A 129,712-nucleotide genomic window follows, 5' to 3' on the forward strand; every position below is an offset into this window, starting at 1 on the left:
AGCTTAAGGGCCCCAGCCCTGCGTAGCGAAGCTCGGGCCCAGAGACCCGCTTTCCGAGCTCGCTTACTACACGAGCACCTGCAGAGAGCCGGGCGCTCCGCGTCGGGGGAGGGGCTCCTGGGTCTGGGGTGCCCGCCGAGGAGCGGAAAACCCAGGCGCCCGGAGAAGGCGCAGACGCTTAACACAGGAACCCGGACGCCGCGGGCCAGAGAGAGGGGGGCCAGCGCGCCCCGGGCCAGGTGGGAAGGCGGAAGGGAAGCCGGACGGAGCGGAAGAGGGGCATGAAGGGGCGGAAGGGGAAGTCGTCGCCAGTGTGGTCTTCAGGGCCGTGTGGCTGCGGGGGCTGCACTTTAAGGACCAGGTCTTGGCGAACCCGAGCAGTCACTGTGTAATGGACTTTAGCGTTTCTTCACCGGAATTCCAGACGGCGACCCGCGGGGCTTCGGCGGCGCTGTCCGTGTGAGGCCGTGCCGCAGGTCCGCTGCCCTGTGCTGGGCGCGGGGACGCTGTGCAGAGCGACGCAGAGCCCTTTGCCAGGTGAGGGAACGTGACGGAAAAAGGTCAGTGGAACTTTCCTGTGAAGGTGAAGAAATAGCTGATGTTGACGTTTTCAAAAGGATAGAGACGCGTGATTTCAGTGCTGAATTTATTTATTTAAATTTCATTTAAATGCTGACTACTTCCCAATTTCTGTACTCAGTTGTTGTTCAGTGGCCAAGTCGTGTCGGACTCTCTGGGACCCTGTGAACTGCAGCACACCAGGCTTCCCGGTCCTTCAGTATCTTCCTGCTGCTGCTGCCAAGTCGCTTCAATCGTCTCCGACTCTGTGCGACCCCATAGACAGCAGCCCACCAGGCTCCCCCCGTCCCTGGGATTCTCCAGGCAAGAACACCGGAATGGGTTGCCATTTCCTTCTCCAATGCATGAAAGTGAAAAGTGAAAGTCGCTCAGTCGTGTCCGACTCTTAGCGACCCCATGGGCTGCAGCCTACCAGGCTCCTCCATCCATGGGATTTTCCAGGCAAGAGTACTGGAGTGGGCTGCCATTGCCTTCTCCTGAGTTTGTACAATCTCACGTCCATTGAGTTTGCGATGCCATCCAACCATCTCATCCTCTGTCGCCGAATTCTTTTGCCCTCAATCTTTCTCAGTAGTGTTAAAAAGACGAAAGAAGATAATTTAGGTGATACTTTTAAGTTCACACTGCCGGCTCAGACGGTAAAGCGTCTGTCTACCATGTGGGAGATCCAGGTTCGATCCCTGGAATTGGGAAGATCCCTTGGCGAAGGAAATGGCAATCCACTCCAGTACTCTTGCCTGGAAAACCCCATGGACAGAGGAGCCTGGTAGGCTACAGTCCATGGGGTCAAGAAGAGTCGGGCACGACTGAGTGACTTCACGTTCTGCCATGAAGTGGGCAGCCTTCTTTTGGAGAAGTGCAAAATAAAGTGGAAGGCGTGAAGCTTTCAAGATAAAAATAAAACAGCCGTTCTTTTACCAGCAAAATGGGCTTATTTCTGTGTAGCCAAGGAATTGGAATTGGGACAAGCGAACTATAGCAAAAGCCGTAGATAAGTTCAACAAACAAAGGAGAGTCCCATTATGTTAAAGAGAAGGAGGAAGTTGACAGGAGTTGTTCCGAAGAAAGTCCCTGGGTTGAGGTGAGAGTTCAGGTAGTGATGGTTTCTCATAGGCTAAGTAGCTAGGTACATAGGAAATGTTCCCTTCTAGTGGGTCTGTAAGTGATGCTCTCTTGTTGAAGTATGTAATTAACAAGGAGTAATTGATGCCTGCTTTGGTAGTGTGTCCTTCCAACTTTTTAAAATGATGTTTGTTTTATTCAGTTTGACGTTTTCTACTTTTCTCTGAAAGCATCACTGATCAAGAGGCAGGTTTTCTAGTTTCAGTGGCCTTTATCCTTTGGTGCCAGGAAGGACTTCTTGCTGGGTGTTGTGCCCCACCTTGGAGGGAAGGTGCCCCGATTGGAAACCTATTGAGAAAACCTAACAAGGATTAGGAGGGAGAAATTGTGGTCTGATCCTCTTAAGATCTTAAATCATTTGAGATTGTTCTGATCATTTTGAAAGGTGGAGCAAGCATCAGCTTGTTGGACAAACTGGTTTTACAAAGATTTGACAGGCAACAAAATACAGAACTTAAAATAGTTATACAAAGCAGAATTAGAAGTTTAGAACCAAATTGTGTGAAGGTTCTAAACTAGGACCTTAAGCCTGAGAGTAGCCAATAGAAGAAATCATGTTGGGAAAGGGGGAGGTGACCCTTTTGCAAGTGGTCTTTCTCTCTGATTCTTCTATGCAATTGAGTTTCTGCTTCTCTAATCATGTTTTCTTTGACATTTACTCAGACCCAAGGGAAAAAAGGCTCTTCCTACTGAGGCAAACCTGGAGTCAGATATGCTTCCTGGAAGTTCCCACTCAAGGTGACCATGCATGCATGCTAATTCGTTTGAGTTGTCTCTGACTCGTTGCAACCCTAGGGACTGTAGCCTGGCAATTTCTTCTTATATGATTCTCCTGACAAGAATAGTGGAGTGGGTTGCCATGCTCTCCTCCAGGGGATCTTCCCGACCCAGGGATCTAACCCACATTTCTTACGTCTCCTTCATTGGCAGGTTTTTTATTACTAACACCACCTAGGAAGGCCATTAAAATAGTATTGTTATTTCAAAATAACTGTTCAGAACCAAATGTATTACCCAGTAATACAGGCTGTAAGGTTGCAAATTCAGAAACCATGAATCTAGGTAAGAATCCAGAATAGTTAATAGTCCAGACAAAGAAAAACTTAAGTGAATTCCGAACCTTCTAACTCTTAAAAAAAAGAAAAACAAACAAACAAAAAAAACCTGGCAAGTGAAAAGATTAATTTGCCATGGAGATTCTGAAAGGCCATAATCAAAAGAAGAGGTTGTCCCCTTTCAGTATAAGTTGAGAAATACCAGTAAGGGTGTTGTCTTTCCGTGAAAGAGAGAAAGAGAAAAGCAACAGTGACAAAATGGGTTTGCAAGCCTAGTCAGGTCATCTTTGGAACGCTGTCTGCCTCAGTTATTAGCTGCTGCTTTTCCTACTCAGTTTGATTTGGGCGTTTCCATTGTTTGTACAGGACCATGTGTCAGGTGCAGCCTTCTTTAGCTGTGAGATGTGTACTCAAGTTTCAAGTCCTTGAAGTTTGGTTACCTTCCAGGTCGTGAGGAGGACCTGGTATAGACCGTTCTAAGGAAATTCAAGAGCAGTCTTTTTTTCTTACTGATTTCAAACCAGAAAAGTGGAAGAAAATTGAAAATATGAGTTTGAAGAGGAGTAGCCAGACATTTAAGGATAGTAAAAATATTTGACCGAAGAGTTACTTTGGCCACCTGCTGCCGAGAGCTGGCTCATTGGGAAAGACCCTGATTCTAGGAAAGACTGAGGACAGGATGAGAATGGGGTGACAGAAGTTCAGATGGTTGGGTTCAATCACTGACTCAATGGACATGAGTTTAAGCAAACTCTGGGAGGTAGTGAAGGACAGAGAAGCCTGGCGTGCTGCAGTACATGGGGTCATCAAGAGTCCGACATGGCTGAACAACAACAGCAGAAGAATTTGGAATCCAGTCCAGCGTATAGGTATGTAACAAAACCTTGAAGGTCACCGGTGGGAATATAACTTAATACCATGTAAGTGAAAACATGATTTCTTTCTCCCATGTTTATCCTTTTATTAAAGACAATCATAGTAGAACTAACTTGTTGGTATTAAACTTGGGTTGATTATTTACATAAATGCCATGAGAATAGTGACTGACCATATAAGCTCTTTTTCAAGTTTGTTTTGCTTGAACCTTGTAAACAAGGTACCTGGCCCATTTCTTTATTTATTTTTCTTTTCTTCCTTAAAGCTGTCTGGTCACATCTGAGTCTATGTACACCTTTCCTAAGTATGATAATACAACCAAGGCCATGGTAATATAGCCAGTATTTCCAGTGGTGTCTTGTTATGAGGAGAACAGATTCCCAGTGAATTTATGCAAATACACATATTGTCATGAAAAAAAAAAATACTTAGGTTTTTAAATTCTGGAGGAATCAGGAAGGGAGGAAAAAAAATAAATGTTTGAACCCTTGTTGTAAAGATACATTTTCTAAAAGGAGAGGAAAAAAAGGGTCCTTTAAATCCAGTTCTGTGCAATATCTTAAATTTATCTAATACTGCTGGGGTCCAGCCCCAGTGGATCCAGGGAATTCGAAGCGGGGACGGCGTTGGTGAGGAAAGACTTATTTATTTATTAAAAGAAGATTAGATCAGGAAGAAATCATGTAGTAGGAAAATTAAGTGGAGAAAAGAGGCTGATTAGCTTGGTTTATGTGGAAAACCAATAAAATTCTGGACAAGGAACTTGCACCATCTACGTTAGGCCGGCCGCTGGCGCCCGTTTGAATATCGGAGAGTGCCCCGCCTTGGGCTCTCTCTCTTACGGATCTTAGAAACCGGGACAAGTAAGTAGACACAGTGAGCCTCCACGTTCCAAAAGATCAGCCTTAAAAGGAGAGGGAGGGAGCAAGAGAAAGAATCGACAAGGGGGAGGCCAGGCTTGTGCAAAAACCCCCTCCAACTTTATTATTTAAAAGGTGTTTATATACCCTAAATTTTACATAATGGAAGATATAGAGTCACGCAGGGGCAGCAGTCCTGACCCTTTCTGTACATCTTTTTCATATACAAAAGGTCTCAGGTGATTTACATTATCTTCTGGCCTGGAGGCTTGCTAACACTTTTTGGCTCTCTTTCTTAATGAATGTTAATTTTGTTTCCTCTGAAGTGTTTTTCTTTAATCTGCATCTCCTTAAAGCACTAAAGTTACATCTCTATAGAACAAAGGTGCAGTGGGTTATAACAAAGAAGGTACTTAACTCAAAGATCTAATGTTGCTAATACCAGGTCTACTACTTGTTTTTCTATATACCAACTATATCTAAAAATAAAGGATATGAAAATTTGGCAGCAAGTAGTGGCTCAACAAATGAAACTTTTAATCAGTCCTATTCTAATGATTTTGACTGCTCGGAAGCCCCTACATTCCTAGTATGTTTTAAGCTTCCTGTGCCTCCTGCGGTCAGGAGGCCTCAAACAATCACATGCGCAGCTGTACGAGTCCTGCAGGCAGGCTAGAAAGCCATCAGAGGGGTTTTTGGATTGAAACACTCTTTGAAATGCAGAAGACTAAAGCCCTGAATTAACTTTTTCCAGAGAATGTCAGAAGAGTGGAAAAGCAGGCAGATTCTTATTTTGTGGGGTACAGGCTCAGAAAATGCCAGGGGGAAAACCTGAGATCTGACTTGACCTTGCCCATCAGATCTCTGCCGCATGACCTTGTCACGGGTGGAATTCCTCACGCTGGCTTCCGGCATAATACTTTCATCCTAGAGTATTTGTCAGGATCTTTTCCATGAATTTCTTTGAAGATAAATACATTTGCAAAAGCCTTGGTGTATAAACAATAATTATCTATAAATGACAAAAGACTTAAAAATAGTAATAATTAAAGATGAAGGTTCAATTTAATGTAATCGACAAGTCTATTTGGTCATTTCTGTGCCACATCTTTAAAACCATGGCTGTATATTGTCAGCCTGCTTATTTAACTTATATGCAGAGTACAGCATGAGAAATGCTGGGCTGGATGAAGCACAAGCTAGAATCAAAATTGCCAGGAGAAATATAAATAACCTCAGTTATGCAGATGACACCACCCTTATGGCAGAAAGAGAAGAACTAAAGAGGCTCTTGATGAAAGTGAAAGAGGAGAGTGAAAAGTTTGGCTTAAAATTCAGCATTCAGAAAACGAAGATCATGGCTTCTGGTCCCATCACTTCATGGCAAATAGATGGGCAAACAGTGGAAACAGTGACAGACTTTATTTTGGGGGGCTCCAAAATCACTGCAGATGGAGACTGCAGCCTTGAAATTAAAACCATTTGCTCCTTTAAAGAAAAGGTATGACAAACTAGACAGCATATTTAAAAGCAGAGACATTACTTTGCCAACAAAGGTCCATCTAGTCAAAGCTATGGTTTTTCCAGTAGTCATGTATGAATGTAAGAGTTGCATTATAAAGAAAGCTGAGTGCTGAAGAACTGATTCTTTTGAACTGTGGTGTTGGAGAAGACTCTTGAGAGTCCCTTGGACTGCAAGGAGATCCAACCAGTCCATCCTAAAGGAGATCAGTCCTGAATATTCACTGTTAGGACTGATGCTGAAGCTGAAACTCCAATACTTTGGCCACTTGATATGAAGAACTGACTCATTGGAAAAGACCCTAAAGCTGGGAAAGGTTGAAGGTGGGAGAAGGGGACGACAGAGGATGAAATGGTTGGATGGCATCACTGACCTGATGGACATGAGTTTGAGAAAGCTCCTGGAGTTGGTGATGGACAGGGAGGCCTGGTGTGCTGCAGTCCATGGGGGTCTCAAAGAGTTGGACATGACTGAGCAACTGAACTGAACTGATAACATTATACTAGAACACATGAGAATTGTCAGAATTTTCATACAATATTTGGAACATTTATTTTAATAACATTCATTTTAATAACATTCATATATACAAGATAACCTAAGAAAGTTTATTATAATTTCTTTGACAAAGCTTCCCATAAAATTTGACATATCAAATAAACCTAATTACCATCTCCTTTTATAAGAACAGAGAACGTGTCCTTTAAGAAGTTCTAGGGGCCCCTCTAGACATTCCCAAAGTTATTTTCAGGTCAAAAAAACTTAATTTAGAGTTTGAATTTGGGGGGAAACTTTTCAAAAATATCAAAAGGTTTTGAACAATTCAACAAATAAGATTACAGAAGATTACAAAACGCTAAGTATCTGTTTAATCAAAATGACAAAAAGATTTCAGAAGATAAATAGAGAAGGTTACATAGCTGCAAAACAAAAAAGCCAAACCAAACCCTTAGCTCTTCTTTATAAAAAAGACAACTTTTAACTTAAAGCACCTGAGATAATTTTGATTAATGCTTTGCCAAAAGTTTTCACTTTTGTCTCAGGTTCAAAGGGTTTGTTAACCTAATAAGCCACTCATTCTATACAAACTAAATAATACCAATATTTATTAGAGAATTTTCTAGCTTACTTTCAATATATAGTAACATTAAAAGAAAAGAGAAATAGAAATAGCAGAGGATACGTCATCAAATTGGGTTTTAACCAACATCCAGACTCAAACAGTGCTGGGAAGTCCCATGACACAGCACATCTGGAGTCCTAATTGGGAAAAGGTCCCAGGCAGCGCATCCACTTCGTGGAAGAGACTTCAAAGACTGCAGTTCAGGGTTCCTGCTTATAATCCTAGGATGCAAACTGATATTGTCATCAACCTATGAGCAAATTGCAGCTCTGAGTTCCTGTTTATTCTTTAAACTTGGAATGTTGTTAAGCCCGGGGCTTGATTGGCCACCCTGTCTTGAGGGGCTCAACAGTCTCAAGATTCGTCCCCAGTCTTATCTATGGTGCTGCAGTTCTTACAGTCATAGCTGTCACTCACAGCCAGGGCAGTGTCGAGGCAGGTTAGAAGCAACGTCATAGGTCTGCTCTGCTTTGTCTCTGAAGCCTAAACAGAACTAATTTCTCTAACAATAAAATGGTCTCTTGAGGAAAATGAGAGATACCAAGGGAACATTCCATGCAAAGATGGGCACGATAAAGGACAGAAATGGTATGGACCTAACAGAAGCAGAAAATATTAAGAAGAGGTAGCAAAAATACATGGAAGACCTATACGAAAAAGATCTTAACGACCCAGATAACCATGATGGTGTGATCACCCACCTAGAGCCAGCCATCCTGGAGTGTGAAGTCAAGTGGACCTAATGAAGCATCACTACAAACAAAGCTAGTGCAGGTGATGGAATTCCAGCTGAGCTATTTCAAATCCTAAAAGATGATGCTGTTAAAGTGCTGCATTCAGTATACCAGCAAATTTGGAAAACTCAGCAGTGGCCACAGGACTGGAAAACGTCAGTTTTCATTCCAATCCCAAAGAAAGGCCATGCCAAAGAATGTTCAAACTACTGCACAACTGCTCATTTCACATACTAGCAAAGTAATGCTCAAAATTCTCCAAGCCAGGCTTCAACAATACGTGATCTGTGAACTTCCAGATGCTCAAGCTGGATTTAGAAAAGGCAGAGGAACCAGAGATCAAACTGCCAACATCCGTTGTGTAGAAAAAGCAAGAGAATTCCAGAAGAACATCTTCTGTTTCATTGACTATGCTAAAGCGTTTGACTGTGTGGATCACAACAAACCATGGAAAATTCTTAAAAGATGGGAATTCCAGACCACCTGACCTGCCTCCTGAGCAACTTGTGTGCAGGTCATGAAGCAACAGCACCGGACATGGCACAACAGACTGGTTTCAAATTGGGAAAGGAGTATGTCAAAGTTGTATATTGTCCCTTGTTATTTAACTTATGTGCAAAGTACATCATGTGAAATGCCAGAGAAGATGAAGCACAAGCTAAAAGCAAGATTGCCAGGAGAAATACCAGTCACCTCAGATATGCAGATAACACCACCCTCATGGGAGAAAGCAGAGGAATAGAAGAGCCTCTTGATGAAGGTGAAAGAGGAGAGTAAAAAGGCTCGCTTAAAACTCAACATTCAAAAAACTAATATAGCATCCAGTCCCATCACTTCATGGCGAATACATGGTAAACAATGGAAAAGGTGAGAGACTTTATTTTGGGGGGCTCCAAAATCACTGCAGATGGTGACTGCAGCCATGAACTTAAAAGATGCTTGCTCCTTGGAAGAAAAACTATGACCAGTCTAGACAGCCTATTAAAAGCAGAGACAAAGGATGAAACAGAAGTGTTTAGAAAAGACACGTGTAGGTGGGAAATTAGTGTGTATGATAAAAGCAATTCTAGTCAATCATGTAATTTATCTTAGCAAAACTCTGACATTTTAAGTTACCTCAAAAGATTTCAGTATGCTATTTTTAAGTACATATATCATAAAATATAATTGTCACACCTAAAAACTCTTATCCCATTTTCATCTACCTGAATTTTTGTTCCCAACATTTATGTTTAAGTTACTCACAAAAACTTAATGAGTCATTAGACAAAGTCAGCCATCATCTCAAGCAAATTTTTTTTCTGACAGATTTGCAGCAGAGATAATATGAATTTATCTGACTAGTAAACGCATGTGGAATTAAAGTATTCAGTGCTGATGACTCTAAAAACGTGCCTGTTTCAGTTAGACTAACAAATTTAAACTATCACATGAACCACAAAAGCATTCGTGTGAGTTGCTCTTATATATTTCTGATAATTTATATAAGTAATATTTTTAGACCAATTAAATGGAGCTGTTTTTATAAATTAATTTTGGCAGTACCATCTGGCAGTATAAAAATAAGACATACCTGTGACATAGCATATAGCCATACACAGAGATCTTTTAGCCTGGTACAAAACTCAAAGGAGAATATTTAGATACAAGTTGTTCTTCTGACAGATGAACTAAGTTAAGCCTACCTGTTTATTTGCATGCTATAAGGACCCTCTTAGAGCTCTTTTCAGACTCATTTGTCTTTTTAGAAATTTCTACATGCCAGCGAAAGAAAGCATTCCATCGTCTTTGAGATCAGGTGCCCCAAATATCAAACCTGAGTCTGAGCAAAACTACAGTTGTTTTGAAGATTTATATCCCCTTGAGGCCAAATGTTTTAAAAGGTAGGTGCTGTCTTTCTATGAAGAAATTGAGAAATTTCGGGGGGTGGGGCGGGGTGGGAAAGAAACAGATTATTTACATAGTATAACACAGTAGAGAATAGAAGACTTTATCGAAAAATTTGATCTCAGTAGGAATGGATGTCAGTAGCATGTAAAAGGTGGGAACAATCAAGTGTCAAGGGATAACAGTGTTATTTATTGCTCCGAGGTTCTGGGCAAACCTATCCCTCTGGCCTTGGATTTTTTCACGGTAAAAATAGATGTATTACAGGGAATGCGTTTATTGCTTTGAAAGATATTTATCTACTATCAAGTTCTGGAATTATTATTTCCTTTTTGCGGGAGAAAGAAATCCCAGCATGATTCTTTTCTAAAAAGTCTTGGCCTAATGAATGAATAGGGCTGAGGAAGTTAAGGAGAGAAGAGTGGGTATCTCTCAAATGGCCTGAAAAGGAATAGGCACAGAGGTAGGAACCTAGGGTAGAGACTCCCACAGTCTGAACCATATTAGTACCTGTCGTGGAGAAGGGAAGGAGGAAGTTGGGACTGGAGGCAGGGCCTGAGACAAAAGAAAGTGAAGGAGGGGAAAGAGACCACAGAAGACATGTTGTTTTTTTTAATTTGTTTGAAATGTTCATGAGGAAGAACAGCATTAAAAAAAAAATTATTGATTTGGCTGTGCCAGTCTTAGTTGCAGCACCCAGGGTCTTTGACCTTCATTGTGGTATGCAACTCTTCGTTGCAGATGTGGGATCTAGTGGCCTGACCAGGGATTGAACCTGGGCTCTCTGTGTTGGTAATGTAGAGTCTTATCCACTGGATCACCAGGGAAGTCCAAGGACTGTAATTTTTACATGTAACAGCATCTAGCTATGATAGACCTAGACAGCATTCTAAACAGCAGAGACATCATTTTGCCGACAAAGGTCTGTATATTCAAAGCTGTGGTTTTTCCATTAGTCATCTACGGATGTGAGAGTTGGACTGTAAAGAAGGCTGAGCACCAAAGAATTGATGCTTTTGAACTGTGGTGCTGGAGAAGACTCTTGAGAGTCCTTTGGACTGCAAAGGAGTTCCAACCAGTCAATCCTAAAGGAAATCAATCCTGAATATTCATTGGAAGGACTGATGCTGAAGCTGAAGTTCCAATACTTCGGCCACCTGATGCAAGGAGCCAACTCATTGGAAAAGATCTTGATGCTGGGAAAGATTGAGGGCAGGAGGAGAAGGGGATGACAGAGGATGAGATGGTTGGATGGCATCACTGACTCGATGGACGTGAGTTTGAACAAACTCCAGGAAATGGTGAAGGACAAGGAAGCCTGGCTTGCTGCAGTCCATGGGGTCACAAAGAGTTGGACACGACTGAGTGACTGAACAGCAACAAGAGTCCCTGAAAGGGGAAAATTCCTAAACAAATTGCAGGTCATAGCCCAGTACAGTTCCAGTGGGAACAGCTTAATTTCAAAGGAGTTGGGCCAAATGCTAAATGCGTGAGTGCTCACAGGAAGGATAAAGCCTTTAACACAGAAAGTTATCTACTGGAGGCTGTGTCAGTTTCGATTTGCTGAGGAGGCAGCCCTGGCAGCAGTAGCTCTATTTTGTGCCTAGAAATTGATTCCAACCATCAGTTATGTTCTCTGGGAACTCTATAATTGTCCTTCTCACTGCCCATATTAAGTTATCTTAAGTAAAATTTGCATCATTAATTTCACGCAGCCAGTTTTTCAACAACAAAAATGAAAAACTCATTTTTCGTAAATGTTCTTTCATTCTAGTATTCTTTTTGAGCCTCAACAATTCTTTTAATACTGCACACACACATGTAATTGTGAAATCAGCTGGGGGAGGGAGGAGCACAGTAATAAAACAGCTGATCTTTTCTTGATAGTTTATTGGTCTGACCTGAAAAATGAGTAGATCTTAGTTAGCTGGTGAGTTGGCAGTGATCAGCATTCCAAGAAGAGAGACCAGCTTGCATAGAAGAGTGGAACTGAAACAGGGTGAGTGGTGGGATTAATGAACAGGGTAGGTAGAGTTGACTTATGGACAGATTCTTTAGCCTTGTCTCCTGGTGTGGATTCTCAAGCCTTGTGTGCCAGATTGTTATTGGCAAATATTATTTGTCAAGTACTGTACCAGGCATTGAAAATGTCCTCTTGCAGCTAAATCTAGTGGGAAGATTTTTTTTAAGGACTAGTTACAGCAAAGTGTGAGTGAGGGTTAATGAAGGATCTAAACATTGTGAGAGCAGACAGAGTATTTTGTGTAGTGGAGAGTATTAGAGGGGTTGATTGGGAGTTGCTCTGAGGAAGAAAAGAGTGTAATAGGGAATCACATACTCAGAGGGTTGGAATGAATAGAGCGACTGAAGGATATGAACAACTGAAAGAAGTTCATTTTGGCTGGGAGGAAAAAAGGTGTGTGTGGCATACTCGGTACAGACACAGTAGTGTATGACTTGAGTAGTGAAACTCGAAAGGTATGTTAATTAAGAAAGAAAGAAAGTGAACTTGGTCAGTCTTGTCTGACTATGTGTGACCTCATGGACTGTAGCCTACCAGGCTCCTCCATCCATGGGATTTTCCAGGCAAGAGTACTGGAGTGGGGGGCCATTTCCTTCTCCAGAGGACCTTCCCAACCCAGGGGTCGAACCCAGGTCTCCCACATTGTAGGCAGACGCTTTACTGTCTGAGCCACCAGGGGAGTGAAGTGTTAATTAATGACAGCCTCAAACCAAATTCAAATGCCAAAAACGGGTCATATGCTGACAGTCTGAAACGGAATAGTTCTGATCTTTTGTTGTTTACTCCCTGCCTTATGCTTATTGTTTTCTTGCTCAGTATGTGTTTGTGTTTACTTTCTGGATATTTCCAGCACCTGATGAAACGGGTTACAGCTTCTAAGAGAACAGAGAGCTTAGTCTCTGTGTAGGGAAGGGAGCTTACTTGTTTGCCTTTGAAAAAGTTAGAAAACATGGAGAGAGTGAAACCTTTAATCTTGGATCTCTTCTTTTTCCCCTTTCTGATGGCATGGTTGTGAGCTTGTTCAGCTGGGCTGAATCTGGTTGTGGTAGGACAGCAAAGCAACCAGCAGGATGGGTTAGCAATCCTGATAAGCTATGGGGTCAGGGGTCCATGGGGTCACAAAGAGTCAGACATGACTGAGCAACTGAACTGAACTGATCCATGTGATTTGTAATAAGTTGCTCAGTCGTGTCCAACTCTCTGCAACCCCAAGGACTGTAGCCTGTCAGGCTCCTCTGTCCGTGGGGATTCTCCAGGCAAGATACTGGAGTGGGTTGCCATGCCATTCTCCAGAAAGTATTCATAATAGGCTCTTATCCAGTGTCAAGGATTGGACCCCTAATCTTGGAATCAGCAAACTTGAGAGGCTTAGCAGTGTACTTGAGTTTCTCAGGTACTACTCTCTGGCATAGACAAGGGGATCTGAGGAGAGGAAAGAAGGGAGAGTTAGTGGAAGAAGGAGGACAGGAGTTTGGGGGGCCAAAAAAAAATGGAATCAATAGAGAAAAGGATCCATGAGGTTTTTATTATGAGGTTTCCATGGAAAAATGAGTATATCAAAGATGTCCAATGAGGCAAAAATATTAGTGACATAATGTTTAAATTTGGTAATGATTTAAGTGTAAAAAGGTACATCTGATGATGTCTATACTCATTGCCCTTGTTTTAGATATTGGAGTGGGGTGCCATGCTAAGTCACTTCAGTCATGTCTGACTCTTTGCAACCCTATGGACTGTAGCCCAGCAGGCTCCTCTGTCTGTGGGATTCTCCAGACAAGAATACTGGAGTGGGTTGCCATTTTCTTCTCCAAGGGATCTTCCTGACCTCGCGTCTCTTACATCTCCTGCATTGGCAGGCAGATTCCTTTACTACTAGTGCCACCTGGGAAGCTTCATTGGAAGTGGTAGAGTGGGGGGGATGTATGTGAAGACGGAACAAACAGACTCCTTACAATGAGAAAAGATATGTTGTTTATTGATTCTATTATCCCTTCATAATAATTAAAAATGCTAATGATTTTACAAGTCTTACTCCTTATTTTCTAGTTTAACTCTTTTTTTTTTTTTTTCCCTAAACAGAATACTATGGAAAACATAGGCAACTTTTTTCTTTTTTTTTTAAATAGCCGTCTAAGTTCTCATCAAGTTTCTTTGGCACAGTTCTCTTACATTAAAGTCACGGTCAACGTGGAAAAGACCTCACCCCCGAATGAATTTTACATTTAATTGTTTCTTCTATATATGACTTATGCCTTGGGGCAAAACGTGCAGCGAGCATATTCTAGGAAAAAGCCAGCTTGGTCATGTTGTGTTTGGCTCTTTCTGTGTAGGCCTCTCAGTTTTGTGGACTGATCTGGCCAGGGACCTTGAGAGCTTATTTTTCCTAGACTAGAAGCAGGCCTAAGGAACCCTGAGCCCTACAGCTTTAATCTTCTTCAAATGCCTTCCCAAGATAAAGGCAGCCCCTGGTTCCATGTCCCACACAAGCTGAGAGGCAGAGAGGGGAATGTGAGAGAGAAGGCAGTGGAGACGAAAAGGAGGAAAGAAGGGAAATCAGAACAAAGAAGATTCAAAGTGGCAGCAGTACCAGTGGAAATAGTTTCACTTTGTTGCCTTCTGTGGAAAGCTCTAGTGCTGTGACCGAATTACTCATCTTGGCTCAAAACCAATAGTTTCGTTCTTTGGAAGAAGGACTGGGGAAAGTAGATCAAGTCATGGGTTCTCTGCTTGTTTGCCGCTAACAGTTACTAGGTCTTAGGCTCAGTACTCCCTGGGTAAAATGCCTCTGATTCTGAGAAAGTCAGAGAACCGAACTGCCTCGCTCTAACCCTTGTGAGAGAAATCATTATATAGTTAAAATATGAAGTACACTACTAACCAAATCCTTGTAAAATGTGAATCACTAACCACAGACATTATAAGTAGGTAATGTCTTATCTATAACTTAACCTCATTTCTTAAAAAGTGTCAGTACTTTTATTAATGATGTGGTAAAGATTGTGTTGTATGCAAACCTGATTTGTATACCTGAAAAAGAAAAAAAGACCCACAGCTCTTACCCTTCTTGTGAAGAGGGGTAGGGACTCCATGAGAGTGGAGTGGTGGTTCTGCATCAAACTGACCAGGGGCCAGTGAAAGGGAGACCTTCTTCTCTGGCTGACTCTAATACCCTTAAGCACTTGGAGCTACATATTCTGGACTTGGAATTCCTAAAATCCCTACAATGAAATAAAATTTTTCTGTCTGGAAGATAGAGATCTTTTATTTAGTTTAGGAAATGATGGTTAGATATACAGTAATCACTGGGCTTCCTAGGTGGCTCTGGGGGTAAAGAATCCCGTGCCAGTGCAGAAGATGCCAGAGATGCTGATTTGGTCCTTGGGTGGGCAAGATTCCCTGGAGGAGGAAGTGGCAACCCACTCCAGTATTCTTGCCTGGAAAATTCCATGAATAGAGGAGCCTGGAGGGCCAACAGTCCGTGGGTCACAAAGAGTTGGACATGACTGAACATCAACAATAACAACTATAGTAACCCCTATACAGTAATAACCACATTAGGTATCATTTAGTACCACAAATGTTAAATGTAAAAACTCTGCGCTAAAACCATGAATAAGATGTGGTCCCTGCCGACAGGAGTTTTTAAATTTACTGGAGGCAGGAGCGTCATTATGGGTCATTATAATTTACTGGAGGCAGGAGCGTCATTATGAGTCATTATAATTTACTGGAGGCAGGAGTGTCTCTAATTCTTTCTTACCTGGTTTCTGGTCATACATCAAGTTTTCAGAAATATTATTACCTTTAATGAGGACACTTCTTAGTTTTCAGAACTGCCAGAGACTCCAGATACCTGTGTGGCCACCTATAGCAATATGTGTGTTCTTTATTAAATATCTTCTATACAAAAAACAGAATGCTTAGAAAAATTAGTTTTGAAATTAGTGTTTTAGAAGATTGGGAGAGATTATTGGCAAAGGCAGAGACACCTCTCCATTCCAAATTTGAAATGGTATCATTTAATAAAAAAAAAGTTTAATGAGAAATGTAGCATACTTGCACATAGTTTAAAAAGCATAAGAAGAGTTTAAAGAACAGCAACAACAAAAATAAATAACCCGTGTATCCATTGTCTAGGTTGACAAATACAACACACTCATTCTGAAACCTGATTTTTTCAAAAGTATGTTAGGTTAGCTTTCTTCATGTCTACGTTTATTTAGCCACTGTACTAAAACCTGATTTCAAGTTTAAGACAACAGTCTTTTATAGAAGTAATTTTGGAATAATAATATCGTGGTTTCATAGCATAAATATTTTTATTTCATCAGATATATATTTTATGTAAAATATATTATCTATTAAAAAATTTGTGATTCTGGGCAGCTGTTTAGTTACTTGAAGTGATGCCTCAAGTTTTAAAGCTTTTCAATAAATTAATATTATGTTATAAAAATATATGTATTTATTTAGAGAAAAAGAGTAAGAACCTTGAGATCGTTCCTGTTGCTTCAGAATTTGACAGTAAGTAGGTGACTCCCTAGAGGAAAGCTTCACATATAGGTAAGCTTTCATTACTTGTGAAATGGAAATATGGGCCTTGTTTCTTGTTTTCCTAGATTTGTTTTGGAAGGGAAGTGAGGCTGTATCATTTTCATTCTAATTGATTAGTGCTAATTTGACTGTGTGGATCACAATAAACTGTGGAAAATTCTGAAAGAGATGGGAATACCAGACCACCCGACCTGCCTCTTGAAAAACCTATATGCAGGGCAGGAAGCAACAGTTAGAACTGGACATGGAGGAACAGACTGGCTCCAAATAGGAAAAGGAGTACGCCAAGGCTGTATATTGTCACCCTCCTTATTTAACTTACATGCAGCGTACATCATGAGAAATGCTGGGCTTTAAGAAGCACAAGCTGGAATCAAGATTGCCGAGAGAAATATTGATAACCTCAGATATGCAGATGATACCACCCTTATGGCAGAAAGTGAAGATGAACTAAAAAGCCTCTTGATGAAAGTGAAAGAGGAGAGTGAAAAAGTTGGCTGAAAGCTCAACATTCAGAAAACAAAGATCATGGCATCCAGTCCCATCACTTCATGGGCAATAGATGGGGAAACAGTGGAAACAGTGTGAGACTTTATTCTTTTGGGCTTCCAAATCACTGCAGATGGTGATTGCAGCCATGAAATTAAAAGACGCTTACTCCTTGGAAGGAAAGTTACGACCAACCTCGATAGCATATTCAAAAGCAGAGACATTGCTTTGCCAACAAAGGTCCGTCTAGTCAAGGCTATGGTTTTTCCAGTAGTTGTGTATGGATGTGAGAGTTGGACTGTGAAGAAAGCTGAGCACCGAAGAATTGATGGTTTTGAACTGTGGTGTTGGAGAAGACTCTTGAGAGTCCCTTGGACTGCAAGGAGATCAAACCAGTCCATTCTAAAGGAGATCAGTTCTGGGTGTTCATTGGAAGGACTGATGCTGAAGCTGAAACTCCAATACTTTGGCCACCTCATGTGAAGAACTGACTCACTGCAAAAGACCCTGATGCTGGGAAAGGTTGAAGGCGGGAGGAGAAGCGGATGACAGAGGATGAGATGGCTGGATGGCATCACTGACTCAATGGACATGAGTTTGGGTAAACTCCAGGAGTTGGTGATGGTCAAGGAATACTGAATATAGTTAGGTGAAGAACTGATACTCTGAAAGTATATAAGGTGAGAGTTTCTTAAGGTAGCCCACTCTGCCAATATTTTGGCCACAAGACACTGTAGAGAAAAGCTAATCTGAGTTTACTTTTTCCTTTCATTACTCCCCAGCAAATTAGGATGTTGCTTAATTTTTGTTCTACTTCTGCTTAAAATGTTAAAACTTGGAAAGATTGAAGGGAAATAAAATACCATAATCCTATGCACTGATTTAGTATCTTCAGGTCCTTTTCTGCCTATAGAAAATTCTTAGACTTCATAATAAAAGTTTACTGGTGAAGAGAGGAAAAAAATCAGGTCTGTGCTGCTGCTGCTACTAAGTCGCTTCAGTCATGTCCAACTCTGTGCGACCCCATAGACGGCAGCCCATGAGGCTCCCCCATCCCTGGGATTCTCCAGGCAAGAACACTGGAGTGAGTTGCCATTTCCACAAGGCATGAAAGTGAAAAGTGAAAGTGAAGTCACTCAGTCGTGTCCAACTCTTAGCGACCCCATGGACTGCGGCCCACCAGGCTCCTTCGTCCATGGGATTTTCCAGGCAAGAGTGCTGGAGTGGGGTGCCATTGTCTTCTGCACAGGTCTCTAATAAAGCTTAATAAAAGGAGGAATTTTGTTCTGTTTTCAATTAGAGAATTGAGTTATTTTTGCTTAGTACATACTTCGTTTCTTTGATAAAACTGAAAATTTGTTGAGGGTAAAATTTTTTTTTCCCTGAAATAGCTAGTTAATGAAGGGGAGATGACTAATAAGAACTCAGTTAATTTACATTGAACTGTTACCAATTATATCTTACCAAATATATCTTATCATATGCACATGTGTTTATATACTAGGATCCCAGTCCTATGAATTTCTTGACTATAAAAACTTACATGTAGTATGTAATTTACTTAATAACTCTTACGCACAGAAACTCTTCAACCCATTTTTTATTCTTAGAATGAAACTATTGCCTATCTTAAATAATCCAATAAAGAATCTTGTCCTGTTTTAAAAGATTTATCTTAATTGCTAATCTAGTCATTATGTATGTATCTCAAATTTCATCTTCAAAAAAGCGAAAAGGCTTCCAAACTCATTTTGAAATGATGTACAGTAATTTGATCTATTTCTTTACTTTTCCCATAAACATTGATCACTGAACTTGAATCTGGGGATAGTGAAAGGGGAGATGAAAAAGAAAGAACAGTGTTTGGGGTCGAGATGGATTTTTTATGCACGTGGCTGGAGTTGTGAGCTTATGTATGTTGCAGAAAACGGTCTGCAGCAAGGGAGATGCCTTCCAGGGTGCAAGAGTAGGCTCTTGTCTAACACTTAGAAATGAATTATTCCAGAAGATAAACGTGTTGACAAAGCAAGACACTTTATTGGGAAGTGGCTCCCAGGTGAAGAGCAGCAAGGTAAGGGAACCCAGAGCTGCTCTGCCATGTGGCTTGCAGTGTTGGGTTTTATGGTAATAGAGTTAGTTTCTGGGTTGTCTCTGGCTAATCATTCTGACTCAGGTTCCTTCCTGGTGGCCTGCACATTGCTCAGCCAAGATGGATTCCAGCAAGAAGGATTCTGGGAGGTTGGCAAGACATATGAATTGGTGTCTCACTCCTTTTGACTTTTCCCGAGTTCTTCTGGTTGGTGGTAGCTTCCATGTTCCCTACCAAGGTCTCCTGTTATAAGATAATTCATGCAAGTAGTTACTGTCTACCTTGGCCAGGGTAGGTGGTTTTGGGCAGTGGTTCCCCTAATATATATGTATATAGTATATAGGCATGAGAATATAAGTTTTGTTTGCTAATTTAATTTGTTTCTAGCTCCATTGCTTGTCATTTCTCAACAACTCCTGAAATTTTTAGTGTAGATTTCCTCTGCTAGCTAAGAGACTCTTGAGAAAACTTGATATTTACATTTAGCCAATAATTTAGAAAGCCTCTAAAATCCTTTATTTTTTCATAGCTATTTCATATTTTAGTAAAAATATTATATTTTTGAACTTCACCTTCCATTTCCCATAGACCTAAGTTTATCAACCTTTATCACTTTATTTCTTCTTCATGTTCGTTTTTTAGGTTCATGCTCAAGTCCTGAGAAGTCACCCTATTTAAAATCTTCTCAGTTTCTTTGAAAATGTATTTGTAGATTTGTGCTTTTAGGAGCATACAGTAGAAAGATAGCTCTGATTTTAAGGACTAGTGTGAAACTAATGGTGGCCATTGTATTCATCCAGAGACAAAGGTTTGAACTTTGTTGTAGGGGAAACAAAGGATTGGGAAAATAAAAAAGGTAGGTTGCACATGAGATATGAAGGAGGGGAAGGAGGTTGGGTTTTCTGCTCTGGCTTTTTGTGTTGTTGATACTACAGATAGTTAAGGGAAGGAATAAAGTAGTTACAGGTTTTAGTAGGGTGAGTTCAGGTTTAAACTGATTTTGAGAAGCCTGTGGTACATCTAGAGGTGAGGAATACGGAAGTAGATTTTTGTTTGATTTAGGAGTACACAGGCATAGCATTTCCAATGGAGATGGAAATGCAGGATTTATTGTCATAAGAATTTTAAAAAGCTATAGGCAAATGAATAAAAGAATTTCTACAAGTTAGTAGTAAAAGGTTCAGTTCAGTTCATTGCAGTGCAGCCGCTCAGTCTTGTCCGACTCTCTGCAACTTGGAAGAGGCACTTTACAAAAGATGATGAGCTGCAGCACCCCAGGCCTCCCTGTCCATCACCAACTCATGTCCATCGAGTCGGTGATGCCATCCAACCATCTCATCCTCTGTCATCCCTTCTCCTCCTGCCCTCAATCTTTCCCAGCATCAGAGTCTTTTCAAATGAGTCAGCTCTTCGCATCAGGTGGCCAAAGTATTAGAGTTTCAGCTTCAACATCAGTCCTTCTAATGAACACCCAGGACTGATCTCCTTTAGGAGGGACTGGTTTGATCTCCTTGCAGTCAAGGGACTCTTAAGAGTCTTCTCCAACACCACAGTTTAAAAGCATCAATTCTTCAGCGCTCAGCTTTCTTCACAGTCCAACTCTCACATCCATACATGACCACTGGAAAAACCATAGCCTTTACTAGATGGACCTTTGTTGGCAAAGTAATGTCTCTGCTTTTGAATATACTATCTAGGTTGGTCATAACTTTCCTTCCAAGGAGTAAGTGTCTTTTAATTTCATGGCTGAAATCACCATCTGCAGTGATTTTGGAGCCCAAAAAAATAGTCTGACACTGTTTCCACTGTTTCCCCATCTATTTGCCATGAAGTGATGGGACCGGATGCCATGATCTTCGTTTTCTGAATGTTGAGCTTTAAGCCAACTTTTTCACTCTCCTCTTTTACTTTCATCAAGAAGCTCTTTAGTTCTTCACTTTCTGCCATAAGGGTGGTGTCATCTGCGTATCTGAGGTTATTGATATTTCTCCCGGCAATCTTGATTCCAGCTTGTGCTGGAATAAAAGGTAAATAAATAGAAAAAATGGGTAAAAAAACTTGGAAGAGGCACTTTACAAAATATGATATACAAATAACAAATTAGCATATGAAAATGGAGCTTCACTTCATTAGACATCATAGAAATGCAAAGTGATACCATAATGACTGTACCACTATCTAGAATACTTAAAATGGAAAGAAAGGAAATAAAAAGACATTAGCAAATGATTAATAAGATCGTGGAGCAACTGGAATGTTCACTCTCTGTGGATATGAAAACTATTAGCCAGTATCTCTTAAAGTGGAACAAATGAACAGATATGATCATTATGACCAGTCCTTGGAAAATGGCAATAGGTGTGTGATGTGTGTGAGTATAAGAGGGAGAGATTGATATGTAGAGTTTGCTAATACTTTTCACCATGAGTAATTTCTGTTGGACATAAAGCCCACAGACCCAGACTGAAAGAATGAACTTGGAGACACTAGGTGCAGCTAGAAGAGAGGATTTAATGACGGTTTTGCAAGATCTGGTGTCTGGTGGGCAGGCATACCCAGTGTCATTAAAACAAACAGTTTAATCCCCTAGCATGCAAGCCCTTCTCCAAGTTCCTTCTTGGCTGAGTACTGTGGGATGAACAGTCTTCCTGGATGTTGCCTAGGTTTGTTCCCTCTCTCTTTATGGGCTTGCCCCTCCCTGACATCTTGTTTCTTCCTTTCCTGTGCACCCATTCCTGTTTTCTGTTTTGAATTCACCAGTAGAATGAGCCTCCATGAAAATCCTAGACATTCCACCCTCCCTTTGTTTTCCCGGGCTTTCCAGTTTTATAACCCTTATGGTTACTGCATCAGTAAGCTGTTAGGCCACTTTGGCTGGTAGTAATTTTTCCACCCAAAGCCAGCACCCTTGAAAATGGACCATTTTAAGTATTTTATTTCTTACAATTTCAAGCTACCAGTGGTTTAAAAAAAACAACTTGCAAAATTCTTCACTGTTTAACAATCAGTTTTTAGCCAGCTGCTGCCTGATCCACTACTACTGTTTTTAGATATAGCCAGCAGAAGTGCATATGTGTTGACCCAAAGACAGATACTAAAATGTTCACAGCAGCTCTACTTGTAATGCCAAAACCCAGAAACAACCCTAATGTCTATTTACATTGGAATTGATGAGTAGTGGTATATTCATATAATGAAATGCAACAATGAAAAGAATGGACTGTTTAGAATCTCATTACACATAATAATAGGAATAGGTGTCACAAACATAGTTGAAACCAGACAAAAAAAGATATACCATGTTTTTCAATTTATATAAAGTTCAATAGCAGGCCAACTAATCTTGAAGAAGTCAAGATAGTTGTTATCCTTATTTGGAGTCATGACCAAAAAGTGGCACAATGAATGGTGGACCTTGTAAGGTTCATGTTCTGTTTCTTGATCTGAGTGCTATTTACTTGAATGTGTTTGCCTTGTGAAAATTCATTGAACTGTAACTTATGATTTGTATCATTTCTGAGTGTATTATTTATGTCAGCAAAAATACTTACAAAAAAGCATTTGAACAAATAGGTGATTACTTGGAGATGAGATATATAAAATGAGAAGAGTTGACAGAACTTTGGGGGATGCAGAAACCTTACATATGTGTTCCTATTTCTTTCCCTGTTTTCCTCAGGACTTCTTCCAGCTGTTTCTGTGAGAGCATTACGTAAGATAAGGATAATACCAAGAATACTGCTCTGTTGCACTTCTGCCCCGAGGTTGTTTCCAAAGGGACTTTTGGACTGAATTTTTTCTTAGATTTAGAGTTAGGAGAACTGCCATCATGAAGAAGACTCCCTGAAGGCAGGAGATGGTGCAAACTACAGAACAGCAACAGTTTTCTAAACCCTCCTAGTGTGTTGGATCTCAGTAAATATCCTGTAACTATGTCATCATCTCCCAGTGATGTACTGAGATAATGTACTTTGTGAATTGTTTGGTTTGAGAAGCTGGGAGAAGGGAAGCAATCTGGTACTTAGGGTACTTTGAGAAGGAGGGAAGTCCTTTCAGTAAACAGAAAGGTCTCTCGCTAAAGACCATTAATGTATTATATTAGAAAAGTGTCTGTTTAGCTAGACTACTGCATACTTCTCTCTTTTTTCCAGAAATGGCAAGAAGTCTTTTGAAGACATCGCCTAACCCTGTAAAGACAAAATTGCTGCATCAGATAGGATTGTCACTTTATAATACTTCTCATGGCTTCCATGAAGAAGAAGTGAAAAAAACACTTGAACAGTTTCCTGGTGGATCCATTGACCTTCAGAAGGAAAACAATGGCATTGGCATTCTTACTCTGAACAATCCAAGCAAAATGAACGCCTTCTCAGGTATAGAGGTCTTTCTTATGTTAAAGAATGATACCAAATCTAACCTGCTATCTTGTGATTTTTATTCTTAAACTCTGTAGACAGAATTCTTGAAAGTCATGGTACTCTTTGTAGAACATGTAAAAACGAAAAGTTGTCACATGAACCAGGAATATTTTAAAAATTTATTTATTTTTAATTGGAGGATAACTATGTTGTAATATTGTGTTGGTTTCTGCCATACATCAGTCGGCCATAGGTATACATATGGCCCCTTCCTCCTGAACCCCCCTCCCACCTCCCACCTGATCCCCTCTATGTTGCCACAGAGCACTGGTTTGAGCTCCCTGCATCATACAGAAAATTCCCACTGGCTGTCTGTTTTACATGTGGTAGTGTATCTGTTTCCATGCTCCTCTCTAAATTTCCCCCAGCTTCTCCTTCCCTCACCGTGTCCACAAGTCTGTTCTCTATGTCTGTGTCTCCTTTGTTGCCCTGCACATAGGTTCATCAGTACCATCGTTCTAGATTCCGTGTATGTGTGTTAATATATAATACTTGTTCTTCTCCTTCTGACTTAACTTCACTCTATTAGGCTCTGGCATCCACCTCATTGGAACTGAACTGACTCAGATGTGTTCCTTTTTATGGCTGAGTAATATTTCATCGTATGTATGCACCACATCTTCTTTATCCATTCGCCTGTTGATGGACATCGAGGTTGCTTCCACGTCCTAGCTGTTGTAAATAGTGCTGCAGTGGACATTGGGGTACTTGTGTCTCTTTCAGTTTTGGTTTTCTCAGGGTGTATGCCCAGTAGTACGATTGCTGGGTGATATGGTAGTTTTATTCCTGGTTTTTTAAGAGATCTCCATACTGTGCCCCATAGTGGCTGTACCAGTTTACATTCCCACCAACAGTGCTAGAGGCTTTCCTTTTTTCCACACCCTCTCTTAACATTTATTTTTTGGTAGTTTTTTGATGATGGCCATTCTGACTTGTGTGAGGTGATACCTCATAGTTTTGATTTGCATTTCTCTGATAATGAGTGACATTGAGCATCTTTTCATATGTTTATTAGCTATCTGTATATCTTCTTTGGAGAAATGTCTGTTTAGGTCTTCTGCTCACTGTTTCATTCAGTTGTTTGTTGTTCTGGTATTGAGCTGCATGAAATGCATATCTATTTTGGAGATTAATCCTATGTTAGTTGTTTCATTAGCTGTTATTTTCTCCCATTCTGAGGGTTGTCTTTATACCTTGTTTATAGTTTCCTTTGCTGTGCAAAAACTTTTAAGTTTTATAAGGTCCCCCTTGTTTGTTTTTTTATTGTTTGTTTCCCTTAATCTAGAAGATGGGTCATAGAGGATCCTGCTATGATTTATGCCAAAGAGTATTCTGCCTATGTTTTCCTCTTAAGAGTTTTATAGTTTCTCGTCTTATATTTAGTTCTTTAATCCATTTTGAGTTTATCTTTGTGTATGGGTGTTAGGAAGTGTTCTAATTTCATTCTTTCATATGTGACTGTCCAGTTTTCCCACCACCACTTATTGAAGAGACTGTCTTCTCCATTGTATATTCTTGCCTCCTTTGTCAAAGATAAGGTGCCCATAGGTAATGTGGGTTTATCTCTGAGCTTTCTATCTTGCTCCATTGGTCTGTATTTCTGTTTTTGTGGCAGTACCATACTGTCTTGATGACTATAGCTTTGTAGTATAGTCTGAAATCAAGAAGGTTGATTCCTCCAACTCCATTCTTCTTTCTCAAGACTGTTTTGGCTACTCAGGGTCTTTTGTGTTTCCATACAAATTGTGAGATTTTTTTTTTTGTTCTAGTTCTGTGAAAAATGCCATTGGTACTTTGACAGGGATGCATTGAATCTGTAGATTGCTTTGGGTAGTATAGTCATTTTCACAATATTGACTCTTCCAATCCAAAAACATGGTACATCTCTCCATCTGTTTATGTTGTCTTTGATTTTTTTCATCAGTGTCTTATAGTTTTCTGTATACAGCTGTTTTGTCTCCCTTAGGTAGATTTATTCCTAGGTATTTTATTCTTTTTGTTGCAGTGGTAAATGGGATTGATTCCTTAATTTCTCTTTCTGATTTTTCATTGTTAGTATATAGGAATGTAAATAATTTCTGTGTATTGATTGATTTTGTATCCTGTGACTTTACTAAATTCACTGATTGACTCTAGTAATTTTCTGATAATATCTTTGGGATTTTCTATGTATAGTATCATGTCATCTGTAAGCAGTAAGAATTTTTACTATTTCTTTTCCAATCTGGATCCCTTTTATTTCTTTTCCTTCTCTGATTGCTATGGCAAGTACTTCTAGAACTCTGTTGAATAATAGTGGTGAGAGTGGTCACCATTGTCTTGTTTGAACTAAGAACATTTTTTGCTAATTGTGTATATTTTAATTTTTTTTAAATATATGAATACAGATGTTGATAAAATTAATCAAATTGAGCTTGGTTATTTTTTCCATGGAAATTTTAAGTGCTTAATAACTTCATTTGTGTTCAGCTGTCACTAGGAGACAAAAGGAAGGATATTTCAAAGATTAAAAACTAAAGAGAAAAGCCTAAAATGAAAAAACAAATTTAGTTTAATTTTTTTGTGAACTAAAATAGACTGTCATTTTAACCATGTAATTCTAATAATCAGTGAAAGTGCTGCACTTGCCTATTTGCTGCCCCTTTTCTAACTCTGAGATACAGGTAAATACTTTGTATTGCTAGGCAACACTCTTGGCATATAAGAATTTTACATTTAAGAGACCTCAAAGTCCAGGACCTGGATAATTTGTAATTTTTTGCCAAAGCTCAAATTTGTGTTATTCTACCATGATGTAATACAGAAGCCAATGAATAGCCTTGCTGACTGCCCAGCACTCATGTTTCAAGGTGGTTTTGGCAGTCTCTGTTTATCAGTTATATGCTTCATGGAAGGAGGGGGTTGTGAATTATATTTTGTAGTAGCATTTGAAATATTGGGTTCAAAAATATCCCAATAAAGTTTTATGTGTCTTTATATAATCATAACTATAGACATAATTCAATAGACTGTAAACTTTGTAAATTATCAATGATGGGTCTTTAAACGTAAGATGACTTTTCTTTACACTCAGCAGAATTCAGAGATATCTCTTGCTATTAATGTTAACGAATAGAAATATAATGTAGGACACAAGCGTCAGCTATATATATATCATTTAAAATTTTCTGGTAGCCCTATTTTTAAAAGGAAAAAGAAGGGTTAAATTAATTTTAATAATATTGTGTTTAGTCAGTGTATTCAGAATATTGCAACTTGTGATTGATATAAAAAGTATCAATGAGATAGTTTCCTCTTTTTTTCATACCAAGTCTTTGAAATCTGCTATGTATTTTACACCACTGTTAGCGAATTGGGTCTGGCTGCTTGCTACTCAAAAATCAGCATTCAAGACAAGTGTTATTAGGAAAGAAAGTTGCTTTTAGTCAGAATGCTGGCAGTTTGGGGAGATGGTGGACTCAGTGTCCCACAAAAACCACCTCTGAAGATTCTGTTGAGCCATGAAAGTTTTAAAGGAAGAAGGGGACGTAATCTCAGTCTCTGAGATACGGTGTCTGAGTCATTGCCATCCCACACTGTGTGCTGGCTTGTCGACTTCTTGTGACTTTTCTTTAGATGCTCTCGTTCACTCAGCTTGTTTGCACAGATTTGTTCTTCAGATTTCTGAAGAAGAAGCTAGGGAAGAGATCTAGTCCTCTGTTACTTATTCTTCATCTCTACTTCTCTGATCTATGGAAAGAACCAACAGGTTAGGCAATGTATTGTGTCATCCAGAGATCTGATAGTTGTGCCTAAGGCCAGAGATGAGTAGAGGATGGGGTTGCCTGGCCTAAGGTTAGTGACAAGGCAGAAGGGGCTTCCTGTCGAGAGCTCTTTCCTGCCATAAACTGTTTACACTACTGCACATCTCAGTTTAGACTAGCCATATTTCAGGTGCTCAGGGACTTCATGTGGGTGGTGGCTACTGCATTGGACAGTGCAGCTCCATACCTTCAATTGGTTCAGAGAATAAAAGGCAACTTTTACATGAGCCTAGAAAAAAATTAAATTAGAAAGGTAAGACTGTTGTAGAGATTTTAGAGTAGCTAGCTACTAATTTTTACTAACTACTGAATAGCTGTACTTTATGATTTATATCAGTAAAGCTTTTTATTCAAATGGAAACAAGTATTAATTTGATGCCTAGTGTTTAAAACTAATACAAGCAGAGCTACTTTGATTAGAGTGATGGGGTTGGGTTGGGTTGAGAGATGATGAATGGGCCCTACACTCACAACTCTCAGGTCCTTGCCTGAAGATCACCCAAGCAGATACTCTTCATGGTCCATTTCATCTCTTATGTTTATTTCACAGAATCAATAAGATTAGTTTAACTACTGGTATATGTTTCTCATACTCAGGGCCAGCGTTTTTTCCCTACCTAACCACATATTTATGTGGTTTCTTAATTAAGGGGGGGAGAGAGAGAGATCACTAACAAATTGTAAGTTTTTAAAGCAGAGAGACTGTCATGCTTATCTTTTTCATATATACTCAGTACCGTCATTATAGGCATTTGATAGACATTCAGTGTTTGTAAAATTTGTGATCTAAAAGTCTTGTTTGACACCTTACAGTTTCTAAATTATTTCTATTTGTCCAATATTTTATGTGTCTGTGATACCCCCTCCCCTCTCTGGCAGGTGTTATGATGCTACAACTTCTGGAAAAAGTGATTGAATTGGAAAATTGGACAGAGGGGAAAGGTCTCATTGTCCGTGGGGCAAAAAATACTTTTTCCTCAGGATCTGATCTGAATGCTGTGAAAGCACTAGGAACTCCAGAGGCAAGTATTATATCAGTTATGCAGTAGATTCTACATGTTTGTCAGCCATCTATGGCTAAGATATTTATATTCTACTTATTGGTTATTATGATGACAGCTATTTTCTAATAGTTTTCCAAAGATCAGAGTTTTTATTTTGCATCTTAAAGATTAGCTTGTAATACTGTCAAGAAATGGGAAAAAAATGAAGGACAGGAAGGTTAGCAATAAAACGTCCACTATTAAAACCAGCAAGGATGTGAATTTTTTAAGTGGAAGCCCTTTAGCATCTCATGATATGGAGTTTTGCACGAGTACATATATAAGATACTTAGCAAGGCTTTGGCACTTGGTAGGCTCCAACAAATGCTGGGAGTTGAAACATTTGCTTTTGAATTATGGTGACAGAAAAGCAGTCTGAATCATCTGTCAGTATTTGTCCTCCATGGAAGCTGTTTTTCTTGAATTCAACCCTCCACTAACATTCCCTAGGCAGGAAAAAGTAAAAAAAAGCAGATGAGAGAGAGAGGAAAAAGGGAGAAAAATGTATCTGTTACCATTTAATGATAAATGTGAACTGTATGTAGGTAATAATGTTTTAATGTTATTGGACAGCTCTTGCACCACTCTATGTAGTATAAGGATTTCAGTTTGCATAATATCTATGAGGAAAGATCTCTCTTTTTGTAATTTTGATAGATTTGTATTTGAAAGTTGGTTTCAGCATTTTCTGGCAGGCAGGAGGGTGCCAGCCTAAGAACCGAGTAGGCTACAGTTTTATAATCTAAGGAAAAGTGAAGACAGGGAGAAGACCACCGTCTTCCTTATAGTTCCTCTTCCATGTTGGGTGGGGGATTTTTCTTGTCCCTATGTGGTCAAACTGGCACTGTCATGGTGCAATGGAAATGAGCAAAAAGGTGCTAACATATGCTAAAGTATGGTAAATCATCTCAGGTTTCAGTGTAATATCACCTTTTCCTTATATTTTTGTTTTTACTGTGTATAGAGAACCGTATCATAGAAATCATTAACTTACTGAGCTTACTGGGCAGGAGGTGGGTCTCATTCCACCGTTATTTTGTTATTTTGGGGCACATGTTACGTGTCTGTTGCATGGTTTTGCTGCTAAGGAAGCCTGTTTGGTTTCGTGGTGAAGCAAAACTGCTGTGTTAAATGATCATTAACTTACTGGCTCTCCCACGCTTTGGTTTTATTTACAATCCCCTCCTGGGATTAAATATTTAACCACTTGCTTTGTCCCTTTACTCTATCCCTATCAAGAATACTAAGCTGGCAATCTGAATATATGGATTCTTACCCAGGCTTTACAGGTAATTTTACTATGGGGCCTGCAGGTCATTTGATTATAATTTTTCACCTCTAGAATGATTCTGCAGAGAAGGCAATGGCACCCCACTCCAGCACTCTTGCCTGGAAAATCCCATGGACGGAGGAGCCTGGTGGGCTGCAGTCCATGGGGTCGCTAAGAGTCGGACACAACTGAGCAACTTCACTTTGCCTTTTCACTTTCATGCATTGGAGAAGGAAATGGCAACCCACTCCAGTGTTATTGCCTGGAGAATCCCAGGGACGGGGGAGCCTGGTGGGCCGCCGTCTATGGGGTCGCAGAGTCGGACATGACTGAAGCGACTTAGCAGCAGCAGCAGCAGAATGATTCTGTTGCTAGACATCTTATTCTGTTCACAAAAGACACTATAAAGATAGAATGAGATAGTAATGGTAGATAATTGTGGGTCTGGTATAAGTCAGTGTTGGGCTGTACTCTCAGGCCTGGAAAGCCTGCACTTGCCCAGCCGCAAGACCAAAGAAAGAGCCTGGAGTCAGTGACAGCTGTCAGTGGGCCAGTGGAAAGGGGGAACTCACATGTCTGAAGCAAAGTCCTGAAGCAGCACCCCACCAGCTGTGGCAGACAGGGCAGGACAGTCTTTGCTTCATGGAAAAGGGGAGCCCCTGATAAGGGGAATTAGCTTCATGTTGGCTCATTGGTTACCAGGGAAACTAGCAGAATGCCCCTCACCACACCTTTGAGGACAGTGACTTGCAGGGATGCAGGAAGGCCAGCCATGTGAGCAGGGTGTAAGTGAAGCAGGCAGTGGTTGAGGAAGGGACGTACAGAGAGCCAGAGAAGAGCCACCTTGAGTGGCCTGACCTTTTCAGTCAGATAGGAAGTCATCCCTAAAAATGCGAAGTTATTTTTATTTCTTCTAGTTAGAAGGTTGTTTCTGTCTCTTTAGATCATGTGGCCAGCATTTTTTTTTTCTGCTATATATGTAAAAACTACAAGTGGAAACATGCTAAATGTTTCACATATATATAGTGGGCCTGATGTAAATCAGGTAGGAAAATATCAGACTTCAGATAAGATATCACTTAATAAAGTTTATTCTTTCCAGTGAGGACCTTCTCCAGATAACATGTTGAATGTTTGCAGTAGAGTGAGTGTGGATTTTGATCTACAGCTGGGAACTCGGGTGCTGTGACCCCAGTGCTTAAATAGGACTGCAGGTGTCCATCCCTTGTAGTCACGCACATCTGCCAATATTGATAAAAAACAAACAAACAAACAAAAAAAACCCACCTGGAATTGTGATTCTGCTTTACAGTGTGTTATTTTTCAGGCCCAGATTGGCTTTAAAATACCTTATTTCAAAATATTGTCTTGTGTAGGTGAATCCTTTATTATACTTCTATGAAATATCTTCAGTCATGGTTATAGGAAATATATAGCGTAGAAATAAATAATTTGAATAAATTCTCTTTATGAACAATATTGGGTTCATATTGGCTCACCATCAGGGTTGACTGTAATCACTGATGATTGCTCCATCCTTTGTTTACCGATAAGATAGGCAGTATTTTATTTTTCAGACTAATATGTTGAAACCCTCCTGTACTCAGAATCAACAGTCATCAGCATGGTAATAGAGAATCCACCTGCCGATGCAAGAGATGCAGGAGACGTGGGTCCGATCCTTGAGTTAGAAAGATCCCCTGGAAGAGGAAGGGGCAACCACTGCAGTGTTCTTGCCTGAAAAATTCCATAGACAGAGGAGCCTGGCAGACTACAGTTCATGGGGTCGTAAAAGAGTCAGACATGACTTAGCACACACGTGTAATGTACATGCATGCATGGTGTATTTGTCACATGATGACTTTCAAATTAATAAGAACTAGAAACAGTTTAAATAAAAGTCCTGATAACTGTTTCCATTTCTCATATAGAGCTTATTCCTATATGCCTGAAAAGTAACTATAAATGTGTAAAACTGAAATTTTAAATGGCCTTGGGATTTTTGAGGCTCATACATGTTTATGAGTTGCAGTTGCACATGTGAACATTCCTGTCCCTCACAGCTAAGAGATTCTGAGATGCTTAACATGACTTAAAGTTATAGACAGCCTTTTTCTGAACAAAGCTCTTTTTATCTCGCATACTTACTCTTTGTTCTCAGAGACGTGTCGCTGCATCTGCTTGTTTGGTGAATTCACTCTTCTGAGGATGGAAAAGTACAATAGATGATGATTTTAGTAATTGAATTGCTTTTCTTTCAGATTATTAATAAGGCACTCAAAAGTGATTATTAAATGCCTTTTTTTGAAAAAGATAATTGTGTTGATGTTTTTGCCACTGTGTTTTTTCAAAGCTTTGAAAAATATTTTGCTAATGAAAATTACCAAATACTAAAAAAAGTAGACTTATTAACTGAAAGAAGATGGGCAACCTAGAAGTTGCGAGTTAACATTTTATTCTGCGGACATTCTTAGGACTTCAAACCTAAGGGGAGACAGTATCTCATAACCCTGAGAAATCGCTCTGAGGCTGTGAAGGGGAGCCAAGATATATGGGTGTGTTTGCAACAAAGTGCAAGTAGTCAGGAGATTCTTGTTAATTAAAGAAAGCCAGACATCTGAAGTTAAGGAATTCAGCGCTTTTCTGTGTATGGGTGGGTTCGAGAGTCTGGGCCCACTGAAATCATTTCCTTTGGTATGCACCTCAGCTGTAGGGGCCATCTTGTTTTCTCATCCTGAGCTCCCTCAAGCTGCACTGTTGGGAGTGGCGACTGCTTGATGGGGGTACGTTCCCTGTTTCCATGCTAAGCTCCCTCAGGGCTCACCATCAGGGTTGACTGTAATCGCTGATGATTGCTCCATCCTTTGATTACCGATAAGATAGGCAGTATTCTATTTTTCAGACTAATATGTTGAAACCCTCCTGTACTCAGAATCAACAGTCATCAGCATTGTATTTGCTTATCTATCGGTAGTTTTTTTTCCTTTTTTTCTTTAGGACCTGGTCTCAAGAGGTTGGTTTCATTTTGATACCCTTTTGTTAATGAGCAGGGAAAAAAAGCTCTCATTGTTCCAGTGAAAGAAAGTGAAAGTCACTCACTACTGTCCGACTCTTTGCCACTCCTATGGACTATACAGTCCATGGAATTCTCCAGGTCAGAATACTGGAGTGGGTAGCTGTCCCCTTCTCCAGGGGATCTTCCCAACCCAGGGATCGAACCCAGGTCTCTTGCATTGCGGGCGGATTCTTTACCATCTGGGCCACCAGGGAAGTCCCTAATTGTTCCTATTCGACAGTTAATCCTTCATTAAGATGGTCCAAGCAGAGAGATGAATTAGCCCTGAAAAGTTATGGAACAGAAAAAAAGAATAAAAGAGGAAAAAAGTCTAGTGCAGTATTAACCCATTTCTAAGATGTGACTTGATGCTGCAGATGTGCTGTAGACTCTGAGAAGTCTTTTTTCAGAGGGCAGAAATAATAAAAGTCCAGTTGAAGCTTTCAGATAGGGGGAAATAAAAACCTTCTTACTCTGCAGTGAATGGGTTTGATGCCTCGAGAAACGTTGGGCCTTTTAGAAACCTGTATATTTCTCTATGTACCTTGAAGATAGTAAGTATCCTCCTTTGTCCAGTGACTTCCCTTGTTAAGTTTCTGCCAGTCTGTTGCCCCCCATTTCTCTGTTGCCTAAATTTTCGCAGCAACCTCAAAGTTCTTGTCTAACTTCTTTGCTTTTGTTGTGATTATTGTACAGTTCCATTGTGGCCTTATTGACTTGTAGAGAAGCTGTTATAAATTTCTCAAAACCCTTCTGTGTATTTTGAGGAAATTAGTAAATTCATACAACAGGCACTTAGGGAAAAAAAAGGAAGGCTCATTTATGGTTCTCTTACTGGAAGGGGGACCACTTCCAGAGCCCAAGAGTGGGCTCCTGTCTAGCACTCGGAAATGAATCGTCCAAGGAGACACACATACTGACAAAGCAAAATGCTTTATTGGGAAGGGATGCCAGGCAGAGAACAGCAGGGTAAAGGAACCCAGGAGAGCTGCTCTGCCACATGGCTCTTGGTCTCAGGTTTTCTTGTAACTGGGAGTTAGCTTTCCAGGTTATCTCCAGCCATTCATCTTACTTATATCCATATTTGGTCTGATTCCTGGCAGCACATACATCTCTCAGTCTCGATGGTGTCCAGCAAAAGGATTTCTGGGAGGTTGGCAGAACATATTATGGGCTGGCATCTCCTCCCTCCTTTTGGCTCTTCCCAAATTCTTCCCAGCGGTATCATACTGTTTTTTACTACTCATTGATTGCCTTTGTTTTGTGAAACGACGTAGTTCTCCATCTCAAATTCATCTGAGTCAGTTAACTTCAACAAGCACATACTATATGCAGAACGTTGATTACAGTGCTGGCTTCTGAGGATAAAGAATGCGTTTTGTCAGCCTCAAATTATCTAGCAAATGCCATCTCCTCTTCTCCTCTGTAAAGCCTCCTCAACTACTCCAACCCAGTGAATTGTTTCTTATTTGCCACTATTCTCAGCTTGTTTAAGCATTTCTCAGAATACTTAACGTACTGTACCTTGATGCATGACGCATTTCTGTTTTCTCACAAGATTTTTGAAGACTGGGAACGAGGGCCACATTCTACTGATCATGTTCCCTATCTTTATCTTGTATAGATGATGTGACTAATAATAAATCTAAATACAATGTATACAATCTATAAATTCTCTAGTTAAGTTAGAAAAGGGAAATACTACAGAAACACAAAGGGAAAAAGCTGTTACTCTGGGATTTAGAAAATCTTGTTGAAAAAAATGTTTGATTCAGGCATTCCTTGAAATAGGTAGAGAAAAGGACCAGCTGTTCCAAATAGTGGGAATGATGTGAGCCAAGACATAGAACAACAATAAATGTAAGGTGTTAAAGGAATGGCAAAGAGCTTGTTGCAGAAGAAGTCAGGATGCTTGACTGAAGGGTACAGTAGTTAATAAAGTTGGTAAAATAGTTTGGGATCAATCCTTCCCAAGGAATTCTGACCTTATTTTATTGGTGATATGAAATTATCATCCTATAAGGAGGTTTTTCAGGCAGGATGCAAAATAACATTACAGAGGAAAAAGAAATCAAATACAGAGAGGCCAGTTAGGAAACAAGGCTGTTGTAATAATCTAAGCATGAGTAACACAAGTTCAAACGTGTGAAAATAGAAGACGAAGGGATTTAAATTGGAAATATTTCAAAAGAAGGATTGAGGAGACATGCTTGGTAACTCAGCAAACACAGGAAAACTGAAATGGAGGAGTTAAAGATAATGCCAAGAATTCTGAACCTGTTGGACTAGAAAAACCATTCCTGTTAATTCAGAACTCTGATCTATTACAAAGCATCTAGGTACATTTTCATCTTTCTAACCATTCTTTAAATCAAATGGAACAAGTCTTTAAAATTTTTCATTCCTTCCTTATTGTGTAAGAAAACTGAAGTTCATTGTTATGACTTGCTCAAGTTTATTTTTTTATTATGTGGTGATACTCGGGTTAAAAGTCAGCTTTTTCATAACCGGTTGTTTTGCCATGCCAAATTTGAAACGTTGGCAGAATGTGAAATCTCTTAGCAGGCTTTGGTACTCTAAAGGAAACACTAGTTGAAGCGATGGAATGGATGAGACTTCCAAGGAAGAAAGTGTAGATAAGGGAGAGAAAGAGGGTCATGGAGTGGATTTTCGGTAACATGTATTTAGCTGAATAAAAAAGAGACAAAGAAGAAAACTAGAATATGGTAATCAAAGAGTTAGGAAGAGGATTGGGAGTTGAAGTGTCGCTAGAAACTGAGACTATCCAAATGAAAAAACTGGTCAAAGGAAGATGCTATATGTTATGGAGATACAGACGAAGATGAGAATAAGGAAAAGCCATTTAATTTAACAAATAGGAGATTGTTAGAAACCTTTGAGGAAAGTCTTTTGAGAGAAGGCTGAAGACCACATTATACTTGGTTTAAGAAAGCATATGAGGGTAAAAAGAAGAGGCAATGAGTTTATACTACCATTAAGAAATTTGTTTTTAATATGTTTATATTCTTAGGGGATCAGAATTTGGGATAATAGGTGGGCATGTCTTATGCCTTGTCCTTCCAAATTACCCTGAATAGAACTTTACACTTTTCTGAGACCTGACTCTTACACACCTACGGCTACGGCTAAGTCGCTTAAGTCGTGTCCGACTCTATGTGACCCCGTAGATGGCAGGCAGCCCACCAGGCTCCCCCATCCCTGGGATTCTCTAGGCAAGAATACTGGAGTGGGTTGCCATTTCCTTCTCCAAGGCATGAAAGTGAAAAGGCAAAGTGAAGTTGCTCGGTCATGTCCGACTCTTAGCGACCCCATGGACTGCAGCCCACCAGGCTCCACCGTCCATGGGATTTTCCAGGCGAGAGTACTGGAGTGGGGTGCCATTGCCTTCTCCATTACACACCTAAGTCCATGGTAATACCTCATACAAAGCTGAATTCAAAAAACCCTTGAAGATCAACATAATAAATACAATATCATTTGCATTTCAGACAGCTTCAAAGAGTTTTTAAATGAAAACCTCATTTTAAAAATTTCATTATTTTTGGCTCTATTACTTTCTAAATCCTAAAAGTTTTTTTTTTTAATTTCTTACGTAAAACATTTACATTGTGTCTTTGTGTTTATTCTTATTTAAAGGATGGAATGGCCGTATGCATGTTCATGCAAAACACCTTAACACGATTTATGAGGTAATGTATCTTTGTTTTTAAAACATGATTTCTATGCTTTCTTCTCTGTAACCACCCTCCGTGTTTTTTCAGTCTTCTAACTTTATTGAGGCTTTCAGTGGCTAAGTCAAAGATCTCTCTTGGTAAATGTCACATGGTACTTAAAAATACATGGGTTATTTTCAAATATCTTTTGATACTGATTTTTAGCATCATTCCACAGTGGTAAGAGAACAGACTTTGATTTTGATACCTTTAGACCATGAAATTTTTGCACCTTGTTTTATGTCCCTTAATATGTTCCAGGGCCTCCTAGTTTATAGTCTATGAGAACTTGAATAGAATTTGTATCCTCCTATTGTGTGAAAATTGTATGAATCTTAATTATGTTGAATTGGTTCATGGTGCCTTTCAGGTCTACTGTATCCTTCTACTTTTTTGTATGTTCAGTCCATTAATTTTTGAGAGTTTGCTAGTGAAACTCCAACTAAAAATCTTTATCTATTAAAAAAATAATTGTAATATATAGTAGAACTGTATGTAACTTTGTTCTGTATTTTCCAAGTCTCCTATAAGAAAGTTATATTTTCATAATTTAAAAAATAAAAAGGCAATAATTTTAAAAAACACAATTTCTAAAAAACCCCAAATAACTCTTTATTAGTCTATGCTTTGCGCTAGTTAAAAAACAGTCACTGATAGTCTATTCATATTTAGAATATATGAATTCAATATTCATATATTCTGGTTCATATTTATTCTAATGATGAACTATTTATTTTTGCCATCAAGGACAGTCATATAATTAGGTGTTAGTGAGGTACATACAAATATTTTAAAAATAAGAACCTTGAGAGGTAAAAAGAGTTTAAGACTTAGCTCTTTTCCTTAAAGAGTTTGTATTTAGTTATAACCCGGATATATTTAAGATAGACATGTGAAAGTTAAATACTGATACTAGAGCAGAAAAGATGCATAAAGATAATCTAATATTCAAAATTAGTAGAATGTATAGTGAAGTGATCTACATCCACAAGGAGAGAGAAAAAGAGAGGAGAGAGACAAAAGAGAGAGAAAGCTTTTATGTATTTCTGAGAAAGATGGATTCACTTTGCACCTAGAAGAGGAAGAAAAGGGAAAAAATTTGGCTCCTGTTATTATGCATTTGGGGTTACAAACTATGATATGATTGGGGTGATTAGCTTTCTAGTTCCATATTCTGAATGTAAAAAAAGTTAAAATTCAGGGAAACTAAGGAAATTCATACTTGTTTAGGACACTTATTTATTGGACATGAATGTATTTTTGTTACTGTTTATATATGAGAGTCTAGAAAGAGTGATCTTCATTGTATTAGTTCCTATTCACCTACTTCTTACCACATTTGACCTTTTCTTAAGTAAATCTTAAAAGTTTTTTTCTTTAGGTAATCCTTTTTTTTTTGGAAGCAGTGTGTGTTAAGAAACGTGTAATTTCTTAAGACCTGTATCTTTTCATTTTGGTTAGACCTGCAAAAAATTATATATTTTTGAAACATTTTAAATTCACCTTTCAATACACAGTTCTGCAAAATGGGTCTTTGCAAACATGAAAGGTGAAGAGTATTTTTACTTCAGAACCATTCTTTTATGTAGGATCAGTCTCTGGATCATTTCAATGAGGAATGAAAGATTTTTGGTAGGAACCTTCCATACCACATTTCTTCCTTTTTGATACAGCCTTAATTTTCCCGTCTATAATTTGATATCAACAAAAATCGACTAAGACTGTAGCACACTGAAGAATTCCCAGTTGTCAGGTGCTTAGAAGTTCCAGGAGCTCTCTACAAGCTTGTTAGTCACTCAGTCATGTCCAACTCTTTGGACCCTGTGAACTGTAGCCCGCCAGGCTCCTCTGTCCATGGAATTCTCCAGGCAAGAATACTGGGGTGGGTTGCCATTCCTTCTCCAGAGGATTGTCCTGACGCAGGGATCAAACCTGGGTCTGCAGCATTGCAGGCACATTCTTTACCATGTGAGCCACCGGGGAAGCCTGTATACAGGCTTACCTCGGAGATACTGCAGGTTGGGTACCACAGCACCACAACAAAGTGGTATCAAAATAAAGCAAGTCACAGAATTTTTTGGTTTCCCAGTGCATATGAAAGTTATATTTATACTGTACTGTGTCTGTTAAGTATGTGATCGCATTATGTCTTTAAAATGTACATATTAGTTTAGAAACACTTTATTGCTAAAAATTGCCAATCATCGTCTGAGCCTTCAGTGAATCTTAATCTCTTTGTTGGTGCAGGGTCAGTATTGATGGCTGCTAACTGATCAAGGTGATAGTTGCTGAAGGTTGGGATAGCTGTGGAAATTTCTTGAAATAGCCAACAGTGAAGTTTTCAGCTTCAGTTGACTCTTCCTTTCATGAACGATTTCTCTGTAACATCCAGTGCTGTTTGACAGCATTTTTACCCAGAGAGGAACTTCTTTCAAAATTGGAGTCAGTCCTCTCAAACCCTGTGGCAGCTTTATCAAATATGTTTTTTAATATTTAAAATCTTTTGTTATCATTCCAATCATTTTCACAACATCTTCACCAGGAATAGATTCCATCTCAAGAAACCACTCTCTTTGCTCATCCATGAGAAGCAACTCCTCATCTGTTAAAGTTTATCATGAGATTGCAGCAAAATCAGTCACATTTTCAAGGTCTACTTCTTGTTCTCTTGTTTCCACCACATCTGCAGTTTCTTCCTCTAATGGTGTCTTGAACTCCTCAAAGTCATCCAAGAGGTTTGGAATCAGCTTCTTCCAAACTCCAGTTAATGGTGATGTTTTGAGTTCTTCCCATTAATCACAGATGTTTTTAATAGTGTCACCTGGCTCCTCTGCCCATGGAATTTTGCAGGCAAGAGTACTGGCGTCGGTTGCCATGTCTTCCTCCAGGGGATCTCCCCAACCCAGGGCTCGAACTCCAGTCTCCTGGGTCTCCTGCATCACAGGCAGATTCTTCATCTGCTGGCCCACTGGGGAAGCTCCAAGAGCATCTCGAATGGTGAATCCTCTTCAGAAGGTTTTCAATTTACTTTGCCCAGATCCATCAGAAGAATCACTCTCTGTGGAAGCTAAAGACTAATGAATTGTATTTCTTAAATAATGAGACTTGAAAGTTAAAATTACTACTTGATCCACAGGCTGCAGAATGGATGTTGTATTAGCAGGCATGAAAAACAGCTTTTATTTCACTGTACACCTTCATCAGAGCTCTTGGATGATCAGGTGCATTTCATTGTCAATGGGCAGTACTAGTTTGCAAGAAATCTGTTTTTTTCTGAGCAGTAAATCAGCAGTGGACTTAAAATATTCAGTAAACCACGTTGTAAACCGATGTGCTCACCCAGCCTTTGTTGTTCTATTTACAAAACACTGAGTAGATTGAGAAATGCTGGGCTGGAAGAAGCACAAGCTGGAATCAAGATTGCCAGGAGAAATATCAATAACCTCAGATATGCAGACGACACCACCCTTATGGCAGAAAGTGAAGAGGAACTCAAAAGCCTCTTGATGAAAGTGAAAGAGGAGAGTGAAAAAGTTGGCTTAAAGCTCAACATTCAGAAAATGAAGATCATGGCATCTGGCCCCATCACTTTATGGGAAATAAATGGGGAAACAGTGGAAACAGTGTCAGACTTTATTTTTGGGGGATCTAAAATCACTGCAGATGGTGACTGCAGCCATGAAATTAAAAGACGCTTACTCCTTGGAAGGAAAGTTATGACCAACCTAGATAGCATATTCAAAAGCAGAGACATTACTTTGCCAACAAAGATCTGTCTAGTCAAGGCTATGGTTTTTCTAGTGGTCGTGTATGGATGTGAGAGTTGGATTGTGAAGAAAGCTGAGCACCGAAGAATTGATGGTTTTGAACTGTGGTGTTGGAGAAGACTCTTGATATTCCCTTGGACTGCAAGGAGATCCAACCAGTCCATCCTAAAGGAGATTAGTCCTGGGTGTTCTTTGGAAGGAATGATGCTGAAGCTGAAACTCCAGTCCTTTGGCCACCTCATACGAAGAGTTCACTGATTGGAAAAGACTCTGATGCTGGAAGGGATTGTGGGAAGGAGGAGAAGGGGACGACAGAGGATGAGATGGCTGGATGGTATCACTGACTTCGATGGACGTGAGTTTGAGTGAACTCTGGGAGTTGGTGATGGACAGGGAGGCCTGGCGTGCTGCAATTCATGGGGTCGCAAAGAGTTGAACATGACTGAGTGACTGAACTGAACTGAACTGAGCAGATTGAGCATAATTCTTAATAGCCCTAGGATTTTCAGAGTGGTGAATAAGCATTTAGTTTCAACTAGTAACAGGCTGCTCCTGAAACGAGAGTTAGCCTGCCCTTTGAAGCTTTGAAGCCAGGCATTGATGTCTCTCTAGCCGTGAATGTCCTAGATGGCATCTTCTTCTAATATAAGGTTGTTTTGTCTGCATCGTCACCTTCATGAATTATCTTAGATCTGCAGGATAACTTGCTGCAGCTGACATCTGATCTGCATCAGCACTTGCTGCTTCACCTAGCACATTTAGGTTATGGAGATGACTTCTTTCCTGAGTCCTCATAAACCAACCTCTGCTAGCTTCACACTTTTCTTCTATGTCTCTTCCACATCTCTCTCAGTCTTCATAGAACTGAAGAGAGTTAGGACTGCTCTGGATTAGGCTTTGACTTAAGGAAATGTGGGTAATTTGATCTAATATCTGGACCAATAAGACTTTCTTCCTATTAGCAATAAAGTTGTTTTGCCTTCTTATCTTTCATGTGTTCACTGGAGGAGCACTTTTAATTTCCTTCAAGAACTTTTACTTTGCATTCACAACTTGGCTAACTGTTAGCCAAAGCCTAATCCAGCACAGTAAGTGAAAGTGAAAGTTGCTCAGTCGTGTCTGACTCTTTGGAACCCCATGGACTATATACAGTCCATGAATTTCTCCAGGCCAGAATACTGGAGAGGGTAGCCTTTTCCTTCTCCAGGAGATCTTCCCAACCAAGAGACTGAACCCAGGTTTCCCACATTGCTGGCAGATTCTTTACCAGCTGAGCCACCAGGGAAGCCCAGTAAAGTGAAGCACAGAAAAATGAGGTGTGCTTGCGTTATACAGAAACAGCTGTTCATTTGGAAGAAAGTCAATATGCCTGAAGTTTAAAATAAATAATGATTTGGGGAGGTATGTTGATCAGTTTGGGGCTTCCCTGGTGGTTCAGAACGGTAAAGATGGCAATGCAGGAGACCCAGGTTTGATCCCTGGGTCAGGAAGGTCCCCTGAAGAAGGGAATGGCTACCCACTCCAGCATTCTTGCCTGGAGAATTCCATGGACAGAGGAAGCTGGCAAGCTACAGTCCATGGCGTGGCACAGAATCGGACACGACTTAGCTACTAACACCTTCACTTTGATGTTTGCGTAGCATTTAGTGTGAATTATTATAATTTCATTATTATGCTATTTTGCTTCTCATGGTTTACAGGCTAATGATTCTACTGTACTTTGAGGTGTGCTTGTTTTTCTAAACATAGATGAATAATTTTGTTTCTACTATATCTCATTTTTAAAATATTTGTAGCTTAATATCAGAATTTAAAATATTAACATCCATTTTTCCTTTTTCCTTCAATATACAGACTTCCTTTAATAAGTGTTGCATTGGTTCAAGGTCGGGCGTTGGGTGGAGGAGCAGAAGTTACAACAGCGTGTGATTTCAGGTAGGGTAAAAATTGTATTACTCCTTGCCCAATATAATTAACATGTGAAATTTATTTCTTTGCCTGAATTATAGGTATTTAATATATTTTTAAATAGATGATGATGAGCAAATATTTTTTTCTGCCAGTCATATCATTAAAGTAGATAATCAGTCTAATATAACTCCATAATTACTCCATTGCTGTGCATTTCAAAAAGTTAAAATGCTTTTGAAAAAAATCCATATTAACAAAGTCCCCGGGGAATGAAGCGAAGGAAATACATGAAACTTTAAGAGTCACAAGAATTATACAAGAAAAGAACCAAAAAAAAAAAAAAAAAACCCCAAAGAAGTAAAGAGAATGGGGAAAGGGTCTGCTTGGATCTTCCTCTTACTAATGACAAGAGGTTTTCTGAGACCCTGTCTCTATCGTGATTTGTAGAAACTTTGTGGGGGTTTTGAGCTGATTAGAGAATTCATTTAGAGAAAATTATTTGGTATCAATTAACCCTTTAATCCTAGATTTCTTTTTAGTATTGGATAGCTGTACTTTTGGAGAAGGGAATGGCAGTCCACTCCAGTGTTCTTGCCTGGAGAATTCCATGGATGGAGAAGCCTGGTGGGCTACAGTTTGTGGGGTCGCAAAGAGTCGGACACGACTGAGTGACCAACACATGCAGCTATACTTTATAGGAATGATACAGTTTTTGTAAGGCTTTCTATATTTTGGTTTCGTGTGTATAAACCATAAATGTTTTCTAAACATTTGTGTGTACAAACATATATGTCAGTTTAATGACTTGCTACAAAATAGGAAGCTATGTAACCATCTTATAGGTCAAGAATTGAAACATTATCAGCATTCCTGAACTCCCTAAGTCATAACCCCTTCAGTTCCATCTGTAAGAAAGTATTACCCGGAATTTTATAATTACTTTCTCATTTTCCTTTATAGTTTTATAAGTTATAACCATTCTATAACCAGTATATTCTATTTATTTTCCTTTTGAACTAAATATAAATAGCATACTAATAGAAATACTATGAGGAAAGAGTCAGTTAGCTAATTCATGCAAAAGAGGTAACTTTTAAAAATTTGTGACTCAGGTTTCAGTTTATAAGTTGAAACATGTCACTTTGTATTCAAATAAATTGAGATTTTAAAATAGTTTGGGTATATAAAACAAATAAATTTAGATTTTAAAATAGTTTGGGTATATAAAACAAATTACAAAGATCCTAGTCTCTTTGAAAATTGTGTTAAAGTTGCTTCAGTTGTGTCTGACTCTCTGTGACCTTGTGGACTGTAGCCTGCCAGGCTCCTCTCCATGGGATTCTCCAGGCAAGAATACTGAAGTGGATTGCTATGCTCTACTCCAGGGGATCTTCCTGACCCAGGGATTGAACCTGCGGCTCCTACATTACATGCAGATTCTTTACCTTTGAGCCACCGCCACCTGGGGAAGCCCCTTTCAAAACTAGTACTTGCTAATTGAGGAGCATTCTTATATACAACAAAAACTGGCCATTTCACATGACAGTGCCCTCTGCTGTCATCAATGCAGATTGTATTCAGTTCAGTTCAGTCGCTCAGCCCCATGGCCTGCATGCAGCACACCAGGCCTCCCTGTCCATCACCAACTCCTGGAGTTCACTCAAACTCATGTCCACTGAGTCGGTGATGCCATCCAGCCATCTCATCCTCTGTCGTCCCCTTCTCCTCCTGCCTTCATTCTTTCCCAGCATCAGGGTCTTTTCCAAGGAGTCAGTTCTTCGCATCAGGTGGCCAAGGTATTGGAGTTTCAGCTTCAGCATCAGTCCTTCTCATGAATATTCAGGACTGATTTCCTTTAGGATTGACTGGTTTGATCTCCTTTCAGTCCAAGGGACTCACAAGTGTCTTCTCCAACACCACAGGTCAAAAGCATTAATTCTTCAATGCTCAGCTTTCTTTATGGTCCAACTCTCACATTCATATATTACTACTGGAAAAACCATAGCTTTGACTATATGGCCCTAATTGCAGATTCTATCAGGAGGCTACAGTTTCATTCTGTGAGGAGGAATCAGTTATATTGGCTTTATGGACAATATGAGACTAAATAGAAAATGAGTGTGAAAGGACTAAATGCTTTTCTCACTTTACCCTGAAATAAAGGTGCTTGTGAAATATATCATTTAAGCATATAATTATATGATATATAAATATAAAGTATATATTTAGATATAATGTAATATATCTAAAGAATCCTAAGCTATATGTAAGTATACATTATTATACTTAAAAATCCTCTACATAAAAGTGAAAATTAAAACTATATAGATGTACTCTGGACAAAATGTACCCTCTAACACAGAGTCGTGTGCTCATCTTTAAGCACTTATTAGACTTTTGCTTCATCTTTTATACTCATTCCTGATCTGTGTTTGGGTGGAGTTAGGGTTTAGGACAAAAGGCAAAATCACAGAAAAAATAATTAAAGATTACTTAGTCCTTAGTTAGTTAGTTAAGTTGCTCGGTCGTGTCTGACTCTTTGTGACCCCATAGACTGTAGCCTACCAGGCTCCTCCATCCATGGGATTCTCCAGGCAAGAATACTGGAGTGGGTTGCCATTTCCTTCTCCAGGGGATCTTCCCGACCCAGGGATTGAACCCAGGTCTCCTGCATTGCAGGCAGACACTTTACCCTCTGAGCCACCAGGGAAGCCCTGAAAGTGAAAGAGGAGAGTGAAAAAGTTGGCCTGATGCTTAATATTCAGAAAACTAAGATCATGGCATCCAGTCCCATCACTTTATGGGAAATAGATGGGGAAACAGTGGAAACAGTGTCAGACTTTATTTTTGGGCTCCAAAATCACTGCAGATGGTGACTGCGGCCATGAAATTAAAAGACACTTACTCCTTAGAAGAAAAGTTATGAGCAACCTAGATAGCATATTCAAAAGCAGAGACATTACTTTGCCAACTAAGGTCCGTCTAGTCAAGGCTGTGGTTTTTCCAGTAGTCATGTATGGATGTGAGAGTTGGACTGTGAAGGCTGAGTGCTGAAGAATTGATGCTTTTGAACTGTGGTGTTGGAGAAGACTCTTTGAGAGTCCCTTGGATTACAAGGAGATCCAAGCAGTCCATTCTAAAGGAGATCAGCCCTGGGATTTCTTTGGAAGGAATGATGCTGAAGCTGAAACTCCAGTACTTTGGCCACCTCATGCGAAGAGTTGACTGATTGGAAAAGACTCTGATGCTGGGAGGGATTAGGGGCAGGAGGAGAAGGGGACGACAGAGGATGAGATGGCTGGATGCCATCACCGACTGCATGGACGTGAGTTTGAGTGAACTCTGGGAGTTGGTGATGGACAGGGAGGCCTGGCGTGCTGTGATTCAAGGGGTCACAGAGTCAGACACGACTGAGTGACTGAACTGAACTGAACTGACTGATGCTGGCTTGGCACTGCCATTCAAGAAAGTTGTGTCTTGGTTTTTCGTTTAGTATTTTTAATAATACAGTTTTATTACATTTTATAAAATTCTTGGTTCACAATTTACAAGACGTTTTAAAAACGTAGAAACTGGTCCTTCACAATAGAAGTGAAAACTCTCCTAGACTATTCAGCTCTTTTAAATGTACACACTCAATACAAGAGTTCTTAAAGATAAAGGCTCATAGAGAGGCTTGTATAACTGAAGTGCATTACTAACCACTACTTACAAGAGAGTGATAAACCAGTATAAATTACTCTAGCTGATCTTCCACCTAACTTCACCATTACTCTGTTGGTTATTTTCTATAACAAACTGGAAACTATTTCAGGAGATGAGAAATACTTTTTTTTGAGAAATATTTTTAATATGAATATTCCTAATAAGTGAGCTTATACAGCATTCCAGCATTACCCTACTCCCTGCCCTGAAACCCTTTAAGCACTAGCTGATAATACATGTCATGAATTAATACGTCAGAAACACTCAGGTCTACATAACATATATAGACTCTTATACTGAATTGCCTTCAGTTGAGTCATCATTTTCATGTAAAACTTGCTTAGAGAAAATGGCTTGTAAAAAACATTTTCTAAAGCTGGTAACTTAAAAATTGTCATTCCACAGTGTTCAAAACCTAGTCGCTCAAACATTATGTTTCTCTTTAGTGACAAAATTGATGAGGAAATAAAAAGCTAGAACTGTGATAAAATAATCTGATTCTAACTTTTAAATTTGTCTTGATTAAATGAAGCACAAATTAAGAAATATGTATTTGAATATTACTTTTCTATTGCAGCAATAACAAATCACCACAAATTTAGTGGCTTATAACAGTACCTGTTTATCTCACAGATATATAGGTTGGAAGTCTGGCTGGGCTCAACTGGGTTCTCTAAACCTGGTCACGAAAGGCACAAGTCAGTAGGTTGACTGGACTGAGCTCTGGGGACTCAGGGGAGCGTGCACTTCCAGGCTCATCCTGGTTACAGCTGGTAGAGTCCAGTCCCATGCACTTGTAAGGCTGAGGGCTCTGTTTCTCTGTCAGCATGCCAGCCAGGGGCCAGTCTTCGCTCTTAGAGGATGCCTGTATTCCTTCTCTTGTTTTCCATGTGACCTCCTTCAGCAGTGGTGGGTTAAGTTCCTTTCATACTTTAAATCTTTCTTACTTTTCCCTCTGCTTCATCTCTCTGACTCCAACTGGGGAAAGTTTTCTGCTTTTAAGAGCTCACCGGTTAGAATGAGCCCACTCAGATAATCTGGGATCATGCCTCTATTTTGAGAGAGAGAGATACACACACACACACACACACACGAGATACACACACACACACACACACACACACACACACATAATCTTAATTAGATCGGCACAGTCCCTTTTATCATGTAAAGTAACATATGCACAGCTTCCTGGGATTAGGGCCTGGACGTTTTTGTGGGACTGTTCTACCTCCATCACAAGGGCTTGTCATAGAGAATACAGTTGCCAGGTTTTTTTTTTTTTTTTGCTAGCTTTTATATTCCTATTTGATCACCAATTAAAATTGGTAACTTTGTTACTCTAAGTTACTGTTGTGAATGCATCTTTTTAAACTTGTTTAGATACACCAAATTGATAAAGGTTCATTGATCCAAAAATTACTTAATGTGTTATTATATTATAGTTTCTTAGGTTGGTTTCAAGCTCAAGATTCTAGAGTGTGCATTAGGAGGTACTTAGAACACTCATTCCTTGATTCCCCTTGTCTTATGCCCTATCATTCAACAAAAGGAAGGGGGTGGGAGAGGGAAGGGGAAAGGAAGGGAAATCTCTCAGAAATATCCTAGAAAATAGGAAATTGCAAACTCAGACTGCTTGAGGTTTCAGCGTCAACTTTTGGTAGTCAGAAACATGTCATCAGTTTAATTGTCTGTTACTCAGTTTTTGCTACTTAATTTGGTATAAGAGAGAAATTGGAATTGTGCTTTTGGTTTGAAATTACAGTCAGCCCTCTGAATCTGTGGGTTCCAAATTCAAGATTTCAACCAAGGATTGAAAATATTCTGGAAAAAAATTCGAGAAAATTTCAAAAAGCAAAACTTATATTTGCCATGTGCTTGCAACTACTGATGTTCCTTTTACACTGAATTAGGTATAAGTAATCTAGAGATATTTAAACTATATGGGAGGATGTGTACAGGTTATATAAAAATACTATACCATTTTATATAAGGAAATTAAGCATCTGAGGATTTTGATATCTGTGAGGGATCCTGGAACCAGTCATGGAATGGACAAAGACTCCCTGTACCGTATTATAATGGAACTTCACCAATTTTTAACATTTCGCTGTTCCTTTTTTCACCTCTTTTGTGTATGTGTATAGTATGTTTTATATATATATATACACACACATATATGTAATTTTTTATGAGAAATTTGAGAGTAAGTTACAAACATCTTACCCTTTTACTCCTTTATACACCCAAACACACACATAAATATATATTCTTTTTTTTAAGAACTAGTTGTTCAGTTGTGTCTCAGTCTTTGCGACCCCATGGACTGCAGCATGCCAGGCTTCCCTGTCCATCACCAACTCCCGGAGTTCACTCAGACTCATGTCCATTGAGTTAGTGATGCCATTCAATCGTCTCATCCTCTGTCATCCCCTTCTCCTCCTGCCTTCAATCTTTCGCAGCATCAGGGTCTTTCCCAATGAGTTGGCTCTTCACATCAGGTGGCCAAAGGATTGGAGCTTCAGCTCCAGCATCAGTCCTTCCAATGAATAGTCAGGACTGATTTCCTTTAGGACTGACTGGTTGTCTCCTTGCAGTCCAAAGGACTCTCAAGAGTCTTCTCCAACACCACAGTTTAAAAGCATCAATTCTTCAGCACTCAGCCTTTTTTATGGTCCAACTCTCACATCCATACATGACTACTGGAAAAACCAAAGCTTTGACCAGATGGACCTTTGTCAGCAAAAAGTCCGTATAGTAACTTACTATACTCTAATGAAGAACTAGAGTGTTCTTTATATAACCACAGCACACAGTTGTCAAATGCAAGAAATTTAACATTGATGCCCTACTTTTATCTAATACACTGTCCGTATTCTAATTGTGTCAGTTTGGCAATGACGTCCTTATAGCACTCCTGGACATTTTTCCTCTACTGCAGGATCATGTACTGCACTTAGTCGTCAGAACTCTTCGTGTTCAGAACTGAGATAATGTTTTTTAAGCCACTAAGTTTGTGTGATAACATCAAGAGAAAGTAATGCAGATAATGATACTTTAAAAATGTTTATTGTGCTTTCTAATTGTAAAAGGATATTGTGTGCATTCTGGTGAATATGAATCACCTGAGGATTTTGTTGAAATGCAGTTCTGATTTCATCTCAGGGGTGAAGCCTGAGCTGATGCTGATATTGCTAGTTCACAGATCACACATTGAATAGCAACATTCTAGATTACTTTGTGTGTTGGTCATTCAGTCATGTCCAACTCTTTGTGATCCCATGGACTGCAGCCCACCAGGCTCCTCTGTCCATGGAATTCTCCAGGTAAGAATGCTGGAGTGGGTAGCCATTCCCTTCTCCAGGAGATCTTTCCGACCCAGGAATTGAACCTGAGTCTCCCACACTGCAGGCATATTCTTTACCATATAAGCCATGAGGGAAGATTATTTTGAAAATAACTTATTTTGAACATATTGTAAATATTATAATAATAAAATATATGTTACTATATATTAAAATTTTTAAGAATATAGAGTTAGCTATAGCATAAAAATTAAAGTTGCAGCCAAAATAATTAGCATTAGCACTGCAGTGTGCTTTCTTCATATCTTTTTAAAATAGACATATAATTTTCTTTTTTAAAAAATTAGGATCATATGACCTATAGTCTATATTTAAGGACAGTGTTCCCATATCACTTGTATACTTGAAAAATATGAATTTAAAATTTTTTAAAATATTCCGTCAGTTTGGATGTACTAAAATATCCCTTTGGCTGTTTCTAATTTTCCTCTATCATGATTAATGCTGTGATAACTGCCTTATATGTAAGGCTTTGTCATTTTGGAGTATTTTCTTTGATTTATTCTATAAATCCTAACACTTACTAACTACTTCAGGTACTTAGTCAAAGAATGTGAACATGTTTAAGAGTTTTGATATATAGTGCCAAGTTACCCTCCAGGAAAGATTCTGCTAGTTTGTGACCGCATATGTAGTCGTGACCGAGTGGTTAAGGCGATGGACTAGAAATCCATTGGGGTCTCCCCGCGCAGGTTCGAATCTTGCCGACTAAGCATTGGACTTCCCTGGTGGCTCAGATGGTAAAGCGTCTGCCTACAATGCGGGAGACCTGGGTTCGATCCCTTGGTTGGGAAGATTCCTTGGAGAAGGAAATGGCAACCCACTCCAGTACTCTTGCCTGGAAAATCCCATGGACGGAGGAGCTTGGTGCAGGCTACTGTCCATGGGGTCGTAAAGAGTCAGGCACGACTGAGCGACTTCAAAAAAAAAAAAAAAAAATCAAATGCTACGACCAGCAGTATGAGTGTCTATTTGAGAACATCCTTTTTTACAGTAAGTATTACTCTTTTAACTTTGATAATCAAAAATTAAATTTTATTTTGTGTTTTTTAAGGTTTTGGTGAGGCATACATTTTCATATGTTCATTGATGTGTATCTGTGTGAATTGTCTGCATTTTCTTTTTGTTTTTCTTTGGAGTGTTTTAAGATTTTGCTGTTTATACACTGGATGAAAAACACATTTTTATTCCATCATCTCCCTAGAGGAATAAAATTCTCAATTATGCAATTTAGAGCCTGCTATTTAATTTGTTTTCAATCTTGAACATTGATTTCATGAATATAAATAACTCTCAGCCAAAGGTATTAGCATTTCCAGCTGCTACCTATTAGTTCAAAGTATATTACAAAGAAAGGGAGCTGTAAACAGGCTTGTCCCAAGGGAGCTACTATACATAGCCCTTTTCTTAAAGTACTAACCTAATAAGTCAAACAGGAAATACAACATAATATTCATACTTGCACAAATGTGCACACAAACATGCATAAACACCCGAACCAACACATCCCAGAGTCATTAAAAAGCAAATCCCATTTTTGTTGTGGCAGTGCCTGTACTCTGAATGAGATGTCCACCTCAGGAAGCAGTCACATTTCCTGTGCATGCTGCTTTTTCTGTAGTTATCACTGTGTTATGTTGAAAGTCTTACTTCAGAGCCTGTGATATCAAGAACATCCCCTTCTCTGAGCATGCTAGGATTACAACTGAATGTTAAAATCAGACTTTATATTCCCCAAACATTCTCCTGTTTGTGTCTCTCTCACTGTACCACCACCATCACACACAAATGCACACACACATGCACAAATAGAAAAAACTTCATTCAACCACATACTTTCTTAATCAAGCAGTCTCTTTACATAAAGTACATGGAGCCTGATGAGACCAATCAGCTAAGAGAAGGAAATCAGAAAGGTGAGATAAGGGGAGGATCTTTGAGATCTTTCCATCTTCTATAATTTGTCTTGTGATGTGATGGCAGGTAGACAACAGGAGGAAGAAAATGCCAGGAAGGTACCCGCACAAACAAATAAGTGACTGTGTTCAAGGCATGATTGTAAAAAGTATTGTTTGTGATCAAAGATGTTGCTGCTTATGTACCATATTTCCCCATGTCACTACAGTTTGCTTTGTTGTATTTGGTTTGTTCTTAATGTCATGTAAACGACCAATTTCTGACCGTAAAAGTTTATTTAAATCAATGATTCCAGACTTTAAATTTATGACATCATGTGATTTAATTTTATAACAGGACTGCTGTCTTTAAAATTTTAAATATTTATGCTTTTATTATATTGCACAATATTCCTTAAGTTAGTCTTAGGTATATGTCTGTTTTTTAAAAAAAAAATCAACTTGGAATCTTCCACTTCAGCCGTATCTATACGGAACACAGTATTATTTCTACCTTTATTTGGAAATTGAGAATTGTATATATTTTGCAGTCTCCATGAACAGATATTGAGGAAAGGTAGTGTATCATCATTTGCTGGGCTTCCAGTGCAAGTATAGCTCTTTTACATTTCAGTGCTTTAGGGATTGAATGACTGTAGTCCAGGAAAAAACTTTATAATGCCATTCTAGCAGAAACACTGCTATTATTTGTAGTGACTTACCTATTAAGGCAACCACTTGATAATAATGAAAGATAGTACACAGAGAGTGTAATATGTGTATGGTGAAGCTATAAAATACATAGTTTTTATATACCAAATAAAAGTATAAATAATACTCTGTTCTATAGATGTGGCAGAGGCAGAAAATTTCACACTTTTTTTTTTTATGTGGACCATTTTTAAAGTCTTTATTGAATTGGTTACAATATTGCTTTTTTTAATATTTTGATTTCTTGGCCAGGAGGCATGTTAGAATCTTAGCTCCCTAATCAGGGATCAAAGCCACATACCCTGCACTGAAAGGTAAAGTCTTAACCACTGAACTGCCAGGGAAGTCCCACACTGATTTTTTTTTTTAAATATATATAAGCAAGTTCCTCTGGGATTAACAGAATTGTGGCATATATATGTCCTAAGTAACTTTCATATATTAACTCATTTATTATAGTACTCATAGAAATTCTAAGGCATAAACACTATCTTTATATCTATTTGCTGGACAAGCATACAGAGGCCCAGGGATGTTAAATAATCTACCCTTCCTCATCCTCCTTTATACCATTGAGTCTTTGGTCTCTTTTGTGTTTTACAAGGTGTGAAATGCAGCCGGTCTAGTGGTCAGGCCTGGTAGTCTGGCTTAAGCTATACTCTTCCCCAGTGCAATTATCTATGTGTTTCTCGTTTCTTTGCCATGGAGTTCATGAAAAATACCTTTCTTTAATAATAAACATTTTTAACACTTAAAAAAAATAACTTTTACTAAAAAGTTTCCTATTTTAGTACAATTTGGTAATTGTTTTTTTGAATGCCTTTGTTCAAAGTCCTGAAACTTATAGCTAAACTCATCAGAAATTAGTAGCAAAGTGAACAGTCCTTTCAGGTATCAACATTGACTTTGCAACACCTGTCAAAAGATACTCTTCCAAGTTATGGTTAGTTTTTCCTGATATAGCCATACCACAACACCAGGTATATCCAATTTAGGTTAATTTCCTCATCACCCCTCTCAGTGGGTGTCACAGGAAATTTTCAACCTTGCCAATGATAATGATACTAACAGTCAGAGGATACTTACAATTCTTTTACTTGTCAAAATAAGAGAGTTAATGTGGTTTAATGAGTCTGCTATAGGGCTTCAGAATCTTAAGGTTTGGGTCTTCCAGTTTTCTACATAGATTAATAGATTATCACTTGCAATAAACTACATGATAGGTGGTGCCAGATCACTGCATCTAAACTAGCAGGAATTAGTAGATAATCTTATAAGGGCTCTTAGGAAGAAGTTTCTAATTTTGGATATATCCTGTTGATACGACATTTTCTTCATATATTCTGATTATCACCATTGAAAATTTTATATTTAACCTTGAACTTTTAGATTAAGAGTCTTGTGAAAGGTTCTCATCTAAATGCCCCATATTTCTCTCGTTGTTAAACTACCTTGTGTTCTTTTGTCACTAATAAAATTTCTGGTCTTATTTACTAATGTAATATGCGCTTCAGTTCACAAGTACACCCTAGGCATGACATAGAAGAATAGCTGTCAGAGTTTGATGGCAACAGGTACTTACACAAGGACAGCCTCCGGATGTTAGTGTCCTTTACAAGTGATACCTCACCTTATAAAACATGGCAAAAGGAAAACAACCACGCATGGTATAAAGATGATAATAAATGTTATTCTTTAGAAGCAATTCCAAATATATATATGCTTTATACATAATAACTTTTGTTGTCATAAGTTCACCTGCATTAGCCCAACATCTAGGACTTTAACCGGCTTTTATGTTCAGATGATTTTAAATGAATTTTTTCCTGACATAGTCCTTCTTTGTATTGTAGACATAGCTCTGAGCCATCAATGTCAGTTCCAGGGTATAATTAGGAACTGTGACAATTTTATCTGTGAAAAGCTTTATAGGATTTTCAATATAAATAATATTATTTCCAACTCTATTAGACATTACTGTAATTTCTACTTTCTTTTGACCTTGATTTCTGTTTAAGGAAGCTGTTCTTCCCTCACAATTTGGGGCTAGTTCAGATTCTCAAGACACTTGGTTCCTTCTTCCCTTCCATTTGAAAATTATTTATTGAAAACTACTACTTTCATGGCTGTTTGCTTCTAAAAGCAGTGGTCCATATTTGAGGCAGATTTTCCCTTATAGGAATTCACAGCTGTGAGGAGAACGTCCTCTTTCCCAGTGGGTTAGTAAATAGGCTTTTGTGAGAATGCTCTATTGGAATATTTCTCTTGATTAAAGGGTCAAAGACTGAGAGTCTGTTGTTCTTGGTGCTAAAAGCACCAACCACCTGCAGCTGGGCATTGAACACTTGGGAAATGCGGAACTTACTTAGTCTTCATTTTTGTAATGAGTAGCTTGAAAGTAGTAATTTTTCTTAAAAAATTAAAATTCAGACATGACCTTTAAACCAAATTATATTTTAATAGTGAATGCATTGGGGCATGCAGTCAAAATACTGATAGGCTGCATTCCCCAAACACTGTGGCTTTATGCAGCCTGTTAATAACAGCATACACATATTTAACTGGTAAATGATTGCCGTGCCTACTAGTATGTTTATTCCCTTTTATTGTTCCACTTGATTAATCACCCTGTACATAAAAGTCTCAGTATTTGGGGAAAATGAATCCCTGCTGTAGGAAATCATCCCTCTCAAGTCCAACCGAAGCTGCTGTCAACTTTCTTCCTGGCATCCCCGCTTCCACTCTCCTCTAGCTACCTATTGTATGTAGTGGGAGGCTGAGAGGTTAACTTACTTGGATTTAAAATTCTGTCCCTGCTATAGCTGCATGGCCTTGGGTGCGCTATTTATTTAATCTGTTGCCTCTGTTTCCATCTGCAAAATGAGGATATTACTGTACCTCCAGGGTCGTTCTGAGGATTAGTTAACATAAAGTTCCTTAAATAGTTGGTGTGCTGTTAAATGCTAAATAGGCAACTCTTACAAAATAAATCAGATATTACTCCTTTGGACAGCCTCCTCCTAGAGCCTCACGCTTAAAAAATAAAATCTGACCTCCTATCCAAGTGCCTATAAGCTCACTCTGATCTCATTCCCCATTTCTATTGGCCCTTTTCCTGCTACATAAGCCTGGTCCCCAGATACTAAGCAGTTCTGCTTCAAGGCCTTTGCACTTGTAATTCCCTCTTCCTGGAATTCCCTTCCAGAATTTTGCATTGCTCACTCACTTGGGTAGTTGCTCAAAAATTCAGCGGCCTTTTCCATATAAAATGGCACACACCCAACACATGTATCCTCATTCTCCAGTCCCTTGCCCCGTTTTCTTTGTAGCATTTATCACCACTGACATTATATTGTTGTTCAGTGTCTTTTTCTGCTAACAGGAATGGAAACTGAGCAGAGATTTTATTTTGGTCATTCCTGTAGTCCTGCATCTAGACCACCTGGCATTGGTAGAGCTTAGTAAATACTTGTGGAAAGAGTGGAGTTAAAGAACAAATCCCGTTAGAAAAGAGTATTTTTACCCTGAGAACTACTGACTTTAACTTATTATACATTTTTTTTTATAGTATGCACCTAACATTTCCTACTCCCATATATTCACTTTAATCCAGGTTTTCTCATTAGGCTGCCACTCAGTTTAGACTGGGTTTTCAGAATAAACGTAAAGATTAGATTCGTATATGCAAAGTAAAAGATAACACAAGATTGAGGACCTTGTTTTCAGACAGAAGTGTTAAATGCCGTGTAGTAAATTGAACTCTATACTTAGCCACGTTTTTTGAACATTATTTTTAATGACACAGCTACCTATAAAGATCTACGGAGATTTCAGGTCAGATTATGAATAGGTAGTACTTTGTGACTAAAGCATACATACTTTCAATTAGCTTTCTTTTCTCTTTTGCAGATTAATGACTACAGAGAGTGAGATCAGATTTGTCCACAAGGAGATGGGCATAATACCAAGCTGGGGTGGTACCACCAGGCTGGTTGAGATCATCGGCAGTAGACAAGCTCTCAGAGTATTAAGTGGGGCCCTTAAGCTGGATTCAGAAAAAGCATTACATATAGGAATGGTGGAGGACCTCTTGCAGTCTTCAGACGAAACCGAATGTCTCAAAGAGGCACAAGAGTGGCTACAGCAGTTTATCAAAGGGCCACCAGAAGTAATCAGAGCTTTGAAAAAATCTGTTTCTTGCTGCAAAGAGCTTTGTTTAGAGGAGGCATTACAGACTGAGAGAGATCTTCTAGGAACAGTTTGGGGTGGACCAGCAAATTTAGAGGCTGTTGCTAGGAAGGGAAAGTTTAATAAATAATTTTTAAAAATAGCATGTTAAAACCCCAGTGATCAATATGGATAAAAGTTGAATGATATCAAATATGAATGTCAAAACTACTTAGAAGGTAATATTAGTATTTGCAGTATAACAACTGTTTGACTACTTGAACTCAGTTGGCCTCGCTTTCAGTTTATTCAGGTAGTTGCTAAGTGATTCTGAACCTCTAAAATACACAACACTTTTGGCTTAAACATAGTCATTAATTCCCAGATTCCCATGATAGTTATTAGGCTATAACCAGACTAGTTTTTGAAAGGAAAAACTACACAAAACCTATTCCTGGTGTTCTTTCTCATAAAGTCTTTGTCTTGTCTTAACATGGAAATAATTTACAAAAATAATGTAATGAAGCTTAGAGAACAAAAGTGGAAGGGGTCAGGAGACAGGAAGATTATGCAAAGTTATGATTAGTCCTTTTCTTCTGCTCCATGCAGCTGCATTAAAGAGGTCATGGACTGGCCCTTCTTTTAAGGATGCTCCTCACCCCACCCTTTTACAAATTTGGACCTTATTTGATGTTTCAAATAATTTCTATTTTTGGTTATCTATGAAACAATGATGGCCACCATATAAAAAGTCTGTTGACTCTACAAAATTGGCCAGTTGATTTGTATGCACCAGAATTTCCAAGCTAGCAGTTACCATAGTTTATGTAGTAATCAAATTTTCTGTAATCAGAGACTCATGAAGCATCATGTTACACATGAAATCAGATTTCTATTTTTTTTTCCTAAGTAGCCATCTTTTCTTCTTTTATAACTAGCTATATTTAAAAGTAAATTTAATAATAAAGGATGACAAACTTCTATGATCTTAGTAATACAGACTTAAAAATGTAAGTCAAAGAATTAAGTCCTAATCTTATGAGATAAAAAGTGATTTTATAAGGGACTGTTTATATTTGCCATTGTAACATTCAACTCATATTTGATAAATTGTATTAAAGACAATTTGCATATGCTTCATCAACATGATCCTGCTGTTTTGATTTAGGATAATACAGAAGATAAACTCATGTTTCTTTTCTGCAGAATCAAATTCTGGATTACCAAGTTAACCCAACATTTCCAACCTTGCTGTAGATTCTACATTTTGTGTTGAGTCAGTTTGTGTCTACTAAGGCTGTTTAGAAATAAACTTACCATTTAATTCATGTAAGTGCTAGCCATTAATGAAGACTGGCAAGGAAGACCCAGTATATACATAGCCTCTTCTATCAAGTTATTTAAGACAGGCTTTAGGTTTATTTCCACACGTATTTATTCCATGAAAATTCCCTGTAGACTGTTTTAAATCTTCTCAATGAAGAAATCAAAACTTTTCTGAGCAAGTGACCATGTAAGCTGAATACACACCAATTTAAACCACCACCATTTTAGTGATCTTTGGCCACAAAATGTTTCCATTTCCTTCCAGATTCAAACAAGAGACAGATTAATTTTGATAAATTCTAGTATTTATTAAATTATAAAGTCTGTAATCAAAAAAAAATGTGGATCAAGAGAAACTTCTAACTACAAGGACTGGACAGCAAAGCCTATGAGAACGCCATGAAGTGTGTTACAGACAAGATTCTGAAACATAAGTTATAAGCTGTTTTCTTTACATTTCCATTTCAGTAACTTTACTATTTAGTAGTTGTTATTCTTCTATTTTAAAACCCCAAATTCACATTTGTTCTCACGTTATTTAAGCTTTCTGTTCGTACTGATACCAGATATCTCATAGGTGCCAAATTTTAGTAATGGTTTTATGTCAATCCATGCAGAAAAACATGAACCAATGCAGTAGTCAGATGAGGACCATTAATGCACAGATAATACACACACGCTGGCCGAAAGAACTGAAGGTATTTTAAAAAACTATAAACAGACCTCAAGAAAACTGCATTATTACTAAACAGCTCTCAACTATTAACACCCAAGTTCTTTATATTAAATAAATTTCTCAACAGAGATGTGTTAGACATTTTAATTACAGGGCTATCCTTCCCATACCCCTTCCCACCCCAACTCCCAAAATGCACTACTAGGGATGAGTATAATGTTATGTGGGCAGAAATTTACAGATAACCATTTTCATCTTGAGCATGGATCTGAAAACTTTTATTTAAACTTCCGTTACTGTGCACTGTCCATCAGGCCTTCGAGATCTGACACTCACTGTTCCACCCGCTGCCACTGATCGATCAGTTCCTGATCGATCAGATACTGTCTGATTTGGATTAGGAACCAGAAGTCTCTGTTGGGTCAAGGAGTGTTGTGCAACAAACGCAGATACATCCTCACTGTCACTACTGGCATCGGATTCGGTTTCTTCAATCGAAGTGTCTGGTGCTGGCACCCTGCCTGAAGATGGTGATTCATGCTCTTCTTCTCCTTCCCCTCTATGACTCCTTTCCGCTATGCTGTCTCCACCAAGTTGTAAATGTGCAAAAGAGTCTTCCAGAGAAGCGCTTGCATCAGGGGATGGCGTGGCAGGGCTTGTTAGCTGACCATCTACTGACGTCAGGGGCCTCACAGACGACGACTGAACAGAAGCTCCACTCTGAGCCGGTACACTGTCCGCTCCGTCAGCAGAGCTCTCTCTCGCTAGGTTTACGGTATTAGCATCACAGTCCAGCCTAAGTCCGGCTACTCCTTTCTTTGGTATATCTATTATATCCCGCTTGATCTTCCTGCGACGTCCATGTTCGTTTCTCCTATACTGTACCATATTTTCAAGATCGGCAACATACAGAAACCCGGCAATCAACATTTCAGTGCTCTTTTTACCTTTGGAAAAAGCATCTTCCAGCTCTCTGCTAGTGCGCTCGTCATACTGCCACCACCCATTTCTTCCTTCATAATACCAAGCATATTCACCGTTTCCTCTACTTGCTGCCTTGAGTTCTTCTGGTGACAACAACGTTGGCTTATCAAGGAAATCTTCGGGAATTTCTTGTCGACAGAGGGCACATCGCTTTCCAAGCCATGAAGCTCCCTTCACACATAGATAGCAGAAAACATGCTTACAAGGCAGACTGACTGGGTGAACACATGTCTGCAGACAAATGGCACATTCAGGGACAGTTAGAGAAGGTGCAGTATTAGAACAGGACTCATTTGCTTTCCTGTTCGTAGGAAGCATGTTTATAGAGTGATCAATTTCTCCACAGCCAGCCATCCTGAGAAAATGAGAGAAAAAACATAATATTAAAATCTTGTTTTAACTCTTCTAAAATCTTAATTCAACATTCAGAAAACACTTATTAAGCACCAATTATATGCAAGTCATGTCCTAGACACTGGGGACACAGAACTGAAAGTAGAAAAACTTACATAGAAAAATATTTTTGATTTGAATTTATTCTTATTTGTGTGTGTGTGGGGGGGGATGAGGCACAAAAAAAACCAAAGTATAGATTTGAAATAAATATACCATTTCTATTCACAGAATAGAACTAAATGCTAAGATTTTAAAATGTACAATCCATCTAGACTTTTAAAATCAGTCTGGAAAGTAGAGAAAAAGAAAATGGTCAAAAATAATTCAGATTACAATCACAGAAGGTAACCAATTTTGTAGCCTTTTAGGGTACCACTAAGTGCAACTGTGCAATGCCTCCATGCATTAATGTACTTCTGGTACTTGACAAGTAGACCATATGAAACGACTAGAGCTGAAATCCTAGAAACTCCCTTTCTCTGCTGTATGATCTTAAAAACATTGGTTGCACCAGTCAGCTCATTCCTCCTCTGTGAGACGCCTTTCTTTTAACGGCCTTTTTGCTGTTGCTGGCTTTCTCTAACCACACGTGCGTTCCTCTTGCTGTCCTCTTTCAAGACGATCCCATCTACATTCAGGGCTTCAGTTGTTACCGACTCCTAAAATGATAATCACCAGCCCAGGCCTTTCATTTTAGCCCTAGAACAATCTTTTAATTGCCTACTTTAGCTCTCTTCTTGGCTGTCTCAAAGGGACAAAAACTGAATTTATGATCTGTTTCCTCCTTACTTACTCCCTAAATGCCCCTCTGGAGACACCTCTATTCATTTGCTTTTCAAGCCAGAAATCCATCACTGAAGCTGTCCTCCTAACCCCTCCCCATTCAAAACTTCAGCAAGTCCTACACTTTATCTCCTCAATATCCTCTAAATCCAACTACAGTCCATCTCTGCCCTTCCCAAGTCATCAAGTAAACACTATTTATTAAATTACTGCATATGTCTTTAATGGGTCCAGCCTTATGTCTTGTTAAAAAGTTGGTTTCAAATTAGAGACCAGGATCTATATGCCCTGCTCCCATGCCAGCTTCATCTCACATGTTTTGACTCAATTCCCTTTTCTAAGATATCTAATACACACTACATAATAAATACTTGCTAAACTGAAATTAGCTCTTCTCTTTTCTGTTTATTGGCAAAAGCTATATATATATTGTTCTCAGAAAACAACTCTGAAAACAGTTGTAAGGCACTGACTGACTAGGTTTCATTCATCAGGTCCTATTGCTACATTTAAATCATAGAGTAACTTGAAACATTCTACTAAAAAAAACCTAAAATTAGCTAGAGAAAGGGTGAACAATATATTCTTTTGTTCCTTTCAATTAAAAAAAATTCACTGTCAATGAAATTCTGAAAAAATCTTTTTTTTTAATTTCCACATTTAAGGCCCAATTAAAAATAAGTAAGTCCTTCATGAGCAAGTAATAATTTAACTGAGTTAACAAAATGTTTAAATGAGCTACTGCTCATCACTACTTTGGAGAAACAATAGCAACATCTCATATATACCTACATGATCTAGGTGCCTTCTGGACAAAAGAAAGGCCAATAAATTTAAAAATTTTAAAAAGAAAAATAGAAGTCTACTAAAATGTAAATAAAGTATCTAACAGTGCAACTTATATGAATGCCATACTTTTAAAAGATACACAGTCTCAAACCCTGTTGTATTTTAAGTAAAATTAACCCCAAATATCAATTTTCCATTAGATGCAGTTACCTTATCTATGAAAAAGAAAGTTTTCAACCTAAAAGCATTACTCTCCATCCTGACCAATGCAAGAATCTTACTCTTGCATGCATAAATAAATGTAAACATATAATTAACAAATTAAAAAAAAATGATAGCCATCCCAGGGGAAGACATGAATGGTCAAACTAACATACTAGAAAAGGCAAAACAATTCTTTTGGGGCAGGTATTCTGGTTCCCTCATTAGAATGAGATAAAACTGGATAAACATCATCAGAAAACAGGTAGAAGATAGTTAAAGCTTCATTATTTCACCTAAAGAACTTTCAACTATCAGTTCAGCTCAGTTCAGTTGCTCAGTCGTGTCCTACTCTGCAACCCCATGAATCGCAGCACACCAGGCCTCCCTGTCCATCACCAACTCCCAGAGTTCACTCAGACTCACGTCCATCGAGTCAGTGATGCCATCCAGCCATCTCATCCTCTGTCGCCCCCTTCTCCTCTTGCCCTCAATCTTTCCCAGCATCAGGGTCTTTTCAAATGAGTCAGCTCTCCACATCAGGTGGCCAAAGTATTGGAGTTTCAGCTTCAACATCAGTCCCTCCAATGAACACCCAGGACTGATCTTTAGGATGGACTGGGTTGATCTCCTTCCAGTCCAAGGGACTCTCAAGCGTCTTCTCCAACACCACAGTTCAAAGGCATCAATTCTTCAGCACTCAGCTTTCTTTATAGTCCAACTCTCTCATGGCCCTGACTAGACGGAACTTTGTTGGCAAAGTAATGCCTCTGCTTTTTAGTATGCTCTCTAGGTTGGTCTGGAGAAGGCAATGGCAACCCACTCCAGTACTCTAGCCTGGAAAATCCCATGGGCGGAGGAGCCTGGTAGGCTGCAGTTCATGGGGTCACCAAGAGTCGGACACGACTGAATGACTTCACTTTCACTTTTCACTTTCATGCACTGGAGAAGGAAATGGCAACCCACTCCAGTGTTCTCGCCTGGAGAATCCCAGCGACAGGGGAGCCTGGTGGGCTGCCGTCTATGGGGTCGCACAAAGTCGGACACGACTGAGGCAACTTAGCAGCAGCAGCAGCTAGGCTGGTCATAACTGTGCTTCCAAGGAGCAAGCATCTTTTAATTTCATGGCTGCAATCACCATCCATAGTGATTTTGGAGCCCAGAAAACTAAAGTCAGCCACTGTTTCCACTATTTGCCCATCTATTTGCCATGAAGTGATGGGACCAGACGCCATGATCTTCGTTTTCTGAATGTTGAGCTTTAAGCCAACTTTTTCACTCTCTTCTGTCACTTTCATCCAGAAGCTCTTTAGTTCCTCTTCACTTTCTGCCATAAGGGTGGTGTCATCTGCATATGTGAGGTTATTGATATTTCTCCCTGCAATTTTGATTTCAGCCTGTGCTTCCTCCAGCCCAGCGTTTCTCATGATGTACTCTGCATAGAAGTTAAATAGGCAGGGTGACAATATACAGCCTTGGCGTACTCCTTTTCCTATTTGGAACCAGTCTGTTGTTCCATGTCCAGTTCTAACTGTTGCTTCCTGTCCTGCATATAGGTTTCTCAAGAGGCAGGTCAGGTGGTCTGGTATGCCCATCTCTTTCTGAATTTCCAGTTTATTGTGATCCACATAGTCAAAGGCTTTGGCATAGTCAATAAAGCAGAAATAGATATTTTTCTGGAACTCTCTTGCTTTTTCCATGATCCAGCGGATGTTGTCAATTTGATCTCTGGTTCCTCTGCCTTTTCTAAAACCAGCTTGAATATCTGGAAGTTCACGGTTTACATACTGCTAAAGCCTGGGCTGGAGAATTTTGAGCATTACTTTACTAGCATGTGGGATGAGTACAACTGTGCGGTAGTTTAAGCATTCTTTGGCATTGCCTTTCTTTGGGATTGGAATAAAAACTGACCTTTTCCAGTCCTGTGGCCACTGCTGAGTTTTCCAAATGTGCTGGCATATTGAGTGCAGCACTTTCACAGCATCATCTTTTAGGATTTGAAATAGCTCAACTGGAATTCCATCGCCTCCACTGGCTTTGTTCGTAGTGATGCTTCCTAAGGCCCACCTGACTTCACATTCCAGGATGTCCGGCTCTAGGTGAGTGTGAGTGATCATACCTTCGTGATTATCTGGGTCGTGAAGATCTTTTTTGTACAGTTCTTCTGTGTATTCTTGCCACCTCTTCTTAATATCTTCTGCTTCTCTTAGGTCCATACCATTTCTGTCCTTTACTGAGCCCATCTTTGCATGAAATGTTTCCTTGGTATCTCTAATTTTCTTGCAGAGATCTCTAGTCTTTCCTGTTCTATTGTTTTCCTCTATGTCTTTGCACTGATCACTGACAAAGGCTATCTTATCTCTCCTTGCTATTCTTTGGAACTCTGCATTCAAACTGTTATATCTTTCCTTTTCTCCTTTTTTTTGGGGGGGGGGTTCTCTTCTTTTCACAGCTATTTGTAAGGCCAACTATCAAGAACTCTTCAAAAAAGTTGAAGATATTAAGGGAACATTAAGGGCAGAAACACTAAGGACCTCAGAGAACAGATCAAAAAGAGGTGGCAAGGATACACAGAAATAGACAAAAAAGTCTTAATGAACGGACAACCTGGAGTGTGAAGTCAAATGGGTCATACGTTGGAAGCATTACTACAAACAAAGCTAGTGGAGATGATGGAATTCTAGCTGAGCTATTTCAAATCCTAAAGCTGCTGTTGTTAAAAGTGCTTCAATCAGTGTCAGCAAATTTGGAATACTCAGCAGTGGCCACAGGACTGGAAAAGGTCAGTTTTCATTACAATCTCAAAGAAGGGAAATGCCAAAGACTGTTCAAACTGCCATACAATTCTGTTCATTTCATATGCGAGGAAAATTTTGCTCAAAATCCTTCAAGCTAGACTTCAATAGTAAGTGAACCGAGAACTTCCAAATGTACAAGCTGGGTTTCAAAGAGGCAGAGAAACCACAGATCAAAGTGCCAATATGTGCTAGATCATGGAGAAAGCAAGGGAATTCCAGAAAAAAATCTACTTCTGCTTCATAGACTATGCTAAAGCCTTTGGCTGTGTGGATCACAACGAATTGTGGAAATTCGTAAAGAGATGGGAATTCCACACCATCTTACCTGCCTCCTGGGAAACCTGTATGCAGGTTAGAACTGGACATGGAACAACAGATTGGTTCAATGGTTCAAAATTGGGAAAGGATTACATCAAGGCTGTATATTGTCACTTTATTTATTTAACTCTATGCAGGGTACGTCATGTGAAATGCCGGGCTGGACGAATCACAAGATGGAATCAAGACTGCCAAGAGAAAGAACAATAACCTCAGATATGGAGATGATACCGATCTAAAGGCAGAAAGTGAAGAGCCTCTCGATGAGGGTGAAAGAAGACAGTAAAAAAGCTGGCTTGAAAGTCTACATTCAAAAAAGCAGATCACGGCATCCAGTCCCATCACTTCGTGGCAAATAAAAGGGGAAACAATGGAAACAGTGACAGATTTTATTTTCTTGGGACTCCAAAAATCACTGTGGACGGTGACTGCAGCCATGAAATTAAAAAACGCTTGCTTGGAAGGAAAGCTATAACAAACCCAGGCAGTGTATTAACCAATAGAGACATCATTTTGTCAACAAAGTCTGTATAGTTAAAGCTATGGTTTTTCCAGCAGTCACGTACGGATATGAGCGTTGGAGCATGAAGGCGGCTGAGCACTTAAGAATGGAAGCTTTCAAACTGTGGTGCTGGGGAAGACTTGAGAGTCCCTTGGACAGCAAGGAGATCAAACCTGTCAATCTTAAAGGAAATCAACACTGAATACTCTTTGAAAGGAATGTTGCTGGGAAAGATGAAGGCAAAAGGAGAAGGGAGCAGAGGATGAGATGGTTAGATAGCATCACCAACTCAATGGACACAAATTTGAACAAACTCTGGGAGCAAGTAGAGGACAGCAAAGCCTGGCATGCTGCAGTCCATGGGGTCACAAAGAGTCAGATATAACTTAGGGACTGAACAACAACTTTCAACTATCAATTTGCCATAGCAAATACCAAATGCTGATTCTGTATAGCTCACCAAGTATACTCCTAGTGTATCCCAAGTGAGACATGGGGAGGAAAAACTTTAAGTACTTTTTACATAATTCTGTATTAAGTACATGCAGTAAGCAAGATACAATTAAGATATGAAACAAGATAAAGACAAAGCAACACAAACCACTAGCCTGCCCACCTATAAGACCCACCCCGTGCATGTGTGCTGTTGCTTCAGTCGTGTCCAACTCTGTGACCACATGGACTGCAGCTTGCAAGCCTCCTCTGTCCATGGGGTTCTCCAGGCAACCATACTGGAGTGGGTTGCCACGCCCGCCTCCAGGGGATCTTCCTGACCCAGGGATCCAACCTGCATCTCTTACTTCACGTGCCTTGGCGGGCAGGTTCTTTACCACTAGAGCCACCTGGGAAGCCTTCGATGATCTTCAAATAGGCTGGAAGCTAAATTTGTGCAGAGGATTATATGAATATATAAGTAAGAAATGCTTGTTTTGGTTTCCCTTTTGTAGGGCAAGGATTTGATAAAGAGAATGCTAATTAAAGAGAAATATTCCCTAAGTAATGAATGTCTTAGGAAACTTTAGAGATCATTTTAAAAAAGGGAATTTATTTCCTGGTAAATCTGGAATGAAGTTAGTCCAACTCTACTGAAGAACATAAATGTATCACTCACTTCCCACGACTTATTTTTTAACCAACTGAACCCTTAATGTGCTATTATTACTTTTATGCATAAATTCCATTCTTTAAATGATGTAAAATATTTCTGGAAGACAAAAAATGTCTATTAATGCTAGTTAAGACTTCTGTGCAACAAGATCAAATACAGAGAGATATAGGCAGATTCAGTGGAAATCTGTAAGTATTCAGATTTTGTCTAATCTTAAAGACATCTCATCAAAAGAAAGGTAAAATTACTATAAATGAGAAAGATCTTTAGCTTCCATAGTATTGAGGAACTTTCTGCCACCAATAAAAACTACAAATACTGAAAAACCGATTTTTTTAAAGTATGGGCTCAGAACCCAATTAAAAACATGAAAGAGAAGAATAAAGTACTACAAGATCTTTTGTGGAGACCTATCAAAAAGAATGTCATCTTCCTTCCCAAAACCATTTTTTTAAATTCCTCAAATCTTTACTTCTGTTGGAATATAGAGTTTGAACTTTAATACAAGTTAAAAATTTAACATTAAAATTTTAACAATGACCATTCCCAAGTCCTTAAGACAAAATTCTTAACTTTTCCTATCGTACAGTGTCTTGTAATTGGTGGTGGTGATGGTTTAGTTGCTAAGTTGTGTCTGACTCTTGCAAGCCCATGGACTGTAGCCTGCCAGGCTCCTCTGTCCATGGGATTCTCCAGGCAAGAATACTGGAGTGGGTTGCCATTTCCTTCTCCAGGGGATATTCCTGACCCAGGAATTGAACCCGGTCTCCTGCATTGCAGGCAGATTCTTTACCAACTGAGCTACAAGAGAAGTCGTTTAATTTCTGTTGGATGTCTACTGATGCATATTTTATTATAGTAAACTATTTAACAGCTAACAATTACTGATTGCATAATATGTGGCAGATATTGTGTGAAATACTTTAATCCTCCTATCACCCTATGAACTGGGTCTGTTATTTTCCTTTTTGCAGATGAGGAAACTGAGGTACCAAAAGCTCAGATGATAGGCCCCAAGTCATAGTTCATTAAGTGATTGAGCCAGCCTCAAATCTAGCTTCCATAACCCAGATGATCTGACTTCAGAGTCTTTACTCTTAACTGCTACATATTGTTTCTAAAACAACCATGTCTATCCAAATAGAAGAACCACCATCAGTAATTTTAGGAAAGATAAGGCTTCAGGAAGTTACAAGAAATTTCAGACTGATAGAATAATGACATCTTATCACCTGCTCCAAGAGCTGTCACATATTTCTCCTTATTCCTTTTCAATTTTGAACAGAGAACGTGTTTGAGCATCTACCATGCCCATGACACTAGGAAGGGAAATGCATAATAAAGTCTGCCATCAAAATTAAAGAACACTGCATTACCTAATGATTTTTTGATAAGTGTAACAGACACCAGGGAGTACAAAGAAGAAACGGTAACTAGCAAGGAGGGGATAGATACATTTGAATAGATGAAAAGTACTGTGCAAAGAAGTACAACAGAGACCTTCTATATTATGGAATCTTAATAAAATTTAAACATTTTAAATGCAAATGGTTTGTAAACACTTCTGGTCACAGCCTTATTAAAAATGTAGTGAAATCTTATATAATTTAAGGAGTTCAAGGATCTCTATGAAGTTGGTCTTTATACTAACTCCTAAGGAGTCAACAGGAATTCACTGAAAGGTTATGTTAGGAAGTGACAAGTCGGTTTACTAGTTTATCAAGACCAGTTGGACAGAAGTTTGGAGGAAGACTTGGCAGCATGAGGCCAAAAGGAAACTAGAATTTATAATAACCGAGGTAAAAGATAATGGGAAGGAAGGGACAGATGTAAGGTTCTAACAGTAGAACATAAGAAATACTAAGGAAATAGAAATGAAAGTACTTAGTTACTGATGGATGATCAAGATTCAGAATCTGAGCTGAGTTCTGACATTGTAACTTTGAGATATTTATAAAGTCTTCAAATGAAGACAGGCAGATGACAGTTGAGTTAACTGGACGGGTATGCTCAAGAAATCTAAGCAGAAAGAAGTGTCTTGAGCCACCAACACATACATGATTACTGAGACATGAAAATGGATGAATGCCCAAATTAAATCTGCACAGACAGCACACAAAAGGGCTAATCACAGAACCTTGGATTACTCCAACATTTGTGAGCGAGGCAGTGAACAAGAAGAATGGCAGAGAAAAATGGGGAATAAAGTGAGACTACCCCCTCAAAAGCCACAAGGGGAGACATTTGCCAAAAAAAAAAAAAAAAAAGGATCAAGCAAGGAGCAAAGTTACAAAAGTTACTCAACTTATGAAAATTTCCACAATTGTAGTGAAATATATGGTGCAAAATATGTGAACACCACACACTGATTAGCTACTTTGAGTTCCCAGAACCCGTTGTGCCTGGTATCAATTACTTTCTACTTAGCCAAGACACCTTTCTTTCCTTATTGTCCCAAAGACTGTTATAAAACTTACCCAACCTCTTAGTTAAGAGATATCCTGAACCCTCACATTAAGAAATTAGGTATGAGTGACTCCTCAAAATTTATCTTTATCTTCATTCTATCTTAATACTCTTGGCTCAGGATGGAGTACTGGTAGCTTTCCAAGCTAAACCATCCCATTTCCTCCAAGATTTCAATTAATATTCTATTCCTAAATTTCAAAATCAACTAACATGCTAAGTCTAATGATCTCTTTCAGTCTTATCTATTTGATTCCATTGCACTAAATGATATTAACCACAGACTATCTAAAAATTTATATTATTCATTTCCATGACGGTACTCTCTCCCAGTTATCGTTTCCCCCTCTCCCCACCACCTTCTTCAGTTTCCCTGAAATATCAGTATTCCTCAGAGAGGCTCTAAGTGACCAAATTTTCAATATTACATTTTATGCCTAGACAATCTACAGGATATTCCAAATTTATATGTATGAATGTAAATCTCATATCCTCAAAATGTAATACCTGGAACTGCTCCAGATTCCTAAGAGCTATATTTCCAATTCTGTATTCAAAAGGTCTACCTCAATACTCTCCAGTCACCTGAAATCAAACATGACTAAAACCAAAATTATCTACTGCCTTAAACCCACATCCTCTTCTTTTGGTCTCTATCTTGGATAAAACTTAGGAGTTATCCTCAGTGCTCCCCTACTCCTTGGCCACTTTGCTTTTCTGCAACAAAACCTTTATAGAATGGGTCCCCTTTGTTACTAAAGCCTGTGACCTTAATTTTGGCCTCCTGGGCACACTCTTATACAAAATACTGACCTCTCAAGTGGCCTTCCTGACCTCAGTCTTTTCTTCCTTTCATCTTTCCTCAGTTTAATTATGTCTAATTAGTCCTTCCTCCACTCTGTCTTCAGTAGTTTTCTACTGCCTACATAATGTCATCAAAATTGCTAAGCATTAACTTTCAATACACTGACATAGACTTCAGCGTAAAACAAGACTTAGTTAAAAATTCACCATTTATTCTTACTATGTTGACCTAGAACAGTGTTTACCAAACTTCTCCAAAGATAAGAATTAGCTGATGTGCTATCTCTTGGAAATTTAGACTCATCTGCATTAAGAGTCTAAAAATCTATTTTCAGTAAGTGCCCTAGCAGATAATTCTGAGAAATTTGGTAAACAATGACCCAGGGAAAATGAGTTTTATCTAATTCTGTTTCTTCATCAGTAAATAAGGCTACTACAATCTTGTGATTGAGTTCAATAATCCAAGTAAAATATCCAGTAAGCACCAGGCAACAAGTAGGTACAAATAAACACACACAACCCCTTTACTAACTGTGACATCTCTATTTCCCATTGACCTTCACACATAGGATTGCTCCCTCACTCCCCTAAGATGCCTGGATATTTAGGCAGCTATGCCCTTCCCCATTCCCTTGGCTTGAAAAATAATTCCTAATTTTCTGATTGTTAAAATTCTATTCATTTTTTAAGACCGAACAAAAGTTCCCCTGTTCACTCTGAACTCTTCAGATGGAATAAATTCTCTCATTTCTGAAAGTGTTTTCCTGGAGCCTCAATATAGTATTTCTTCCACTGTATTAATTATACAGTATGTCTTACTAGACTTACAGTCTAATTCCTTGATGGCAGGGATAGTCTGATGGTCAAACTATCTGACCTACAGGATTAAAAAATATACAGAACTATATAGACAGACAGGTAACACGTAAACAGGGTTAAATTAAAACTATATTTGCCCCAATTTTAAAGAAAAATGCTTACTGGTTTCATTTGTCTTTTATTAAAATTCTCAACACTAAAAATGATATGGTAATACTTTTAATGGGAGTATATAATCAAAGCATCATACTGGAAAAGTAGATAACAATAGTTACATGTCAAACGGGAGAACATGTGAAATAGTATCTATAAGGGTTACTCTTTGGTCAAGTATTTTAACTACTGTAATCACCAAAACTGTTAACTTGGAAGATGGAAATACGATGGTCATTGTGTAAAAAAGTTTCATCAATAACAGACTAAAGTTCAATATGGCCAAGAGAGAGGTAGTGTTAACATTTTGAAGTATATTTCACAAAAAGAAACTAATAGGAAAATAGAACTAGTAAAACTGGGGACTCCAATAAGAATTAAAATGCAATAATGTACTTAAAAAAAAAATAAATTAACTTTGTTTATTTAAATAAATTACTATGTAAAGAATAACTAGAACCTAGAAGACCTGGAGATCTTTCCAGTTTTTTAGCCTTCTATGTGCAAATTTCTCTGTCTTCAGTTTCACTTTTATAGGGATTACTCCCTATGAAGAGTTTTTTTTTTGGATGCCTATATTAATAGTAATTAAATGTGAATAAACTTGTCAATTCAATTAAAGATCTAAAAATCAATATAAAACATTCATTTTGTTTGATTAAAACTGATACTTGATTTATTACATTTTATACCAGTCATTTAACTTGTTGCAGCTTTGTAAAAACCATGATGCCATACTTACATTTCTATTACAGACCCCACAGATGCCTGCCACAAAAATAAAATCTCATCTTCATGAGTAATCAGCCAGTTTGCAGAATTTTCTCCTCCATTGCTGGATCATCCTGTGCTGCAAAAGAAAAATTTCAACATCAACTTCTCAACAAAATTAGTCAATTATGTATGATTCTTTCATTTTAAAAATTCAGTGGCAAATTTTATCTCAAAAGTGGAAAAATTTCAAGACAAGGATGCCAGCTTTCCCCACTGCTATTCAACACTTTACTGGAAGTTTTAGCCAGAGCAATCAGATCAGAAAAAGATAAGAAAGGCATACAAATTGGTAAAGAAAAAGTAAAACCAGATCTATTTGCAGAGATAGTAAAATTTTCTCTGTTCTCTATACAGAAAATTCCAGAGAATCCCGAAGAAAGCTGCTAAAGCTAAAACAAATTTAGCATAGGTGCACTTTATAAGTTCAATGCACAAAAAGTCAGTTCTGTTTCTATGTCACCAATTCAAACCGGAAATCAAAAAAGCATTCCCACTTATAACAGCATCTGAAGGAATGAAATACCTTAACCAAGGAAGTGAAAGACTTACACACTGAAAAACTACAAAGCACTGCTTAAAGAGATTAAGAGCAAAAAAAGGGAAACACAACTGGTGTTCACAGACTGGAAGACTATGAAGATGACAGAACTATCCAAGGTGATCTACATATTCAACAGAATTCTTATCAAAATCCCAATAGTTTTTTCCTTTTTTCAGCAATGAAGAAACTCATCCTCCAATTCATATGGAATTGAAAGGGGCCCCAAACAGCCAACACAATTTTGAAAAGGAACAAAGATGGTGAATTCACACTTATAGATTTCAAAACTTACTACAAAGCTACAGTAATGTAAGCATGGTTTTGGCATAAGAATAGACAAATACACCAACAAAAGAGAGAGTGCAGAAATAAACCCATCTCTATGGCCAACTGGTATTTTACAAGAAAAAAGCATTTTTTAAAAAAGTGAAACGAGTTCTATATGGATGCGATATGTCTTTCACAGCCTCTGCCTTCCTACAGGAGGTAATGTACGGGAAGGCAAGGTCATCACATTAACTAGGACCTCCTGGTACCTATATGAATGTCCCAGTTTACAAACCAATAAGATGGTTCCTGGACAGCAGGCATCTTGAGGCACCAAGCAAAACATCATCTCAGTCATTAGTCCTCTCTCTTCACAGTTAGTGTTACCTCCATCCACTTCAGGCCCACTACAGGAGGCTCATTTACTGCAAAGAACGTACATGATGAGGACAGAGATAGGCTTTCCAGGAACAAGACAGAAGAGACAACTACTCTTTCAGTTCCATGCACCTCTTATAGTGAGGGAATCTATCTCCCTAAAAAACCTGGAATTTTAGTGTATAAGATTTTTTAGATATATGCCCTTTTAAGATAAGTCAGCATATCTCACCAAATGTTTAACAGAACAGACCAAACAATCTGTAATCTACCTCAAAACTGAAGACCTTCCAGAAGTAACTGACTAAAAGTGTTTATAAACAACTTGACTTTTTATTTTACTCTGACTTTAGAACCTAGTCTTTCCACGACAAGGACTCCACTGTCCTGACTTCCCTCCACAACCCTTTCACTTTACTAAGTGCCTACAATTTCAGTGGCACCAAAGACGACTCCATCATTCACTTCCCTTCTACAGTCTACTCAAAATATTAGAAACCGCCCACTTTCGCACACAGGACAATAGGAAACATTCTACTATTCTAACATCATTACTCTTAAGCACAAACAAACAAAACCCCACTTATTCTTCGAAGTCTCTAACCATTGGCTGTAATCCCCTAAAGCTATTCTCTTAACTCTTAAAATACTATCTATCTACTCACTACTCGTCATCCAATTCATTATAATTCCTGACACCTGACTATGAATTTATTAAATATCCTTGAGAATAAACCATTCAACACCTAACTCAGAGGTTCTCAAACTTCCCCAGAGACACACATCCTCAGACTCTAACTCAAGATACTGTAGGCCAGTAGACATGGGTTTCAGCCCAGGAATCTCACCTCAAGTGATGCTGATACAAGTAGTGCATCAAATACAATTTGACAAACACTGTCCTTATTTTTCAATTCCTAAATTCAACAAACTTCACCCTCTGCCCCAACAAAATATAATGGCCACGTTTGGAACTAGATGCCACCTAAAACTGCTGCCTCTCTAAAATCTTAAACTCGCTCTCAGACCACAAGCTCTGGTTCTTCCAGCTCACTTACTCATTCATTCTCACACCCGCTCTTTAATTCCAAGTGCCTCTCCAGTCTCTTGCCCACCTCCTCTCCTTTCTCCAATACCTGATTCCATTTCCTTTTCTGCCCAATCTGGAGTCCAACGATTTTAACTTCTTGAGAGAATGCTTGGCTCTCTCACATCTCTGTCTCTCATCTACACATACTCTACACACCCCCATCTCTGCATGTATCTTACAACGTGACATCTTGGCTTCTGTGCTTTAACCAATGAATGCCAATGGAGAAATACAAAATTATTTTCTCACTCCCCTTTCAACACATTACATCAAATTGCCAACTTTTAACCCTAACACCCTGGGACTCTATCCTCCATTCTCTTGCCATTGCTAGTATCCTAGTTCAGACTTTTACCATCACTGGACTACTGCTCGATCTGATTATTTTGCTTCAGTATCACCCCTTAAATTAAGTCTCCGAATGGGATACACTTAAAAAGAAAAATGAACCCTCCATGCGTAAAGCCCTATATGGGCTCTCCAGCCTATATAATAAAGTAAAGCTCCTCAGACAATATTCAACAGCCTTAAAGACTTGAAACCTAAATAACTCTCTCCCACAACCACTCTCATAGATTAATACTCTAGTTATACCAAATTACTCAGTTCTCCAAATTTCCCTTTGTAATTCTGTATTTCCTCCTACCTGTATAGTCTTTCTTTTAAGGTTTATGAATGCTACTACCTTTCTCTGATTGCCTCTGGAAAAGCTGTTCCTTCCCCTATATTTTGTAATTCTTCTGTTACTGAATTTACCATATGCATTGCAATTATCTGTTTGCTCCTGACTCTTCCAGTAAACCGTGAGACCCCTGAGATAAGGATTATTTATATCTCTAAGTGGCTAGTCAACTGCCAATCAGCTGTTGCTGTCTTGAGCCGGTATTCCTTGGATGAATGAAAAACTAAATTCATTTAAGTCACCTAACACAACATTTACATTCTAATTGTGAACAGGCACCCAGCCACAAAAGCTATAAAGTTATACAACTTTCAATCCTTTCTTTAAACAACTTAAAATCCAACAGAGGGAGTTAACACATTTACAAATATAAAACTGATGCCATCTTTATATCTTTTGACAAGTATATAATTTACCTAGCTATTCTTCACTGCAGTGAATTCTCCAGAATGCAGACAGAAATCCAGGAATAAAACAGATTTTAGTAAATCTTGTCAGCTACAGGGACCTTTTCAATCACTATCTCCCGTGGCTAAAATTTCAAAGCTAGCTGTAAATGGGTAATAGCTGAGGGGAGGAAAATGAACTAAAACCTACATAGTAATCTAGACTTCCAGATATGACAACTGTGGTCCTCAACCAGCAGTATCAGTATTACCTGAAAGTTCTTTACAAACAAATATCCAAAGCCCCACTCTCTGCCAAGAGAATCACATCTCCAGGTATTTCATATGCATATTGAAGGTCACTAAGTAGACACATTATATCACTGAATCCTCAAAATGACTCTGTGAGAAATTCTATAAATGAGGAAACCCAAGCCCACAAGGATTTAGCACCAATTCACAAAGCTATCAATACTGGGAGATGAGATTCAAACTCAAGTATATCCTTAAAAAAATATTTTCCTCAATGTACTCTATCTCAAAGAATATCATTATCTAATAGAAATACCATGCAAGCCACATAGGTAATTTCACATTTTCTATTAATGACAATAATAAGAAACAAGCAAATTTAGAGAGTATATTTCATTTAACCCAATATATTCAAACCATTACCATTTTCACATGTACTTAGATAAATTATTAATGTGGTATTTTATACTTGTGTTTGTGTACGTGTGTGTACACTCCTTGAAATCTGATGCATGTTTTACTTTACAGAACAACTCAGTTCAGACCAGCCACACAGCTTGCTCAATAGCTCCATGTGGCTGGCAAGTGGCTAGCATGCTCGCGATGCAGGTTTAGAATGTCTTGCATACCAACAGTCTTAAAAAAAAAAAGAACCTGCAATTTAGTCCAAGAATTGTTGAATAAAGAAAATGAACTCCATGTTACTTTACTCACACCTTTGCCTGCATAGATTAAAAAAAATTGTATATTCTACTGTGATCAAAACTGACTGGTTTAGGTATCCCAATTCCACCAATTAGATCCATCAACTCTAGCCTCTGAGAACTGTAATGCCAATTGGGCACAACATATGGTATGACTTGTGATACTCAGAATAGTCATGTGTAATATTCACAACAGTCGAGTGGCCCTCAGAAGATTTATACATTTGAAATGAAAGAATTTTTTTAAGGGAGGGAGGGGGAGTCTTACTTTTAACCAAAGATAAAAGAATAGTGTAATTCTAACTGCAGACCACAAATAATTTGGCAAACATAAATAACTCAAACATACATAATTCATTCTGCAATGAATGATTTGTAAATTATCACCAAACTAAATACAATTTATGAGTTATTCAGTAAAAATTTACCATTATATTCTGACATGCATCTATCAACTAGTTAATGGCTTAAGTTTCCTTCTCAAGGTGCAAATTTATACAGAAACAAACTATTAGGAAGGTAATATAAAAAGAGAAAAGATCTGAAACTAAATCAGTTATTTCTGCACCTTAACAATTCTAAAGGGAAAAAGTGGCAGACTATTTTTTAAAATATATAAAAGTTTAGAGATTATCATTTACCCATTCAACCAATCAAGTTTAACTGAAAACGAATACTGTATTATTTGTAATTTTGCGACCACTCAACAAATTCATGCGCCTATTATTTGCACCCACTGTTACTGTCTCTGAAAATATTTAGGATTAATTACGATTCTACTTTTCAAATCAGTCATGGACCAAGTTCTTTTTTTAGATAAAAGATTCAAATAAATGATTATCTTTTTAAAAAAAAATCAAAGAAAAGCATGTGACAGATAAAATATCAAATTATAAAGATGTGAAGATTGCCCGTATTTTTCCAATTATTAACAGCCAATGTTTAATAAAAGTTATTACTCTTTATTCAAAATATACAAAACTGGAAATGTTCTACATAAAAGAGATCACTGACAGAAAAGAAAAATACTACACATCTTACAACTTTTGTTATACAGTCAAAAAAGAAGAAGAAGAAAAAAAATTAAGGACCAGTAAAAGAAACAGAGAGAGTGGGTGTAATTTAGCAGATATATCTTAATACTTCTTAAGAGAGAGTCCCAAATTGAAAGATGTAACTAAATGCCCTAACGTTTTTCCATTTTTAGCTTTCCTTCTCATCTCCTGTTAAAACAGCTTATAGAAAGCACAAGTCATACTAGGAAACAAAAGTCTTCAGTCAAAACTCACTTCTACCAAATGGGGTCCAATATTTTACACTACTCTGTGTTAAAGAATTATTTCCACCACTGCATTTAATATTTCCCATTAAAAAAAAAAAAGTTACTGCATGACAATCTCTGGGCTTCACAATCTTCATATCCAAGCTTTAAACCTTTACACTTCTCACCCAAATATGTGGGCTTTGCATTTTAACATTAAATGTGAAAGTGAATGAAAAATGCTTTTAATCACATCAAACAGAAGTTGCATAGTCTGAAACCATTTTGTAAAGAAGAAAGGTTCTGCTGCTAATTATCTGTTTGACCTTGGTCAAGTCACAACTCCCATGTCTTAGTTATTTCACCCTATTCTACACTTCCATAATTCTAAATACTTAAATTAGTAGGCATTTAACAACAGGTTCTGTTTTAATTAACCCAAAAGGTAGTAAGCCCTGAACACTCAACACTACATAAATAAGCACAGGTGGTTGTAGCAGAATGTAAATAAGATGGTTTCCATACCATGGAAAGACTTTCTAATCCAGCTGGTCGCACAAAATCAGGTTCCTTGGGCACAATAAAAAACCAGGCAAGAGAATGGAAAAGGTTCAGTACCAGCCTTTACTAACACTGACAGAGAAGCAACTATCCAACTGGCAGTCTGTCAGGTGTTTCATGCTAGCAAATTTATAATACATAAGATAATGTTCTCTAAGCAGATCAGTATTGTGAAAAGATTCAATACTTTTTTCTTCTTCTTCTATGGAGAAATCACTTTAGATCATGTCCAAAAAAGAAAAAAAACCTGCCCTATCCTTCTGACAATTCAAAAGCAAAATACTTTACCAGTTAATACATGTTTCCTTTAAAAAAAAAAAAAAAAAACTTTTCTTCCTCTTGTCTAATGACCAGCTATTTGGAACAACAGTATTCCTGATGACTGTAATTCTATCAGGTTTTTAACAATGAGTAAATAACAAAATTCTACAAATGTTTACTACCAGGTAAATATTTGCAGAATTATTTTCATTTTGCCCACAATTTACACTGCCCCATTTGAAACAAAATTCTAAATCAAAGACTGAGCTCAACGCTCCAATTTAAGATGTACAAGCAAAATAAACACATCCAAAATCTATTTTTAGAGTGGGTTGTCACTCTTCGGGTTTGCTCTTTAAAATTACATTTACTGGACATATTTTCATGTTTTGTTAGCACACTCCACAGACTCCCAGACACTCAACACAAACAATATTTGCTGGTCACAAAAACAGCAAAGCCAACATCATAAATCCTGTTACTTGAGCAGGTGATTTTCTTCCAGTGTCCTATATGTCACGTCTTTTAAAAGTATGAATATAGACTCACTTATTAAAAAACAAAATAGCCTTAAGCCTTCCAATTTCTGGACATGTATACTGCTTTCAATGACATATCATATTTTCAAACCCTATTTTAAAAGTACACATATTTTAAGTACTTCCACTTACCACATCACTCTGCTTGACCACCCAAATTGTATATACTTATTTTATAGTTAAGTTAATCATGTTTCCATTATGGCCTACAATTGTAATTATCTTTTATCTTGCTATTGATTGTGAAAACTGATAACATCTTTCATTATCGTGATTATGTAACTATTATTCACTTATTATTATTTATGATTGATCAACAGAAAAATAATAGAACTCAGTATCACCAAAACTATGATTTAACAGAAAAACCTGTATCACTTTTTAATATCCAGATGCATACCCGAATTATCTTGAAATTTTTTGAAAAACATAAATGCCCAGGTATTGCTTTTCTCCAGAGCTCCAGATGTTTCTAATGAGCAATAATGTTTAAAAACAACTGGACTATATGACGATCTTTTACTTTTATCTAGTCTGTTTCACTTTTTCTATTTCATATTCAGCAGCTCCCATTTCATTTATATTTTCCAGTTTCTCCATCTTTTCTTTTTGATGTTCTCAAATCAAGCATAGTAGAAAAGCTTTTGTATACATATATACAACATGCACATTTTAGAAAACTTGTGAATTTTTGACTAAAAAATTTAGGGCATTTTGATTCCACTTGCTTAACTCACTATGAATAGAATGCAGATTTCTAATTTAAAAAAATAAATACCCAACAAGAGACAAAAACTTCCTGTATAGCACAGGAAACTACAGTCAGTATCTTGTAATAACCTATAACGGGAAATAACTTCAAAAATAATGTATGTATAACTCAAATCACCTTGCTGTGTACCTGAAACAACGTTAAGTCAACTATACTTCAATAAAATATGTTAAGTGAAGAAAAAAAGTAAACAATCAAAAAAAAGAAAAGTACACACATTGGAGGGGCACCTGAAAATATCAATCACAAAGACAATGCGTTTTTCTACCATTTCTTAGCTTTCTTCTCTCAATTCCAGTTTCACTATTAAACAAAATGTACCTTCTTTAGAAACTTGAGAAATAAGTGCTCAGTAAAATGGCACTTAGGGAACAGAAAGAAAGCCGTACTAAATCTGATATCAAGAGAAAAAGATCTAGTTGCCAGAAGTGTGTGTAAGAACAATTTTTCTGCCTTTCTCTAGGTGCCCACAGGAAACAAAAAATAGCGGCCACAATGGAACATCCATTTACCCTTTCAGACGGGATGCGGGGGGAGGTGGAGGGGTGGTGGGGAGAGAACTCCGCACCCAGCAACCAGAACAAAGCAACGGCCCCGTCTTTTAAGACGCACTGAGGTTTTGGAGGCTCAGCGGGTACTGAGACACCTCTCAGTGGTTCTGATGCTTTAACAACAGTGCTGGGCTTTAACCCGGACAAGACGAGGGACTGGACTGCTCGTCGGATTAAGCAAGACCCAGGAACTGAGCAGGAGGAGGAGGGAGAGAGGGCAGAGAAAGATGCCAAAGACACTCCGGAAAAACAAAATGCAGGAACTGTACGTCCGGACCCAAGGCCCGAGTGGACGCCTCCGCACGGGATGCGGGGGGCGGGGGGATTACTCCTCCAACCATCGCCGCCCCTACATCTTGAGGCCCATAGTCCCCGAGTAGAGGCCTGACACCCGCGCTGAGCGGACAGGAAACGGACCCGGCTGCCACCGAGGGCAGCGACGAGGACCCCGGCGGAAGAGGCTGCGCAGTAATGGCCGCTGCTCCGCCTCTCGCACCCCGACCGTGACCAGCCCCGGGCTCTCGCCCAGGGCAGCGGCTGCGGCGGCCACAGGCAACGCGGCGTCCGTCACAGTCTTCCTGCCTCTGACAGCAACCAAGCTAGGGGCGGCGGAAAGGGCTGAGCTGTGCCACGCCGGCTAGGCTCCACTGCCGCGGCCGCGCCGGCCCAAGGGCGTCCACCCGCGTCCCAGCCCCTGACCCCGCCGCCGCCCCTCTCAGGCCCGGAGAGCAGGGCCGACCCGGGAGGTGCCGCGGTCGGAGGTGACGCCGCGGGCCATCACTCCTCTCCCCGAGTAGGAACCACGAGTGGCTTGACTTTCACCGTGCCCCTCGAGTGGGCTTCGCCCCGACTCCCACCTCTGTGGCCACAGCCGAAGCCGCCTCGCCGTCTTTTCTCTTCGGCCTCCGAGCCTGCAGCGGCCGGGAACGCGCGCGGGCGCGCGCGGCCGTCACGTGACCGCGGGTCGCGTCGCGGGGGCGGGGCCGCGAGAGGCGGAAGCAGCGCCGCGCCACGGGAGCTCGCGCCGGCCCGCCCCCGCCTTGTTTCCCCGCGCCCCATCCGTGAAGCCCGCGCGGCTCGTCTTCTCGGATCTCTGGGGACGTGCAGTTTCGCGGCTTGGGTCTTTCTAACAGCTTTATGTTTTGCTGTGCTTGTAATTAGGTGCCGAAGAATTCTGAAAGACTGCAAGTCCACCAGAGAGAGAGATTGGGGTCGAGGAAGTAAGAAGCGTGTAGGGCCAGCAGGTGGTGCTGCTCAGAAACCCAGCCTCCGTACCCAGGAGAACCTCTTGGGCACCTAGCTGAATTTGAGGTTGAAGAGTCTGTGGCAACACTGCGCGTTCCCGTTCAAAAAAAGTCCAGTTTATTCCTATTTTGAACCATTGAGCGATTAATTTAATCGGCAAAAAAGAATTACTTTCCTTTTGGGCCCTTTTTTCCTAGACTGGCTCACATGTGTGAATGTCGCTCAGTCGTGTCCGATTCTTTGCGACCCAATGGACTGTGGCCCACCAGGCTCCTCTGTCCCTGAAATTCTCCAGGCAAAAATACTGGAGTGGGTTGCGAATTCTTCCAGGGAATCTTCCAAACCCAAGGATCCGACCCAGGTGTCCCGCATTGCAGGGGGATTCTTTACCGTCTGAGACACCAGAGAAACGCAGAAATAAGAAAAAGAGATTAATCGGTATACAAATCTAAAAACTAAAGAAATGGTTTAATTTGTGGGACGTGTGTGGTTTTAAACATCAAACTCTTGGCTGTATCCTCCGTTTCACTTGAGCCTGTACGTTGTCTTTTGGAACTGATTGTACTTTCTTAATGCTTAGTAAAATGAAGGTGGAAGAGCATGGTTTCTTACCTTTAAAAGAGCAGTATATATTTCAACATTCTTTGCCAGTATCTTCTTACTTGCAATGCTGTTGAATTTCCAACTCTCATTAACTGTTTAGTCAAGGTTCGAAAATTTTCATTTCGTATATGTAGAGAAATAAGTGCATTTTATTTTATTCTGTTTATCTGTCTGCTGATCTATCCATCTGCATGCAGAAACGGAATTAGTCTACAGGAATCTCACTAAAATGCCCTTATGGGCTTCGAGCTCTGTCTCAGCAGCACTGGTAGTGTTAGTCATTTCAGTGAATAGCTCTATCTTTCTTTGTTAAAACAGGCAGGATGTAGCTGCCCCACGGCTCCTCCTAAGGTAAAGGGATTGGTGAGTCATTCCCTGTGGTTGTAACTCCAAGAGAATTTTGTTGTTGTTCGGTCCCTCAGTCATGTCCGACTCTTTGTGACCCCAAGAACTGCAGCATGCCAGGCTTCCCTGTCCTTCACCCATCTCCAGGAGCTTGCACAAGGTCACGTCCATTGAGTCAGTGATGCCATCCATCTCGTCGTCCTCTGTTGTCCCCTTCTCCTCCTGCCTTCAATCCTTCCCAGCATCAGGGTCTTTTCCAGTGAATCAGCTCTTCCCATCAGGTGGCCAAAGTATTGGAGCTTTAGCTTCAGCATCAGTCCTACTAGTGAATATTCAGGGTTGATTTCCTGAGACATTACTTTGGCCAAGATGAGAATAGCAGGACAACTGAGAGAGGAGGCTGGGGCCTGCCCAGACCCCATATTAATAATGCTCGTTCTCTAAGTCAGGAGACCTCCCTGACCACAGGCAGAAAGGCTCCTTGAAGGTCAAAGGGCTATGATGGGAAGAGATGCTATACCCAGAGGCCTCCTAAGTAGAATCCTTTTTAGCAAAGAGATTTGAGTGCACACAAGAGAGGAACCTGAGATATACCAAATATGGACTCTGAACCAGGCAAATCAAAATGACTGACCAAAGGAAAATCAGAAGAAATGACCCATAAAAGTAATTCAGTTTTCCATGAGGGTTTGACTCAGAAACTCTTGAGTCTGCCCATGTGTCTATCCACACGTGCTATACTCTTTTTCCTCCCAATAAATACTGGCTTCACTACATTCCATCCTGGTAGGAATTCTTTTCTGCAAAGCCAAAAAGCCAGGGCCCTTGTCACTGACCACTGGTCCAGTGGTTAGGCTTTGCTCCTCTCACCGCCACAACCCAGCCTCTATCTCTACTTGGGAACTCAAGCCCTTCTTCAAGTCATTGCAGGCTGAGGCCATCCGAGATCAAAAACTATCTTTAATTTCTCTCTTTCTCTTATGCCCCATATTCACTTTGCAAATAATCTGTTGGCTCTTCCTTCAAAACACATTCAGAATCGGACTCCTGACCTCCTCTGCTGCAACCTACCTTATCTCTTTCAAATGGTTTACTGAAAGACATTAAATCAGAGTCCAATAGATTCAATATATTTTTGTAATAATGTTACTATCTTTGGCATTCTATTTTGCTTCATTGAATCAGAGAGAAAGGAGTGGCAACAGAATACTAGTATCTGCTCACTATTGATAACTCTTTCCCCCAAGCATATAAAATGTGTTCATAAATACCACATATCTCAGGCACCCCTTCTTCCCCATACTATCCCTCCAACATATAAAAATGTTTGATGTTGTTAGTTTAGTGATCAAAATATTCCGTTTGGTCAATTCTGAAGACATCCATGAAAATGTGCTTGAGAAAATTATATGTGTTTCAGTGGAAAATGTGTTGAAAACCATTGCTGTAACTAGTTTCAGGCAGTGAGTTTCAGAGTGTTTCCTAGTGTTCCCTGGGGGTTATTCAGATCCTATCAGAGGGTCCTAGAGGTAAAAAATTATCTGGATAATAATACATACAAAAACTCTAGCTGCTGTGTTTCTCCTCTCTCTTTCTCCCACCCCTCTCCTTTGACTTTACCGCAGTGGAGTTTTCCAGAGGTCCTGTGGTGTGTGACCATCTGTGTGGCCAACAGATTGATATAGAAGTAGATTCTAGAATTTACCTATATTAATTAGGCCAGGCACTAAATAAATTTGTAAAACTTAAGATAATACTGTTCTTTCTCACTGTTAACTTTGCTTTGAAAAATATAGTTATTTTTCAGGAAATATTTATGTACTTACTTTAATGGATTCTTACTTTAAATGACTTAATTGTAATTGATGAATTAATTTTAATGAATGTAAAGTAGTCATGAATATTTTAAACAGTTTTCAGTTTTAGTTTGGTAACTTGATAGATTCACATATATAAAACTTCTTTTGAGGCTTCTATAATTTTTAGGAGTATTAAATGTTCCCAAGACCAAGAACTTTGAGAACTCTAGCTCTAGTATAGTCTAGAATAGTCTGGGACCGTTTTGTGCACCAGCCCTAAGCTAGATTTCTTCCCACATGCCAGCAATCATCTGATAACTGTGGACACAACTTTCTCATGTGTTTGGAACCAGAACAAACCAGATTCAGGAATGCACCCAGTCATTATAGCTAGCAGATGAATAGAAATAAAGCCAAAAGGAAGTTTTGGAAACCAAACTTTTCCATTTCCAGTTGAAGATTTTGCTTCAAGAGCTGATATGTAGCTGGATCTCTGTCCTACTATCTGACATGTTGTTCAGTAATCAAAAATATCTACTCTTTGAGTAGAATTCCTCTGTAAATAGTAGCAGACTGGACAGTTTTCCTTGTGCCCATCCTTTACCTAACATGATAACCAGTGCTCTTCCTTTGGCTCATTCTTAGTGTTTCTACAGCAGCCCTGGAAGCTACAGCTGAGTTCTGACAATTGTATGCTTGGGAAATAGCCCAACACACAACAGTCCCTGAGTAAGATGTTATAGTTTGACTGTAAAGGCAAGCACACCTTTCCTAACCTTGACTGTATGTGTATATTATATAAGTATTAGTTTTTAGATATCTTATATTGACAACATTAGCTATTATCTCCAAAGTTCATATTTGCTTCATTGGACATGACCTCATTGAGCATTATGTTGAATAACTACTCTATTTTATTTATTGGCAGAATTGCTTATTATTTTAAAGCTAGATCATTATTTTAATAGAACTGACACAGTGCATTCTGTTGCATAAAGGAAATAGCTTACAGTCATATGGGCAGCAAATATGTTTTGCAATGCCACATTTTCCTCCAAATGGTTAGGATTTAGGAAACCAATGTCAAATAGTTTTATAATTATGCATATTTGAATTTTTATTTATTTATTTAGGAATTATATACATATCAATGATCAGTTTAATGCAATTATTACCTAGAAGTTTGAAATATTTTTCACAGTGGTATATCCGTTAGGGTTCTGTTTGACAAACTGACACCACCGTAAGTATTTCGAACAAAGGGATTTTAATGCAGTGAATTGGCTGCAATATATTATGAAACTGGAGGACCCAGAGAAAGAAGATGAGGATACCTTGAAATCAGTAACTGTGGACACTCACAAGCTCTCCTAAGGATGGAGGAGCAAAATTTTCATTGATGTTTCCAAGAGCTTATTCATATCCTCCCATAGGCTGCTCAAGCACCTCTGTATGAACTGCTGCAGAAGGAAGCCAGGACTCCTAAGCTCAGTAAGCCTACAGGAACTCATGGTGATTAGCAGTCGCCTACCCTACCACTGCCAGAGCCAGGAACAAGAAAAGAATCACATTCTCCCTCCCCCTCCTTCTCTTTCATATAAGTTCCTTGCATTACTAGAACCACACAGAAAACCAGTGGTCAATGGCTTCTGGGAAATAACTTTTCCAGATCCCTTTGATATAAAATAGAATATGCAAGTGCCAGTGAGAGGCTGGGCATCAACAGACAAGGAATTTGCTGCTACTCTGACTAGAATTGAGTTCCCCCTTTTGTCCCCTGATATCCATATCGGTCCATGAGATTCCGGGTTATATGACTTCATTCTTGCAAATGGAGAATATAAACTAGATGAAGTCATTGAGGACGCATGAAGCCCTGGCTAATGACCGTAAGATGTGGACATTTGACCCAAGACGGTGCTATCATCTGAAATTTGAGGACATTTACAGAGAGTTTGGGGATAGGGAGCCTCTGCTTCTTCAGAGGGCATCGAGTGCAGATGTGACACCTGACCTGCCTCATCCATGTTGATATCCTGAGGAAAACCAGCCTGAAGGGGAAACTAATAGATAGAGGACAGAAGGGCTGGCAGAATAGCAAAGGCCTCACCAAAGCACGCAGAAAAGCTGTCCTTTGTCTGGACTTCTCAATTTTCAGAGTTCATATATAGCCCTTATATTGTTTGTCAGTTTGAGTTCGTTTTTCATGTAGTATTTGCAACAAAAAACAATCTGATACATGATTCAGTTCCTGAATCTAGCAAAAAAATGATTGCATACTTGAGCTATAAACTTTCATATTTCTGGCTCTCACACTTTCATAATCCTTCTAAACTGTTAGAAGTTTAAGACAAGTGTGGGAAAAAAAAACTGTTTTGCACAACTGATTCATCTTTCAACCTTTCACAATATATACAGGAAAAAAGAAGATAATGATAAGGAGAAATTGCATGATCATTTAAGTATGAATCAATGGATACATAATAAACTTTATATCTATGAGAAGATATACCTTATATTCAGATGGCCATGTAATAATTACTAAACAGAGAAAGAAGAAAAAAATTCATGAACTTAAACTACAAAGAATATTTCAATAAATTTCTCAGTGCTTTATTGGACTGTATTTTTTCTGATAGCAATGTAGTTAAACTGGGTATTAATAAGAAACTATTAAATGGGAAAAAATCTGGTATCATTTCAAAATTCCAAGTCTCTAAATCTTGGACCAATAATAAAATTAGTATTGTAATCTGAGACAATCTTAAAACAAGAATAACAAGAACATAATGTATTAGCACTTCTTGAACATGGGCAAAACTAAACTCAGAGAAAATTTCATAGACTTAAAATGTTTTATTGCTAAAAATAAAGAATAAAACAAGGAATTTTTAAAAGGACAAGAATAGAGAAATAAAATTTTAGGTATAAAAATCAAAGAAGGATCAATAATCTGAAAGTTTTCTTTGATTTAGAAATAAATGTACAATATAACAGATAAAGTTAGACAAATTTTATTAAGAAGAGATATAAAGTACAAATAAGCATTATTATTCAGAATAAGAAAAAGAGCCACATATAATGGGAGAAGTTAGGATCATTAGACAATATATACTAATAAATCTAAAACTTCTAGTGACTTGAGTAACTTGGGACATACCAATCTCTGTGTGCACAGAAATTTTTCCTACATTTTGAACTAACTGTTCAAATGAACCAACTGATACAGAAAACTGTGTCTTCTACATAAAATCTTGCTATGGTCTGAATATTTGTGCATAGCCAAAATTCAGACTGAAATACTAAATTCACAAAGGCAATGATATTAGTAGGTGGGGCCTTTGAGGTCTTGAGGGTAGAGCTCTCTTGAATGGGATTAGTGCTCTTATAAGAGACCTTACAAAGCTCCTTAGAGCCAGACATGCTGGAATGCAAAGTTAAGTGGCCCTTAGGAAGCATCATGACTAACAAAGCTAGTGGAAGTGATGGAATTCCACCTGAGCTATTTCAAATCCTAAAACACAGTGCTGTTAAAGTGCTGCACTCAATTCGCCATCAAATTTGGAAAACTCAGCAGTGGCCACAGGACTGGAAAAGGTAAGTTTTCATTCCAATTCCAAAGAAAGACAATGCCAAAGAATGTTCAAACTACTGCACAATCGCAATCATTTTACATGCTAGTGTTCAAGCTGGTTTTAGAAAAGGCAGAGGAACTAGAGATCGATTTGCCAACATCTGCTGGATCATCGAAAAAGCAAGAGAGTTCCAGAAAAACATCTATTTCTGCTTTATTGACTATGCCAAAGCCTTTGACTGTGTGGATCACAACAAACTGTGGAAAATTCTGAAAGAGATGGGAATATTAGACCACCTGAACTGCCTCTTGAGAAATCTGTATGCAGGTCAGGAAGCAACAGTCAGAACTGGACATGGAACAACAGGGCTGGTTCCAAATAGGAAAAAGAGTACATCAAGACTGTATATTGTCACTCTGCTTATTTAACTTCTATGCAGAGTACATCATAAGAAATGCTGGGCTGGATGAAGCATAAGCTGGAATCAAGATTGCCGGGAGAAATATCAATAACCTCGGACGATACAGATGACACCACCCTTATGGCAGAAAGCAAAGAGCAACAAAAAAGCCTCTTGATGAAGGTGAAAGAGGAAAGTGAAAAAGCTGACTTAAAACTCAGCATTCAAAACACGAAGATCATGGCATCTGGCCCCGTTACTTCAAGGGAAATAGATGTGAAAGCAATGAAAATAGTGAAAGACTTAATTTTCTTGGGCTCCAAAATCAGTGCAGATGGTGACTGCAGCCATGAAATTAAAAGACGTTTGCTCCTTGGAAGAAAAGCTATGACCAACCTAGACAGCATATTAAAAAGCAGAGACATTACTTTGCTGACAAATGTCCACGTAGTCAAAGCTATTGTTTTTCCAGTAGTCACGTGTGGAAGTGAGAGTTGGACCATAAAGAAAGCTGAGCACCAAAGAACTGATGCTTTTGAACTGTGGTGTTGGAGAAGACTCTTGAGAGTCCCTTGGATGGCAGGGAGATCAAACAAGTCAATCCTAAAGGAAATCAGTCCTGAATATTCGCTGGAAGGATAGATGCTGAAGCTGAAACTCCAATACTTTGGCTACCTGATGTGAAGAAGTGACTCACTGGAACAGACCTTGATGCTGGGAAAGATTGAAGGCAGAAGGAGAAGTGGATGACAGAGGAGGAGATGGTTGGATGCATTAAGAACTCAACGGACCTGAGTTTGAGCAAGTTTCTGGAGGTGTTGAAGGACAGGGAAGCCTGGTGTGCTGCAGTCCATGAGGTTGCAAAGACTTGGACATGACTGAGTGACTGAACAACAGAGCTCCTCAGCCCTTCCACCTGGGGGGCTACAAGGGAGAGGTTTGCAGCTTGTTAGAAGGCTCTCACCCAGCCATGCTGGCACCCTAATCTTGGACTTACAGCCTCCAGAACTGTGGGTGTAGGGTTCTGTTGTTTATAAGCTACCCTTTGGTATAGCAGCCCAGATGCTCTTCAGTTGCTAAGCTGTGTCCTGTTCTTTGTGACCCCATGGACTGCAGCATGCCAGGCTTCTCTGTTCTTCACTATCTCCCAAGGATTGCTCGAATTCATGTCCATTGAGTTGTTGATGCTATCTAACCATATCATTTTCTGCCACCCGCTTCTCCTTTTGCCTTCAGTCTTTCCCAGCATCAGGGTCTTTCTTAATTAGTCGGCTCTTCACATCCAGTGTCCAAAGTATTAGAGCTTCAGCTTCAGCATCAGTCCTTCCAATGAATGTTCAGGGTTGATTTCCCTTAGGATTGATTGGTTTGATGTCTTTCCATCGATTTTTGCTGGCTCTTTCTTGTCAATGATGTCTTAGCCTTAAATATTTGTCACTTGCTCATGGAAGCTTTCTTCTGACTCTTCAAAATTCTTTGGCATCCTTCAGCCTGTCATTCCCTATCATATCACATCCTTAATTTCACCAAAATATTTTTGTTAACTTGATATCTAAAAAAATTTTTCTTAATTTATTATGCTTTTTCTTCTGAGAATGTAAGTCTTTTGAGATTAGGAACCTTGTAAACCTTTATTGCCCAAAGCTCATAGAACAGGGGCACAGATCTGGTATCAATAAAAGCCTTAAATAATTAAGATCATTTTTAGGAAAGTAAAAAATGATAAGAATCATAAAATATACATACAATAATCATGGTATTACTTTAAAAAATAATTTCAAGGCATGACAGTGTTAGTATTGAACCCTTTAAATATTCGGTAAATAGAAACTCTCTGTGTTATATAAAATGTTTGATAGCCCAGAAGATGATGACCATTTATTCAGTTATACATTTAGAAAACCAAAAAAATAAAAATTTCAAAAGACTTAGAACTAGAAAAAATTAAGTCAAATATTTAGATATAGAACAGATTATAAAAAATCAAAATTTTATTAAAATAGCAAGAGAAATATTTATTTTATAAATATTGTTTGATTTAATAATGGTTTACTTTGAAATTAAAATTTCAAATCAAAATCTGGAAGGATGTTTTTGGAGATGGACAAGTTAGTCTTAAATTTACCCAAATATGCTGGTAGCTCAGCTGGTAAAGAATCTGCCTGCAATGCAGGAGACCTGGGTTTTTCTCCCTGGGTTGGGAAGATCCCCTGGAGGAGAGCATGGCAACCTACTCCAGTATTCTCCTCTGGAGAATCCCCATGGACAGAGGAGCCTGGTGGGCTGCAGTCCATGGGGTCACGAAGAGTGAGATACGACTGAGCAACTAAGCATGCGTGCATGCAGTAAATAATAGACAGCGGCTAGTAAACAAGTGTTCAGTGTGTGATGAAGCAAGAAAAAGATCTTAAGAAAGTCTGTTTTCAGCAACCAGTTTGGGAGGAAACTTGCGTACTTGAAGAAAAAATATCTTCTCTCCACCTCTTCTACTGTAAAGCCAAGATTACAAACTGGGCACCCTTTTACCATAATCGGGCCACAGATGTATATGTTTATTGCATTGTATTTTAAAAATCAGAAAATTTTACATCAAAATATAAAAGTTAAAAAAAAAAAAACAGCTTGGGAAGAAAAAGCAAATCGGAAGATAGAGCAAGGCTGGACCCACATTTCCAGATGGCACTAATTGGCAGGAACAGAGGAGTGGCGGCCCCCCTGGTGCTTAGCAATTTGGCACAACTCTTCCTGCCTCCTTGGTGCCAGCTTGCCTCACGCGTTTATGTGAGTGGCTCCAGTCCTGTAGCCATTTGAGATGAAAAACGCCAGATGGATCAAGAGTTTGATGTGAAAGATGAAACCATGAAATAAATTCGATGAAAACACAGGTGGATATTTAACTGGTTCTCGAGAGCTGTACTAACCCTTTGATTATTCTTGTTAATGAATGGTAGGCTCCAGGGGTTAGGGATGAGTGAGGATTAAGTACTTCCTCACAACTCTCTATTAGAGTCTAGAGAAAGCAATCCTCACACCAAATTCTTCCCCACAAGCAGCCATTTATCCAGCAGTTTTTATGAGAAAGTTGGCAAAACATCTCATTAGGATAAATGCTGTGCTGTGTTTAGTGGCACAGTCATGTCTGACTCTTTGCAACTCCATGGACTGCGGCCTGCCAGGCTCCTCTGTCCATGAGGATTCTCCAGGCAGAATGCTGGAGTGGGTTGCCATGCCCTCCTCCAGGGCATTAGAATATATAGGGCTTCCTAAATTGCCAGCATCCGCTGGATCATGGAAAAAGCAAGAGAGTTCCAGAAAAACATCTATTTCTGCTTTATTGACTATGCCAAAGCCTTTGACTGTGTGGATCACAATAAACTGTGGAAAATTCTGAAAGAGATGGGAATACCAGGCCACCTAACCTGCCTCTTGAGAAATCTGTGTGCAGGTCAGGAAGCCACAGTTAGAACTGGACATGGAACAACAGACTGGTTCCAAATAGGAAAAGGAGTATGTCAAGGCTGTATATTGTCACCTTGCTTATTTAACTTCCATGCAGAGTACATCATGAGAAACGCTGGACTGGAAGAAACACAAGCTGGAATCAAGATTGCTGGGAGAAATATCAATAACCTCAGATATGCAGATGACACCACCCTTATGGCAGAAAGTGAAGAGGAGTTAAAGAGCCTCTTGATGAAAGTGAAAGAGGAGAGTGAAAAAGTTGGCTTAAAGCTCAACATTCAGAAAACGAAGATGATGGCATCTGGTCCCATCACTTCATGGGAAATAGATGGGGAAACAGTGGAAACAATGTCAGACTTTATTTTTGGGGGCTCCAAAATCACTGCAGATGGTGATTGCAGCCATGAAATTAAAAGACGCTTACTCCTTGGAAGAAAAGTTATGACCAACCTAGATGATAGTATATTGAAAAGCAGAGACATTACTTTGCCAACTAAGGTCCGTCTAGTCAAGGCTATGGTTTTTCCTGTGGTCATGTATGGATGTGAGAGTTGGACTGTGAAGAAGGCTGAGCGCTGAAGAATTGATGGTTTTGAACTGTGGTGTTGGAGAAGACTCTTGAGAGTCCCTTGGACTGCAAGGAGATCTAACCAGTCCATTCTGAAGGAGATCAACCCTGGGATTTCTTTGGAAGGAATGATGCTAAAGCTGAAACTCAAGTAATTTCGCCACTTCATGTGAAGAGTTGACTCATTGGAAAAGACTCTGATGCTGGGAGGGATTGAGGGCAGGAGGAGAAGGGGACAACCAAGGATGAGATGGCTGGATGGCATCACGGACTCGATGGACGTGAGTCTGAGTGAACTCCAGGAGATGGTGATGAACGGGGAGGCCTGGTGTGCTGCGATTCATGGGGTCGCAAAGAGTCAGACACGACTGAGCGACGGAAATGAACTGAACTGAACTGAAATTTTTACCTAGGTGCTTCTCAGGTGGCTCAAGAATAAAGAATTCACCTGCCAATGCAGGAGACATGGATTCAATTGCTTGGTCTAGAAGATCCCCTGGAGGAGGAAATGGCAACCTACTCCAGTATTCTTGCCTGGAGAATACCATGGGCAGAGGAGCCTGACCGGCGATAGTCCATGGAGTTGCAGAGTCGGATATGACTTAGCAACTGAACAAGAAAATTCTTATATCCTAATTAAACAAGAGTAGGAAGTGTCTCTGAAATTTTTTATCCAATGTGCATATCTCAAATGCCATTAATTTCACCAAAGAGTTCACCAATAAGAACTCATCTCACCAAAAGAACCCCTTTTCCACAATTTGTATATTGATTAGCCAAAGCTCTAGCAGTATTAGAGACAAACTCGCTGAATCATTCAGAGTCTTTGGAGTGCGGCCTTTCTGATTGAGTGCTAGTTAGTCACCACGTGGATGGGAAATTCTAATTAGGACAAATAGTTACACATAAGGAGTAGCTTAAGCCAAGGAGCGTGTACCTCGTAGCTGTCTATGCTCAGGTTCTTCAAAGTGAAGTATAAGCACCACCACTGGCATTTTGCAGAAAAAGCCCTTTCCAAGTATAAAAGAAATGGAAGAAATTACAAGAGAAAAGAAAATATTTGATGCCACAAAAATGACAAGTTTCTGTACATCAAAAATACCTTAAATTAAAAGGGGAATGAAAAACTGCTGGGGTTATTAGGAGCAGTTATTTCTTAAGTGAAATACACATTTACATGTTACACACGTGTATGTTTCTAGTTTCCTCTTTGTCTTTTTATATGAATCTCATTGTGCAAAAAACAGTTACATGAATTTTCACTAAATGCTTGCTTCGGACTAAGCAGTTTCTTTCATGCCAGCATTCTCATCTGGCTTCTATGCTATATTGCTGCTGCTGATTCTCTTGAGTGTTACTCTGTTGGCCACAAACCATCTATTGGTCACTGTTGAGGAAACCCCTTCCTGATCTTAAGCAAAGAAAATACTCCTGCAGTCCAAATGACTGAAGTTTTTATTTTATTTTTTTTTTGGAAAGAACAGTTTTGGGGGGATGTGTTTATTTTGTTTTTGAAGTTTTTTTGCCATGCACCAGTTATCACTGACCTGATGGACATGAGTTGGAGCAAGCTCTGGAAGTTGGCGATGGATAGGGAAGCCTGGTGTGCTGCAGTCCATGGGGTCGTAAAGAGTTGGACACGACTGCAACTGAACTGAGTTATTACTCAGAGGTGCTGTCCATGACACAGAAGAATCCTACAACCGCGAAAAGCTCCAGAAAATAGCTTATCTTTCTTCACTGTTGCTATTGTACCTCACACAGCACACAGAGATTCCCAGAAGCCACCCTAGGCAAAAGTAGTTCTAGGATAACATCTTGGTGTCATCATGATGCCTTCAGCTCCAGGGAGTGAAGAAAGACCCTTCTTCTCCCAGACAGAGGCCCATCTCATTTCCTACTCTAGTATTAACCACTTCCTGGAATGACTGATCTTGAAAAATCCTTTCTGTTACTAAAAAATATCGTGGTCACGCACCAAGGTTCAACTTTCATCACAATGTTGTTCTGTATTGGTACAATTTCCAAAACCTGTGTTATTCAGTCATGCACTGGACATCTGTTGTTTAAGGCTGCCAAAAATCCACTTCCCCTTCTTTTGAAATGGTGCCCTGAGCTTAACACTGGGAAAACTACTCCTTCACTATTCGTTGCAACCCTGGAACGATCAATCAAGATGTCCCCATTTCCCCTGGCCAAGGGATGGACACATGACTCAAGCTATACCAACCAGATCCTTTCTCTCCTTGGAATTTGAAGTTCATGTGAAATGTGGGGAAAGGTGGAAAAAGCAGATGGATCCACTCCATCTGGCTGTGACTTTTCATTCCTTTTCGTTTTCTCCGTAGAAACTTTGGCTTCTGACTTTTCCAGGACTGACCCCGAAGTTGTGTAAAGATGTCCCATGTTCGTCAATCCTCCAATATATTCCTCTATGGTTTTTTCTTGTACCTAAAAGTCTAAGTAATACAAGTTCTACTCATGATTATATTTTTGTGTAAGTGTGCTTTTTCTCTAAACTTCCTGTTGTGTGTGTGTGTGTGTGTGTGTGTGTGTGTGTGTGTGTGTTAGTCTCCCATTCGTGTCCAACGCTTTGCGATGCTGTGGGCTGTAGCTCGCCAGGTAACTCTGTCCGTGGAATTCTCCAGACAAGAATACTGTAGTGGGTTGCCATTCCCTTCTCTACGGGATCTTCTCGACCCAGTGATCGAACCCAGGTCTCCTGTCCAATCCCAGGGGGATTCTTTACCATCTGAGCCACCAGAGAAGCCCAACTTCCTGTTACTCAGCTGCATCTATCAGGATGGAATTCTACATTGATCTTACCAACTCCATTCACCCATCTGGTCTACTTTTCTCTTGAGATGCTGGATCTATCCCAGCATGAGGTCAAGATCAGGTCATTCCTGGAATGTGGTAGCTCTCAGGATGCATTTTCAAATAATACTACTTTCATTTTTGATTTTCTATTGCTTCAAATCAAAAGCACTCTTTGTGTCCATGACTGAAAGAGAAGAAAAGAATGGAAATAATGACCTGAGATGTGGAAGGTCTTTCCCCTGTCCTTGCCACCTGGCAGGAATGAATAGGTCAATGCAAGTGTAATCAGAACTGAGGCTTATGAGTTCTGGGTGAAAAATTGAGTTTATCTTTGGGCAAGACAATCCCTTGTTTTGTATTAGACTTCTTAAAAATGTCTAAGTATTGCTTTAATCTCTTTGGCGGTGGTGGTCTAAAAGTTAAAGTGAAAGTGTTAGTAGCTCAGTTGTGTCCAACTCTTTGCTATTCCATGGGCTTAGACTGCCAGGCTCCTCTGTCCATAGGATTCTGCAGGCAAGAATACTGGAGTGGGTTTCCATTTCTTTCTCCAGGGCATCTTCTTAACCCAGGGATCAAACCTGGGTCTCCTGCACTGCAGGCAGATTCTTTACCACCTAAGTCACCAGGGATGCCCCGCTGGTAGTCTATTGGCTAAGTCATTTCTGACTCCTTGAGAGCCCAACAACTGTAGACCAACAGGCTCCTCTGTCCATAGGATTTCCCAGGCAACAATACTGGAGTGGGTTGCCATTTTGTACTCCAGGGGATCTTCCTGACCCAGAGATTGAACCCATGTCTCTTGCATCACAGGTGGTCTCCTGCATTGCAGACAGATTCTTCACTGTTGAGCCACCAGGGAAGCCCTAATTGCTTTCATCACAGTTATAAAGCAAAAATCTGTCTGTGAGATAATAGAAAAAATTAAGTTTGTGTGTCTGCCTTGGGTTCCTGGCACAAAGCTCCTAAAATTCTTGTAACTTCCTAAGTGATAATGGAACTAGGATTATCCTTTGTTCCAATATTTGGTGTTTGACCTTTTCCGAACTCAGAGTTCCTAAATCCCTTGGAATCTCCTGGGTGATAACAGTGTCTTTCACTCTAATGAGGTGACTCCTGACGGGCTCCTCAACGTGTTAGTGACGATCGTGTCTACATGATGAAGCCTTCATAAAAATCCCAGAGATACTAGGTTCAGGGATCTTCTGGGTTGCTAAACAAAGTGGACGTGCTGGGAAAGTGGTGTGGCTGAGAGAGCTTGGATGCCCCACACTGCTTCCTATATACCTTTCCTTCTGTATCTCCTCTTTTGCTGTCCTTCTGTGTTCTTTGTCATACTCTTTTAAAATAAACTGGTAAATAGTAATTAAACTCTTTTCCTGACTTCTGTTAAAAGCTGTAGAAAATGAATGGAACCTGAGGAGGTGGTTACAGGAACTCTGATTTATAGCTGATCAGTCAGAAGTATAGGTAACAGCCTGGACTCTGGACTTGCTGTTAGCTTCTGAGGCTGCGGGCAGCTTTGTGAGACTGAACCCTTACCTTGCGGCATAAGATGCTCTTAATAGATAGTGTCAGAATTGAATTCAATTGTAGGATACACAGATGGTGCCACAGAATTGCTTGGTGTTTGGAAACCCCCACACATCTGGTGTCAGAAGTGTTGAGAGTCTCATACATACTTCCCAGTATTCATTGCAGCACTATTTACAATAGCCAGGATAGGAAACCAACTAAATGTCCGTCCACAGAGCAATTGTTTGTTACAGAGAACTGATTCTGACGCCATGTTGGAACTGTTTCTTTGATTTGCTTTTTGTTGCTGTTGTTATTATAATCATACATAATGGACTGCCTCAAAAGACCCTGCCCTCTGCCTGACTTAAAGTGCCTGTGTTCACCTCTGAGAGAGAGAATCTGACCCTGCCCGCCTGTGAGTAGAAGGGATCACCACACCCTTTCTAAAGGCTGGCCCTTCCCAAAGATGTTGTGCAAGACTGCAGACCCTTTTTACTTCACCTCCTCACTGCCCCTTCCTCTCTATTCTGCCTTTTGACTTTAGTCCTGCATTGCTTCTCAAATCTCTAGTTCTGTGAAAGGACCTGCATCCAGACCCAGACAAGACGATTTCTTTGAGACATTAGTCTGCCGTCTTCTTGGTCAGCCAGCTTTCCAAATAATGTATTCTTTGCCTCAACACCTCCGTCTCTTGGATTCATTGGCCTGTCATGTGGTGAGCAGAGCAAGCTTGGACTTGGTAAAAGAACGGATAAAGAAGAGGCGGTGCATATATACAATGGGATGTTTCTTGGCCATAAAAAGAATGAAATAATGCCATTTACAGCAACGTGGATGGATCTAGAGATTTTTGTACTGAGCGGAATAGACAAGAAATATACTGAGCGAAAAGACAAAGACAAGTATGTGATATCACTCATATGTGGAATCTAAAAAAAAAATGCTACAAATGAACTTGTTTACAAAACAGAAATAGAGTCACTGATGTAAAAAACAAACTTATGGTTGCAGGGGAGGGATAAATTGGGAGATTGGGATGGTCATATACACATTACGATATATAAAATAGACGACTAAAAAGGAAGGGCCTACTGTAGCATAGGGAACCCAATTCAATACTCTGTAATGACATTTATGGGAAAAGAACCTAGAGAAGGGTTGACTTATGTGTGTGCATAACTGATTCACTTTGCTGTAGAGAAAAAACTACAGAGCACTGTAAATCAACTATACTCTAATAAAAATTTTTAAATGTGAAATATTGTGAGTCTGATAGTAATATGAGAGTAAAGGAGAAACACAGGAATAGTATAGATTTTCTTTACCTTATCCATTATTCTTAGAAAAGCCATGTTCATATTTAATATATTGCATGTTTTACTCCTCCATATGATTTTTAAGGTTATTTCTAAATTTCATTTAAAACCTGTTGGGATTATTTTGGATCATACTGGATCAATAGAGGAATACATTATAGAGTTACCTAGTAAAATCCAAGATATTCAGTTAAATTTGAAGTTCAGATAATCAAAATATATGTATATATTTGTATAATTCTTGTATGTATATAATTTTATAGTATAAGTACAGCCCATATAGGGCTTCCATGTTGACTCAGATGGTAAAGAATCTACCTACAATGCAGGAGACCCAGGTTTGATCCCTGGGTCAGGAAAATCCCTTGGAGAAGGGAATGGCTACCCACTCCAGTATTCTTGCCTGGAGAATTCTATGGACAGAGGAGCCTGGTAGGCTACAGTCCATGGGATCACAAAGAGTATAGTACTTGGGACATATTTATACAAAACAGCCTTTTTATTATTCATTTGAAATTGAAGTTTAACTATTTTCTATTCTAATTTGATAACTCTGGCAATGTAATCTGGGAAGAAATGACATCTTTAAAATACTGTCACCATTTTCACAAATGCTATATCCTCTCCATCTATTTAGTGTCTGTATCACTAAATTATTGTGGTTGTATATCTGTCTCATTTTGTTAGATTTATTCCTAGGTGACTTAAAATTTTTCAAGTTATTTTAAATGAGAAAATTTGTTACTGTCCAGAAATTCTATTAATTTTTGTTTAGTGATTTCATATTTAGCAGTCTTGTTGAACTTTATTAATACATTTGTCTATAAACTATCCTGAATTTTTGTATTTACAGTGCTGCTGCTGTTGCTGCTAAGTCACTTCAGTCGTGTTCGACTCTGTGCGACCCCATAGACGGCAGCCCACCAGGCTCCCCCGTCCCTGGGATTCTCCAGGCAAGAACACTGGAGTGGGTTGCCATTTCCTTCTCCAATGCATGAAAGGGAAAAGTGAAAGTGACGTCGCTCCTTTGTGTCTGACTCTTCGCAACCCCATGGACTGCAGCCCACCAGGCTCCTCTGTCCAAGGGATCTTCCACGCAAGAGTACTGGAGTGGGGTGCCATTGCCTTATCTGTGTATTTACAATAACATCACTTAAAAAGAATGAGCTTTATTTGCTTCTTTCTAATCCATATTTTTTACCGTGTTTTAAAATAAATATATATATATTTAAATTTGGCTACACTGGGTCTTAATTGTGGCACACAGGATCTTTAGTTGCAGCATGTGAACTCTTAGTTGCAGTTTGCAAACTCTAAGTTTCAGCATGTGTGATCTAGTTCCCTGACCAGGTATTGAACCCAGGCCCCCTGCATTGGAAGCTCTGTTTTAGCCACTGGACCACTATGTAAGTCCCTAACCCATATTGTTGTTTTTTTTTTTTTTTAACTGCACAGAAAGGATCTCCAGTACAATGATGGGAAGAAGTGGTAATAGCAGGTATCTTTGTCTTGTTTCAAATAAAAAAAAATCATGTCTATAATTTTATCAAACTTTTATGTTTATTGAAGGTCTTTAATAGATAATTCCTATCAGGCTAAAATTTTTCTATTTCCAGTTTGCTAAGAGTTAATCATTATTACACTGAATGGGTATTTAAACATCAAAAATACTTTCTGTATCAATGGAGATCATCATATGGTAGTTTTCCCCTTTAATTTCTCAATGTGGTAAATATAGTAACAGATTTCCAGATATTCATAACTTAGTCAAGGCATACACAGAAACAAACACACATAAACACTGGTGGATTCCATTCATTAATCTTTTGTTTAGAGGGGTTTTTATCCCACGTGACATCAGCTTATAATTTTTCTTTCTTGTAGTATTTGTATCTGACTTTGGAGTGAAGGCTTTCTTGGCTTTATAAAATGAAGTCATTAGAGAGGGGTTTCTGTTTTTACTGTCTTTAAAATAGTTTGTATAATTTTAGATTGATCTTTTCCTTGAAACAAAATTCTCAAACTTCAGCGTGCCTTGTGTACAGACTCCTTGGCTCTCACTTGGGATAGCTCATTTAGTGGGTGTGAAGTGGAACTTGAGAATTTGTGGGTCTAACAAGTTCTCAGGTGATGCTCATGCTCATGTTCTAAGGGCTCAACTTCAAAAACTACTGCTTTAAGTATTTGGTAAAATTTATTTATAAAATCTGATGGGCCAAGTTGTTCAGTTTCGTGTTCTTAAGTAATGAGTGCATTTGAAACTATTAATTCATTATAGATCTAATTCTAGTCTAGTTTTCTTTTGGGTCTATATGGAAAGTTATATCTCTCTAAGAAATCGTCCACAATTTCACTTATGTCAATAGAATTATTCAGGATAGTCTCTTATAATGTTTTAAGTCTTGAAGTCTGGGCTCTAGTTTTCCATTCTTATAATATGCGTTTGTGACTTTTCTCCAGTGGTGTGCTGGAGCTGGTTAGTGCCAGCTGCCCAGAGCCACTTATATGGTCTCTTCTTAATGTGTACAGTGACATAATGTCAATAGATTAAAATCAGCAAAAGTGCAAATATTTACACTATAGGAATCAGAAATCTCACAACTTAGAGTCTACCTCCACCCCAGAGAGAGCTGATTAACCAGCATAACTCCCTCTCTCTTTCTTTGCCCACTCTTTTTGTTCCCTTTTCCCTCTCGTCTTCTCTCTTTTCCATCAAACTTATTATATATTTTTCTGTTTTATTCTGTTCAGTTCAGTTCCGTTCAGTTGCTGAGTTGTGTCCAACTCTTTGCAACCCCATGAATCACAGCACGCAGGCCTCCCTGTCCATCATCAACTCCCGGAGTTCACTCAAACTCATGTCCATCGAGTCCGTGATGCCATCCAGCCATCTCATCCTCTGTTGCACCTTCTCCTCCTGCCCCAATCCCTCCCAGCATCAGAGTCTTTTCCAATGAGTCAACTCTTTGCATGAGGTGGCCAAAGTACTGGAGTTTCAGCTTTAGCATCATTCCTTCCAATGAACACTCAGGACTGATCTCCTTTAGAATGGACTAGTTGGATCTCCTTGCAGTCGAAGGGACTTTCAAGAGTCTTCTCCAGCACCACAGTTCAAAAGCATCAATTCTTTGGTGCTCAGCTTTCTTCACAATCCAACTCTCACATCCATACATGACCACTGGAAAAACCATAGCCTTGACTAGACAGACCTTTGTTGGCAAAGTAATGTCTCTGCTTTTGAATATGCTATCTAGGTTGGTCATAACTTTCCTTCTAAGGAGTAAGCATCTTTTAGTTTCATGGCTGCAGTCACCATCTGCAGTGATTTTGGAGCCCAAAAAATAAAGTCTGACACTGTTTCCACTGTTTCCCCATCTATTCCCCATGAAGTGATGGGACCAGGTGCCATAATCTTCATTTTCTGATGTTGAGTTTTAAGCCAACTTTTTCACTCTCCTCTTTCACTTTCATCAGGAGGCTTTTTAGTTCCTCTTCACTTTCTACCATAAGGGTGATGTCATCTGCATATCAGAGGTTATTGATATTTCTCCTGGCAATCTTGATTCCAGCTTGTGCTTCCTCCAGCCCAGCATTTCTCATGATGGAGTCTGCATATAAGTTAAATAAGCAGGGTGACAAATATACAGCCTTGGCGTACTCCTTTTCCTATTTGGAACCAGTCTGTTGTTCCATGTCCAGTTCTAACTGTTGCTTCCTGACCTGCATACAGATTTCTCAAGAGGCAGGTCAGGTGTTCTGGTATTCCCATCTCTTTCAGAATTTTCCTCAGTTTATTGTAATCCACACAGTCAAAGGCTAGTTTTGTAAAAAAATAATTTTTGATTATATAATTCTCTGGTTTGTATCTTTGTTTCTTAGAGTAATAGATATTTGATCTTGGTTATAATTCTCCTTATCTATTTTTAGGATTTATCCTATTATTTTTCTAAGTTCTTAGATGGATGATTGACTCATTCATTTTTAGTTTCTCTTGTTTTGTAACATAATAATTTTCCTCTGAAAACTGTTTAGATTGAACTGCACCCGTTTTGTTTTATGGGAGTCTAGTCGTAATTCATGACCTAATATTTGATAATAAACACTGTCCATTATGATTTCTTCTTTGACTCATGACTTATCTAGACTCCTGCTCATTTAAATGCCCAAATATTTGTTACTATGATTTTTATTTGTTTTTTTTTTTAGGCTATACATTATTGGTTTTTCATTTTGTAGCAGAGTAGTTATGGAACACAATGTATGTTATTCATTCTGGGGCATTTGTTGAGACTACTTTGTTGTCTGAAACCTAGTCAGCATTTGAAAATGCCTCATCTGAGCTTGAAAAGAATGTGCACCCACCAGTATACTAATTTAGTACCTTCACTAAGTTATTAATTTTGTTGCTCACATCTTTTAAACAATGTTTTAAAATTAACTATCAGTAGTAGTAGTGTTAAGTCATTCAGTATTGTCTGACTCTTTGTGATCTCTTGGACTATAGCCTGCCACGCTCCTCTGTCCATGCAATTCTCCAGCAAGAATACTGGAGTGGGTTGCCATGCCCTTCTCCAGGGGATCTTCCCGACTCAAGAACTGAATCCAGGTCTCCTGCATTGAAGGCAGATTCTTTATTGTCTGAGCTACCAGTGAAGCCCTAACCATCAGTAACCATCCATAACTGTCAGTTTCCTGGAGACAGGTATTAAAATACCTGTCTCCATTGTGCAGATACCTTGTCGCACTTCACTTTTCCTTTCTGCCTGCGAATTCCAGCCTCCACTGATATATCTGATTGAATACTCCATGGGCTGAGACCTAGCTTCACCTTTGTTCTCTACTATCACTTTATTTCTATGTTTATGGCTCCTGGAGTTTTCCTGTCTTCTTTTCAAGCTGAAAGTTGTGCTAAGCCACTAAAAAAATATTTCATTCAGAATTTCCTTTATTGTCAGAGGGAAACCATCTACACTAGCTAGGTTTGCTGTGTTTGTTCCTGCTCTTCTTCTGCTTTCCAATTCTGCCTTGAATTTCAACTCAGATAAATATTCCAACGTTTATGTTTATTAATTCCGCTCACCTTTGTCTCCCTTATTTTCACTTACTGCATTCTTTTTTCTAATCTCTTGGATTGGACTCCTTATTTTCTTGTCATTATTTTGTGCTAATTTTGTAAAAGCACTCAAGAATTTTGACTTTTCCATGAAGAATTTTCTAAGGAGAGGTATATGCCTTGAATATCATTTTCTTAGTTTTCATTTGTAGCATTGCTTTTTGTCCCTCTGCATTAGAAACCTATCTTTCAGTTTTGAACAGGATACTATGGTGAAGATAGTGGTAGAGAACAATCTATTTGGCACTGTTGAATAAGAGATCTGAGTTTATTTTAATCTAGAGAGAGATATATGATGACAAGAATTCTGCAAGGCAAAATTGACAAAAAAAAAGGAAAAAAAGCAGAGAAATATCACATACATCTATTTAAAAATTTTTTTGGGGGGGGAGTATAGTTGATTTACGATGTTGTTAGTTTCAGATGTACAGCAGATTTAACCTGTTATGCATATACATATATCCACTCTTTTTTAGCTTCTTTTCCCATGTAGGCTATTGCACAGTGTTGAGAAGAGTTCCTTGTGCTATTCAGCAGGCCATTATTAGTTATCTATCTTACATATGGTAGTGTGTATATATCAATCCCAGCCTTCTAAATTATCCTTACTTCCTGTTACTCCCGGTAACCATAAGTATATTTCCTACATCTGTAATTCTGTGTCTGTTTTGTATTTGTAGCTTTTTTTTTCAAGATACCATACGTAGGTGATATCATACGATATTTGTCTTTCTCTGTCTGACTTACTTCACTTGGTATGACAATCTCTGCATCCATTCATGTTGCTGCAAATGGCATTATTTTGTTCTTTCTTACGGCTGAGGAAATTTTCTATGGTATATACACACCACATCTTCTTTATCCATTCCTCCATGTTGATGGACATAGAGGAGTGGATAAATGTTGATGGACATTTAGGTTGCTTCTATGTCTTGGTTATTGTGAATAATGCTGCAAATTGGGATGCATGTATCTTTTCAAATTGTGGGTTTCTTTGGATATATGCCGAGGAGTGGTTTTGCTGGATCATATGGTAGCTCTATCTTTAGTTTTTAAGGAACCTCCATACTTTTCTCCCTAGTGATTGTACCAGTTTACATCCCTACCAACAGTGTAGGAGGGTTCCCTTTCCTTCAAACCCTCTCCAGCACTATTGTTTGTAGATTTTTTGATGATGGCCGTTCTGACCTGTGTGAGGTGATACATCACTGTAGTTTTGATTTGCATTTCTCCAGTGATTAGTGATGTTGAGCATCTTTTCATGTGTTTTTTAGCCATCTGTATGTCTTCTTTGGAGAAATGTTTATTTAGATCTTCCTCCAATTTTTTGATTTTTTTTTTTTTTTTTTTTGGATATTGAGCTGCATGAGCTGTTTGCATGTTTTGGAGCTTAATCCCTTGTCAGTTGCCTCTTTTATAAATTAAATATCACATAAATCTTGATGGAAATCAAGTTTCCAGAGTTTCAAAGTAAATCTTTAAAATTTGTACTTCATACATCTATAAATTTTCAGAATTTAAAAGGGAAAATTGGCTTTTATTTATATTTTAAAAATTTTGTGAGCACATAATTTTTAAAAAATACAATTTAAAATTTTTAACTAGAACTTTCTCTTCCAGTCACAATGAACTAATAGAGAACAGATTGCCTTCAAGACCAGAAACCCACACCCCTTGCCTTAAACAACTGGAAAAAGAGACACATGGGAAATACATGGTTTTGGACATTGAACAGCAAATAGCACAGGACCATGACTCCTGAGAGAAGGGAAATAAACAGTGCAAGACTTATGTTTTTACCAGTTTATTCTCACAGATAGTTTTCATGCTGCAATATAGTTAGAGGAAACTGAATAACCAAGGCCTTACTAAATTGAAGAGAAAAAAAGTAAGAGTTTGGGAGCCTAAATTGACTAGAATTTGCTGATAAAATCTCTGAAGAGATAAAAAGCTGCACAAAAAGAGTTCCATAGATTTTTCAGAGGGATCTCTTGAGGTTTTAGCTGAAAAGCAACCTACGCATAAATAAGAAAAACTATCTGAGGATCATAGAAAGAACTGTTATGAAGAAGTAAGCAGAATAATTCCTAGAGATCACTCACGGTTGGGAATTGTTCATGTTCTTACCAACAAGTGTGTAAATACCATACAATACAAAGTTCATCAGATGATATTCTCCAAAGAGCATCACGTTAGTAGGACTACTTTAGCTCTAGACTGAAGCTACTTTGGACATTGTTCTGATGACCTCCTATTTAGCCTGTTGATGAAGGAGGGTGACTTAACCTTAAATAGTATGAAGTGGCCAAACACATGACACTCAACAATGGACAGAGGAGATTGGCAGAGGTTTACTGGCCACATAAACTCACAGCTTGGGAGTGGACATGTGTGCATGCTAAGTTGCTTCAGTTGTGTCTGACTCTTTGCAATGCTATGGATGTGTAGCCCACCAGGCTCCTCTGTCCATGGATTTCTCTAGGCAAGAATACTGGAATGGGTTGTCCTCCTCCAGGGGTTCTTCCCAACCCAGGGATTGAACCCAAGTCTCCATATGCCATAGAGGAATACATGGAGGGGGGGTGCATGTGGGGGCAAAGGAATCCCAAAGGGCCGGGGGAAGCAGTTTCCAGGCTGTGGAGAGGGAGGAAATCGTTAAATTGAAAGACGTCAATTACCAAAGCTCTCTCAAGCAGGAACAGATAATTTTAATGCTCCTACATCTGTTAAAGAGATAACAATTATATAACTTATATAATTATATAACAATTATATAACTTCCCACAAAGATAGTAAAGCTACCACTAAATTGATACCAAAACCAAGCAAAGTTGTGCCAAGAAACAAAATAAAACAATTAAGAAAACTATGGAGCAACATGCCTCATAAGCATCTATAAAAAACTCCAAACAAAAGTTTAGCAAACTGAGCCCCTAAATATATAAATTGGATAATATATCATAATGAAATGGGTTTTAGCCTCGGAATAGAAAGCTGGTTTTACAGAAAGTAAAACAATGTATTCACTAAATTACAAGTTAAAAAAGAAAAATCATATCAAAAACATCTCAACAAATGGAAAGAATGCTTGAGAAAATTACATCTAGTCCTTGTAAAAATACTAGCAAAGAAATAACAGAAGCATACTCCCACAACCTGAAAAAGGAAATCTGTAAAAAAAACAAAAAAAACAAAAACAAAACCTACAGCTGATGTAATACTTAATGGTAAAAGAACAAATGTTTTTCATCTAAGTGCAGGAACAAGACATAAATGTTGGCTCTTCCTAAATTCGTCATTGGGAGGAAGGGCTACATCTGACAGAGTTGCATATCTGAAGTGAAATTTCCCTTGTTTATATCTGTAAGAATACATGCAAGTGACTAACTGTTTATTGCTCAGTGATAGTATGAATAGGGAGGTCACGAATAGGGAGGTCACATATAGGACGATTCCTTCCCAGAAGCGAAAAGAATACAACCTTTCCATGCTTTTTAAGAACTTTTGGTTACCCTGACAGTTTTTAACAAATGATGATTTTATTTTCAGTCCCAAATTCTACCTCACATTGATTCAATTTGAATTCAGTTCAACCAAATTCTACATAGTATTAGCCCAAAGTCTTTTTGTTTTGCTTAAGAGGTGATGATTTTTTTAGGGAAGTTACATTGAAAAAAACAAAACAAACAAAACACTGGTCTGGAAATAAAAGTTCTGGTTGTGATCTTGGTTCTGCCATTTAGGCAATTACCTTATCCCTTCTTAGCCTCAATTTCTCATCCAATAAATAAGTAAAAGGCTAGACTCAAAAGATTCTCTAACTTTCTTCCAGCATAGAGTTGTTGTTTTTTTTTTTAAAAAGAAGTATTTAACAGTATCTTTCATACTTTAACAGGCAACAAAATCACCCAGTGAATTTGTTAAAACATAGATTCCTGATTTCTGCATTGAGAATTTCTGATTCAGTGGATCTGTGGTAAAGCCAGATACTTTGCATTTTTGACAAATTCTGAGGTCAAGATTCTATTGTGGTCTTCAGACTATACTTGGAGTAACACTGGTCTAAACTTTAGACATGATAGTTGCAATTCTGTTTCAAGACAATAGATGATGAATTTTCAGATTAAAACTAGTCAGAAATACTCCAGTAAGGACAGTGTTTTGAAGAGTTCATCATATAAATATTTCTGTTGCTATAAAAAGCCAGTATTTATTGTTTTATATTATCATCTGGTTTCGGTTGGTTAATGAAGTACATGCGTAGTTTATGTGTATGCTTTAGCAAATTTAATCCCTTTTAGTGAATAACTTTTATGCACAAAGATTCTTGACTTGTATTTTGGGCTATATTTTAAGCATAGGTTAATGTCTTTAATCTTTCATGAACTCATTAGTAAGTGAGGGAGGCAGGCAGAAAACAAACAACTTTATATAAAGCATCAAATAAAAATGTTAAAATAGTTCTTTAAAAAATACAACATACCCCCTTTAAAAACAGAGGAGGATGAAGGAGAGATTAATTCTAACTGAAGTATACAGAGAAGAGCTAACAAATAATATGTTGCAAACTGGTGACCAGATCCTGGTCATAGAGAAAGTAGAAAATTCTAGTGTAAGGGAACCTATAAAACAGATATGGGGAGGCCTGTTAATATTTGCTTGACTTTATCGGGTCTTGGTTGTGGTACATGTTACGTCACACAGGATCTTTCACTGCAGAGCAGGGGCTCAGTAGTTCCTCTGTCGCGTGTTCCCCAACGAGGGATTAAACCTTCATCTCCTGCATTGCAAGGCAGATTTTTAACCACTGGACCACCAGAGAAGTCCCTATAGGGACCTATTTTAAAGTCTCTTCTATATTAGAAGACTCACTTTTTGGGGTCTTTCTTTTGTGGTGCTACACAGATTTTTAAGTGTATTCCTTTTAAATATACTGGGGATGATCTAGAAATAATCCATCAAGCAGTCATTATGATCTTAAAAAGTCGCTTTTAAATCTATTGCTTCTCATTAACAGTAATATCTTCTACATTTTCATGTTAATGAAGAATGGATAAGCAAATAACACTAGTCAAATCAAATTTGCAATAGAATGAACAATATTTCAAAAAATAAATTTTGGTGAAAACTTCAATGTAATGTGTGGTTTCTGATTTAAGGAGAGTACATAATCATATGAGTTATACATATAAACTATCCACATAATATTCATGTAATTATGAGTTGAACTATAAAATAAGTAAAATATTAGAAATTAAAGTTCCAGAGGTGAAGAGGTTTAACTGGATTCAAGGGCTATACCTGTAGGTTTTATTCTTTTATTTTAGTTCCCTACTTGCATTGTGATATTGAATTGTTATGGTATTCATAATGATTGGTATAATATGTTGAGTGACTATGATGTGCTATCCACATAACATGCGTTTTCTTGAATAATCCCAACAACCCTAGAAAATAAATATTACTAACTTCATATTAAATATAAAATTAAAAAGTTACCTTTCAAATGGCATGGTAGATTTATACTTGACTCCAGAGTGAGTACTTTGCCCATACCACTTACTTTGTTTCGAATTATTCTATTTTCACCTTGGAAGAAGAAAATCCTGCTGATTTAATTACTAATTGGTCAGTACTATCAGCTTCCCTGGTGGCTCAGTGGTAAAGACTCCACCTGCCAATGCAGGAGACACAAGAGATGCAGGTTTGATCCCTGAGTCATGAAGATCCCCTGAGCAAGAAATGGCAACCCACTCCAGAATTATTGCCTGGAAAATTCCATTGACAGAGGAGCCCGGCAGGTTACAACTACAGTTCATGGGCTTGCAAAAAGTTGGACATGACTGAGCAACAGTACTGTTATCAGGCATGTATCCACTTTGTGTGTGACTTCAAAAAAAAAAAAAAAAAGTCTTTGCTTGTTTGGCTGCACCAGGTCTTAGTTGAGGCATGCAGGATCTAGTTCCCAAGCCAGGGACTGAACTCCAGCCCTTGCATTAGGGGCGAGGAGTCTCAGCCCCCAACCACTGGACCAACCCGCAAGAAGTCCTTGTCTGTATCTTCCAATTAACAAATCAAGCAGGGACAGGGGAATAAGAGGGTGGAGGAATTGGTGGATGTGGAGCACATCTCTCTCCTTGGATACATCAGGACCAAATCAAGCAGAAAAGTTATCCTGATGGTGCTATATGTGGGTGCGTGCATGCATGCTAAGTCTCTTTAGTCGTGTCTGACTCTTTGAGACCCTATGGACTGTAGCCAGCCAGCCTCCTCTGTCCATGGGGTTCTCCAAGCAAGAATTCTGGGGTGGGTAGCCATGCTCTTCTCCAGGGGATCTTCCTGACTCAGGGACCAAACCTGGGTCTCCTGCATTGCAGGCAAATTCTTTACTGTCTGAGCCACCAGGGAAGCCCCAGTGGTTCCTTTCAAATCACACCAACAAAGCCAGTCCTGCACTAGATGAAGGTTTCTTTGCCTGAATTCCAGTTCCCAGTCTCCTTTAGTGGCCCATCTTCCCATTCTTCCTGAGTTCTGCTTGTTTGTGTGTATGTATGCTCTTTCCTGTCTTGGTTTGCATGTTGATCTGTCTTTATAAAATGTACTTTATAAAGTACATGCCTCTTTCATATGTGTGGATCTCTCCTGGTGATTGTGTCACCGTGTGAATTTTTTAATATCAATTTCCCGTTGCCTCTCTGGGATGTGTTTGTGCTTCTCTCTGTTCATACCTTCCTGCCCAATCCTTTATCTTTATGTATGGGTCAGTTTTTACGTGTTGAATTCACTTTCTCTTTTTTTCCTTTTCTGTCTCTGCCACTTTCTACTTACTTCTCTCACTCTCTCCCAGGGCAGGTAGCACAGCAGAGTGGATTAGAGGACATAACACTGAAGTCAGATTGCCTGGGACCAGACCTCAGCTCTGCCGCATACTGTGAGAAGACCTTGGACAAATATCTTCACATCTCAGAGCTGCAGTTTTCCCATTTGAAGTATTCAGATAATAATAGAGCCCAATCATAGACACAGACTGTCTAACTTCGAGATGGTCTGTCAAAAACTGTTTAGGACTCCAAGTTCACCCACAGAACCATCCCTCCTGGAATGCCATCTGTCAGAGGTGTCACTCCAAAAGAAACCTTGCAATCCCTCCACAATTAAGCCTGGATGGAGAATCTTTCTAACATATTCAGTCTTTGTGCCTTGGAAGAGAGAAAAAGGTTTATCAGTTTCTCTTCTATTCAAGATAACATATAGTCTTAGGCCAAGTTTCTGAGAAGCACAGGAGCCCCCAGGTTCATGATTTGGAAAGGAAGTGCTCAGAGACCACAGGAAGGGGGCCACGTTAGCAGGACAGGGAAGCGAAAGAAACCAGGCAGGAGCCTCACAGCCTGATTTGAGGGAATGTCACATTCTCCAGAATGCGAATTTCCCCTCAACATTTGTCCTGACTGAAGGGGGAAAGAACTGGGCTTTCATATTTCTATGTCAGTAGTTATAAGGGCTGGGACCATGGGAGGTACATAAGCTCTCAGGTGCCTTGGCTTTTTCGCTCCAAGTCTACAGGCAAACAGCTTCAGGTGGCCTTCGGCAGTTTTCTGAGGAGACTCAGGGACAGGCTAGAAATGGGCAGAGGGTCACTCAGGGAAGGAAATGGGGACCCAAGGAACTCTAGGCAGAACACTGAGAAAGTCCCCAGCCCTACACATATCAAAATGCAGGATGAATTGACAATATTTTAGGAATAAAATTTGAATAGGTTCAAATTTACTTTAAAATTTTAGTCCTTCAAAAAAGTGTTGAAGCTTTAACACAGGTGGCATTTTCCACATCTGGTTGTCCTACTTCTTGAGTTGTGACAACACATACCTAGTTAGATTAGACACTAGTTCCATTTTTTTAAGAATAGTAACTATAGTCTGTCTGAAACTTAATTCAGACTCACTTTTCTTATACTTACAAGCTGGCACAAGTGATAATGATGTAGGAAATAAAAGAGATTTTCCAAGGTTAATGCATATCACAAGCTCATTAACATTTTCAGGTTAAGAAGTCTTCTAAATGAGGGTGTGGTGGTGGTTTATTCACTCAGTTGTGCCCGACTTTTGTGACCCCATGGACTGTAGCCTGCCAGACTCCTCTGTCCATGGAATTCTCCAGGTAAGAATAATGGAGTGGGCTGTCATTTCCTTCTCCAGGGGATCGTCCCGATCCAGGGATCAAACCCAGGTCTCCCACATTGCAGGCAGATTGTTTACCCACTGAGCTACGAGGGAAGCCCAAATGAGGGGGCAAGAGGTAACTTCTAATGACTGCTGGGCTCTCTGACAGGAGCCGGCCACCACAAAACAATGGAAGTTAAGGGAGATGCCATCTCTTACTGATTCTTTGATTTCAAATGTACCAAATGGATCATTCAGTTCACTCCTAGGCCCTGAAAAGCCCTTCCCCACCTCATTCCAAAGGGCCCGAAAAAGCTAAGCAATGAGGCAGTAAAGTTTATACTTGGCAGCCTCGGTCTCTCTTTTCTGAGCCTTTTTTTTTTTTCCTTAGCTGGGGCTCCTGAGAATTTATCCTCAACCAATAGAGAAGTAAACTGAGTTTTTTTTTTTTTTATTTTATTTATTTATTTGGCTGCTCTGGGTCTTAGTTGTAGCATGTGGGATCTAGCTCCCTGACCAGGGATCAAACCTGGGCCCCCTGCACTGGGAGCTCAGAGTCTTAGCCACTGGACCACCAGGGAAGTCCCGTAAACTGAGTTTTAACTATGTTTAACCTCTTTGGTGTTGTGTGCGAAGCTGTTAAATAGACATATCTTCAACTGCTACGGTCTGTGTTGACATAGGACATGTCATATATGATACTCATGTTTTAATCAATAGCTAAGTTTTTAGCAACTCATCTGGAGATAACCCATCTTACCAATGTCTACAGACTATTTCTCTCTGAGAACTTTCTTTTTTCCTTTCTTTCTTTCTTTCTGTTTTCTTCCCTCCCTCCTTCTCTCCCTTCTTTCCTATCCATCCATCCATCCATCCATCCATCCATCCATCCATTCAGGGAAGAAACAGATAGGAGAGAGAGAGAAGGAGGGAGGGAGAGGGGGAAGGAGAGAGAGAATGCACATTTCAAGGTTAAGAAGTAAAGCAGGCTGAAAGCATTTTATGGAACAAATTAGAGGAATCAACTCTCCATAGAAATCAACTGGTAGTGAAATCTGAGCATGTAGATAGAAAAAATGAAGATATTCTGAAAATAGTAACGAGGGCTTTCAAATAAGAAATACACAAATCCCAATGTGGGTGGCCTGATAAAACTATCACAGCCAGAGAAGAGAATATAGGAGAATTCCAGATTGAAGCGGTATATGTACCATGTATTCTCATCTACACTGACTAAAATGCTCTCATAAGCTCCTCAGTTAAAAAGAACTAAACATCTAGTTTAGAAGGATATCGGTCATGTCTGACTCTTGTGATCCCAGTGCTGTAGCCCACCAGGCTCCACTGTCCATGGGATTTCCCAGGCAAGGACACTGCCGTTTCCTTCTCCAGGGTCTCATCCTGATCCGGAAATGGACCTGCATCTCTTATGTCTTCTATGTTGTAAATGATCTCCTACATTGCAGGCAGATGTTTTACTGCTGAGCCACCAGGCACAGCTGTATAAAAGTATATGAGTGTGTGAGTGTGCATATATACATATGTGTAGACTGCAACTGACTTTCATGGAAAGAGACACGGTTAGCCAAGACAGAACACTTTAGTTCTAGTCTTAACAGGTGAAAGTGAAAGTGACTCAGGTGTGTCCAATTCTTTGTGACCCCGTGGGCTGTAGCCTGCCAGGCTCCTCTGTCCATGGAAATCTCCAGGCAGAACTGGCATGGGTAGCCGTTCCCTTCTCCAGGGGATCTTTCCAACCCAGGTCTCCCACATTGCAGGTGGATTCTTTACTATCTGAGTCACCAGGGAAGCCCAAGAATACTAGAGTGGGTAGCTTATCCCTTCTCCAGTGGATCTTCCATACCCAGGAATCGAACCAGAGTCTCCTGCATTGCAGGCAGATTCTTTACAAGCTGAGCAACCTACCCGTATTAAAAACAAAAACAAAAACACCCAAGCCAGGCACAGAAAAAACAAACAGAGGAACATTCTTGTTATCTAGTGTTGGTTCCAAAGTCCCATGGGGATCTTCAGTGGCTGGGCTAGCCTAGACCATACACTAATTCTTTTGACTTGGCTGATTGGTCCTAAGTGACCTAGGACCGAGTCCAGAGGAAGACTTCCTTGTTTTCTTTCCTTCTAGTCCAAGGTTTAAATCTGAATTCTGAATATCAGCACTCAAGGAAAGCACATCGTTTAGCAACAAATAGGAAGAAAGCACAAAAATCAAGAAAGTATTTGGCTCAAGGCATAGGGCAAAGCTGGTTGGATTCCCTCCTTCTCCATTTTTTGGGGTTGTCTGGAAGAGGAACTCAGTGAAGATCCCTTGGCTTTTCTTATGCAGCTGGGTGGAAGAACTATCCAGGGCTATGCAACATAGACCAGATGAAAGCGCAAAAACAGTTTGCTTTCTATAAAACTGAAAATGAAAACAGCAAAATGAACCTGTTCTCTTAATCAAGAATACTCTTTGTTATCACGAGAGAATGACTCTTTGTGACTCCATGGACTATACAGTCCAAGGAATTATACAGGCCAGAACACTGGAGTGGGTAGCCTTTCCCTTCTCCAGGAGATCTTCCCAACCCAGGGATTGAACCCAGGTCTCCCACATTGCAGGCAGATTCTTTACCAGCTGAGCCACAAGGGAAGCCCAAAGGGGTCTTACTCTCAAATTATTCCTGAAGAAATATTAAAATATATACAGAACCATCTATACTCTTTCAGCCTCTCACTCTGCTGTTAAAACCAATGTATAGGACTTTCAAAACTGTAGTATATCAGCTCCAAGTCTAGCAACTTTTGTTGAGATTATTTGCTCAGTTGTTTTCTTGCTTCTTCATGTACAGCTCCCATTTACTTCTGTTTTCATCTGTTTGATTCACTTGGAGGCTGACAGTGATTGGTCCATGGATGGTAATATTTCCCAGAATGGGCAAATCAGTCTCTTTCTATCTTCTGTCTGGTCATAAACTATAGGGATGTAAGTAAATAGTCAGGAAGTATTCTACATATTGACCAGAACAAGAAATCCAGGAAAATAAAGCTAATTCCTACCCCTCAAAATAGAGGTGAGAAGTAGAGAGAATGTCTTGAGAATGTTACCATATACAGAAGAGTCCTTCAGTATTGATTTATTCCTGAGGCTAGTTCAACACGCATTCTTCCAAAGTCTTGATTGTTTTCTAAGTTCTGAACATTAGACAAATATCCTTCCAATAAAATTTCCCCTTTCACTTAAGCTAGTTCAAGGTGGGTTTCTGTCACTCATATGTGATAGAATCTGGACTAATACATCAAGACGTTCAATTGTTCTATTTTTTCTAACATAAAAGTGGCTGAATTTCCCTGGTAGTCCAGTGGTTAAGAATCCACCTGCCAATGCAGAGGACATGGGTTTGATCCCTGGTCCGGGAAAATTCCACCTGCTTCAGGGCTGCTAACCCCATGCACCATAAGTACTGAAGCTGGCATGCCCTAAAGTCCGTGAAGCCCCTGCAATGAAAAACCCATGCACTGCAGCCAGAGGAAGCCTGCGTGCAGTACCTGACCCAGTGCAGTCCCCCCCAAATTGCTCTATGAGTCCTCATTGGCTTCAACCTTTAGATTCTGTGCTGAGAATGCTAGTTGACGGTGCTGGCCCAGGTAGAGCACCCCTATTGTCTAGACCAAGTTAGCCTGAGTGACCCAAAACAAAACTGGCCAAAAGGGGAGGACTTTGCCTATTCCACCCAAACTCATGCCTTGGCTTAGACCTCATGGCAGAGACTGCTAGTTACCCACTCCACTTTTCATTCCCCGTTTCTTCCTTGTGATGAAAACTGTGGACTTTAGATGGAAACATGATTGCCTGGGGAAGAAAAAAGCTCTACTTTCTAATCTTCCCAGCAGCTAGGTATGGCATGCGATTGAAGTGAATGATATGTAAGCAGAAGGTTTGTGTTTTTTTTTTTTTTTTGGCTTTTGTTTTTACAGTTTCTCAAATACCTTCTTTACTGATCAGCTTGTATGTGTTCTTTGCCTCCTTTCTTCTTCAAGCCTCCCTCTTTTCAACTGGCTTTTCCCTCTTACCAGTTCCCAGGGAACTTGACTGGTTCCCTTGTACCATGCAGTGGAAGGCATGAGCTGAAGTTGATGAAACCTGGGTCTATGATATCATGAAGCTCCGTATCACACCTGGCAAACATATCTTCAGGCATTTTTTTAAACATGAGAGAGAAAGAAACTTATTTTTTTGTAAGTCAATATTATTTTGTTATATGCAGCCAAGCTAATCCTAAATGATGAGTCACTCCAGCTGGAGAAAATTCTAATTAAGATCAGACGCAAAAATATCCAGAAATTAAAGAAGAGACTTGAGTGACTAGACTGGAGAAAACACCTAGGATTGTGGCACAAGCTCAGTGCTCTGAGGCTTGAATTAGACTCAGTTCAGTTCAGTCGCTCAGTCGCGCCCGACTCTTTGCGACCCCATGAATCACAGCACGCCAGGCCTCCCTGTCCATCACCATCTCCCAGAGTTCACTCAGACTCGCGTCCATCGAGTCTGTGATGCCATCCAGCTATCTCATCCTCTGTCGTCCCCTTCTCCTGCCCCTAATCCTTCCCAGCATCAGACTCTTTTCCAATGAGTCAACTCTTCGCATGAGGTGGCCAAAGTACTGGAGTTTCAGCTTTAGCATCATTCCTTCCAAAGAAATCCCAGGGCTGATCTCCTTCAGAATGGACTGGTTGGATCTCCTTGCAGTCCAAGGGACTCTCAAGAGTCTTCTCCAACACCACAGTTCAAAAGCGTCAATTCTTCGGTGCTCCGCCTTCTTCACAGTCCAACTCTCACATCCATACATGACCACAGGAAAAACTATAGCCTTGACTAAACGGACCTTAGTCGGCAAAGTAATGTCCCTGCTTTTGAATATGCTATCTAGGTTGATCATAACTTTTCTTCCAAGGAGTAAGTATCTTCTACTTTTATGGCTACAATCACCATCTGCAGTGATTTGGGAGCCCCAAAAAACAAAGCCTGACACTGTTTCCACTGTTTCCCCATCTATTTCCCATGAAGTGATGGGACCAGATGCCATCATCTTCGTTTTCTGAATGTTGAGCTTTAAGCCAATTTTTTCACTCTCCACTTAAGAGGCTTTTTAGTTCCTCTTCACTTTCTGCCATAAGGGTGGTGTCATCTGCATATCTGAGGTTATTGATATTTCTCCCGGCAATCTTGATTCCAGCTTGTGTTTCTTCCAGTCCAGCGTTTCTCATGATGTACTCTGCATAGAAGTTAAATAAGCAGGGTGACAATATACAGCCTTGACATACTCCTTTTCCTATTTGGAACCAGTCTGTTGTTCTATGTCCAGTTCTAACTGTTGCTTCCTGAACTGCATACAGATTTCTCAAGAGGTAGGTCAGATGGTCTGGTATTCCCATCTCTTTCAGAATTTTCCACAGTTTCTTGTGATCCACACATTCTAGAATTATTCTGCATTGTGAGTAGAATTTAAGGTAGGCTTATGAGAGACACTTGAGTCCTCCCAAAGGCAATGTATTTATATTTATATGTGGTGAAAAGTCCCAAATTCACATTTCATGAATAAGTAGAATCAATCTCAACAAACATCAATCTTCATAATGTTCACTGTTACTTTCAGAAATGCCATCTGAGTAGTATCACCATTCTACTAAAAGCCCTTTAATGACTGAAATCTCTTAACATAATTAGCAAAGGTTGTATCTATTTGTTTGGGGTTTTTGTTTGTTTTATTCTCTCAGGACTAACTATAAGCTCAGTGAAGGCTGAGCTATGCCTATGTTATTATGTCACCAACGCCTAGCATATGTCACCAATGCCTAGCATTGTGCCTAGTATATAGTAAATAGTCAACAAATATTTGCTAAATGAATGACAGATGAATGAAGAAAGCAAAAGTTCATGAATATGAGAAATCCTTTAGGTAACATTATTCTATCATTATGCAGAGTGAACCAGTCAAGATCTGGTGTGCCAAAAGATTAAACCAAGTTGCACTTTTTATAAAATTTTGCTCTAATTGTTTATACATGCTGAGTGGGTGTAATGATATACCGCATAAATAGGCAGGATTCTAGACTAACACTCAAGGATTCATGACCTTGTATGGCCCCCACCCTTTGAGTGTGGGTAAAACTGTGAATATGGTGGGGTATCACTCTTATGACTAGGTTACTAACTAGCTGACTGACCAATCTCAAGATAGAGATTATCTTTGTGAAATGAAAATATCTCCTGCCATATCAATAAAGAAGAATTATCACAGCCATCAGTGATTTCTGGCCTCCAAATGTAAATGAGGGCTCCCCAAACTGTGAACCAGCAGATGCTGCCACCCCACGGTGATTGCTGAGGAGCTGGGGGATTGCAAGAAGCAGCCATCTGCCACTCCTCAAGGTGAAAAAGGAAACAGGATTTGGCCCCAGAGAGCTGAGGTGCATGGGGCTTCCCAGGTGGTGCTAGTGGTAAAGAACCTGCCTGCCAATGCAGGAGACTAAGACAAGCGGGTTCCTTTCCTGGGTCCAGAAGATCCTTTTGAGGAAGAAATGGCAACCCTTTCAGTATTCTTGCCTGGAAAAACTGTGGACAGAGGAGCCTGGCAGGCTACAGTCCATAAGGTCCCACAGAGTCAGACACGACTGAAGCAACTTAGCACAGCACAGCACACAGCTGAGATACGTACAGAAGAAGGAATTCGGTGAACCCAGAGGCTTGCAACTTCTCATACATAGAATGCTAAATTGTTTAACTTGATATCTGAGTTTTCTTACCTCACAATAATTTTTGATGTTCAGATTCTGCTCCCTTTGTTGCAAACTTGTATATAGACGGATTCCTCCTCCTGCCTCCTCGGAGCAGTTTTCTCAGGGCTACTGAGATGCTTGCCATTTCCTTCTCCAGGAGATCTTCCTAGCCCAGGGATGGAACCCAAGTCTGCGCTGTAGGCAGACGCTTTACCATCTGAGCCACCAGGGAAGTCACTTACTGAGATGCTATCTCCTTGCTTCAGGGTCCTTAACATTCCCACCAAATAAAATAACTCTCTACTTTCAGGTTGTGACTTTATTTCTAGTTGACATTCTCAGTGATCTTGACCTAATCGAGTGAGCTCTTAAAAGATGTAAGAACTATCAGAAGATATACTAGAAGGTATTGTGGACTCAGTATGGGGGACACATGACAAGGAACTTTGAACGGCTTTTGATCACCAGTCAATAGCTAGAAAGAAAATGGGCACCTCAGTCCTACAGCTGCAAGGAACTGAGTTCTCCCATAAATGACTAAATTTGGAAGAGAAGCCTGAGCTCCAAAGGAGAATAGCATCAAGACCAGCACCTTGATTGCAGTATTATGAGAGCCTGAGCAGTGGATCCAGTTAAGCTATGCCCAGACAATTCATCCTGGGGAGTTTGAAATAATACATTTGTGTTGTTTTAAGCCTTTAGGTATATGACAATATTGTATACAGTAATAGAGAACTATGACAAACACTTTTACATATATTACTTCATTCGCAGGGAGATGAACAGATTTATGTTTTTACTTTAGTGTTTACAGATAACGAAACTGACTTCAGAGAGGTTAAACAACTGGTCAGTGTTTGCCAACCTAGTAAGTGTAGGGAAGGATGAGGAGAGTTTAATAGAAAGATCATATTAGAGGTGGAAATCCCCCCATCATGTATGCATGTATGCAAATGAGGGAGTAGACTGAGAACTGAGGCTGCAAACACCTCCATAAAGTGGTGTAATTGCTTCTGTGCAGATGACAGTGTTGATTGAATATCTTTATTCTAATTATAGCATAGTAAACTAAGCCAAATCTTTTCAACTTGTATTGGGAAGATTGATGCTGAAACTCTAATATTCTGGTTACCTGATGCGAAGAGCCAACTCATTGAAAAAGACCCTGATGCTGGGAAAGATTGAGGGTGGGAGGAGAAGGGGATGACAGGGGATGAGATGGTTGGATGGCATCACTGATTCAAAGGACATGAGTTTGAGCAAGCTCCAGGAGATAATGAAGGACAGAGAAGCCTGGTGTGCTGCGTCCATGGGGTCGCAAACTATTACAGCTCTGTCAGTGCTTTTTAGGTTGCTTATTTGTACTCCTGGCTTCTTACGCCTATTTTCATTTTTCTATTTTTTACTCAGTCTGTTTGTTTTGAAATCTGCCTTAAATTCTATATGGCATGAAGTATAATAGGAAGGAGGAGGAGAGGAAGGAAGAAGGTAAGAAGGAAGAGAAAGAGAAAGAGAAGAAGAGGTAGAAAGAGGAAGTGGAAGAAAGTAAAGATGAAAGGGAGGAGAAAAATAAGAAAAAGAGGAAGAAAAGAAGGGCAAAAACTACAGAATGATGCCTTACAACTCATATGACTCAGATTAAATGACTTGCCTGAATTCAGTTTACAAGCTATAATATGTAGTTCCCAAGTCTTCTGGCTTTAAAATTTATGCTTTCTTTTTTTTTTCCAGGCTGACATAAATATTTGATTATCCTTACCCTGGGACTTTCTATTTTTAAAAGAGTGTGTGTACTTTGCTTGAGCAAATAAGGCAAATACGTATTTCACCTACTCTCAGTGAAAAGAATTACCAGTGCCTCTCTGTTACCAGTTAGGTTTTGTAGTAGATTTAGGTCTTTTGCATCACTAATAGAAACAGGCTGATGAAAATAAGACGTGATGAATTTGGATGAGTTTCATCCACACATGCTTCAAAATCACATTTTAACTTAAGGATAAAACCGATGTCTTGAAAATTTAACAGATCAAAGAGAAACCAAGAAAAAAATGCCATTTTAGAAAGGAGAAAAGAATAGCAAAGTAAACAGAAGGTAACAGAAGAGAGGAAGAGAGGATGAAGAGGAAAAATGTTATAAAACAGAGCTAAAGAAAAATCAGTTTTTCATAATAAATCTTAAAATCCACTCTGGCATTTATATTGTATTTTTTCCAAGCCTTAAATGGTTCCTGTGTGTGACTCACTTATTATGGATGCAGTTTGGATTGTAGTGTGCTTTAGACCATATGGGATATCAGAGTATCTAGAACACACTGATCCACGCAACTTGTCATTATCTCACTGTACAATTTGATATGAGATTGCTTTCTTAGGATTATTTTTTTGTTCAGGGAACAAGGTATGTTCACAAAGCTTTTGTATACAGTAACAATTACTGTTCATTGAGGAGAAAGGTGAAACTTGAAAAGAAAGAATAAATGCTAAGACCCTACCTGCAGTATTTCCTATCACAGTTAGCAACCATTCCATCTTTCCACATCAGTCAGTCAGTCAGTCAGTTCAGTCACTCAGTCATGTCTGACTCTTTGCGACCCCATGAATCACGGCACGCCAGGCCTCCCTGTCCATCACCAACTCCGGAGTTCACTCAGACTCACGTCCATCAAGTCAGTGATGCCATCCAGCCATCTCATCCTCTCTCGTCCCCTTCTCCTCCTGCCCCCAATCCCTCCCAGCATCAGAGTCTTTTCCAATGAGTCAACTCTTCTCATGAGGTGGCCAAAGTACTGGAGTTTCAGCTTTGGCATCAGTCCTTCCAAAGAAATCCCAGGGCGGATCTTCTTCAGAATGGACTGGTTGGATCTCCTTGCAGTCCAAGGGACTCTCAAGAGTCTTCTCCAACACCACAGTTCAAAACCATCAATTCTTCAGTGCTCAGCCTTCTTCACAGTCCAACTCTCACATCCATACATGACCACAGGAAAAACTATAGCCTTGACTAGATGGACCTTAGTCAGCAAAGTAATGTCTCTGCTTTTGAATATGCTATCTAGGTTGGTCATAACTTTTCTTCCAAGGAGTAAGCGTCTTTAATTTCGTGGCTGCAGTCACCATCTGCAGTGATTTTGGAGCCCCCAAAATAAAGGCTGCCACTGTTTCCACTGTTTCCCCATCTATTTCCCACGAAGTGATGGGACCAGATGCCATGATCTTCGTTTTCTGAATGTTGAGCTTTAAGCCAACTTTTTCACTCTCCTCTTTTACTTTCATCAAGAGGCTTTTTAGCTCCTCTTCACTTTCTGCCATAAGGATGGTGTCATCTGCCTATCTGAGGTTATTGATATTTCTCCTGGCAATCTTGATTCCAGCTTGTGCTTCCTCCAGCCCAGTATTTCTCATGATGTACTCTGCATAGAAGTTAAATAAGCAGGGTGACAATATACAGCCTTGACATACTCCTTTTCCTATTTGGAACCAGTCTGTTGTTCCATGTCCAGTTCTAACTGTTGCTTCCTGGCCTGCATACAGATTTCTCAAGAGACAGGTCAGCTGGTTTGGTATTCCCATCTCTTTCAGAATTTTCCACAGTTTATTGTGATCCACACAGTCAAAGGCTTTGGCATAGTCAATAAAGCAGAAATAGATGTTTTTCTGGAACTCTCTTGCTTTTTCCATGATCCAGCAGATGTTGGCAATTTGATCTCTGGTTCCTCTGCCTTTTCTAAAACCAGCTAGAACATCAGGGAGTTCACGGTTCACGTATTGCTGAAGCCTGGCTTGGAGAATTTTGAGCATTACTTTACTAGCATGTGAGATGAGTGCAATTGTGTGGTATTTTGAGCATTCTTTGGCATTGCCTTTCTTTGGGATTGGAATGAAAACTGACCTTTTCCAGTCCTGTGGCCACTGCTGAGTTTTCCAAATGTGCTGGCATATTGAGTGCAGCACTTTCACAGCATCATCTTTCAGGATTTGAAAGAGCTCCACTGGAATTCCATCACCTCCACTATCTTTGCTTATAGTGATGCTTTCTAAGGCCCACTTGACTTCACATTCCAGGATGTCTGGCTCTAGATGACTGATCACACCATCATGATTATCCGGGTAGCGAAGATCTTTTTTGTATAGTTCTTCTGTGTATTCTTGCCACCTCTTCTTAATATCTTCTACTTCCCCAAAACATATTGGAGTCATTCGAACTGCTCTGTTTCTTTCACATCCCACTTATAACCTATGGCCAAATCTCCTAGCTCTGTTTTCAAAACACTATCACCAGCTCCACAGCTATCATCCTATTCTAAGACACTGCTGTTTATCAGCTGCTTCCCTTGCTTTTTGTCCAAATCTATTCCCAACCTAGAGGTTAGAGTCATTCCATTGAAATATTGGTCAGATCAAGGCACTTCTCTGCTCAATCCCTCCAGTGGCTCCCCATTCATCCCAGAGTAAAATCTCAAACTCACTCAAGGATCACCTCCCTGAAATCTTCTCTGAAATCTATTTAAAATCACCAACTGCCATCATAACCCCTCTGGGATGAAGCTTCACAGCTACAGGTATGCATGTCCACTTTATTCACTGATTTACCCAGAGTACCTAGAATAATGCCAAACACACAATATGTATGTGCTAACCATTTGTTGAAGAAATAAATGAATGCTTGTTGACTTGAACCTCTGAGGAATACAGCATAAATAGGCACTGTTAGTTGCTCAGTCAGATCTGACTCCTTGCGACCCCATGGACTGTAGTCCGCCAGGCTTCTCTGTCCATAGGATTCTCCAGGCAAGAATACTGGGGTGGGTTGCCATTTCCTGCTTTTTGGCTAAGATCAAGTGTATTCACTGTTAACTCACCTGTTATTAACCTTGGTTGATTTAACTTTTTCTCCTCATATTTGAATATTATTTTATTACCCCAGTAAAGAAGTTATCATAGGACCAACATGAGACAGAATATGGCCATTTGAAGAAATGCAATTAGTAAATTACTGTTGGATTGTAGCAGGTACTAAGAAAAGAATCTACAAGAAGTGAGGCTGGAGAAACAAACCAGATGATGAATTCTCTGACATGCTCTGATAAAAAGATTGGATTTTATCCTTAAAAAAGTATAGTATGGGCACTGCCCAGGTTAGACGATCTGGGGCTCATCAAGGAAAATATATGTCTAGGAGAGACAGTAACACAGAGCAGGCTTCACTGGGCCATGCGTGGACAGAATTGTGTAACAGGGAAGTCTCTCTAGACTGTTCAGAGGCAAAGGGACACATAAATACTTACATTGAAAGTAAGAAAGAATGAATAGCAACATCAACTACATCCTGGCCCTTGCCAAGGGCATTTGCCATCTGCCTCTGTGAAGACTGAATCTTGTGCTGACCTTTGACACTCCCTGAAGGGAGTTCAGAGTGGAGAGTGGGGCAGTTTGTGCTCCAAAGAAACTGGTGGGACAGGTCTTTAGACAGTTGGATATTCTCAGGAACTGATTTCATGATCCCAATCCTTGCAACTCCTGTATCTAGAAAAGCACTTAATCCCTTACTGGTGACATCACTTCCTCATGACTAGCAGAAAATCTTTTGTAAGATAAGTGCTTGATTGCATTGAACTCCCTCTTCACCAAAAGTCATATATATTGACCTCCCCCCACTGTCTTCTTGGTGCAGTTTCTCCAAGCTATCTGAGGTGCTGTCTCCCAGGCTGCAGTCCTCACTGTGCCTCAAATACAACTTACCTTGCACTCTCACATTGTGCATCTTTTTTTTAGATGACAGCAATATTTATTTGAATGTGGCTCCAGTGACTTTTGGCAGACACAATGAGGAACATCTTGCAGAAAACCACATAGAAGGCCAAGTGTTTGATAGTGATCATGGAATAATAATAACAACAAAGTTATAGATTTAAGGAATATTAAGGAAAAAAATTGAGAGGATTCAATCATCAGATAAATGTGAAGGTTGAATGCAGTTTCTGACTTAAGAAAGTGGGTGGGCAGCTTGCCAAAATAGGAAAAAAGAAATATGAGGAAATTTAAAGGAGGGAGCAAGAAAGTGAGTTCAATTTGGGACATAATAAATTTGAGGTGTTATAAGACATCCAAGTCAAGACATTTGGTTTGCTTGCTTGTTTATTTGTTTTTCTTGAAGTATTCATTAGCTACATGGATCTGGAGGGAATCAGGGTTGGAGATTTAGATGCTGGAGTATCAGTGTTAAATGGTAGTTAAAATCCTGTAAATAAATGAGATTTTCTCTAAGGGAGTGTCAAGTACAATTTGGCACTTGCCAAGAGCATTGCCAACTGCTGAACAACAAAAGCATTTGCCATCTGCCTCTACTGAGATTCCTGGTGGACTTCTCTGGTGGCTCAGATGGTAAAGCATCTGCCTACAATGTGGGAGACCCGGGTTCGATTCTTGGATTGGGAAGATCCCCTGGAGAAGGAAATGGCGACCCACTCCAGTACTCTTGCCTGGAGAATCCCATGGATGGAGGAGCATGGAAGGCTACAGTCCACGGGGTCACAAAAAGTCGGACATGACTGAGCGACTTCACTTTCACTTTCCAGTATTCCTGCCTGGAAAATCCCATGGACGGAAGAGCCCAGTAGGCTAGAGTCCATGGGGTCGCAGAGTCAGACACAACAGAGTGACTTTCTTTCTTTTCTTTTCTACTGAGATTGAACCCAGAGCTGCTATAGCTGTTGACCTTCAACAACCCCTGAGGGAGTTCAGGGTGGAGTGATGCACTCTGTGCTCCAGGGAATCTGGTGGGACAGGTCTTTAGTTAGTTGGATGTTTTTAGGAACAGATTTTATGATCTCAATCCTTGTATCTCCTCATATCTAGAGAAGCAGTAAATCCCTTTATGATGACATCAGCTCCTCATGACTAGCAAAAAACCTTTTGTAAAATGAGTGCTTATTGGTATTGAATTCCTCCTTCATCAAAACCTTATATGTTGACCTACTCCTACTGAGGCTTTGGAGCAATCTCTCAGAGCTATCTGAGGTATTGCCTCCTGGGCTGCAATCCTCATTTTGCCACAAATAAAACTTAACTGACAACTCTCAAGTTGTGCATGTTTTTTAGTCAACAGGAGATAAAGGAGGAAAATCAAAAGTCAGTGATGCTGTAACAATTATATGAGGAAAGAATTTGGAGGAGAAAGATGATAAATAGCATCAAGAGTAGTATAGAAGTCCTGTAACTTAAGGATTGAAACGTCTTTTGTTTTTAGCAAGATATTTGTAAGACTTCATTTAGTGAAAATGAATAAGCATCTATATAGTGATTTAGACAGTCAGGAAGTGGGAAAGTGGTGGTAAATATATATCACTCTTTGGAGAAACTTGGCTCTCAGAGGAAAAGTGAAAGTCAGTCAGTCATGTCCAACTCTTTGCGACCCCGTGGACTATACAGTCTGCGGAATTCTCCAGGCCAGAATACTGGAGTGGGTAGCCTTTCTTTTCTCCAGGGGATCTTCCCAACCCAGGGATTGAACCCAGGTCTCCTGCATTGCAGGCGGATTCTTTACCAGTTGAGGCACCAAAAGTAAAGTGATCACTGCTGCTGCTGCTGCTGCTGCTAAGTCGCTTCAGTAGTGATCACTGGAAGGAGATAAAGAGAGGACAGGTTGGAAGAAAGAGAGAAGTCAAAAGTACAGCAGAAAGGAAGAACACTTGACTTAAGTAAGGTTCCCAAAGAAATGGAAAGATGTGATTCAAAGAGCAGATGGAAGGATTTGAAAGGCAGAAGGGCAACTAGTTAGCTAAAATATAAAGAAAAAGGTAAGCGTTGTGTTAACTATATTTACATATATTTACATTTGGTTGTGTTGTGGGGAGCCACAGGGAGTGGAGAATGGTCTTATGTGGTGGTCTCTATTTTTCTCTCTAAAGGAGGGTTCATTTACTTAGAGTGATGGGAAAGATCAGAGTGGTGAAGGTTTGAAAACACTGTTGTGGGGAATGAGAGAGGAAGTGGACTAGAGGGAGAGATTTTACTGTGTGGTGTTAATAGCTAGACTCATGTGAGAAACCATGAGTTTGTAATGGCATCAATCCATGTGGTTATGGCATTTGTTTTTAGCAGTGCTCAGCAGCCAGAGACAAGAAAAGAGTGACTGGTTGATCCTGGGCTAGAGTTTTGCTAATTAGGTGCAGAAGAAGGATAAGGGGCAAAGGCACTGATAGTTTTGGCAGGAGAGCTTTTAAGTAATAAATTATGAAGTTTAGATATGTTGCTGCTGCTAAGTCGCTTCAGTCGTGTCCGACTCTGTGCGACCCCATAGACGGCAGCCCACCAGGCTCCCCCGTCCCTGGGATTCTCCAGGCAAGAACACTGGAGTGGGTTGCCATGTCCTTCTCCAATGCATGAGAGTGAAAAGTGAAAGGGAAGTCGCTCAGTTGTGTCTGATCCTCAGCGACCCCATGGACTGCAGCCTTGCAGGCTCTTCCGTCCATGGGATTTTCCAGGCAAGGGTACTGGAGTGGGGTGCCGTAGATAGTTAAAATAGGAAAAAGGAGTCCAGAATGACGGTGGCTAGAAGACAAAGAAGGGAAAAGCCCGTGAAAATAGAACAAAGGAAGGTCCGAAAACAGGAGGGAGGACCTCAGGTAAAACAAACAGCCCTGCTGGCTAGCCCAATTTACATAGGGCAGGATCAGGGAGGGGAGAAAAAATGTATCAAAAGAGGAGCCAAAACTGAGCCAGGGCCCTCTTTTCTCTGTCTTTTGGGTCGGCCCACCCTCACTCCTCAAGGGTGTACTATCCTTTTTTTTCCTAATAAAACAGCTGTAACATCGATTCATCTGTTGCTTCAAATTTTTCCTGCAGTGAGACAGAACTAAGGAAATTACAAACTCCACCTGACAGATAGATTGAAGTTGATAATGATTATTTAATGCCTACACTTAGCAAGGAGTAACGTTATGCGTTTTACGTAATTTATTGCTAATCTTCCCATCAAATACGTGATATAGGTATTACTACTCTCACATACAAATGAGGAAAATAAAGCTCAGCTGAATCATTTAATGAAGCCAGGAGAAGGATTACAGATTAAGATGACTTGATGGACCAAGGATTAGAGTTCTTATTGAGATCTAAGAATACTTTTTGTGGACCAACAAGCTGAGGGAGCAGAAACTATAGATCACCATAGAGTGTAAAGAATTCTAGGTGGTATATGGTCCAGGATGTCCATACAGAGCTATATAGACAGTGGGTTTGGAGTGTTAGGTATACTGTCTACACAGAATTGGCAGCCATCAAAATGCAGTAGAAATGGGGGCAAAAATCTAACCTTATGATTGATAAACTCAAGCCTTTGGTAAGCATGTGGAGAGTAAGTTGGAATCAGAAAATGGCAATTGCTTGTGGGAAGCATGATTATGCTCAAGGTCCTGAGTTTTAAGGAGAAGTTATGTTGCAGGGAGGAAGCCAGTTCTGACTCCATGATGGAAACTGTTTCTTTGACTTACTTTTCCTTGCTTTTGTATCAGTTCCGTGCAGTTTAGTCGCTCAGTCGTGTCTGTTTCTTTGGGACCCCATGGACTGCAGTACACTAGGCTTCCCTGTCCTTCACCTACTCCCGGAGCTTGCTCAAACTCATGTCCATCGAGTTGGTGATGCCATCACCGACTTTTGTATAGTCATACTTACTATGATTATGCTTTTGTATAATCATACATAATAGCCTGCCTCAGAGGACCCAGGCCATCTGCTTGACTGTAAAGTGTCTTTGTTCAGCTCACAGAGGCATAATTTGTCCCTACCCACCTGTGAATAGAAGAGATTAATACACCCTTTTCAAAGGCTGGCCATTCCCTTGGAGATGTTTTGCAAGACCGAAGACCTTTTAGTACTTTACCTCCCCACTGCCTCTCCCTCTCTTTTCTGCCTTTTGAATTTAGTTCCTCGTTGCTTTTCCTCTGACTCTATTAGAAGAACCTGGCATCCAGACCCCTATAAGATGGTTATTTTGAGGTGCTAGCGTGCCACCCTCTCAGTCAGCTGCTTTCCGAATAAAGTCCTTTTCCTTGCCCTTACACGTTATCTCTCAGATTCATTGGCCTGTCATGCAGTCAGCAGGGTGAGCTTGGACTGGTAACAGTTAAAGCTTAAAAACAGGAACAGCAGGACTTCCCAGGCAGTCCAGTGGTTAAGACTTTGCCTCCCAATGGAGAGGGTACAGATTTGATCCCTTCTGAGAAAATCCCACCTGTGTTCTGGGGTTCACTGGATTCCCGTTTCCCCATTGAGGTTAGGGGTGAACTTGAGCAGGCAGTGGCTTGAGAGCACAAGTGATCAGTCACTTTTCAAGATTCCTAACTAACTGATAATGGGACTTAACCACAGGTCTCTGAAGACACCCTAGCCCAGGTATGCAGACACTAAGGTTAGCTAATTCCCAGGACCTGCCCTTTAGGTAAAAATAGCAGCAGTCCCGAGGGTGGCTGGTCCACAGCACCATCCTTTATTAGCTCCCTTCTGTACCATATCAGACTCTTAATCCCTTTGAAGCTTGTGGCCAACTAAAACCTCTATGGGTTGACTTTTTTCCATGCCAGTGGCTATTAATTCCCTTGCTCCTTTGTAGTTTGCTTTACTTTAATGTAGGTCTAGGCTTTCTTTTCTTCTCGATTTTATCTTTTTGGTCCCAGCCTGTCATTCCAGTTTGACTGTTTTACAATGTTTATTTTCTCATCCAAATCATCATTTATATCTCTCAGCATTCTTTCTCTCTCTTAGATTTAGAGAAGCATTCTTTCTTTAGCTTCATCCAAGCTATTGAGATGAAATAACAGTAAAGGATGAAGGACATAGACTTCAGGGCTCTATCATAGAACCTGCAGGTTGACACAAAACTTTATCAATATTTCTTCCATGAAGCTGCTCAGCTAGATAGAGATCCATCTCATTGTAGCCACTTCTGTAAATGTATGGGCTTCCCAGGTGGCACAGTGGTAGAGAATTCACCTACCAATGCCAGAGAGCCAAGATACCCAGATTCGATCCCTGGGTTGGGAAGATCCTCTGAAGCAGAAAATGGCTACCCGTCCCAGTATTCTTGCTTGGAAAATGCCATGGACAGAGGGGCCTGGAGGGCCACAGTCCGGGGCGGGGTGGGGGGGGCGGTCACAAAAAGTTGGACATGACTGAACACAGCACACAGCACAGCTGTAAATTTATTCAGGAAAACATCCAGAGAAACTCCGTTAAAATTCAAGATACAGTGAATGAAATTTCCCCAATTTAATACTTTAAAGACTCTAAAAGACAAAGCAAACAGCAAACAAACAAAAAGCAAAAAATCTCCTAAATCATGAAACAACACAGGAAAGGGAAAGAGTGTTTTGCAAGGCAGAGCCTGAGGTCTGAGAGCTGTGGTGACTCCATGGTGTCCTGAGTGTGGAGTCTTCCCCGAGTGTGATGTCTGGTCTTCTTGCTTCTATGTCAGTAGCTTAATATTAGTTTTAGAATTCACTTAGATATAAATGCATGACTTCAGTGTAGTCTTCATATTCTACATTTGTTCCTCGTGGCAGAAAATGTGTTTTGAAAATAACATGTTTAAAAATGAGAGGTTTTGAAGATGTGATAAAACATAATTGCTGTTGTTTTTCAAAAGAATATGCAACATTAAAGAAAAATTTTTAAATCAGACTTGAAAGCAAGTTTTTCTCTTTTTTTATTTAGGAGGAACTGTGCAGATATGTGATTTTTACTGGCTATCTGAGTTTCTATCTGGCAGAAAACTAAAATTCTATATTTATCATTGGATCTATACAATAAACGTTACGTTTCTGTTTTTAGACATCAAATAAGTTAATGGAGACAACTTAGCCTGATTTTTTGCTGAATATACTGAACACGAGATGCTTCCTGTCAGCAAATAAACACATTAATAAAACATCTAATTTTTAATTGAATAGATGAAACTGTGCCAATATGTGAAAGAGTTACAAACTGCAACAAAATAAAACCGGTTTCATTAGACAGGACTGTATGCATTGTACTGCTGCTGACTATATCTGAAAATAGGAAACCAGTTATGAAACCAAAAATTTATGCTTCATAGAAAGTATGCCTACTAAATATTTCCTTGTAAAGATTTCCTCCTAGGTACTGATAAGTTGACTTGAACAGTTTTTTTTTCCTTTCTTGCCAACCACTTGCATTCATGATTCAAACACTGACTTATGATGAAAGAGGAGATAAGTCAACCTTAGAGTGATGTTAATAACATACTTTATATTTTTATACTTTACTATTAAACTTCATATTTTGCAGTCTTTAAGATCTTTAGAAGGACTCACATCCAGTTTTGATTTTACTTGTAATTCATTTATAAAGTAACATACAAAAAAGTGGAAGTTAATATAGTATATGCAAGTTTTGGGCAAAATGTTGAGTAGGCAATATTGCCTAAAAGTTGAGAAGCTTGACCTAAGTGTTAAGGAGGGCAGTGATACAGATTGATTTTTGGATAGCAAAATCAGTTAAGATGAAATAGCATTATCAAATGCATTCTTTTAAGGGAAAAGAGACAAAGGAAAAGACCAAAAAAAAAAAAATCTTGCTTAGAATTATGAAGTGATATGGGGATTTGAGAGAGAGCTGGAAGACGTGTTGGAAGAATAATGTTAAATTGGAAATGCTGTTTACATTCCCATTTGTCCACCGTGTTTATTACAATATTTAAAGTTGCACTTTTACTTTTATTACAGGTTAGTTAATAATTCTACTTTCTGTCTGTTAAGTCAGGAAATGCCTTTTTCTCCTTTGCTTTAGCAGGTGAACATGCTCTGTTGCTGCTGCTGCTGCTGCTAAGTCGCTTCAGTAGTGTCCGACTCTGTGTGACCCCATAGACGGCAGCCCACCAGGCTCCCCCGTCCCTGGGATTCTCCAGGCAAGAACACTGGAGTGGGTTGCCATTTCCTTCTCCAGTGCATGAGAGTGAAAAGTGAAAGTGAAGATGCTCAGTCGTATCCGACTCTTAGTGACCCCATGCACTGCAGCCTACCAGGCTCCTCCATCCATGGGATTTTCCAGGCGAGAGTACTAGAGTGGGGTGCCATTGCCTTCTCCAGAACATGCTCTAGTCTA

The 129,712-nt window shown here is 39.4% G+C and overlaps 2 protein-coding genes and 1 non-coding gene across 10 annotated transcripts; 2 read left to right on the forward strand and 1 right to left on the reverse strand.

Annotated features, from left to right (window-relative positions):
* ECHDC1 (ethylmalonyl-CoA decarboxylase 1) lies at positions 253-56,903 on the forward strand. 7 transcript variants are annotated; one of them, XM_013966361.2, is made up of 7 exons: positions 253-560; positions 9,620-9,754; positions 23,065-23,286; positions 28,014-28,156; positions 36,160-36,212; positions 41,858-41,938; positions 55,500-56,903. In XM_013966361.2, the coding sequence occupies exons 3-7, from the start codon at positions 23,067-23,069 to the stop codon at positions 55,906-55,908; spliced, it is 906 nt and encodes a 301-aa protein (XP_013821815.1). In that variant the 5' UTR covers positions 253-560; positions 9,620-9,754; positions 23,065-23,066; the 3' UTR covers positions 55,909-56,903. The 7 variants fall into 7 exon arrangements, with proteins under 7 accessions (XP_013821815.1, XP_013821816.1, XP_005684533.1 ...); XM_013966362.2 differs by having other exon boundaries at positions 253-537; XM_018052947.1 differs by lacking the exon at positions 253-560 and adding an exon at positions 3,527-3,625.
* On the forward strand, positions 49,616-49,697 carry TRNAS-AGA. The gene has a single exon. It is a non-coding gene; the product is annotated as a tRNA-Ser (tRNA).
* On the reverse strand, positions 57,367-79,888 carry RNF146 (ring finger protein 146). Of its 2 annotated transcripts, none has more exons than XM_018052944.1 (3): positions 79,757-79,888; positions 70,623-70,730; positions 57,367-59,098 (listed from the first exon to the last, which is right to left on the reverse strand). In XM_018052944.1, coding segments are annotated over exons 2-3 (1,059 nt in total). In that variant the 5' UTR covers positions 70,625-70,730; positions 79,757-79,888; the 3' UTR covers positions 57,367-58,041. The 2 variants fall into 2 exon arrangements, with proteins under 2 accessions (XP_017908433.1, XP_017908434.1); XM_018052945.1 differs by having other exon boundaries at positions 70,623-70,725; positions 79,757-79,865.

The sequence above is a fragment of the Capra hircus genome, chromosome 9 (assembly GCF_001704415.2).
Source record: "Capra hircus breed San Clemente chromosome 9, ASM170441v1, whole genome shotgun sequence".
Lineage (NCBI taxonomy): Eukaryota > Metazoa > Chordata > Mammalia > Artiodactyla > Bovidae > Capra > Capra hircus.

Excerpts from the sequence above, each read along its gene's own strand:
- ECHDC1 (XM_018052946.1), top strand. The coding sequence starts at position 3,487 with ATGGACATGAGTTTAAGCAAACTCTGGGAGGTAGTGAAGGACAGAGAA. Across the intron at positions 23,287-28,013 it reads CAAAATGAACGCCTTCTCAG|GTGTTATGATGCTACAACTT; the intron begins GTATAGAGGTCT and ends CCTCTCTGGCAG. Across the intron at positions 36,213-41,857 it reads ACCTTAACACGATTTATGAG|ACTTCCTTTAATAAGTGTTG; the intron begins GTAATGTATCTT and ends TTCAATATACAG.